This window comes from Bombina bombina, chromosome 6 (assembly GCF_027579735.1).
Source record: "Bombina bombina isolate aBomBom1 chromosome 6, aBomBom1.pri, whole genome shotgun sequence".
Taxonomy (NCBI): Eukaryota; Metazoa; Chordata; class Amphibia; order Anura; family Bombinatoridae; genus Bombina; species Bombina bombina.
In genome coordinates, this window is record NC_069504.1 from 923,153,758 (window position 1) to 923,297,936 (window position 144,179).

The window sequence follows — 144,179 nt, forward strand, 5'->3', positions numbered from 1 at the left end:
TATGTGAATAGCTCAATTATCATATCTTCTATGATTTTTAAATTATGAATTTAATTGTGCACTTATGTGATGTATGCATTTGCTTCCCGTACGAAAATGCAATGTATGCCCCTTAGCGAGACTCCCTGTTTTTAGGGTAAAAAGTGGCTTTATAGATTTCCACCAGCCCAGAAGTCTGTAGAGAATCTGTTCCTAAGGGGTCGATTTATCAAAGGCTTCACAAACCTTTTGACCCCATACGACTGCAGATTCTCACAAGAGAACCTGCACACCATATTTATCAAGCAGTGGTCATCAGACTGCTGCTTTCCTAACATTTCACCACCTCTAAAGTGACGAATTTCAATCTCTCCGTTATAGTCCGACCGGGGAGATTGACAGCTCTTGACCGTGCGTGACGCACTTGTGTGTAATGCTGAATTCCTTAAGGGGAATTCAGCCCGCCAGAGGCGAGCTGCGGTGGACAGGGGCGTTTATGTGCGCCCCTGTCCGCCTCAGCTTGATAAATCGCCCCCCTAAGTGTTTTTGCATTGTCTTTTTTATTATGCATGTATTGATTATGCTATTCTACTTGTCTATTTGCCCCCTGCTCTAAAGGTACAGCAAACACCTTATAATACAAAACATTTCTATTGTGTTGATATAGAATAATTTCAGGAAAATCTAAAACTTTGTTTTAAAAGAAATTAACATCATATTTGATGCAATTATTTTTCAATAGCCTAACTCCACCCAGCACTTAGTCTGTAGACAACAAGCCTAGCCATGGTCATTATGCTAATGTAATGCCATTGTAGTTGTTATCTGTTAAAACCAATTAGGGACAGCTATATTAGTTTTGCAGTGTGCATTTCAATTTGTAATAGTTAGAACAGCCACACTTTTGAGAGCTAAATTACATGAAAAGGAGGCAAAATTAAGTAAAACAAGTTTATTCCAAAATTGTTCTACTTATAGACAACTAAACATTTTATATAAAAATCTAAAGATGATACTGTCCCTTTAGAAAACGTTATTTTTCTACCACCCCCTTCTGTGAAATAAGTGCTTTTGTAGATTGCATTTTAAATTTGAATACTATATCCCAAAATTAAATCTGTCTCCTTTGCTCTGTTATTCTTTTTCATCTGAAAAAGGTTCTTCTACCAAAATGTATTAAAGGGACGCTCAAGTCAAAATAAACTTTTATGTTTCAGAAAGATTATGCAGTTTTAAGACACTTTCCAATTGGCTGCCATTATCACATTTTGCACAGTCTTTTTATATGCACACTTTCTGGGGAATAAGATCCTACTGAGCATGTGCACAAGATCACAGGGTATACGTATAATAGTCTGTGATTGGCTAATGTCTGTTACATGACACAGGGGGCCGGACGATGGGAGAAAAAATACATTTTGTCAGAAAATAAAAATCTACTGCTTATTTGAAATTTAGAGTAGGTGCTAAATTATTGTCTTTTTATGATGCATGTGTTAATTCTGCAATCCTACTGCATTGAGTGGTCCTTTAAATCTTTTAAAGGGAAAGTATACTATAAAAAATGTTTTTTATTAATGTATTTTCAATTACTTCTATGCCAGCTGCAGAGTATAGAATGTATGAGAAATAGGATTTTCAGGTTTATTTGTGTATATGAAATTGCTGGTTTTGTGCTTTTGAAATGGGTTGAGCTTGCTCGTTATGTTATCACTTTGTGTACACACATTTTTCTCTAAACCAAAGATTAATACTTAGAGAGAACAATGGAACATTATAATTGAATTAGTTATCTCTTTGACACCCCACCAGGAGTATAGTTTCTTCTGCTAGCTGTGTTTGAATTTCAAAAGAGCAGTAGATTATTTTTTTTTTTCTGACAAAAGCCAAAGTTAGTTACATTTCCCAATGTATCATCAGCCAATCACAAAATGCATATACGTACATCCTGTGAATCTTGCACATGCTCAGTAGGAGCTGGTTCCTCGGAAAGTGTGCAGATGAAAAAAATATCGTTGATAGTTTTGTTTAATGTATGTATACTATTTTTAAATGATCTTTTATTAAATTCTAAAAAAAATTGTGCTAATCTACAAAATGAATTTTTTTCACCAGGCAAGTTGATATATATTTCCTCTAAAAATCCTAAAGTCTTAAAAAAAAATGTTTATCTTTTGCATGTTTATTTAAATATGGTTTACATTAAATATGCATCCAAAAAAAGAGCAAAGTGTTTCTAATGAGAAGAAACATCACCAATTATAGTATTAATACTAAGAAACTAGATCCAAAAAACTGAACATGGGACATAATGATATAGAAACAATGATACATACAGTATATATAAACACCCATTTTAAAATATGTGTATTTGATCCTGATACGTTAACACAGTTTCATGGGATTTCATGGGATAATCATACTTATTGGAGGTGAAGGTCTATTGCCTACAGGGCCACCACTAGAAACGTTGGGGCCCTTACTAAACCGGTGGTCGGGCCCCTTTCCCCAACCTGGGTGGCATTATGAAGTAGCTGGGTTGGGGCATGTCATGTACAACATTTATACAACATAGACACATTTATATATATATATATATATATATATATATATATATATATATATATATATATATATATACACAGTATATATATATATATATAGTTACCATTTTTGATTGCCACACACAACACAACATGCCAGACACACACACCATGACACACACACTCAACAACACACACACACTCCATGACACACACACATCACGACACACACTAAACGATACACACACACACAAATGCTTGCTACTTTAAACTGAAGGTACTCCTACTCATTCTTTATTAGGAATTTATCAAGTCAATTGTGAATCATAGTGTAGGTTAAAGGGAAAGGAATGTCAAAATTAAACTTGCATGATTCAGATAGAGCATGCAATTGTAAGACATTTTTAAATTCACTTCTATTGGCAAATGTGCTTTGTTCTCTTGGTACCCCTTGCTGAAAAAGAATACACACATATCCCACACTAGTGGGAGCTAGCTGCTGATTGATCCCCGTGCACATTTGTCTCTTGTTATTGGTTAACTAGAAGTGTTCAGCTAACTGCCAGTAGTGCAATTCTAATAGCTGCGCAAGAATCAAGCTGTGCACAGTAAAAATCAAACTGTGTGCACCTAGCAGCAGGGCTACTCACTCTGTGTTTGGGGCCCATATGACCTGATGTAAATGATACGTCAACTTCCCTGCTCCACGCAATCTCCAATACCATGTTGTGTCTTACTCTGATATGGCCGTCACTTCTGTAATACTCCCAGAACCTACAATACTCTCTCTAACAGGCAGCGCTGTTACTTTGGCATCTGGGGCCGAGACAGACAGGGCCCCGGGACCCTGACAGCAATTACTTTTTTCATCCCTGATGGTGCCCCTGATTGCCTATATAAACAAACATGAAAACCACAATCAAAACACTACCTTTAAGGAGCATGTCTAATTTAGAGTATACAATGCAACTACTAAAACAGTGGTGCATCATCTTCTTTATATGAAGGGGTGTCTTCTAATCATGGTTGTATATGGAGGCCAATCACTTATGGTCAGATTTACTGTGGAGCCCACCTTAGATCATGACCTCTACCAATAAAATTATGTTATAATTGCATTTGTAATTAAAATTACTTTGGAAATTATTTTTTTATTAATCAATTTATTTTGACTATATATGCTTATCAAATTTAAAACATTTGGTACTGATATACATGCATAACTATCTAATGAGAAGTGTGGAACTGCTTTTTCAGTACAAAAATACAAACATATGTTTTCTTCTCAGTGTTGGCTGGCTGGGCTGTACCCTTGGCCATAGATTGAAAGTTCTTCTCTAAAATACATTTTTTTTTTTTTTTTTAAATATACTTTTTTTTTTTTATTATAAGCATAAATTATTACAACTATTTCAAACATTACAAGTATTGGGTAAACAAAATAATTACACACCGCATTAGGAAAGAGAAACAGTAAGATTGCATAACAGAGTACATTTTTCCCTCTATTCTGTACAATTCTGTGGCGTCAACCTGTTCTTAGGTGGGAAGTGAGGTGCGGAGTGTGCAGATGCGTTCACAGATAGGGGAAGTCGTAATCTGCAGGTAGGTTAGGATTGTGGCGATTTCCTCCTCTTTTGGAGTGTAGTTACGCTAGTAGACTAGTTATGGTGAATGTACTGTGTGCAAAAGTAGCTGAGTAGTAACGCGGAGGCCGACGAGGGCCACCACCCACAGGCAGTCGGGCCTATGTCTCATTTAGATTATCTCTGCACTGTCGTGGACTAAAGCACTTCCACTGGGGGAAGGGGGTAAGCATTCGAAGGACGGTAATATGGACTAGGTAAGGAAGGGGGAGGGAAGGGGCACATTAAGTGGTGAGGAGGGGGGGGTGAAGGAGAACGCAGAATCAATCTAGATTCCGTTTCAGGCATTTAGGTACTCTGCTACACTTTGCCATTTCGGAGGGTGCACTTTTTTCTAGTTCCTATCAATTGTCATTTTAACTGAGGTGAGTATGTATATGAGAAGAGTTCTCTTGTGCGGGGATACTTTCTCCAATCCTAAATGTAGGAGGGCCATTCTGGGATCAGCAATCTCTGGGAGACCCATCGAGCTACAGACTGCGCTGGTTTTACTCCAGAGCGACTTAAGGCTGGGACAAGACCACCATGTGTGCAGTGGGGTGCCAATGCCGCCACAGTTCCTCCAACAAGAGGGGGAGTGGCTAGGATAGAGGGTCTGAAGTCTGGTCGGGACCAGGTGCCACCTGGTGAGCATTTTAAAGTAAAGCTCATACATTGTGGTGCAGTGCAGGGTAGTCTTGGTCTTGGTGATGGCCAATGTCCATTTCTTAGTGGTGTCATTTTTAGATCCGCCTCCCAGGAGAGAATGTGTCTCGTCTTTGACGTTGTAGGAGAAACCAGCAGGCATCTATAGTGTGCTGTGAGAGGTTTATAGGTCTGGAGGCCCGTTTCCCATCTAGATTCCCAAGCCGTAGGGGCTAGCGAGGTATCTCCCAGGAACCTCCACGCCTTCAGCAGAGACCGTAATCTTAGGAGTTCGAACTCCAAATGTCATGGGACCTCAAAGTGAGCCACCATTTTGCCTTGCGTAAGGAGACAGTCCCCTGCAAAGAAGTCTCCACTTGTCGCCACCAGTTCAGTCTCACATTAGGGAGGGTCTGAAGTATGGGGAGTATGGGCTGAATAGGAGAAGGATGGGGGGCAATCTGGGCATGATGTCGTAATTTATACCAAAGTAATTGACATCCTCTCACTATTGGGTTAGAGATAACATATGTAGAGGTAAGATGTGGGGGGAACCATAACAAGTCAGACAGGTCTATATACGCCGGCAGTGAGGCCTGCTCCAGTTCCCTCCATCTCGTGGGGGGGAGATCTCGCCCACACGCTGAGACGTGGGAAATCATTGCCGCCTTATAGTAGAGACTCACACTTGGGAAGCCTAGCCCCCCTGATCTAGGTCGACTGCAAGATTGTAGCCGCAACTCTAGGTCTCTTGTTGTTCCAGACATACCTATTAAAGATGGTCTGGAAGCTTTTTAGTAGCTTTTCTGGAACTAGGAGGGGAATACATCGCATGATATATGTTAACTTAGGCAACAACATCATCTTCAGGGCCGCGATTCTACCCATCCAGGAAAGTTCATCGTACTTTTTGGCTTTCAAGTGTTTGTCAACTTCTTTCAGCAGGGCTTGATAGTTCTCTTGGAGGACTATCTCCCTGTCGTGAGACAGTAAGACCCCAAGGTGTCGAATACCTCTGGTAGACCATTTAAAAGAGTATTGCTTCCGTAAAGCTCTCTGCTCTGAATGATCAAGGTGGATCATGTACGCCTCCGTCTTGGTGACATTTATTTTGTAGTTAGAAAGTTTACCAAATCTATCAATTAGAGCCATCAATGGCAGAAGCAAAAGAGTCGGTTCCACAATAAAGAGTGTAAGGTCGTCAGCGAATAGTGCCACCTTCTGGACTGAATCATGCAACAATAGGCCTTGAATCTGGGCATCTTGCCTAATGGCTTCTGCTAGTGGTTCCATTACCATCGCAAAAAGGAGCGGAGACAGGGGACACCCCTGTCTCGCTCCATTCCGTATGTTTATCCTAGGGGAGCAAAAACCCAGTCCCTTGACAACTGCTGTGGGGAGGGTATATAGGGCCTCCACTGCCTTACAGAATGAGTGCGGGATCCTGAATATCCTCAAAGTTTCAAACATGTACTCCCATCTCACCCTGTCAAACGCCTTTTCAGCATCTAATGACAGGGTAAGAAGGGTCAGGCCCATATCATGTGTTTCTGCGAAGATATTTAGCAGCCTACGGGTATTGTCGGTACCCTGTCTGCCTTGGACAATCCCGACTTGGTTCAGATGGATTATAGAGGGAAGGTGTTTCCCCAGTCTGGTTGCAAGAACCTTGGAATATATCTTGATGTCAACATTGATAAGGGAGATAGGTCTATAGCTCCCACATTCCTTAGGGTCCTTCCCTTCTTAAGGAATGGTCAAAATGTTGGCCTCCAAGAATTCCTTTAACATCCTACCCTCCCTGGCCACTCTGTTAAACAGTCGGAGTAGAAGAGGAGAAAGTAGAGAGGCAAAAGTCCTGTAGAATAGAGATGAAAAGCCATCAGGGGCAGGGGCCTTATGAGGCGTAAGGGACAAAATGGCCACTTTTACTTCTTCCAAGGAGAATGGTTTATCCAGATCTTCCACAGACTCCTCACTCAGCTTTGGCAAGTGCAGCTTTGTTAAGAACTGCCCCAACTCCTCACTACCCGACGGTGGGTCACTAGACCTGTGGTTTAGGTCATAGATGGTAGCATAGTAGTCCGAGAAAGCTTTACCAATCTCCTTGGGAGAACGGACTATGCCACAGGCCGATTTAATGGCCGAAATCATACTGGTGACCGCCCGGTTTCGAAGTTTGCGGGCCAAGAGCCTGTCCACTTTGTTTCCTTTACTATAATATATCTGATTCAGCTTAAACAAGTTAGCCTGTGCTTTTAGCAGTTCTTGTTTGTTGATTTTGGATCTTATGATACCCACCTGGGTGGCAAGAGCAGGGTTTGGAGATTTTTTGTTAGCCATTTCAAGGGGTCTCAGTTCTGCGTACAGTTTCGCTAGGGGGATCTTATGTGCCGCTTTCCATTGGGCCCTTTTTTTTTTTTTAAATGGCCTCTTAAGTACGCTTTGAGAGCGGCTCACACCATTTCGAGGTTCGTGTCCCCAGTGTCGTTAAATGTCAAGAAATCTAGGATTATTTCGTTTAAATGCGGAATTTCTATTTCCGCGAGACACTGATTTGGAAGTTTCCACAATGGCTTACAGTTTGGGGGTTGCAGGATGGAGAGTCGGGCACTAACCATATCATGGTCTGACCACGAACAGGGCTTAATCTTTGAGGTAGCAAATTTGTCTAGTATCCATGAATCGCATAGCAAGTAATCTAACCGCGAGTAGGAATTGTGAGGTATCGAATTATGCGTGTAGTCTAGTTCAGTCGGGGCTAAGCACCTCCAAATGTCAAACAGTCCAAATTGATACATGAGCCTACGGAAAGCCAGTGATAGTGAAGTTAGATTGCTGTCAATTGGGTGATTTATGTTCTTCTTCTCATCTAACACTGGGTCCCAAACCAAATTCAGATCCCCCCCCCCCAACAAGACATGTCCTCTTTTGATGAGATCTAGTTTGTTTCAAATTTTTCGGAGAAAGGGGATCTGTCCCTTATTTGGGGCATAAATGGAAGCCAACGTACAGAGGGTCCCATTTAAAGTACAAATTAGGATGAGGAATCTACCTTCAGGGTCCCGCTCATTATGGTCTATCTTACAACAGATATCTCGGTGGATCACTATGGCTACCCCTCTCTTATTTTTTCTAAAAGAGGCAGTTTCACATATCGGGTACAGGGGGGAACTCCTGGGCAATTTAGAGCCCTTTTCCCAATGGGTCTCCTGCAAAAACATTAAATGTATTTTATGCGTAAGTAGGTAGTTATACAAGAGACTCCTTTTAGTAGGGGAGTTAAGCCCCTGAACATTCAAGGTAGCTGCCGAAATGGGGGCCATGGTGTGGGCAGATTTCTCCTGTCTCACGGGTCAGGATCTCAATTATGGGTCAGGGCATAAAAATTGGGGAGAGTGGTGAAGGTAGGCGTGGGTGAGGGAATGTGGGAGGGGGAAGGGGAGGGCGGATGCTAGGAGCACTTCAGTCCATGAATAGAATGTCTTGTCTATTAGTCTTTACCAGCATATGTTGATGTGTACATAAACACTATCACAATGAGTGATCTAACAACTATCAGAAGGAGAGCACAACTATATAAGTGTGTGTGTGGGGGGGGGGGAGAGGCCAGAATGAATAGCATAGCCCCAGTCAGCTAACTTAAAACATGCCAAATTTTCTCTATATGAAGGTCTTATACTATTTTGCTGTAATGCGGCCACACTGTTATCTCTGACTGAAGATTAAGAAAGAGAGGTGCAAGGAAATTCTACTTTCAAATCCCTAGTGTTGAAGTCAAGGGAAAAGATTTGTGCGCTATCCTGTGTCTAAATTTCACTGTCTATGTTGTCTGGGGAACCCCTTGGGGTACCTGTGTATCCGTACTGTACTCTAGCAGGGCAGTGTGTCCCATATCCTATACATCAAAAGTTATGAACATATACATTAGAATGAACAGCAAGAACATAAACAGTAACAACATCAGTAAAAATAACAATATACAATGATGACCATCATCTCGGAAGGACAAATCTGGGAAGTTATGTCGTTCCTGAACCTAAGGGCTGCTTTCTCATGAGAGTCTGGTGACTGCCCGATTTACAAGTAATCTAACTCCTGACTGTCCTAGTATGAATAGGGGTGGCTGTTGCAATAAGTGAATAAGTGGGAGGTAGAGGGATAAGGGTTTTCAATCATTCGTAATACTTTCTTAATCAAAGGGGCATGTAACCTAAAGCGAAAGTGTAAAACTATTAGTGGTGTACATTACCTTCTGATTATTTCTCTTAAGTGCAAACTAGGGCATGTGCAGCTCTGGGTAATGATCATCTAAGTACTGTGTAAAAACAAGGTAGATCACAAACTATAACATCTCTTATCTATTATTGATGAACTTGATGTATACAGTAACAGGAACCCATAAGCACAAAGAGATAGAGCGGAAAAAGAAGAGAGAGAAGAGATGTAGTGTAGAGATGAGCGAAAAACAGGAAGAGAAAAGAGGGGAGACAAAGAGGAGAGACAGCTAAAAACATTCATGTGGAATACATCTATTATATTGCGGCAGTCTCACCAATCTTCGTGTACCCTTGATACACATGAGTCAGTCTCTGTATTTTCAAAAAGTCTCTCAATCAGAAGTCCAAAGTATGGAGAGATAACAATCTGCAAATCAAAGTAATGACCAGAAATAAGTGTCTCATGTGGGAGCTTCTCTAATCCTGGGTATTGAGGTGTTCCTCTGGCCACTGCTAGATCTCTGCGGGAGGGAACCCCACTCGGGGACTGATGCTCTCAAGCCTCTTCCTGGTACAGTTGCTTGGACAGGCGCGGGTGGGTCCTGTGATAGTAGACCCCATCTTTGAAGTAACTCTCTTGCCTGCTGTGGTGAGGAGGCCGCATATTGCTGTCCATCTTTATTGATGTAGAGCTTAACAGGGAAGCCCCACCTGTATTTGATGGCTTTGTCCCTCAAGATTTTAGTGTAAGGTTGGTAGTGTCTTCTTATTTGGAGGGTGTGGAGAGAGAGATCCTGATATACCTGGATATCAGCATATTGCTCCGGGAGTGGCTTGTCACTTGCTAAGGCTCTCAGCAGTTTTTCCCGGAAGGTATAGTTATGAAGCCGGGCAACAACATCCCTTGGTTTATCGCCTTCAGCCGTCCGCGGCCTCGGGGCTCTATGGGCTCTGTCGATCAGCATCTCTTTCTCGATCCCAGTGCCAAGGACAGCAACAAAGAGATCTTGCAGGAATTTTTCCAGATCTTGTGGGGGCACAGACTCAGGGATACCCTTCACCCTAATATTATTACAGCGAGTCCCGTCTTCAAGGTCTGCGAGTTTGAGTTCCAGATCCGTGATCTGTTCTGCAAGTCCCTGCGAGTAATCTAAGAGGTTGACATGATCCAGCCTCAGATCCTCCTGCTTGCGCTCTAATGCATCTGTTCTTTCTCCTATAAAGGCTATGTCTCTCTTCAGATCAGCATGGCCCTTATCAAACTTCTTAGACAGGGAGTCATGGTGCGAGGCCAGGAGCGACCTGATAGAGTCTATAATATTATTATCAGCATTTGCGTCTTGATGTTGGAGATGGCCTGTGGCTTGAGTTAAAGTTGTTCTGATGTGAGCATCATTGAGGCTGCTTGTGTCTGAGGCTTCATCTTCTGAGCCAGATTGTTGTCTAGAAGCATGTTGACCAAAGTGATCAGCAACTGTTCTTTTAGGAGTGTTGTGGGACTTTTGCTTTATCTTGAAAGTTTGCGGCATCTTCGGTTTCTGCAGTTGTAGTGGCATGAGGTATATCAAACAGATAATGAGAAGAAAAAAATAGTACTATGGAGATATCTGCTATAGAGCTGACTGGGGCTATGGCATCAGTGCATATAGTTATTACATTGTCGTCTCAATTTGGGGCATCTATCAGTAGATGGAGCTGAGCTTATTAGGAATCTGTGTCTTTAAGGCTGGAGGCCAATAGGGTTTTCACTGAAACGTATAGTCTCTCCTCTGGCGGGGTTGTCCCCTTAGGACGATATGGGGTCAGGTATGGGGGGCAATAAGGGCTGGCGCGAAAGGGAGAGGAGAGACCGGTGAGACAGCAGCAAATACAAGGCAGAGTCTGGATCCTAGCCTGCTTCCTGGGCAAACAGTAAAACTATTTTAGTGGGGTATCTTCTTAGTGTAAAGAGGCAGCAGGGTGGGTTACCACAGTTGTATTTCTCAGGATAGCAATATCACTCTAGCGCTTTTTGTATTTTTTGTTTTATTTTTTATTTTTCCCCCCTATTCCTTCTTTGTCCCTATCTTGGCTTCCTTTTCCCTTTATAAGATCTTCTTTTATGTGCTTAGTAGTTAATTTGGGATGATTGGGGGAATAATAAGCCCCTAAAGTGAGCTGTGTGGGGGATAAAAGTAATGGAGGCCTGACAGACTTATATGGAGACCTGCAAGGGACACAATAATTTAACCTTTAAAGTATCTCAAGGGCCGTTTCTCTGCATTATTTATTTGATCTGTCCTCTGTCAAGAAGGCCCCCAGGGGAGGTGAGAGGGAATCTGGTGATGAGTAAGGTTAATTTTAGGCCGTGTAGACCTTGTTTATAGCCCCCTTACTATGTCGGTCTTACCTCACCTCTGTCATAAAGTAAAGTAACGGCCTCTGTGTAACCCTTCTTTATGAGTTGCCAGTCTCTGTAGCCTCAGCCGATTCTCTACTGAGGCTTGTGAACAGACAGCCTGCTCCTAACGAGTGGATCTGACCACCAGTGGGCTGTAGAAAGCAGGTGAGACTCAAATAGGCCTCCAAGCTTCTTCAGATCTCTTCCGTGTCACTCCGGGCTAGGAAAGGACCCGGTAAAATGACGGGTCTTCGCGACAAAAGTTTTGAATGTATGGTGTACAGTGATGTGCAGGGCTGACTTGCTGGTGAATACCGGCAGTGGATAATTGTGACACCAGTGATTCTCTAGAAAAGCTGTCAGCACCATCCCACAACACTTCTCCCGGTAGGACGTCTCCTCGATAATACAGGGCAGAGTTCAGCTGCCAAGACCTCCGCAACAACAGTAGGAGGTAAAACAGTCCCTTCAGTTATGAGGCAGTCCAAGATCACAGCTCCGGAGTGGATCCCCGACCCTCCGGAGCTAGTACAGAGTACCTCGAAGTTGAAAGGGAATATTCCGATCTTGCTTAAGCCTGGAGATTAAGGTATACCAAAAAAAAGGAACAGGTGGCTACAAAACTCCCTTTTCTTTGCTCAGCTATGTCAGATCACATAATCTATATAAAACCAAGTGTGTTGGTATTTCTGTGTAAGGGTCTATATATCTAAAATAGTACTTTTGATTCCCTATATGCCAAGAGCTCTGCCACTGCACGTCCACTCCTGTTGATGGCTAGCTCCGCCCCTCTAAAATACATTTTTTATTTATATATTTTGTGGGATCAAAGGGCTATTTAATAGGATCATGCAGTAACTCAAACTTCCAGGGTCCCATTCACTGGAAGTTAGTGGATTTACGTTTCTACAGTTTATTTACATTATATAAAGCATAATAGAGATGTCCTCAAAATACAACTTCAATTTTTTTTCTGTTTCCATAGATTAAAGGGACAGTCTACCATAGAATTGTTATTATTTTAAAAGATAGATAATCCCTTTTTTACCAATTTTTCATAACCAACACTGTTATATTAATACACTTTTTACCTTTGTGATTACCTTGTGTTGGGCTAAATCTTAAATAACTCCCTGTGCCTGTACACAGTGTTATCTATATGGCCCACGTGTACTTTATGTTGAAAAAGAGTTTAAAAAGCATGTGATAAGAGGCAGCCATCAAGGGTTTAGAAATTAGCATATGAGTCTGCCTAGGTTTAGTTTAAACTAAGAATACTAAGAGAAAAAAGCAAATTTGATGATAAAAGTAAATTTGAAAGTTGATTAAAATTACATGTCCTATCTGAATAATGAAAGTTTAATTTTGACTAGACTGTCCCTTTAAAATAAAAAAAAAAGTATTTAAATGGACTCTCAGGTCAAAATTAAACTTTCATGATTCAGGAAGAACACACAATTTTAAACAACTTTCCAATTTACTTCCATTAACAAAGTCTTTTTATATTTACACTTTTTGAGTCACCAGCTCCTACAAACATTTGCAAGAATTCACAGAATATATGTATACTAGTCCTAAAGCCCGTGTACATGCGCCATTATTTGTAGTACAGCGGTCCCACCCCTTGCTCTCTCTCTCCCCCTCTCTTTTGCTCTCTCTCTCCCCCTCTCTTTTGCTCTCTCTCCCCCTCTCTTTTGCTCTCTCTCCCCCTCTCTTTTGCTCTCTCTCCCCTTCTCTTTCTCTCTCTCTTTCCCATTCGCTTGCTCTCTCTCCCCCCTCTCTCCCCCCTCTCTTTTGCTCTCTCTCTCCCTCCCCATCTCTTGCTCTCTCTCTTCCCCCTTTCTTTTAAGCTCTCTCTCCCCCTTCTCTTTTGCTCTCTCTATTTCCCCCCTCTCTTTCATGCTCTCTCTCCCCCCTCTCTTTTGCTCTCTCCCCCCTCTCTTTTGCTCTCTCTCCCCTCTCTTTTGTTCTCTCTCTCCCCCTCTTGTTTGCTCTCTCTCTAACCCTCTCTTTTTCTCTCTCTCTCCCCCTCTCTTTTGCTCTCACTCTCTCCCCCCTCTCATTTGCTCTCTCCCCCCCATTTCTTTTGCTCTCTCTCTCTCCCCCCTCTCTTTTGCTCTATATCTCCCCCCTCTCTTTTGCTCTCTTCCCCCTCTCTTTTGCTCTATCCCCCTCTCTTTTGCTCTCTTTCTTTCCCCCCTCATTCTCCCTTCCTCCCTCCCTCTCTTTTGCTCTCTCTCCCCCTCTCTTTTGCTCTCTCTCCCCCCTCTCTTTTGCTCTCTCTCTCCCTATCTCTTTTGCTCTTTCCCCCCTCTTTTGCTCTCTCTCTCTCCCTCTATTTTGCTCTCTCTTCCCTCTCTTTTGTTCTCTCTCTCCCCCCTCTTTTGCTCTCTCCCCTCTTTTGCTCCTCTCCCCTCTTTTGCACTCTCTCCCCCCTTTTGCACTCTCTCCTCCTTCTCTTTTGTTCTCTCTCTTGCCCCTCTTTTGCACTCTCCCCCCTCTCTTTTGCTCTCTCTCCCATCTCTTTTGATCTCTCTCCCATCTATTTTGCTTTCTCTCTCCCCCCTCTTTTGCTCTTTCTCTCCCCCCTATTTTGCTCTATAGCCCCTTCTTTTGCACTCTCTCCCCCTCTTTTGTGCTCTCTCAGGCCTTGCCCACTCCCGCCGACCAAGCCCACCCTATACGTTCCCATCACAGCACTCCCGTCCGCCATGCCTCCTTGTCACGGCCATTCTGCCCGACCATGCCCTGGCCACACCCACCCGACCCATTCCCACCGACCACACACCATCACGGCACTCCCGCTGACCATGCCCCCTTATCATAGCCGCTCCACCGACCACACCCCCGCCATGCCCCCCACAACGGCTGCTTCTGCACTCCCTCTCTGCTCTGCTGTCAGATCATAAAGGCCAGGTATGTTTGTCCTCGTGCAGCCTCTACTGCGCATGACTGCATTGGACAAACATACTTCGCCTTTTATTATATAGGATGTATTTGTAATTGACTGATGACTGTCACCTGATACAGGGGGAGTGGAAATAGACATAACTTTGAAATTTGTTAGAGTAAAACCTACTACTCATTTGAAGTTTAGACTAAGTGCTATTGCATTGTCTTTTTATAATGCATTTGTTGATTATGTATATCCACTGTTTGTACTAGTCCTTTAAAAATGTTTGTACCAGATCACTATGTCAATGGCTTACTGTTTTCTCCATTTATAAACCAGTGACCAAAAACTTTGATACTCAGTACATATATATGCATTCAGTGCAAGAAAATGTTTGTGATATGTATAAATAGTGAATAAAAATCTGTAGTTGAAATAAAAAAGAGATCTTAATTAGCCTGGCACTTGATCATAGAACTGATAAGTACATGTACATTTCAGGTCATATGTCTTATGGAGACTGTAAAAATGATTTAATTGCAAATGTTTGCCAAAGGTAAAAGGGAAACATACATTTTTATTGTGCGCAACACATTTAAAAAATCTGAAATACTCATTAAAGTAATGGTAACCTTTCCCCTTTGTATAAACAGTTCTGGAATGTTAGCAATATTTTAGATGGACTTTAATTCATCAGTTGTAAAAAAGATGTGCAATAACGTACTTTTTAATGTAGTGCTGAAATTCAAACACCCTTCTCTCTGGCCACCCACTTCAAAACTTATTTTGTTGTGAGCCAACAGTTTGAACTATTCTCAAATCAGCATTCTAGTCATATGGCACTTTTTTGTAGCTAGAACACCGATTGGACAACAGTTCAACAAAATTACTTTTGAAGTGGGCGGCCCGAGCGTGGGGTATTTGAATTACTTTAAAAATTAAGTTATAAAGCATCTTCATTACAACTAACATTCCAGATCTGTTTATACAAAGGGGAACTTTACAACTTTAACTAGATTAAAGAAAAGGTGAGACCATTGGTTCTCAATCCCTTATTTTTTTGTGAAAGGACAATTTTAAGATTTGGAAAAAAATTATGAAAATAACATCAACATGGTCTAGTTAAAGGGACACTGAACCCAAATTTTTTCTTTCGTGATTCAAATAGAGCCTGAAATTTTGAGCAACTTTCTAATTTACTCCTTTTATCAAATTTTCTTCATTCTCTTGGTATCTTTATTTGAAATGCAAGAATGTAAGTTTAAATGCCGTCCCATTTTTGGTGAACAACCTGGGTTGTTTTTACTGATTGGTGGATAAATTCATCCACCAATAAAAAAGTGCTATCCAGAAGGCTGAACCAAAAAAAAACCATCAAATAAAGATAGCAAGAGAACGAAGAAAAAATGTTAATAGGAGTAAATTAGAAAGTTTCTTAAAATTGCATTCTCTATCTGAACCACAAAAGACAAAAATTGTGTTCAGTGTCCCTTTAAATTCACATTGTTGCAATATTAACTTTACCTTGGCAACAGTTTTTAACTGGTATTGTTCTTTGGTCCTTGACTGTTGCTACCTTTAAATGAACCCATTGTATAGCTTTAAGCTACTTGATGTTATTAAGTGAAGTTGAATCAAATAAAATGTTTTTCCATCAGACTGTTAACTAAAGCACAAGAACAGAAAATTTCTTTCAATTTCCATTTATGATGCTATTCAGTCATCAAGACACTTGTACACATTTCCTCGCATGATATTCTTTTTTTTATATTGTTTATTTGAATAAGGTGACATGCAAATCTGTATTTCATTCATCCCTTGGTTTTTCAAACTTTGTCAAGAAGATTTATTTCCTAATCTTAATTCCTGCTTTGTCTATTAGTGTTGAAATAAAGATGTACAGGATTTATAAACCTTGGAGCCTACCCAAGCATCTGCTTATGGGCAATGAACTGTATAGTTAATCATCATTCTTCTTTATGTAGAATATTAGTCCTATTAACAAATGTAATGGAGATATAAAATAGATACATATAAGCCATGGAGTTGTATTAGGCACAACATGACAAATAAAGACACATTTTGCCTTACATTTATACATGTAAATGTGTGCAGGATTCATAATTGTAAACCATGGTTTATAATCAATTCAAGGTAAACCTTTATTACAGAGGCTATGCTATAAAGATATAGGTCTCAATTTTTTAAACTTTGCATGCATCTTTGGACCCAATACTCTGCAGGTTCATTCATGTGGGCCTGCAACTAAGAGTTAAGAAGCACTAGTCTTATAATTACTGCTTCTTAACCTGTCTGCAACCCTGCAAGTTTATGTGTTTAAACCCCGCAAAGGAGTTAAACACATATTTAGAACTGCTCAGGTGCTGCATAGAACTGCTGGTCCCAAGCAGAAACTGCCACTTACACAATTAGCAGCAGCAGTCACATGCCTCATATGCTCAACTGTCGCTGCTGATTGGGTCAGCATCAGTTTCTGCTCAGGACGAGCAGTTCTCTGTGAATTCCAATAATTACTTTAACTATGTATTTAATCCCATATTTTTTTTGGTGAATCTCATACAGAATGCAATTTTAGCAATTTTTCAATTTACTCCTGTTAACTAATTTGCTTAATTTTCTTTGTATCCTTTGTTGAAAAGCATATACAGGTAGGCTGGGAGCAGCAATTCACTACTAAAGCTAGCTGCTGATTGGTGGCTGCACATATATGCCTCTTGTCATTGGTTCACCCAATGTATTCAGTTTGTTCCCAGTAGTGTATTGTTACTCTTTCAACAAAGGATTCAAAGATAATTAAGCAAATTAGATAATATAAGAAATAAAACTTGTTTAAAATTGTATGCCCTATATGAATCATGAAATATTTTGTATTTATTTTTTGTCCCTTTAAGTATCATGTATATTTTATTTACAAAGTGCATTCAACAGATTCACTAGTGCTGTTCTCCAGGGGTCAGTTATTGGGTCTGTTTTATCTAATATATTTATCTGTGATAGTAGTGAGATTTAAGGAAAGCAGATTTTTCTTTTCTTTTTACAGATACTAAGTGGAATTGAGTTGACAGAAAGGGTAGATTAAATGAATAGTGATATTAAAACTAGATGATTAACATCACATAGTATAAACTGTATGAATTTTATAATACAAAGGAGTCGATTTATTAAGCAGCAAATGCTGCATCAACCCCCTTTCGTTTCTGGTCCGCCAGAAACAGAAGTTAAGAAACAGAAGTCGTAAGACCGCTGCTCCTAAACTTCTCTGTCACCTTTTAGGAGGCGGACTGAAATCATCCTGATCCAATACAATTAGGATGATTGACGGCCCCTGCTAGAGGCCGATAGGCCGTGAGTGAACAGGGGACGGCATTGCACAAGCATTTCACCAAAAATGCTTGTGCAATGTTAAATGCCGACAGCGTATGCTGTCGGCATTTAGCGAGGTTGAGCGGACATGATTCGCTTTACAAAATCTACCCCTAAAACTCAAAGATTAATCATAGATTCATTGTTACTTTTTTCATGATAACAGAAGAGGAACATGGGAATTATTTATTCAGATGACTTTAAGGGACACTCAAGTCAAAATTAAAATTTCCTGATTCATATAGAGCAGGACATTTTAAACATCTTTCCAATTTACTTCCATTAACAAAATGTGCACAGTCTTTTTATATTTACACTGTTTGAGTCACAAGCTCCTACTGATCATGTGCAATAATTCACATAATATAGGTATATGCATTTGTGATTGGCTGATGGCTGTCACATGATGCAGTGGGAGTGAAAATAAACATTACTGAAATTTGTCAGAAAAAGAATCTACTACTCATTTGAATTTCAGACTATGGGGCCAAATGATCAAGCTCTGAATGAAGCTTGGTGCCCCTGTTTCCGCGTGAGCCTTCAGGCTCGCCAGAAACAGCAGTTATGAAACAGGGATCTAAAGACCACTGCTTCATAACTGGTCCGTTGCCTCTGAGGCTGCGTTCTGCAATCCGCCCATTCCTATAAGATCGGGCTGATTGACACCCCCTGCAAGCAGCCAAATGTTAATCTGCAGGGGGTGGCATTGCACAAGCAGTTCTGGTGAACTGCTTGTGCAATGTTAAATGCCGACTGAGTATGCTGTCTGCATTCAGCGATGTCTGTCGCACATGATACGCTACAGCATATCATGTCAGACAGACATTGATTAATCTGCCCCTAAGTGCTATTGTTTTATCTTGTTATGATGCATTTGTTAGTTATGCAGATATAATGTATTTACAGGTCCTTTAAGTTTAGTAAACAATACAGAAGCGCAGCAGGTAAGGCCAGTGAATAACATTTGAATGCATAGGAATATCTTAAGAAAAAATGAGCTTCTTTCTGAATCTCTACAGGGAGTGCAGAATTATTAGGCAAGTTGTATTTTTGAGGATTAATTTTATTATTGAACAACAACCATGTTCTCAATGAACCCAAAAAACTCATTAATATCAAACCTGAATAGTTTTGGAAGTAGTTTTTAGTTTGTTTTTAGTTATAGCTATTTTAGGGGGATATCTGTGTGTGCAGGTGACTATTACTGTGCATAATTATTAGGCAACTTAACAAAAAACAAATATATACCCGGGGGCGTGTCCGAACTGCGACTACACACAGTCGCACTTTCCCTGAGCTCTCACGGAAAATTTGATACCCGCCGGTAGAAAAGACTTTTTTTGCGGCAAGATTACAACCATACAAGTATTTGATCAAATCTGCATGCCAGCAATCGAATTTTGGTGGAATTTGTGCAGCAACTTATGAAGTTTGAGCCCGGTATCGGACGTAAGAGGCCTAGAGCGGCGGGTCATATATAGGTAATGCCACCCCCCTCGAAGTACTGAGGGTTTCCACCTGGATTGGGACTCCATAAATCTAGTTTGCCTTACACAACCTTCTGAAGTGCTATACCAGCAAAAGAGCGCTGGCCGAAAAATAACTTTGCTTCTCTAAAATCCTTACAGGGTAAAATGGCCGCCATCCATGAAACCGACCTGCAAACACGCTTTGACCAGAGAATGGAGAGATTGGAACGCTGCTTCCAGACCTTGCTTACTGGGGCCCCTTGGGACTTTTTAATGCAGGCTTTCCATACGCAGCACCAGCTAAACCAACTCACTACCTCCACCAATTTAAATCCTACCCAGGAGGTATATAATTCTGACGGGCCTTTACCTCCACCTATACGCACACAGCAGCCTACGCTCATCTCATCACAATCGACATGCTGCAAGTCGGGAGTCTATCAGGAGGATAGCTCGGGGTGTGTCGGAGATGCTGAAAACTCATCTAAAAAGTTAACTGCAAATGCACTAATTAACAGCGTACCTGCAGTAGATCAAAGAGCAGGCGCTCTAGCCCTAAAACATCTGGCGATGAAGGGGATCCCGACAAAGGCTGCGCTGTTGCAAGGGCCCGGGGCAAACTCCCGGGTAGCTGCATATTACAAGAAGATCTCTACTCCGGTGTACCCCTTTAGATTTAAGACTTCAGGGCTCCAGTCTAATCAGAGGGGCGCCGCTGAAATGCACCAACTCGGCAAATCGAAAGCAGGCGTTAACCCTAAAATACCCTACTTTGACAGCCACTATGTTTATGGCTTGGGCACTCAAGATTGGGAGGATGAGATGACCTTTTCTCCTGGGAACTGTGTAATGGAACTTAGATCTGGTACTTAATCTTCCATAAGGCGCTCACAGTACATTGTGAGCTGTGAGAGAGATACAATTGTTCCTGATTTGATCAAATGTTATGTTTTTGGTTATAAGTTTTATTCTGTATCGGCATGGTTCTGAGATTGGAACGTCATACAACTTAATTACATGTACTGTTAAGCTAGAGTGACACAGCTGCGGCATGGTCTCATTGCCTGCCTGACCTGCTCCCTGCAGCTTACGGCCGGAGCCGGGGGAGGGGTTTAGAGCAGACCACAAAAGATTATGTCTAAGAAAGTTCTGATCTCGATGTTTTGCCTAATAGGTGTGTTTAGAGCTGAGTTAAGAGCTTTATGATCACTATGTTTATAATGGGAACAGTGGGCTGTGTATATGTGTGTTTCCAATATCGCTGTTTCTATAATGTTTTTAACCATCATTGTATGTTTTCTGGGGGTTGGGGGGGGCCTCCGGGGAGACATCCTACTATACATGGTGACAGGGTTGTTTGGATTTAGCATGTCGCACTGACCACACATAATATTTAATCTTCACTTTACCTCATATAATTTAGAAAATCTACTGAAACATAATATATAGAGAATGCCATCTAACACACAGTCCTAGGGAGCACTTAGATAGTGATGCATTGCAATGTAAAGAGCTGCTTTAGAATTATGCTGATACAAACTACCATTACAGAGATAACTGAGTTCCCAACTTAGGGTTATACAACTTTCGTTGAGCTCTGTGTCTTGTACTCACTACGCTTATAAGGGGAATTGTGTACAGTGCATATGTTCGCTTCCAATATTGCTGTTTTTGTAATGTCCTTAATCACATTTGAATGTTTTCTGGGGGTTTAGGGGGGGCCCCGGGGAGACATCCTACTATATATATTTTATGCAGGGGCGCTTGGGTTTGGCATGTAGTGCTGTACACAGGTAATATAATATTTTCCTACCTCTCTACCCCATATACCTAATAAAATCTACTGTTATATAGCATATAGAGACTATCACCTAACACACAGTCCTATGGAGTACTTGGGCAGAGGAGTTATGCAATGTAATGTAATGCCTTAGAGTTCCACTGATATAAATTACTATTATAAAGACAACAGAGGTATATATGGCTATTTCCTTCTCTTGATATCTAATACTCAGATCATGATCTTAATATCAGTTGTGTTTATGTTTTCTGTTCCTCAGGAGTTCCCAATTTAGGGTCAATGCATCTTTCATTTTATTAATTAGAGACAAGAATGTCTTTATAGCAGTATACTCTTAGCGATGCATTTTCTTTTATTGTTTTGTTTTTTTATTTTTAAACCCCCTACAAAGCAATGCTGACACACCCAAGATCCAAGAGTGATCTAATAAGTTAAGATAAGGGGAGAAAATGAGGAGAAAAGTTGATCTAACGCAGGTGCATCTTATTTTCTTAAAATGCAATGTATGTATACTTTGTTGACTGTAATGTGCAACCTATGATTGTCAAATATTTATTACTTATCCTCAATAAAAATATTTAAAATTAAAACAAATATATACCCATTTCAATTATTTATTTTTACCAGTGAAACCAATATAACATCTCAATATTCACAAATATACATTTCTGACATTCAAAAACAAAACAAAAACAAATCAGTGACCAATATAGCCACCTTTCTTTGCAAGGACACTCAAAAGCCTGCCATCCATGGATTCTGTCAGTGTTTTGATCTGTTCACCATCAACATTGCGTGCAGCAGCAACCACAGCCTCCCAGACACTGTTCAGAGAGGTGTACTGTTTTCCCTCCTTGTAAATCTCACATTTGATGATGGACCACAGGTTCTCAATAGGGTTCAGATCAGGTGAACAAGGAGGCCATGTCATTAGATTTTCTTCTTTTATACCCTTTCTTGCCAGCCACGCTGTGGAGTACTTGGACGCATGTGATGGAGCATTGTCCTGCATGAAAATCATGTTTTTCTTGAAGGATGCAGACTTCTTCCTGTACCACTGCTTGAAGAAGGTGTCTTCCAGAAACTGTCAGTAGGACTGGGAGTTGAGCTTGACTCCATCCTCAACCCGAAAAGGCCCCACAAGCTCATCTTTGATGATACCAGCCCAAACCAGTACTCCACCTCCAACTTGCTGGTGTCTGAGTCGGACTGGAGCTCTCTGCCCTTTACCAATCCAGCCACGGGCCCATCCATCTGGCCCATCAAGACTCACTCTCATTTCATCAGTCCATAAAACCTTAGAAAAATCAGTCTTGAGATATTTCTTGGCCCAGTCTTGACGTTTCAGCTTGTGTGTCTTGTTCAGTGGTGGTCGTCTTTCAGCCTTTTTTACCTTGGCCATGTCTCTGAGTATTGCACACCTTGTGCTTTTGGGCACTCCAGTGATGTTGCAGCTCTGAAATATGGCCAAACTGGTGGCAAGTGGCATCTTGGCAGCTGTACGCTTGACTTTTCTCAGTTCATGGGCAGTTATTTTGCGCCTTGGTTTTTCCACACGCTTCTTTCGACCCTGTTGACTATTTTGAATGAAACGCTTGATTGTTCGATGATCACGCTTCAGAAGCTTTGCAATTTTAAGAGTGCTGCATCCCTCTGCAAGATATCTCACTATTTTTGACTTTTCTGAGCCTGTCAAGTCCTTCTTTTGACCCATTTTGCCAAAGGAAAGGAAGTTGCCTAATAATTATGCACACCTGATATAGGGTGTTGATGTCATTAGACCACACCCCTTCTCATTACAGAGATGCACATCACCTAATATGCTTAATTGGTAGTAGGCTTTTGAGCCTATACAGCTTGGAGTAAGACAACATGCATAAAGAGGATGATGTGGTCAAAATACTAATTTGCCTAATAATTCTGCACTCCCTGTAATTATGCACACCTGTTATAGGGTGTTGATTTCATTAGACCACACCCCTTCTCATTACAGAGATGCACATCACCTAATATGCTTAATTGGTAGTAGGCTTTCGAGCCTATACAGCTTGGAGTAAGACAACATGCATTAAGAGGATGATGTGGTCAAAATACTCATTTGCCTAATAATTCTGCACTCCCTGTAATATTGTGAATAGTTCTGGAGGCCATGAGCTCCAAGAAACTGCAGAAGAAGCTATGGACCATACAGTATGAAGGTAAGGCTTGTTCATTCAAGCCTGCATCCACAAATTAAGAAGCAACAGTTGTAAGATCGATGCTTCCTAACTTTACTTTACTTCACTTCCTGTGAGCTCAAATAGACAGATTTTCTGCCGATGGACTTTGTCTGCCCACATATTAATAAATGGGGGTCAATATCTCCAGAATTAAATAAATGAACCACAAACTGTTCAAAGAAGAGATACTAGATCTATGTGGTCAAAAAAAAATTTTTTACAAGGAAAGATGATACAAACTCAATATGTATTTGTCGGAAAAGAGAGGTCATAGAAACGTTTACCTTAGCACTTCATTAAAAATAGGAAGTTGTTGATTCAAGGAATAAACATCTTATAGAGGTAGTGTCATGACCCAGCCTGGAATTGAACCTGGGACCTGTTTCTATTTCTGCTGCTGTTCTTTCCTAGCCTGTTGTATTGCCTCTCTGCCACCAGATGGCTTGATCACAGGCTAAGAATATTAGGTTTTTCTGTTTGCTGCAACTTTGGCTCTCTGGTTCCACCTGCTTACCAACTGAAACAAATCATTTAATCAGCAGCCTGCTATATCTGGGAGATTTGCTGGCAGTTCTGGGCCTTGACATTGAGTGTTATACTCTGAAAGACCCTCTGGTCCTGATTCCTGAGTGAAATACAGATTTGTTGGATTTCCTGGTTCCTGATTTCTGCTTCATTTCCTGACTACTCTTATGGATATTCCCTTGGCACTGTGTTTCGTTTTTGGACTGATTTCCTGGCAACTGATCTTGCCTAATTCTCTATTTCCTAAAGACTGACTCAGGTATTTTTGCTTGCTTGTTACCTGATACTATAGAGTTCCAGTTTGCAGTCTATGCAAGTTTCCTGTTTGTTACTACAGTGTTCCAGTCTACAGCATATGCAAGTATCCTGTATGTTATTACAAAGCTCTGCATTCCTCCCTGTTATTACACAGTTCCAGTCTACAGCATATGCAAGTATCCTGCCTGTTATTACACAGTTCCAGTCTACAGCATATGCAAGTATCCTGCCTGTTATACAAAGCTCAACATTCCTGCCTGTTATTATACAGTTCCAGTCTACAGCATATGCAAGTATCCTGCCTGTTATACAAAGCCCTGCATTCCTGCCTGTTATTATACAGTTCCAGTCTACAGCATATGCAAGCACCCTGCCTGTTATACAAAGCACTGCATTCCTGCCAGTTATTACACAGTTCCAGTCTACAGTATATGCAAGTATCCTGCCTGTTATACAAAGCACTGCATTCCTTCCAGTTATTACACAGTTCCAGTCTACAGCATATGCAAGCATCCTGCCTGTTATACAAAGCACTGCATTCCTGCCAGTTATTACACAGTTCCAGTCTACAGCATATGCAAGTATCCTGCCTGTTATTACAAAGCCCTGCATTCCAGCCTGTTATTACACAGTTCCAATCTACAGCATATGCAAGTATCCTGAATGTTATTACAAAGATCTGTATTCCTGCCTAATACTACAGCCTATAGACATTGCCTTATCTAATTGCATATCTCTGCATTGCTAATTATCCTATAAATAAAACCATCACCTTTATTTCCTAAAACCTTGTACCTGTTTAATTATGCCAAAAAGGAAAGACACACGCAGACAAAACACAACTTTAACCCCAGAACCTGACATCTCTGCACAACAGCTCCCACCTCCTGAACCTGCTCCCTTGCAGAGTATGACAGAATGTCAAGGCCTTACATCAGAGCTTGCAGAGGTGATTAATTCTTTGACTGAAGTGTCAGAGAGAATTTTGTCTGTGGACTCTCATCTTCTACAACTTAACCAAATTCTAAAATCCCTTCCGGATGCATTGAAGTCACTTATCCAAGATTTCACTGCAGGATTCAAGACATTACAGGATAGCCTGAAAGACTTTATCAATAAAAAAATGTCTGGGTTTGGCACTCCTACTCCTGTGTCCACTACCCCAAAGGCTGTATCCTTATCAATCCAAAGGAGGATATCAACCCCTCTTACCACTGATGAAATTGAATGGCCAGAAGGAGAACTAATGGCTTATGTTTCTATTGTGGAGCTACTGGGCATGTAATATCTTTTTGTCCAGTGAGACCCCCTAAGAAGTCTTTTCCGGGGTCTCCACCTCTAAATCCTGAGTCATCAAGTGGACAGGCTACAGAGAGGATGTCAAACTTTAATCCCACTTCGGATTCCTCTGGCGATGAGCTCTGCATAGGTTCTATTTTACATCCCCACTTTGATCAGCCTAGGACTACACCTTCCAAAGACTCTGATTCCTGTGAAGTGCTAACATGTCATCCACAGAATCCTAGTACTACGATTCCAGAGATTTGCCTACCGAATGCAGCCACATTCTCATCTTTGTGCATTTCAGAAGAAATATCTAACTATTCAACCATTGAAGATGATACTGATTCTGACACTGAAGGGACAGTGCTTCAAACTGCTGTTCGGTCAAAAGGTCCTTTACCTCCTCTTCCTCAGACCCACCTCTTCAGAACCTACAAGCCTAGAACTGCACAGAAATCAAAGATCAGTCCTGTTGGGTCCCTCTATATTAATTCCAGTCCGCAGAAACCTCTTCTGGAGAGCCCTTCAAAAAACATAATACCCCCTGATTGTACTTATGCCTCTGATGGCACGCTAGTATGCATTAAACATCTGGAGCTATACGAGAATGCTAAGTCCGCCCAGAGGTCGTCCTTGAGGAGGGGGTACTGTCATGACCCAGCTTGGAATTGAACCTGGGACCTGTTTCTATTTCTCCTGCTGTTCTTACCCAGCCTGTTGTCTTGCCTCTCTGCCACCAGATGGCTTGATCACAGGCTAAGAATATTGTGTTTTTCTGTTTGCTGCAACTTTGGCTCTCTGGCTCCACCTGCTTACCAGCTGAAACAAATAATTTAATCAGCAGCCTGCTATATCTGGGAGATTTGCTGGCAGTTCTGGGCCTTGACATTGAGTGTTATACTCTGAAAGACCCTCTGGTCCTGTTTCCTGAGTGAAATACAGATTTGTTGGATTTCCTGGTTCCTGATTTCTGCTTCATTTCCTGACTACTCTTCTGGATATTCCCTTGGCACTGTGTTTCATTCTTGGACTGATTTCCTGGCAATTGATCTTGCCTAATTCTTTATTTCCTAAAGACTGACTCAGGTACTTTTGCTTGCTTGTTACCTGATACTATAGAGTTCCAGTTTGCAGTCTATGCATGTTTCCTGTTTGTTACTACAGTATTTCAGTCTACAGCATATGCAAGTATCCTGTATGTTATTACAAAACTCTGCATTCCTGCCTGTTATTACACAGTTCCAGTCTACAGCATATGCAAGTATCCTGCCTGTTATTACACAGTTCCAGTCTACAGCATATGCAAGTATCCTGCCTGTTATTACACAGTTCCAGTCTACAGCATATGCAAGTATCCTGCCTGTTATACAAAGCCCTGCATTCCTGCCTGTTATTACACTGTTCCAGTCTACAGCATATGCAAGTATCCTGCCTGTTATACAAAGCTCTGCATTCCTTCCTGCATGTTATTACACAGTTCCAGTCTACAGCATATGCAAGTATCCTGCCTGTTATTACACAGTTCCAGTCTACAGCTTATGCAAGTATCCTGCCTGTTATACAAAGCGCTGCATTCCTGCCTGTTATTACACAGTTCCAGTCTACAGCATATGCAAGTATCCTGCCTGTTGTACAAAGCTCTGCATTTCTGCCTGTTATTAGACAGTTCCAGTCTACAGCATATGCAAGTATCCTGCCTGTTATTACACAGTTCCAGTCTACTGCATATGCAAGTATCCTGCCTGTTATACAAAGCGCTGCATTCCTTCCTGTTATTACACAGTTCCAGTCTACAGCATATGCAAGTATCCTGCCTGTTATTACAAAGCACTGCATTCCAGCCTGTTATTACACAGTTCCAATCTATAGTATATGCAAGTATCCTGCCTGTTATTACAAAGATCTGTATTCCTGCCTAATACTAAAGCCTATAGACATTGCCTTATCTAATTGCATATCTCTGCATTGCTAATTATCCTATAAATAAAACCATCACCTTTATTTCCTAAAACCTTGTACCTGTTTAATTATGTCAAAAAGGAAAGATACACGCAGACAAAACACAACTTTAACCCCAGAATCTCACACCTCTGCACAACAGCTCCCACCTCCTGAACCTGCTTCCTTGCAGAGTATGACAGGTAGTAACAATAAATGTTGTAACAGAAGAAGAAAAGTCTATGCATAAGGTAATCTTAAGACTTAATAAAACATAAAATTTAGAACGAAGCATGGGCAGAACTGATAGTCATTCTGGCTGTTATCTTTTTAAAAAATCTAATTCAAAAGAGGCTGTCATGGAATTGCAAATGTGAAACAAAATATGTTAATACATATTTGTAACACGTTTGACTAGACAGTCATCTTTTTAAGAAAAGAGAAATGTAAATAATTATAATGCTGTTAGTAAAGTCTGTAATACTTTAAATATGTATAGGTACCTATGCAAAAGCTTTATATAGTTCTTTAAGTGCATTATATTGGTATTTATTGAAGGTTAATAGATTCAGCCTATGCTTAGGGGTAAATGTAAGACAGAAACATTGGTTGTGCTTGAGACCTACTGTATTAAAAGCACTTTGAATAAACACTGTAAACAAGCTGAACTGAATAGACACTTATATATATATATATATATATATATATATATATATACCAGCAATTAATCACAGAATCCCCCACATCTACCAAGCAGTTGGAAACTAATGGAGCTATTACACTAGTGGTGAAGGGCATAGTAATGATTATTAGTGATCTAGTTACTGAACAGGGATAAGCACGGACCAAGGCTGTGGCGGACATTTTCCAAAGTACAGACGTTAGTGAAGGATACTAAGGTACATTTCAAATTAAAAACATCAAAAAAACTCTCTAATGCCTAAATTATCTCTGATCAAGAAAAACATTCCTTTTTTTGACAGATGGTTTGAGTACCTTCAACTTTCACACTTTTTGACACAAAACAAAGACAAACATAAGTTACTTAGGAAACTAACACCCTTCGAGACCCTGTGCTGGACACAAACTCCTATGAGAGGAACCCTTTCCCTAACTTATAAAAACGTACTTGAAATACACTCTACTAACCCTCCGGCTTATGTTAAATCACGGGAGAGGGAATTAGACAGGTTAATATCCCCAAAGGAATGGAACATCATATTTAAACAAATGGGTAAATTCCCCTCTTCCATGTCCATAACTGAGACGAACATGAAAATTCTGTGCCGCTGGTACTTGTATCCGAGCAGATTAGCTAAAATATATAGTCAGGTAGACACCAATTGCTGGAGGGGTTGTGGGCAGGTCGGAACACTAGCTCATATTTGGTGGGAATGCCCAATCTTGAAACCTTTCTGGAATGAAGTGCACAAAGAAATAGGGAAAACTTTAACAATAGAGATCCAATTCGACTCCTTAATCCTGTTGTTTAATAAACCCCCCAAACTCAAGTTCAAATATGATGCTATTATACATAATGCTAAGCGGGGCTAAACAATTGATACCCCGCCTTTGGAAACAAACCCAGATTCCCACAATCCAAAGCTGGAAACAGAATGTATCACGACTCCTAGTGTTAGAGAAATACCACTACCAGAAGTCTAGTCGGCTTGACTTTTACCACGCTCTGCTTTTATTTTGGGAAGAATACATACACTCACATTAGTTTCCTTGGCCACTTGTTGATCTATTAGTTAAGTTTATAGACCCTAGATATTTACCCTCTGACCACGTGACCTGTTTTGAACATATGATAATCCTGAGATATATATAATGTCAATGTACGTTTAAGTATTATGATTTTTTCTGTCTAATCTCTACTGGTTGTAGCCATGACTTTAATTTTTCTATATATACGCATTGCTCAATACAAAGGAAAGGAGACAAAGATAAAAACAATAAGAACAAAGAGAGAGAACCTTCTTTTGTAAAACGGAAACAACGAGACTTAGAAGTAAACATTGTTACGTATGATAAATACTATCCAGATCGTGAATACAAATTACTTAAAATATAACAATACCAATTTCTCTCATTGTTTAAAACTGCAATTGTATGACACATATTGTACTATAAAGTCCTTCTTCTGATTTTTATTACTTTTTCCTTTTGTCTTTGTATCCCTTTTTTTTATATAATCATTAATAAAGCTCTTTTGAAAAATAAAAAAAATAAAAAACATCAAAAAAACTCTCTTTACAGAGAGGGTAGTGGATACATGGTGGAATAGCCATCCAACAGAAGTGGTAGAGACAGTGATGTAGTTTAAACATGCATTGGATAGGCATAAAGTTATGCTAGATATAAGATAAGGCCAGGAACTAATGAAAGTATTCAGAAAATTGGGCAGACTAGATAGGCTGAATGTTTCCTATCTGTCGACATATTCTATGTTTCTATAAGTCAGGAGAGCGACACTTTGCTGTCAAATGGGCTCTGCACGTTGGACGCCCCTGGTCTAGCTCCACAAGTACAAATTAGTCATCTAATCAAACAAGTTTAAAATAACATTTATATGGTATTACCTTTTATTTATTTTTTGTTATATTGAGAGTCTGCAACTCCTGACCAAACCCACCCGCCTTGATGTTAATTGCATAATCATCATCGTTGGTTACTTAAAGGGACACTCAATCAAAATTAAACTTTCATTATTCAGATAGAGCATGCCATTTTAAACAACTTTCCAATTTACTTCCATTAACAAAATGTGCAAATTCTTTTTATATTTAAACTTTTTGAGTCACCAGCTCCTACTGAGCATGTGCAAGAATAAGTGTGTATGCATTTGTGAATGGCTGATGGCTGTCACATCACATGGTACGTGTATGCATTTGTGAAAGGCTACTGACTGTCACATGGTACAAGGGGAGTGGAAAAAGACATAACTTTTAAAATTGTCAGAAAAAAAATCTTCTCATTTGAAGTTCAGACTAAGTACTATTGCATTGTCTTGTTATCTTGCATTTGTTGATTATGCAAATCTACTGTGTTGACTGGTCCTTTAATTGGTTACGTAAGGTTTGTCAGAGTAGGCAGTGGTCTTCTACACACAGACACCAGCATCATGCTGATTCACAGATCAAGGAATTTGGATGGGTCACGACTCACGGTTAGTTGACTGCAGGCAGCTTGCTTCTTCCCTCACTTTCCCGCTACTAAGCGTGGCACGGCTTGGGTCAAGGAGGAGTGAGGACCAGCATTCATCTGTCCTACTCCACCCTCCCCTACGCAAAAAAGGGTGGCGGACACTGCAAGGGCCAGTCACGGACACCAGTGTCCGTGTACGGACACCTTGCCTATCCCTGTTACTAAATAATGCTTGAATGATGTAAAAAGAGTTTGTTTAACTGAAAACACAGTGTTATCTATATGTGTACTTTCATTTTTTTTGTGTTGAAAAGGAATTTAAAAAGCATGTGATAAGAGGCAGCCCTCAAGGGCTTTAAAAATTAGCATATGAGCCTGCCTAGGTTTAGTTTCTACTAAGAATACCAAGAGAAAAAAGCAAATTTGATGATAAAAATAAATTGGAAAGTTGATTAAAATTACAAGTCCAATCTGAATAATAAAAGTTTAATTTTGACTAGACTGTCCCTTTAATGTTAAAGTAAAAATTCTAAGTTGTCTGCTGCAATTTATATATATATATCATACTGCCTACATTTTTTGACTATATATATTATTTAAATTTCCAAATGTGGTACCATTACACATGCATAAATATCTAATGAGAAGTGTGGAACTGTTTTTTTCAGTACACAATTTGAGACACCTGTTTTATTCTCAGTGTTGGCGGGCTGGGCTGTATGAATTTTTTTTTTATTAATTAGAGAAAGTATTTAAGAACATAATTCAGATGTAAAATACAATCTGAATACTCTTTTCATGTCTATATAGAAGATCACAAATCTTTAAAACAATGTTTATCCCAATGACGTTATAAATCATGCTATAAAAACTTGTATGTATAAGTGCATTAAACTTGCATGTATACGTGATCTACTTTTTAAAACTCCATATTGTTCTATATTTTGCACATATTTGTATAATTATCACATATCTTTTTTAAGCCACTACTTTTAATCAAGATTTACAGCTTTATTATTATTTTTAGGTTCCTAAAATCATCTACCTTTGTATCCCAATGTATCTTTAAAGCTGATATAAGGTAGTTATAAATCATTACCACAATGTATTATTATTATTATTAGCTGTAATATTAGCATTTCACTGTTCAGAGATCCCACATTATGATCTGTGTTTTATGTTCTCTTACAGGTTAGAAACTTAATTCAGTGTTTTCATAAACTTTGCTTAGGGCATGTGCATTATCTGAATTATCATTTTAATAATGATAGATATTGCAGAAGAGGAATTAAGGTTTTATGGGACACGCACGCATGCAGTAGTAGTACCCTAATGTAGAGTTTAGGTGAGGTGGATGAGGGTCAGGGGATAAGAGAGTTATTTGTAAATTAATTGTTTCAGAGCTACATTTTGATTAAAAGTGGTTTGGGGTTTTAGTAGGTTTATGATGCTGAAATCAAGACATTTGCTTATACAAACTTTGAGGGAAATTAATTTAGAGGTGCATACTTTGTCAGTCATTAAATTTGATTCATTATTATTTTATTATATTCACCCAAAATTATTCTCTCTTCTAGTATTTCCCATTGGGAATTGCCTTGGAAAGCAAATACGGAATGCTATACAATTGGTCTTAACTCTGGCAGTTTAATGTCTTTTATCCTCATCCTCCATATTAATCAAGTTTGTAAAATTATTATCCATAATAATTCTCTTATTAAGATCTACTTCTAAACTTAAAGTGGGTGTGTCCTTTGTCTTTCTAAATTGAGGGGAGGAGTTAGGACATTTAAAAAAATAACACCTATGAAGTAAGTGCCAAAAAAAAGAAAATGACTGCAGGTAAGTTCTCTTCATTGTATTACTTTAACTTCTTTAAGAATATATTTCACAACATGTTTTTCTTTAAAAATGATTTAGCATTGGGTTTTAAAAAGAATTGCTGGTGTATCAACAGCAAATTAATACATAGTATTGATAGCATTTGATGAAAACAAACTGTTTTTACATTTTAACCAAATTATTATTATTTTTCTTAAATCATTAGTGCTTTCAGCTTTTTACCAGATTTTCCTTAAACTTCTCTGAGTTTTTGAAATTGGAATTAAAGAATCAAACTTGTCTCAACCTAGCAAGGAATGCAATTAATATTATTCCATACAGAGCCAATGCGTAATAGGCTTAATACACTTTCAGTATGTTATGGAACCTATTTTCTATTGTCTGCATGATTTATTATTATTTCTATTAAGACAAAACAGATACTTTTTTTGAAAACACCAAGTGATCTCACATTGTCTGTTACCATTTAATAAAATAAGTTAGAAAACAATGGTATTTTTTTACAGTGATTAAATGATTTATTGTTTCACATTTTGTAGACATTACAGTAACATTTTCATGTCTTACAACATTTCAAATATTTTAATGCCAACTGGGACCATCATCTCAGTATTCTGTTCTATACTATTTATAGACAGCAAGAATACTTTGATGCATTTCATTAACAAATCGATGCACAATCTATCTTGAATTAAGAACAAATATAATAAACTATTTTTTTTTAACTGATTAGCCTTTCCAAGGACAAGATAACTTTTTAAACAGCAATACAATATAATAATAATACTCCCCATCAAAGTTAAATTATTTCCCTTCTTCATTTCCTTTCTGTATATTTTATCTTACATCAAGGTATAATCCTCCCTGGTAGAGATGCTTATGTCTAAGGCTGGTTCCTATAGATACTGTAGATATTGCAAAACTAGTAGAGAGATGAGTCATTATAATGGAGTTTCAGTAAGGTAGTAGTTCTGGATCTTACTCTAGTACCAGCAGAATTTTTGAGAAGAGCCACAACGGTTTTCTTTAGTTGGTCCAAAATTATTTATCCAGTTTGATAAAAATGTTGCTTTAGGGACTTCACATTGGATGCTACTCTTGTGAAGGATGAAGAATAATGACCCTTGGTTCATGTTTGCTGGTAATGATGTAGGAATCAGGTGGAAAACATTTTGATCACTTTTATATTCTCTAGGTGAATATGGCTTTTAGAGGCCATATTTTAGAAATCCCTAGTTGCCATTCTCACTGTGATGCATAGAAAAAAAAGCCACATTGTCTGTGGATCATATTTTTTTTTTTTTTTCCAATATATCTTTTTATTGTTTATATTTGGATTCCTCTATTTATTGTTGATTATTCAGAACAGGCTCGGTTTAAATAAATGCATTTTACCTGTTTTAAAGGGATATCTTTCAGGATTCAGATAGAGCATGCAATTTTCAACAGCTTTCTAATTTACTTCTATTATCATTTTTTTTATTCTTGTGGTACCTTTTGTTAAAAAGCAGGGACATGTCTGGAGCACTAAATGTTAGTAGTTTCCTTGAATGTTATCCATATTCAAGAGCAATAGGTGGCAGCACTATTTCCTGCAATGTAGTGCTCCAGCCACCTACCCAGGTATCTCTTCAACAAAGAATACTGTAGGAACAGAGCTAAAATTTTTAATAGAAGTAACTTGAAAACTTTTTTTTTCTTTTTCCTAAATTGCATGTTCTGTCTGAATCACAAATGTATATTTTTGGGTTTCATATTTCTTTTACTTATTTACGTGTTATACATAGGTCCCATACATACAAATCTAGGAGACATTTATTGATGGAGAAAGGAAATGCACTTAATTGGTGTGAATAGGGCACCTGAATTCTGTGCTAGTCTATAAGGTGGATGAGTCTCAGGGGTCGATTTATGAAGCAGCGGAAGCTGGTTCTGACCCACTCCGCTTCAGTTCCGACCTGAAGCAGAAGTTAAAAACTTGCAGTCCTAAGACCGCTGCTCCTTAACTCGTCCGCCACCTCTGAGGTTGCGGACAGCAATCAGCCCGATCGAATACGATCGGGTTGATTGAAACCCCCTGCTAGCGTCCGATTGGCCGTGAATCTGCAGGGGGCGATATTGCACCAGCAGTTCACAAGAACTGCTGGTGCAATGATCGCTGTCGGCATTTATCAATGTGCGGCGGACATGATTCTCTATAGTAGATCATGTCTGTCCGCACCATGATAAATTTACCCCTCAAAGTAAAGTCTTTCGATTATAGCATGCTATTGTAAATATATTCAAGAACATATTGTTCTGAAACTTCAGCTACAACGTTGTTTTGCCTGAGTAAATGTGCTTTTATAGAATATTAACTTTAAAAAATGAAAGAGTTAGATAACCTATATATATCATGAACATCTGATAGCTTAATAAAGAAATGTCATTATAAATGCTTCCATGCACACACCCTGGCAATGTATATCTCTATCTAGATAAAAATGCAGATTCTGTATTTTACAATTTAAAAAAAAAAAATGGTTTAATGATTTATATGTTCAATGTTGCATGAAAATTCCTGGAATAGTAAAATAAGAGTTAAATAAAAATATAAATTGTTTTTCACTTGTTGATGTTTCGCTTCATAACACATTATGAAACTTTTAGGCCTAAAGTCCCTAAATAATGTGAATATAAACACGGTAGTATTATTAGTATGACTATTTTTTTTTTTTTTTTTAACATTAAAGGGATACTGACAAAAGAACAAATACAGTCGCTTGTAATTTGGGAACTTACAAAATATACAATTTTAAAAAAATGAATGTAACATAATGATGTTGTTGAAGCTTCTTACTGGAACTGCCTGTTAATTAAGTTTACTGATAATGACACCTATTGTATAAACAATACAGAAATACACAGCAACAAGAACAGGTGGACTAGATTTGTTGCCAACAATGACATATTAACTAATGGCTGAGAGTCCTTATCCTTTTTCAAAACAGTGCTGATTGGTTGATATTTTCTCTGAAATAGTACACTAATTTTCTTGCCATTCGTTTTAGGTTAGTCAGTGATGTCACTGGCTGAGATCAAATTTTAACCAGTAAAAATCTATTAATTAATATTCTATTAATCAATGTAAGAGGCATTATGCATAACAATTGAAAGCATCAAGAGGATATCTACTCTTTAGGGTTGCCAATTTTTTTTTTACAATAAGGGAGACTAAGGAGTCAACAAATTTAATATAGGAAATTAACAAATTATACAGTAGTTACTGGGGGGAGGGGGGGTTACAATTACAAATTGATACAGTCTGGTACAACAAAATCACCTTTACTCACAAACAACTTTCTGCAAATTCATGATTTCTATTTCTCATTTAAAGGGACAGTCTACTGGAAAATATTTATTTATTAAAAAGATAGATAATCCCTTTTTTTACCCATTCCCCAGTTTTGCATAACCTACATGTTATATTAATATACTTTTTACCTCTGTGATTACCTTGAACCTAAGTATCTGCAGACTGCTCCTGCATAACTCCACAGGAGTGAGCTCAATGTTAAAGGGACACTGAACCCAAATTCTTTTCTTTCATGATTCAGATAGAGCATGCAATTTTAAGCAACTTTCTAATTTACTCCTATTATCATTTTTTCTTTGTTCTCTTGCTATCGTTAGTTTAAAAGCAGGAATATAAATCTTAGCAGCCAGCCCATTTTAGGTTCAGCACCATAGAGAGCACTTGCTTATTGGAGGCTTACATTTACCCACCAATAAGCAAGCATAACACAGGTTCTCAACCAAAGATGGGTCGGCTCCTATGCATCACATTCCTGCTTTTAAAATAAAGATAGCAAGAGAACAAAGAAGAAAAATTGATAATATGAGTAAATTAGAAAGTTGCTTAAAATTGCATGCTCTACCTGAATCATGAAATAAAAAAAAAATAGGTTTAGTGTCCCTTTAATTGTATGGCCCACATGAACTAGCACTGTTTAATTGTGAAAAACTGTCAAAATGCACTAAAATAAGTGGCAGCCTTAAAGGGCTTAGAAATCAGCCTAAGAGCCTACCTAGGTTTAGCTTTCAACAAAGAATACCAAGAGAAACAAAGCAGTTTTGATGATAAAAATAAATTAGTAAGTTGTTTAACATTGAATTCCCTATCTGATTTATGAAAATTTTATTTTTACTTTACTGTCCCTTTAAGGCACAATCACTTAGATTACGAGTTGTGCGTTATGAGTCAAATAGCAGCTTTGTGGCCCATTTTCCCTAACGCAGCCATTACAAGTTTTGTCGAAATAGGTGTACCACAAGCCTTTTAGCCTGTAACGCAACGTCAGTACCGCATTCATAAAAATTATGTTTTTTCATGGGATTCCCATAGCGCCGGTATTACGAGTTTTGCAGTGAGGCTAAAAAGCGAGCGTTACAGCCTAAATCCACAAGATCCGTAACCCCATCTAAAGTCAGTAGTTATGAGTTTTACGCTACAAAGCTTTAGCATAAATCTTATAACTAAAGTGTTAAAAAGTATACTAACACCCATAAACTACCCATTAACAACTAAACCAAGGCCCTCCCGCATCGCAAACACTATAATAAATTTATTAACCCCTAATCTGCGGCTCCCGATATCGCTGCCACTTTAAAAAATATTAACCCCTATTCCGCCACTCCCTGACATCCTCACCACTATACTAAAGTTATTAACCCCTAAACAGCCGCCCTCCCGCATCGCAAACACTATTTAAATGTTATTAACCCCTAATCTGCCGTCTGCCCACATCGCCCCCACTGTACTAAAGTTATTAAGCCCTACACTGCCGCCACTATAATAAACCCATTAACCCCTAAACCGCAAGCCCCCTACAACAAAATATACTAAACAAACTATTAACCCCTAAACCAAAAGCCCCCCACATCAAAATAAACTAAGTTAAACTATTCACCCCTAAATCTAATGCCTGCCTAACTTTAGATTAAATTTACAATTTCCCTAGCTTACTAAAACTTACCTGTCAAATTAAAAAAACTAAGTTTAAACTAACAATTAAACTGATATAATTATTAAACTAAAACTAAACTAACTACCAATTAAATAAAACTACACATTAAATACAAAAACAAAAAAATACTAAATTACAAAAAATAACAAACACTAAATTACGGAAAATAACAAAGGAAATTATCCAAAATAAAAAAGAATTACACCTAATCTAATAGCCCTATCAAAATAAAAAGCCCACCCAATATAAAAAAAACCTCTAGCCTACAATAAACTACCAATGGCCCTTAAAAGGGCCTTTTGTAGGGCATTGCCCCAAAGATATCAGCTCTTTTATCTGTAAAAAAAAAACACAAAGACCCCCCAACAGTAAAACCCACCACCCAACAAACCTCCCAAAATTAAAAACCTAATTCTAAAAAAACCTAAGCTACCCATTGCCCTGAAAATGGCATTTGTATGGGCATTGCCCTTGAAAGGGCATTTAGCTTTTTTACTGCCCAGACCCTAAACTAAAAAGAAACCCCACCCAATAAACCCTTAAAAAAGCCTAACACTAAACCCCTGACAATCCACTTACAGTTTTTGAAGTCCCGCTTGAACGATCTTCATCCCGGAGTTAAAGTCCTGATCCAGGCGGCGAGAAGTCTTCATCCAGACGGCCTCTTCAATCTTCATCCAGGCGGCATCTTCTATCTTGATACTGGAGTCACGGAGCGGGTCCATCCTGAAGACATCCGGCACGGAGCATCCTCTTCATACGGTCGCTGCCGTACACTGAATCTTCAATGCAAGGGACGCAATTTAAGATGGCATCCCTTGCATTCCTATTGGCTGAAAAATTTGAATCAACCAATAGGAATTAGGGCTGATAAAATCCTATTGGCTGTTCAAATCAGCCAATAGGATTTAAGCAGCTCTCATTCTATTGGCTAATTAGAATTGGCCAATAGAATGAGAGCTGCTTAAATCCTATTGGCTGATTTGAACAGCCAATAGGATTTTAGCAGGTTGTATAGTGAGTTTTGTTTATTTTTTGTAATGGTAAGTTTTTTTTATTTTTTGTAATGTTAGGTTTTAGTGTAAGGCAGGTTAGGTTTTATTTCACACGTAAGTTTGTATTTATTTTAGCTAGGTAGTTAGTAAATAGTTAATAACTATTTACTAGCTTGTCTACCTAAAATTAATACAAACTTACCTGTGAAATAAAAATAAAACCTAAGCTAGCTACAATGTAACTATTAGTTATATTGTAGCTACCTTAGGTTTTATTTCACAGGTATGTATTTAGTTTTAAATAGGAATTATTTAGTTTATAATTGTAAATTTAATATAGATCTAATTTCATTATGTTAAAGTTAGGGGTTGTTAGGGTTAGAGTTAGGTTTAGGGTTAGGATTAGGGTTAGGGTTACGTTAGGGTTAGATTTAGGGGTTACTATAGTTTAATTTAGGTTGTTGTGATGTGGGGGGCTGCAAGTTTAGGGGTTAATAGGTTTATTTAGTGGTAGTGATGTGGGAGGCCAGAGGTTTAGCGGTTAATAACTTTATTTAGTTGCAGCGATGTTCGGGAGTAGTGGAATAGGGGTTAATAACTGTAGTATAGTGGCGGCGATATCAGGAGTGGCAGCTTAGGGGATAATAATTTTATTTTGGTGGCGGCGATATTCAGAGTGGCAGATTAGGGGTTAATAATTTTATTTAGGTGGCGGCGATATCGGGAGCGGCAGATTATGGGGTTGATGTTAGGGTGTTAGGTTTAAACTTTATTTTCTTTTTTCCCCATAGATATCAATGGGTCTGCGTTACGGAGCTTTTGTTTCCATGATCGCAGGTGTTAGACTTTTTTTTATGACCCGCTCTCCCCATTGATGTCTATGGGGAAAGCATGCACGAGCACGTCAAAACACTGCTTGTTTTTGGTGCGGTATGGAGCTCAAAATCTCCTTATCGCCCGGGCAAGCCGGGTTTTTTAAACTTGTAATGGCAGCACTATAGGGGGTTAAATAACGCAACTTTTGTTGCGTTCTTTACTTTCCCTATAGCGCTCATAACTCGTAATCTAGGTGAATGTAAGTAAAGATATTAAACTGCCAGGTATATCAACATTATTAACTAAATAAGAGTACAAGAGTACAATGTTAATATCAAGGGGTAGATTTATTAAAGTCTACACCTTAGTCATCCTAAAGTCTCACCTCAGATTAAGCTGCAAATAGCCTCCTGCACCCCTTTCTATATCATGCAGCAGGAATGGTAAAACAGTTATTTTGAAATGAATATTGTTCTGGCCAGTTTGAAATGGCTGCCAAGCTCCACCCACTGATGACATCATGATATGGGCTGCACATTGCTTCCAATCACAAAAGGCTCACTAGTTGGATTCAACAGACTGTCAATGCTATTCAGCATAGTGCAAAGATGCATCCCAGATCGTGATGTCATCAGTGGGTGTAGCTTGGCAGCCATTTCAAACTGGCCAGAAACAAAAGTTATTTCAAATAACTGTTTTACTGTTTCTGTTGCTTGATATAGAAGGGGTGCAGGAGGTTTTTTTGCAGCTTAATCTAAGCTAAGACTTTAAGATAACTACGATGTAGACTGTCCCTTTAAGCAGCGTGTGCTGCATTCTACGCCCATCGTTTTAGGCTCGTAAGACCGCTGCTCCTTTAATTCTCTGCCACCTTTTAGGTGGTGGAATGAAATCATCCCAATCCGATATAGATTTTTACCTCAAACACTTGGGGGTAGATTTATTAATGGTTGAGTGGACATGATTCGCTGTAGCAAATCATGTCTGCTCGACCTTGCTAAATGCCGACACCATACGCTGTCAGCATTTTTCATTACACAAGCATTTCTAGTGAAATACTTGTGGAATGCCACCCCCTGCTCACTCGCGTCCAATTGGCCGCTAGCAGGGGGTGGCATTCCACAAGCATTTCACTAGAAATGCTTGTGTAATGATAAATGCTGACAGCGTATGCTGTCGGCATTTAGCAAGGTCGAGCGGACATGATTCGCTACAGCGAATCATGTCCACTCAACCATTAATAAATCTACCCCCAAGTGTTTGAGGTAAAAATCTACATGCTGTAATAAAAAAAAAGAAGAATCATTTTCTAAGAGCAGATAAAAAAGAAGCCTGTGAGACTACATTTTTGGGGGGTAAATAAGAGAGATCCCTGGAAATAAGGAAGGGTTGTCAACACTACTGCTCTTTCAAAAATCTGTATACGCCAGCCTGGAGATTTTCACTAGTGCACTAGTAAGAAATTAAAGTGAAGGAAGTATCAAAATTGAGTGGACAAGTATTTTTCCCTATGCCCCCCAGTGATATTTTTTCACTTTGAGTATAAGGGCCTTAAAGTTGGTTTAGTTGGCCTAATCCATTTAAAGGGACATAAGACCCAAAAATGTTCAACTTTCCAATTTACTTCTATCATCTAATTTGCTTCATTCTCTTGTTTCCATTATTGAAGAAGCTGCCATGAACTACTGGTAAATAGCTGAACACACTGGGTGAGCCAATAACGGTCCAGATTACGTATATACAAATATATATACATACATATATATTTTAAATTTGCTGCGCTACTTACCACCTTTGCTGTGCTAGGTACTCTGCCGTGTCTCACGGCATGAGAACGAGGCTCCCATTGAAAACGAGGTCATGTTTGCATTGCCCTGAACCTGTAGTACAGGTATTACCGAGTGGAGAGCAAATATTGTGCAATTTTGCACTCCAGTAATATCTGTATTACAGGTTCAGCGCAATGCAAACATGACCTTGCATTCAATGGGAGCCTCGTTCTCATGCCGTGAGACACGGCAGAGTACCTAGCGCAACAAAGGGGGTAAGTAGTGGAACAAAACAGTCCCGATAGACCGCAATATAAAGGCAATTGTCAGTGCCTTTTTTTCTAACAACCCACATCTACTCACTTTAACACCTAATTTGCCGTTTATGGCCACACAATAAATTAGCGCTACACTTGTATTCTAGCCAAACATGAGACATATATGTGCTGCAACCAATCAGCAGCTCGCGAGCCTATCTAGGTATCCTTTTCAATGAAGGATACCATGAAAACAAATTAGATAATAGAAATAAATTGTAAAGTTTTCTAACATTATATGATCTATCTGAATCATGAAAGAATACTTTTGGGTTTTATGGTCCTTTAACTTAATTTATAAAAAGTAATGTAAGATTTGCATTTTACATTAATAAATGTTACACTTTCAGTATTATACATAGTCCTGACACTTCTCTATTACACATAGTTATTGTCATACATCCAAAACTTAACATCCTTGAATTAATTGCTATACAAATCAGACAAATTAGAAATTTAAAGTCAAAAGAATATTTGCAGATATATTAAAAAAAGTACAACAAGGAAGGTCAAAAAGATAATAAAACAGACTATGAGTGGAGTGCTATAGTTTGCGCGCCAGCGATATTAGGTATACTATATTCATATTTTTATGTCGGGTTAGAGCATTTGAGAATATGCGTTCGGGTTAGTGTGCACGTTTTTTTCCACTTTTTCTTGCTCCATTGACTTTAAAGGGGGGAATAGGTTATCACGCACAATATTCTATGGGAGAAATAGGTTATCACACACAATATTCTTTTATCTGCTTTTTTCGTGCATTGGGTTAGCGCGTGAGTGATTCATTTTTACTTTTAACTTGTAATACGAGTGCAACCCAACGCGCACAAAAAAAAGTTTGCTTCTAGTGTAGTTAGTGCGAGAGCAAAAGCGCTAAATCTCATATTCTGGCACATTTTTTTTTCTTTTCATTTAAAGGATAATTAAATGTAGTGCCATGGCACAAAATTTGGTCTTAAAGGGATGGTATGTCATTAAACTTTTATGGTCTCAGTTTATTAGCAAAGTTTGCATTGTTCTCTGTGTATCCTATTTTTAAAAGTAAACCTAGGTAGGCTAATAGGAGCTTTGCTACAAATATTTTTGCAAACACTTCTTGTATTCAATGCTAAAGGAACGTGCATGGTTTAAAGCTCCTATAAACTAACTTAGGTTTACACTTCAACATAAGACGCAAATAGAATGAAGCAAATAAAAGTAAATTGGAAAGTTGTTTTTTTTTTGCATGTACTATCTAAACCCATAAAAGTTTACTGCCCCTTTAAATGAGCTGAAATACCAGATTATAAAGTATGCTACTTAATACGATCTGATAACCTCCCTGTTTACAATTATTGTAGAATCAAGATAAAGTACCTGTGCATATTTAATACACAGTAGTAATACTTGGATCTTGGACAAAACACATGGGTTATACAAGGTAAAGTTAAAAAACAGAAAAGAAAAACATATTGTCAACACAAAAATGTTATTTTTTTAAAGCACTTCAGCATCAAATATAGAGATCACTATATTCAATGAAATATCATTCACTTTCTGTTTTGCATAAACTTGTCCTTTATTCATTCAAATCCAATGCAAATATCCTCATGAAGTTATGAGAAGTTGTGCAACTTAATCACCTAATCACATCCATCCAGGTTTAAATTTGCATCAGATAATAAGTGAGAATCTCTAGTAGGTCTGAAATTTCATATAGTTCTTTGTTTCTTCAAGTGCAAAAGAACAGCTGTAGCTTCTATCCCTAATAAAATATGCATGTAAATATTTATATGGAAGCCATAGTGTTGAAAGTTTCAGATCTCCTTAATCAAAGGATGACAGGGCAATATAACACATATTTTATATAGTTGGCTAGATTTCCTAAAGGAGTAGGTTTTCACTTTAAGGTGGAAACATCTGTAATTTTTATGTTGCTCTATAGTGGGGCTTCCAACATTTTATCTTTGATCTTCATATGATTTTAATTTGACACAAGCTGAATACCATACATGATGCTTATAGGTATCAGAAATGTAAAAGAAAAATAGATATGACTTTTAAAATCTATTAGTGGGCCAGCTCTTCAGAAGATCCTTGTACAAAATTTGCTCGGTTTAATATTCCAATCCATTTGCAGAGCCACCATTTAAAGGGACACTGAACCCAATTTTTTTCTTTTGTGATTCAGATAAAGCATGCAATTTTAAGCAACTTTCTAATTGACTCCTATTATCAAATTGCCTTCATTCTCTTGGTATCTTTATTTGAAATGCAAGAATGTAAGTTTAGATTCCGGCCCATTTTTGGTGAACAAACTGGGTTGTTCTTGCTGATTCGTGGATAAATTCACCCACCAATAAACAAGTGCTTTCCATGGTACTGAACCACTGAAACAAAAAAATAGCTTAGATGCCTTCTTTTTCAAATAAAGAAAGCAAGAGAATAAAGAAAAATTGATAATAGGTGTAAATTAGAAAGTTGCTTAAAATTGCATGTTCTATCTGAATCACGAAAGAAAAAATTTGGGTTTAGTGTTCCTTAGTTAGTAAATTCACTTGAGTTTTGTATACAATCTAACAGGAAAGTAATGTTAAATGTGCATAAAAAACTACTAGAAAATTGGTTATTTCATGGTTTTCAAGAGAGCTTTTGTATGAAGCTCCAGTGTTGCCAATTTTTTTTCAACAAATTGTGCAGCCAATTTATAAAAAATGTGCTTATGATTTACTTTATTGTAACGTCAACGTCAATCCCGCACGCAAAAAAATGACATTTTTGTGTGGTATTTCCATAGCGCCGGTATTACAGGTTGTGCAGTGAGGCTAAAATGCTTGCGTTACAGCCTATACCGATACGATCCATACCACCATCTGAGAGCAGTAGTTATGGAATTTGTGTAACAAAAATGTTTCACAAAACTCATAACTAAAGAATTACAAAAGTACACTAACACCCATAAACTACCTATTAACCCCTAAACCAAGGCCCTCCCGCATTGCAAACACTATTTAAAACTTATTAACCCCTAATCTGCCGCCCACCAACATCCCTGCCACTATAATAAAGTTATTAAGCCCTATTCCGCCACTCCCTGACACCGCCACCACTAACTAAACCTATTAACCCCTAAACCGCCAGCCCCCCACATTGCCACTACTAAATAAACTTGTTAACCCTTAAACCACCAGCCCCCCACATTGCCACTACTAAATAAACTTGTTAACCCTTAAACCACCAGCCCCCCACATCGCCACTAATAAATTAAACTAGTAACCCCTAAACCTATCACCCCCTAACTTTAAATTAAAATTAGAATATCTCTATCTTAAAATAAAATAAAAACTTACCTGTGAAATTAAAAAACCTTAAGTTTAAACTAACAATTACCTAACATAACTATTATACTAAAATTAAAATAACTACCAATTAAAAAAATACACATTAAAAAACCTAACACTACTAAAAAAAATTAAGTCTAAAATTGCAAAAAATAAAAAATACGAAATTACGAAAAATAACAAACACTAAATTACGAAAAATAACAAACGAAATTATCAAAAATAAAAACAATTACTTCTAATCTAATAGCCCCCCCCCCAAAAAAAAATCCCCCCAAAATAAAAAAACCCTAGCCTACAATAAACTACCAAAAGCCATTAAAAGGGCCTTTTGTATGGCATTGCCCTAAATAAATCAGCTCTTTTACCTGTAAAAAAAAATACAAAGACCCCCCAACAGTAAAACCCATCACCCAACCAACCCCCCCAAAATAAAAAACCTAACTCTAACAAAAACCTAAGCTACCCATTGCCCTGAAGAGGGCATTTGTATGGGCATTGCCCTTAAAAGGGCATTCAGCTCTTTTACATTGCCCTGAAAATGTAATTCAGCTCTTTTACCTAAAGCCCAAAACTCTAATCTAAAAAATAAACCCACACAAAAAAATAAAAAAAAAATCTAACACTAATCCCGAAGATCAACTCACAGTTTCTGAAGTCCGGACATCCATCCTCATCCAGGCGGCGAGAAGTCTTTATCCTGGCGGCGAGAAGTCTTTATCCAGGTGGCGCCTTCTATCTTCATCCCGGCAGCACGGAGCGGATCCATCCTTGAAGACATCCAGCGCAGAGCATCCTCTTCATATGGTCACCGCTGTACGCTGGATCTTCAATGCAAGGGAGCCTTTTCAAAATGGCGTCCCTTGCATTCCTATTGGCTGATTTCATTCTTTTAATTCAAATCAGCCAGTAGGATGAGAGCTACTGAAATCATATTGACTGTTCAAAACAGCCAATAGGATGAGAGCTAATAAAATTCTATTGGCTATTAAAATTAGCCAGTAGAATTAGGTGTAATTGTTTTTATTTTTAATAATTTTGTTTGTAATTTAGTGTTAGTTAATTTTCATAATTTAGTATTTTTAATTTTTTTGCAATTTTAGATTTACACTTTTTTTAGTAGTGTTAGTTTTTTTAATGTTTTTTTTTTTTAAATTTATTTTATTTTTATTTATAACCAATAAAGGGTACAACAAAGCAAGTTATAACATCAGCCCACCTCACAGGGTGAGTAGAAGGATAGAGACGACAATGCATTGAATCAAGATATCCTACGTTGGCATATTTGTAAAAGTGTAGAACACAGTTAAAATTGGGAAATTTTCAATGGGTTCAAGAGTGTTCTGAGAAATACATGTTTGCACCACAATATTGGGGTTTTTATATAAACTTTACCTAAAATACAAACACAAAAAACAAAAACAAACAAACATATAGTAATCGATCCTATCCATAAACTAGATATGTAGAGCTGCAAGCTGTAGGGTGTATATTGTACTGCTATACATTGGTGTATGAGCACTTATGCTAAGCTAGTAAGAATCAGAATGGCACTTAATAGGGATGTACCCCGTTCAGTTGTTTAGCGTTCCATACAGACCACCGCAATGTCAGTGTAATAGCAATAGCAAGCAGCGTGTTTCTAATCATGACAAACACCATTGCTGTATCAGTAAACCCTGTCTAAAAATTGATCTTATCAGTTCAGGTCCTTGGACATCCTAAAGTAAGTGTACGGTATCTATTCCCGGGTGGGGAAAGGTCTATGTATAATTTATGGTTATCCTTCTAATAGTTGTGACCCTGGGAATGTACAAGTAGGTTATTCTAGCGACCATGCGTTAGTTTATTAAGAATTGGATTTTATGGAGGGAGTTTGGGGGTTCACGTATGGAGTAGACCAAGTACTGAGAATTAGTGGGGTTAAGGTGTAATATAAAATTTGCTGTCATTTTAGAGATGCTATGAGAAGATAAAAACAAAGTAAAACAACAGAAGAGGCCAATGGGGCCAAAACAGAAACAGACAAAAAAAAAAAAAAACTAACCAAAACAAAACATAAAACAAACAAACAAATCCCCTCTGATTGGAATAGTAATTTTACATAGAAGTAGAAACGAGATACCTTGAGTTTAAGAAGTTGCTATATACACATTGATAGGCTGGTCTGGTAACAACTCCTGGATGCTATCGGCATGGTTAGCAAGGTATAGTAGGATATATAAGTAGATGGTCAGGCATTTCCAATTTATTGCTTAAGTCAGTGTATTCTCTGCTGGGTTTTGTAAGTTAGGTTTTGATGTAAAAACCAGTAGTTATGTCAGTAGTAAAATAAAGGTTAAGCTTGATGCATGTATCTCAGACATTCATGAGCTGCATATATAAGTGATGTAAGCCTGTTATCGTGTGGCTATAGCAAGTGTTTAACACATGAGGGAAGTTAGAGAATGTGGGCATCAAGTATAGTGTGTTGGTATGTTATGCCTTATAACGAGCAAAGATTCTTTTAGTATTTTGTTTTGAGTAGCTATGATTTAAGTAAGATAATACCCAAGCCATGGGCCAGTGGATTACAGCAGAAAAGATGTATGGATTATCTAACGTTGTAAAATAACCTCAAACCCAGATAGGAAAAAAAAAATTCTTAGTTGATTGTAAAATCCACCACAACCCTATGTCTAACTAGATGTTTCAAAGGGGACACTTGGCTACACATTAGCATATTGTAGGCTTATGTAGGGAGGACTGCATGTAACTTGTTATACTGCACCAACACTATATACAATGATCATTAGTGACCTGCAGACAGAGATAACTCTAAGGTGCCGTTTCAGAGGGGTAGTTCGAATATAAAGGTACATAGTAAAGACTATTATAACATATAATTAAACCACAATATTCCCCTCACAACAATATGGGAAGGTGAACAAAATACTGAACTGTATCTTTAACACAATCCAAAGTCCCATAAGTAACGTTTTCAAGATAGAGTTTTCCCTAACATGGGACCCAATGTTTGCAGAGTTTAGAGTCTACCTATGCAGTATAGGCAGTCTTGCGGGGTCCACAAGCCATACTTCAACCGACACCATTTTTTGGAAGACTGAGCCAAGAGCCAAACATGCCAACTGCGTACCAGTCATGTCGATCCCCATACTTAATGTTGAGCTGGTATTGCGAGTCGAGGAGTTCCCTTGTCATCACTGTTGAGTTAGAGGTATTGTAGGCTGGATTATCCTGAGTGCTTGTTCCGTAATCTGAGCCCGGACCTATGGTAGACGTTGGAGACGATCCTAAGGGCAGCAGTAGGTCTTTCTTTAGATCCATAAATAAACCTATGTTAGGAGCTGGCAGGTGCGGGCAGAGGGGGGGGTCGCTTCAACCACTGATATCACTGCAGCATCTCTCATCTGTGGAGGATGTTCAGGATCTTCAAAGTTGCTATTGGTCTTCCGCAAGTTGTGTGTGGTATTATTTATTGTATATTGTAGGTTAGAGCCATGTTGACTAATGGTGGATTTCTGTAGTTGGAGAGGTTGTTCCTTTAATTGTATCATTGCGCATAGATCCGCACAGGAAGTAAGAAGTCGATCTAGTCTAGGCAAGAATATGGTTATATAGGTATAAGGAGAGAGTTAACAATGTAATGTCAATTAAATCCCCAATTAAATTTGTACCATATCTTGCAGGGAAGAAGAGTGTATCAACCCTGTGTAGAGAGAATCAATCTCTTATATATTATAAAGGCAGGGGGGTGCTCAATATCCTGATATAAATGTAGGAAAAATGGAGAGAAAAATGGATATATCAGAGCACACAATGTAGCCACAAATTAAAGTACTGTGTAGTGTATAAGTGAGCTGGCTGGGAGCGAGCCAGGTATAATAAAATATAACTTTTAATAATATATGTTAAAATAACGATGGTGGAAAGTTCCACATATAAAGTGCAGGGTTAAAAACAATTAAAATGAAGGTTGAATGCTGAATTGCCCAGGTAACCACCTATAATGTGAGTTAAATGATAGAGTCTGGCAAGGAGGCACTACAATATGCTCGCGGATTGCACAAAAGCTAAGCTATAAAGAGGATTGACCTCACACAACAATATATATCTGTCTAGTGCAATACTGGAGCAGTGTCTAAGCTTGCCAGAGTCCCAATCTATAGTATGTCAAGTAGTATGGAGATTAGAAAAACTATCAGTGTTACGATACTGAACTAATAGTGGATGTAGCCCATATCACATACCGGACACGTATAAACCAAATAAATGGTAACTATGTATAAAACTCCTATTAGATACTGATACACTAATTAACCCACAAAGGCAAATAGTTAAGCATTCATAGAGAGCGCCTGATGCGCATTTCGCCACGCTAGTGGCTTTATCAAAGGCTAACCAGACTCGCGCCGAACTCACTGTTAAAATAGTGCCGTTAGCCAATCAGGAGTGAGTAATCGTACACACCCCTGTAGTGATAGCCAATCGTTTATGACACATTTGATTCGGTAGTCATTTGTCACATGACTTCTTAGATAGTGACGTATATTTGAAGGCGTGTATTGTTAACGCCTATGTAAACATTTGTTTCTTAGATAAGACTTATACATAAGTAAGTTGCTCGCATTTGTTTCTGGTTGAATATGTCAGTTTGCAGTTCAGCTGCTAAACACTGTGCAAAACCTGATCAAATATACACATTATCCAAGTCTGTTATGTTGCGTACGGCACTATGTTAAAATAGCTGACATATAAGGCAATCCAGAAATTTGGCGAGTCACTTTTGAGACTAATAATTTGGTACAGTTTATCACAATGATTCGTTGTAGTTGTGTATCAATTGTAGTGAAAGATATTAGTATCACATACGGGGAAGAAAAAGAAGAAGGAGTACAGGGTTGTCAATTGACCCATATGCTCCATATTAGGTGTATGTGTTGATACAATATCGGATCAATATCATGCAAGAGTTAGCATGTTATATAGGTAGTCTTAGTCTTAAAAGACACATTGGTATGTCGATGATCTCTATCAAATTCTCATAGACCATTGCACTAATATTAGCACCCATTAATTCAATATATTATTACACTCAATAATAAAGATGCATATTCAAATTCAATTATATATATTTCCACCCGGGATTCATAAAGTGGCTATAAATAATTTGTTATTCTCATAACGGATGAGTGGTCTTACTGGTATTAAGTATTGGGTCCACAACAAATGAGTCCCATACGTTTAGGTCAGAGAGATATTGAAATATGCTTTATTATTTGCCTTCTATGGTGGATGTTATATACATATATTATATATTATTATGTATCCATTTCATGTCTATACAGCTGTGATGCCATGTCTGCTTATTACAAGTTAGACATATATCAGAAAATTTCTATGTGTAAGATATTCATTCAATTAATACTCGGACAAAAAATATAATGTACACTTAAGAAGAAGGTTTGTGTGTATTACGATGATAACTCTAATATCAGAATTTTCAATTAGATGTTATGAAAGGGCATTGATATATGCATTTATTATGTATCGGTCTACTGATTGGATATTGGTTTGCTTATAGGAAATACCAGTTCTAAAATACTACCGGCTATCTATAATAATTGCTCATCGATATGTTGGTCTTATAAAAACGAATTATAGCCATCCTGTTCGTTTAGGCCTACTGGTGCTAGCGTGTTCAACCAAAAGATCCAACGGCATTCTGCCTGGAGGAGCATGCTTTCAACATTCCCTGCTCTAATTCCAGGTTTGATTACCTGAAGTACAGACACTTTTAAATCTGGTTTTGTACCGTGATTCTTAGCATAATGTTTAGCTACTGGGGTGAGAATTTTTCCTTTCTCTTGATCTTTAATGCAGTTCTTAATGCTATTCACATGTTCCCCTAGTCGCGTGCGTAGTTCTCGAGTCGTTATACCAATATACCTCTTTCCACACTTACACAGTAAGCAGTAAACCACATTTTTAGTTTTACAGTTAGCAAATCCAAGCATCTGCTTTGTACCTCCAGTGCGAGTAGTAAACTCTCTCTCATTGGATATGAATTTACAGAAGCTACAAGTGCCACACGTATATGTTCCACATACATATTTGCTGCATTTTCTCTTGGTAAAATGACTTTTGACCAACATATTACCAATGGTTGGTGCTCTCCTCCAGCTGGTTTTTATTTTGTCTCCTATGAAGGTTGACAAGTCTGTGTCAGATTTTAGAATACCACTGTGTTTATTTAGGATATCAGTAATTCTATTATGATTATTATTGTAAGTGGTTACAAATCTGACTTGGCTGTCCACAGTTTTGTTTTTCTTTTTTGGAATTAACAAAGATTCCCTTGGTGTTCTTTTGGCTCTTTGGTACGCTTTCCGGATTATTTTACGGGTGTAGCCTCTATTTTTTAGTCTTATTTTCAGTTCTTTTGCTCGTTTATTAAAGACTTGAAAATCGCTACAATTTCTTCTTATTCTTAAGAATTCCCCTGTGGGGATTGCATTCTTAGTGCCCCTAGTGTGACAGCTATCATATTGTAGAATTGAATTAGTAGCCGTTTTCTTTCTGAAGAGGTCGGTTTTGAGACAATTGTTCTTATCTTTGTAAATATGGAGGTCCAGAAATTCCACTGTACTCTCACTTATACAGTAAGTCAATTTTAGATTCATATCATTTTGATTCAGAATAGATATGAATTCTTTAAATGTTTCTGCATTACCAGTCCATATTATGAAGAGATCGTCTATGTACCGACACCACAAATTTATACAGTCAGTGTATTTGGACATGTTTTCATTGAACACAAATTCTCGTTCCCACCACCCTAAGTAAATATTCGCATATGTAGGTGCGCAAGATGACCCCATGGCGGTGCCCTGTATTTGCAAATAGAAGTTATCATTGAAAACAAAATAATTGTGTGTCAATACAAACTGTAGTAGGTTGATTATAAATTTGTTTCTTTCAAATTTATCATTAGATTGCATACTCAAGAAAAATTCTACAGCTTTTAGTCCAAATTCATGTTTGATGGAGGTATATAATGATTCAACATCACAAGTAATTAAGAGGGAGTCTTTATCTATTGTTAGATCGTTTATTTTACTTAAAATATCCATAGTATCACGTGTATAGGATGGCAATGCCCATACCATCTCTCTTAAGTATAGATCTAAGAATTTACTCCCCTGTTCACATAGGCTGTTTATGCTAGACACTATTGGTCTGCCCGGTGGTTTCTCTTTGTTTTTGTGAATTTTCGGTAGAAAGTATATGGTCGCTATTCTTGGGTTCTTAACCTGTAAGAAAGACCATTCTTTTTGACTAATTAAGTTGTCTCGTTTAGCACTATTGATCAAGTCAGAGTAGTTAGTTAAGAACTGCGAAGTGGGGTTGGAAAACAGGTGTTTGTAACATTTGCGATCGTTCAATTGTTTGTTGGCTTCATGGACATATTCCTCTTTTCCCCAAATGACTATATTGCCCCCTTTGTCTGAGGGTTTAATGATTACATCATCCCAAGAGTTGATTATTTTGATAGCTTCTTCTTCTTTTTTACTGATGTTTCTGATTATAGTATCAGGTAGTTCAAGGAAATCATGTATGACCATTTTTATGAAGACCTCAATTTGGGGTACTTTTGATGTAGGTGGCATGTATTTAGATTTTAATTTAATCTGTTTGTCTAGAAATTGTTCCACTTCTGCTCCCACATTTTCTTCATTTTCAGTCAATAAGTCAATAAGTGTGTCTAGTGTTTGTAGATCACTGGTAACAGTATCATCATTAGTGCTGTATATTTTCTTTAATAAAAGTTTTCTACAGTAAAGATGTAAGTCTTTTATTAGTTCAAATTTATTAAGGCGGGGGGAGGGGGAAAATGACAGACCTCTAGATAAGACTTGTTGTTGAGTCTCAGTAATACTTCTATTGGTTAGATTAATCACTTGTAGTTTGTCATTATCATTGTCATTGTTCACCATCTTGGTCGTTTCCCCCAGTCCCCCCTCCTCCTGTACCCATTGTCTGTCCTGTAACCCCACCTCGTTCGATCTCGCAAAGTTCTGTTTTCCTTTCCCCCTTCTTGTGGGTCTCGCGTTTCTTTGTCAAGTTGTGTTGTGTCTCTCCCTAAAAAACTGCTAGTACTGGGTCTGTTAGTATTACTTTCTGAGTCACTGTCTTCTATTGCCGAAGACTCACAGTCTGATTGATGTGTGTCTTTGGGTGGTGGTAAGCTATTAGGTGGCCTTCGTCTGGACTGTTTATCGTCCCACGTAAATATTTTACCTTTTTCGAAGTCTTTAATATCTCTTTTCAATTTAGAACATTTAGTCTGTATGATGTCTTTTTCTTTCTTGTCTAATTCTTCTCTCATCTCTTTATAGGATTGTTTACATTTCTCAAGCGACTCAAATTTTTGTAGTTTTACATTGTAATCGTTAATTTTTTTATCTAGCTCCGACATGACCTCTGTCTCATAGTCTGATAAGATCGCTACCAAAATTTCAGAGCAGTTTATCAATGCTTGTTCCCACCTATCTTTATAAGTATCGATATGAAAAGAAAAAGTGGGAAACAAGCGTACTCTCAGTCCTCTAGGGATAATGTGTTTTGCTAGATATTTATCATACGTGCTCTTATTCCAAAAAGAGCGGGTATGTTTCCTGATTAGATAGTTTAGGGATTTCAGACCATCTTCCCAATTATCTATTTCAGTGTCTAGGGAATTTTCAGTATCGCATGCTAGTGCGAATGTCTTATCTATATCCCTTAGTCTCTGATCCTGTCTGTTTTTAAAGTCTTGTGACAGGTTATGTGTCATTTTTGGATTTCTATATTTGTATCTTGTTATTGGCTATACTTAGGATTCTGTATATAGACAGAAAAGAAGGTAGTTTATCTCCGATTGCTGTCCTAAACAGCTGATAGACGTTAAATGGCGCTCTCTATGAATGCTTAACTATTTGCCTTTGTGGGTTAATTAGTGTATCAGTATCTAATAGGAGTTTTATACATAGTTACCATTTATTTGGTTTATACGTGTCCGGTATGTGATATGGGCTACATCCACTATTAGTTCAGTATCGTAACACTGATAGTTTTTCTAATCTCCATACTACTTGACATACTATAGATTGGGACTCTGGCAAGCTTAGACACTGCTCCAGTATTGCACTAGACAGATATATATTGTTGTGTGAGGTCAATCCTCTTTATAGCTTAGCTTTTGTGCAATCCGCGATCATTTTGTAGTGCCTCCTTGCCAGACTCTATCATTTAACTCACATTATAGGTGGTTACCTGGGCAATTCAGCATTCAACCTTCATTTTAATTGTTTTTAACCCTGCACTTTATATGTGGAACTTTCCACCATCGTTATTTTAACATATATTATTAAAAGTTATATTTTATTATACCTGGCTCGCTCCCAGCCAGCTCACTTATACACTACACAGTACTTTAATTTGTGGCTACATTGTGTGCTCTGATATATCCATTTTTCTCTCCATTTTTCCTACATTTATATCAGGATATTGAGCACCCCCCTGCCTTTATAATATATAAGAGATTGATTCTCTCTACACAGGGTTGATACACTCTTCTTCCCTGCAAGATATGGTACAAATTTAATTGGGGATTTAATTGACATTACATTGTTAACTCTCTCCTTATACCTATATAACCATTTAACGGCTATCAGCTGTTTAGGACAGCAATCGGAGATAAACTACCTTCTTTTCTGTCTAATAGCTTACCACCACCCAAAGACACACATCAATCAGACTGTGAGTCTTCGGCAATAGAAGACAGTGACTCAGAAAGTAATACTAACAGACCCAGTACTAGCAGTTTTTTAGGGAGAGACACAACACAACTCGACAAAGAAACGCGAGACCCACAAGAAGGGGGAAAGGAAAACAGAACTTTGCGAGATCGAACGAGGTGGGGTTACAGGACAGACAATGGGTACAGGAGGAGGGGGGACTGGGGGAAACGACCAAGATGGTGAACAATGACAATGATAATGACAAACTACAAGTGATTAATCTAACCAATAGAAGTATTACTGAGACTCAACAACAAGTCTTATCTAGAGGTCTGTCATTTTCCCCCTCCCCCCGCCTTAATAAATTTGAACTAATAAAAGACTTACATCTTTAATGTAGAAAACTTTTATTAAAGAAAATATACAGCACTAATAATGATACTGTTACTAGAGATCTACAAACACTAGACACACTAATTGACTTATTGACTAAAAATGAAGAAAATGTGGGAGCAGAAGTGGAACAATTTCTAGACAAACAGATTAAATTAAAATCTAAATACATGCCACCTACATCAAAAGTACCCCAAATTGAGGTCTTCATAAAAATGGTCATACATGATTTCCTTGAACTACCTGATACTATAATCAGAAACATCAGTTAAAAAGAAGAAGAAGCTCTCAAAATAATCAACTCTTGGGATGATGTAATCATTAAACCCTCAGACAAAGGGGGCAATATAGTCATTTGGGGAAAAGAGGAATATGTCCATGAAGCCAACAAACAATTGAACGATCGCAAATGTTACAAACACCTGTTTTCCAACCCCACTTCGCAGTTCTTAACTAACTACTCTGACTTGATCAATAGTGCTAAACGAGACAACTTAATTAGTCAAAAAGAATGGTCTTTCTTACAGGTTAAGAACCCAAGAATAGCGACCATATACTTTCTACCGAAAATTCACAAAAACAAAGAGAAACCACCGGGCAGACCAATAGTGTCTAGCATAAACAGCCTATGTGAACAGGGGAGTAAATTCTTAGATCTATACTTAAGAGAGATAGTATGGGCATTGCCATCCTATACACGTGATACTATGGATATTTTAAGTAAAATAAACGATCTAACAATAGATAAAGACTCCCTCTTAATTACTTGTGATGTTGAATCATTATATACCTCCATCAAACATGAATTTGGACTAAAAGCTGTAGAATTTTTCTTGAGTATGCAATCTAATGATAAATTTGAAAGAAACAAATTTATAATCAACCTACTACAGTTTGTATTGATACACAATTATTTTGTTTTCAATGATAACTTCTATTTGCAAATACAGGGCACCGCCATGGGGTCATCTTGCGCACCTACATATGCGAATATTTACTTAGGGTGGTGGGAACGAGAATTTGTGTTCAATGAAAACATGTCCAAATACACTGACTGTATAAATTTGTGGTGTCGGTACATAGACGATCTCTTCATAATATGGACTGGTAATGCAGAAACATTTAAAGAATTCATATCTATTCTGAATCAAAATGATATGAATCTAAAATTGACTTACTGTATAAGTGAGAGTACAGTGGAATTTCTGGACCTCCATATTTACAAAGATAAGAACAATTTTCTCAAAACCGACCTCTTCAGAAAGAAAACGGCTACTAATTCAATTCTACAATATGATAGCTGTCACACTAGGGGCACTAAGAATGCAATCCCCACAGGGGAATTCTTAAGAATAAGAAGAAATTGTAGCGATTTTCAAGTCTTTAATAAACGAGCAAAAGAACTGAAAATAAGACTAAAAAATAGAGGCTACACCCGTAAAATAATCCGGAAAGCGTACCAAAGAGCCAAAAGAACACCAAGGGAATCTTTGTTAATTCCAAAAAAGAAAAACAAAACTGTGGACAGCCAAGTCAGATTTGTAACCACTTACAATAATAATCATAATAGAATTACTGATATCCTAAATAAACACAGTGGTATTCTAAAATCTGACACAGACTTGTCAACCTTTATAGGAGACAAAGTAAAAACCAGCTGGAGGAGAGCACCAACCATTGGTAATATGTTGGTCAAAAGTCATTTTACCAAGAGAAAATGCAGCAAATATGTATGTGGAACATATACGTGTGGCACTTGTAGCTTCTGTAAATTCATATCCAATGAGAGAGAGTTTACTACTCGCACTGGAGGTACAAAGCAGATGCTTGGATTTGCTAACTGTAAAACTAAAAATGTGGTTTACTGCTTACTGTGTAAGTGTGGAAAGAGGTATATTGGTATAACGACTCGAGAACTACGCACGCGACTAGGGGAACATGTGAATAGCATTAAGAACTGCATTAAAGATCAAGAGAAAGAAAAATTCTCACCCCAGTAGCTAAACATTATGCTAAGAATCACGGTACAAAACCAGATTTAAAAGTGTCTGTACTTCAGGTAATCAAACCTGGAATTAGAGCAGGGAATGTTGAAAGCATGCTCCTCCAGGCAGAATGCCGTTGGATCTTTTGGTTGAACATGCTAGCACCAGTAGGCCTAAACGAACAGGATGGCTATAATTCGTTTTTATAAGACCAACATATCAATGAGCAATTATTATAGATAGCCGGTAGTATTTTAGAACTGGTATTTCCTATAAGCAAACCAATATCCAATCAGTAGACCGATACATAATAAATGCATATATCAATGCCCTTTCATAACATCTAATTGAAAATTCTGATATTAGAGTTATCATCGTAATACACACAAACCTTCTTCTTAAGTGTACGTTATATTTTTTGTCCGAGTATTAATTGAATGAATATCTTACACATAGAAATTTTCTGATATATGTCTAACTTGTAATAAGCAGACATGGCATCACAGCTGTATAGACATGAAATGGATACATAATAATATATAATATATGTATATAACATCCACCATAGAAGGCAAATAATAAAGCATATTTCAATATCTCTCTGACCTAAACGTATGGGACTCATTTGTTGTGGACCCAATACTTAATACCAGTAAGACCACTCATCCGTTATGAGAATAACAAATTATTTATAGCCACTTTATGAATCCCGGGTGGAAATATATATAATTGAATTTGAATATGCATCTTTATTATTGAGTGTAATAATATATTGAATTAATGGGTGCTAATATTAGTGCAATGGTCTATGAGAATTTGATAGAGATCATCGACATACCAATGTGTCTTTTAAGACTAAGACTACCTATATAACATGCTAACTCTTGCATGATATTGATCCGATATTGTATCAACACATACACCTAATATGGAGCATATGGGTCAATTGACAACCCTGTACTCCTTCTTCTTTTTCTTCCCCGTATGTGATACTAATATCTTTCACTACAATTGATACACAACTACAACGAATCATTGTGATAAACTGTACCAAATTATTAGTCTCAAAAGTGACTCGCCAAATTTCTGGATTGCCTTATATGTCAGCTATTTTAACATAGTGCCGTACGCAACATAACAGACTTGGATAATGTGTATATTTGATCAGGTTTTGCACAGTGTTTAGCAGCTGAACTGCAAACTGACATATTCAACCAGAAACAAATGCGAGCAACTTACTTATGTATAAGTCTTATCTAAGAAACAAATATTTACATAGGCGTTAACAATACACGCCTTCAAATATACGTCACTATCTAAGAAGTCATGTGACAAATGACTACCGAATCAAATGTGTCATAAACGATTGGCTATCACTACAGGGGTGTGTACGATTACTCACTCCTGATTGGCTAACGGCACTATTTTAACAGTGAGTTCGGCGAGAGTCTGGTTAGCCTTTGATAAAGCCACTAGCGTGGCGAAATGCGCATCAGGCGCTCTCTATGAATGCTTAACTATTTGCCTTTGTGGGTTAATTAGTGTATCAGTATCTAATAGGAGTTTTATACATAGTTACCATTTATTTGGTTTATACGTGTCCGGTATGTGATATGGGCTACATCCACTATTAGTTCAGTATCGTAACACTGATAGTTTTTCTAATCTCCATACTACTTGACATACTATAGATTGGGACTCTGGCAAGCTTAGACACTGCTCCAGTATTGCACTAGACAGATATATATTGTTGTGTGAGGTCAATCCTCTTTATAGCTTAGCTTTTGTGCAATCCGCAAGCATTTTGTAGTGCCTCCTTGCCAGACTCTATCATTTAACTCACATTATAGGTGGTTACCTGGGCAATTCAGCATTCAACCTTCATTTTAATTGTTTTTAACCCTGCACTTTATATGTGGAACTTTCCACCATCGTTATTTTAACATATATTATTAAAAGTTATATTTTATTATACCTGGCTCGCTCCCAGCCAGCTCACTTATACACTACACAGTACTTTAATTTGTGGCTACATTGTGTGCTCTGATATATCCATTTTTCTCTCCATTTTTCCTAGGCAAGAATATGGCCCGTAGTTCAGTTAGAATGTAGGTGTCGGCACTCGGTCCATTAGTGCTGGATATAGAACAGGATTCTTTGGTCTTGAATAGTTCCATTACTGAGTGACCAGGAATAGGAAAAAATGGAGCTATATACAATGTGGCGGCAGAAATTGCCCCAGGACGCCAAACGGCCTTTTCTACAGTCACTTCTCAGGGGCAAGGGTGCGATGTAGGGCCCTTCATGCAGCGAGTTTCAGCTGCAACAAGTACCCGCTTATGTTAGGGTGCCTACTCAGCAATAAAAATAGTGTGGGTTAGCAGATGGCAGCTAATAATTGCTTAGTTTCCAGAGTTGTTATGCAGAGCTCCTTCTCCTTGCTGCCATTCAGTTGCTCCTCCCGCCTGAAGTCCATGTTAGGTTTTTTTTAATGTGTAATTTAGTTTTTTTAATTGGTAGTTATTTAAATTTTAGTAAAATAGTTAAGTATAATAGTTATGCTAGGTTCATTTATAGTTTAAATTTTTTATTTTTTTATTTCACTGGTAAGTTTTTATTTATTTTAAGATAGGGATATTGTAATTTTAATATAAAGTTAGGGGGTTGCTAGGTTTAGGGGTTAATAGTTTAATTACAAAACACATACTATCCGAAGCAACATCCCAACACCAACCTGCAATACTCCAACAACAGGCCCAATTACTCCCTCTGCCACCCTCTGTAACTTTCATCCAACCACTGAGAATGAAGTTTCTTCCTTACTATCTTCCTCACGCCTCACTACCTGCCCACTCAACCCTATCCCTTCCCATCTAATTCCCTCCCTATCTTCCACCCTCACTCCTGCTCTTACCCACATCTTCAAACTATCTCTCTCTATCGGCTCATTCCCATCTTCTTTCAAACACGCAAAAGTCACTCCCATACTCAAAAAACCCTCCCTCGACCCTAATTCTCCTGAAAGCTACCGCCCCATATCACTGCTTCCACTAACATCAAAACTCCTTGAAAAACTAGTTTACAATCGCCTATCCCACTTCCTGTCTGCCAACTCTTTGCTTGATCCACTGCAATCCGGATTCCGCCCAAAACACTCAACTGAGACTGCCCTTTCCAAGGTCACAAACGATCTCTCTGCTAAAAATATTGGCCACTACTCTATACTCATCTTACTTGACCTCTCAGCTGCCTTCGACACAGTTGACCACCCCCTCCTCCTACAGACCCTTAGCTCTTTTGGCCTCTGTGACACTGCTCTTTCCTGGATTCACTCCTATCTTTCTCACAGGTCTTTTTCTGTGTCATTTGCCGGCGACTCCTCCTCTCATATGCCTCTGTCTGTTGGAGTACCTCAAGGATCTGTTCTGGGTCCTCTACTCTTCTCCATCTATACTTCTTCGCTGGGTAAACTTATCAACAGTTATGGTTTCAAATATCACCTCTATGCTGATGACACCCAGATCTACCTCTCCACCCCTGCTGTCTCTCTCCCTCTGTCCTCTCTCATGTCAGCAACTGCTTATCTGGTATTTCTTCCTGGATGGCCTCTCACCACCTAAAGATTAAGATGTCCATGACTGAGCTCCTTCTTATCCCCCCCTCAAGCTCTATGCTGACTTCTGACTTCTCTATCCCTGTTGACGGCATCACCATTTCCCCATTGCCCCAAGTCCGCTGCCTCGGAGTCACACTTGAATCAAACCTATCCTTCATCCCCCATATCCAATTGCTTTCTACATCCTGCCAAATTCATCTATGCAATATTTCCAAAATTCGCCCTTTTATGAGCACTGACACCACAAAGCAAATAATCCACTCCCTTGTTATCTCCCGACTTGACTACTGCAATAACCTACTCGCCGGCCTTCCTCTTTCCCGCCTCTCCCCCCTTCAATCCATCCTAAATGCCTCTGCCAGGCTGATCCACCTTTCCCGTCGATCTGTATCTGCTGCACCTCTCTGTGAGTCCCTTCATTGGCTCCCCATTCACAGCAGAATTAAGTTCGAAATTCACACAAGTATACTCCAGCCCATCCACTAAGATCCAACAATGACTTGCTCCTTGCATCCGCAACTATCACCTCCTCTCATGCTAGACTGCAGGACTTCTGTCGTGCAGCACCTACCCTCTGGAACACTCTCCCTCGTGCTGTCAGGCTTTGCCCTAATCTTTCTTCCTTTAAATGCTCCCTGAAGACTTTTCTGTTCAGGGCAGCCTACCACCCAACTCAATAATAAATTAATTTCACTTACCTAACATTTCCCTCATCTAACTCTGTATTAACATCCTTCTCAATCTTGCAGTCCTCACCTCCTGTTTCTCAGCCTCCTACCCTTCTAGATTGTTCCCACAGGAATAGGGCCCTCAATCCCTGCTGTATGTGTTTGTAAATTTTGTCCTGTATCTTACAAGTCTTGTATTGTTTTATGTAAATTAATTGTATCCATGGACAGCGCTGCGGAATATGTTGGCGCTTAATAAATAAAGTATAATAATAATAATAAAATAATTATGTTTTTTGCGATGTGGGGGGCTGGTGGTTTAGGGGTTAATAGGTTTATTTATTGGCGGTAATGTGGGAGGCCAGAGGTTTAGGGGTTAATACATTTATTATAGTGGCAGCGTTGTCGGGTAGCGGCGGAATAGGGGTTAATAACTTTTATTAGTGGCGGCAATGTGGGGGAGTGGCAGATTAGGGGTGTTTAGACTAGGGGTTTATGTTAGGGTGTTCGGTTTAAATTTAATTTTTTTTCCCCTATAGACATGGGGTTGTGTTACGGAGATTGCCATAACGCACTTCAAGTGTTTTTTTCTAACATGCTCTCCCCATTGATCTCTATGAAGGGAAAGCGCGCACGAGCCCATCAAAGCAGCCCTTCACTTTTGTGCGTTATGGAGTTTAACGCCACCATATCGCACGCACAAGGAGGCTTTTCAGAAACTTGTAATGGCAGCACTATGAAGGGTGAAATAACACAACTTTTGTTGCGTTCCTTTTGCACCCTCTATAGCGCAAAACTCGTAATCTAGGTGTTTATTTTTAATGGAACAGAAGTTTGAAGCCATTTTGATTTAATAAAAAATTAAAGATTTTTTTACAGCTTTGTCTGCAAGTAGCAAGGTGAATACTTGGGAGGCTACACATCTTACCCTGGAAGTTGCCGGCGCCACTGTTTTTATAGAACATGTTTATATACTGCTAAAAGGAGAAGCTGAGGTTGGCTGCGACTACTATCCTAAGGGAAGCTACTTATATATAAAGAAATATGCATTTAAAAATAAATAGAACAAATTCCTCTTTGTTAAGAACATTAAAATGTAAAATATTAATATTTCATGTTTGGTTAGTGCACTTGAGAAAATGTGATCGGGTTTGCTCGAGTCGTTGGGTGTTTGTTTTTTTTTCCACTTTTCACGATCCATTGAAGTCTATAGGGGAGTTCGGCTTTATACGCGCATAGGGTTAGTGCGCATGCAAACCCTTTTTACTTTCAAGTGTAATAAGAGCACTAACGACGCACACAAAAAGCTTACTTCTACTGATGTTAATTAACATCAGTAATCAATTAATTAGTCTATCTTTGTATTATTTTATTATTATCATTATTATCGGTTATTTGTAGAGCGCCAACAGATTCCGCAGCGCTGAAATATTTGGGCTATATTTGATATAAATTACTCGGAAACAGACATATGGGACATTTTTAAAATAGGCACAGAATAATAAATCTATTAGGCAATATTTTTCTTTAGTTAAGCTAGTTATGTAGAAATGGTTGTAAAGAAAACTGCAAAGCATACCCTTATCCCCATTTTTCCAGATTTTTTATCATTAGGTTACTATTTATTTTTATTTTATATACCCATATAGGTAACGCTAGAAATGTCTGTTTGTCTGTTAAAAAACAGTGTATATATGTATGGGTGCACTTAATTAGAGAGTAGTCAATTAAGGGGAAACCAATAGTGAACAAAATTTTTAAAATTACAGTCCAAGCATAGCAAATTTTAGCTTTGTAGTATTTGGCCTATAATTGCTATAAATTACTTGGAAACAGACATACGGGGTATTCTTAAAATCGACACAACATAAAAAATCTATTTGGCATACACAAACTCTCTCTCTCACAGCCATTGAGGCCTATTTATCAAAGGTCTGGCGAACCTGATCTGACAGTACGGATCAGGTCCGACAGACCTTGCTGAATGCGGAGAGCAATAGGCTCTCCGTATTCAGCATTACACCAGCAGCTCTTGTGAGCTGTTGGTGCAACGCCGCTCCCTGCAGATTTGCGGCCAATCGGCCGCCAGCAGGGGAGTGTCAATCAACCCGATCGTACTCGATCGGGTTGAATTGTGGCGATCTCTGTCCGCCTCCTCAGAGCAGGCAGACAGGTTATGGAGCAGCAGTCTTTAGACCACTGCCCCATAACTTGCGTTTCTGGCGAGTCTGAAGACTCGCCAGAAACACGGGCCCTCAAGCTCTGTTCGGAGCTTGATAAATGGGCCTCATACTCTCTTTCTCACATACACACACACTTTCTCTCTTTCTCACATACAACACTTTCTCTCGCATACCATACACAGACACTTTCTCTATTTCACACATACACACACTCTCTCTTTTTTTGCATACACAAAAACTTTCTCTCTCTTTTGCATACACACTCTCGCTTTGTCTCATACACCCACACTCACTCTCTTACATACACCCACACTCTCTCTCTTTCTCGCATCCACACTCTCTCTCGCATACACACACTCTCTTCTTTTCCTCACATATACACACTCTCTCTTTCTCACATACACACATACACTTTCTTGCATACACACACACACTTTCTCTTTCTCGCATATACACACTCTCTTTCTTGCATACACACACTCTCTCTTTTTGCATACACAAATACTCTCTCTTTCTCGCATACACACACACTCTCTCTTTCTCACATACACCCACACACTCTTTTTCTCGCATACACACAATCTCTCGCATACACACTCTCTCTCACATACATCCAGACTCTCTCTCTTTCTCACAGGCAAACACAATGTTTCTCTTTCTCGTGTACACACAGAGGGGGATATTTATCAAAGCCTCAACTATGCTACATTTGCCGGCACCAATACGCTCACCTAACATCGCGGCTGCGGACCTGAATACGATCTCCATATTTATAAAAAAGCCGGCAAAAAGCAGCGCACCAAGTACGGGGCGATGAACATCGGACTGTTATTAACTAGCAGTCATTGACCTCGCTGCTATTCGGCTTTTTCCCAACTTTATTTATACCCTGTCACTAAACACCGCCACTATACTGAAATGTTTAACCCCTATCCTGCCACTCCCGGACCCCGCCGCTACATAAATAAATGTATTAACCCCTATTCCGCTGCTTTCAGACCCCGCCGCCACCTAAATAAACGTATTAACCCCTATCCCACCGCTCTCGGACCCTGCCACCACCTAAATAAACATATTAACCCCTAAACCTCTGGCCTCCCACATCACTACCATTAACTAAACCTATTAACCCCTAAACCGCCAGCGCCCACATCGCCATAAACTAAATTAAGCTATTATCCCCTAAACCTAACAACCCGCTAACTTTACATTAAGATTACAACATTCCTATCTTAAAATAAATTAAAACTTACCTTTAGAATTAAAATAAACTATATTAAACTATTAATTAACCTACCCTAACTATTATACTATAATTACATTAAACTAGCAATTAAATTAACTATATTACATAACAAACCCTACTCAAATTATTTAAATCTACTATTAAAAATTACTAAATTACAAAAAAAAACACTAAGTTACAAAAACAAACAAACCACAGTATAAAAAATAAAAACAAATTACACCTAATCTAATAGCCCTATCAAAATAAAAAAGCCCCCCCAAATTAGAGCTGCTAAAATCCTATTGGCTGTTCCAATCAGCCAAGAGGATTTGAGCAGCTCTCATCCTATTGGCTGTTCCAATCAGCCAATAGGTTGAGAGGTCAATCCTATTGGTTGATTGGAACAGCCAATAGGATGAGAGATGCTCAAATCCTATTGGCTGATTGGATCAACCAATAGGATTTTAGCAGCTCTAATCCTATTGGCTGATTGGAACCTTTCAGCCCATAGGAATGCAAGGGACGCCATCTTAGATGACGTCACTTGCATTCAAGTTCAAGTTTACGGCGGTGACCGTATTGAAGAGGAGCCCGGTGCCGGATGTCTTCAGGGTGGACCCGCTCCGCATGGATGAAGATAGAAGAGGCCGCATGGATGAAGACTTCGCCAGATGGATGAAGATAGAAGGGGCCGCCTGGATGAAGACTTCTTGATGGCTGAATGGATCCCTATTTAAGGGTTTTTTGGGTAGGTTTTATTTTTAGAAAAGAGAGAACAAATCCTACTCATAAAAGCAGTCTGTTATTAGAGATGATTAGGCTCACGGATCCCTTTTTCCAATGAATATGACTTGAGGCAACAACCACTTATCCCATAGAGATGCAGGTATAAGAACAACAACAAATGACTGAATACTGCTAAGTAGCTTCCACTCAGCGGAAGGGCATATAGACTCACCCGTCAGCTACTGCACTATCTCCACTATCACTGGATGCAAGGGAGGCAAACTTCAGCTCAGGAGACTTGTACATAGTGAAATCCATGACTCCAGCATGGACTATGATTCACCGTCCTCTCTGGCTGTGTGTGAACCCACCTCCGGCTGTGACGTCATCGATGACAACAGTACCATGCAGAGTGGGAGGGTTGCTCCAAACAACATAGTGTCAATATCAGGAAGGATACCGTAGCTAGGGGAATCCCATGTCAAGGCAAGGGAAGGACTCCTTGTAGTCTAGTAGACAAAATTGAAGAAAAGAGTAGACTTGACATCAAAGGGATGATAAAACAATCTTGTAGCTTTATTAGAAACATGTGTTAAAACTCGTCAGTCCTGTGTACAGAGTAAATCACAGGAACATCAGATCCTACGCGTTTCGGTAGGTGCCATAATCATAGATCTGATTTGTGCATAATACATTGCTAGTTTAAATAATCAAACATTCACAGCTATTGGCGGAAAGTGCTGAGTAAAAACACTCAGATTTAACCCTGTTATGTATGTTATACAGAGACATAATAATGTTATGATATAGAGAAGCCTAAAAAGAATGTACAAAGATATAATAAAGTGAATCTAAAGCACCAAATAGTGTATAAAAAACATGTTACTTCATGAGTATAATACAGATGTAGATACATTTACTAACTTGCTGGTGTTAAGCTAAATTAAGCTAAACAATTTAGATTGCTCAGGTACAAAAAGATTTAGTGCAGCAAAAAACATTAATATTGTTTTAATTGCTAATCTGAGGGAAAGGGATTACAAATAAGGAAGGGATAAAAAAGATATAAAGATGTATAAATCAGTTTAGAAATATAGAAGGATAATCTATTGAAATTAGAGGGAAGTCAGCAAGTAGCATATATTGAGAGCCTACATTTGGCTCTAAAACCTGCAAAAGGATGATCCCATAAATTGCCCTCTACATATATGAGAACATTAATTAATTAGTGGAGAGCCATAGCAAGAAGAATTATGAATGATAACAGGTGGTATTAAGGTGTTGAAATTTAAGGCTAAGACAATAAGGACAAATAAAATAAGTTAGATGTAATTCAAAGAAGGATACAAGCGTATGATCAGGCAGGACAGTCCAGGATCAACAATTAGTTCCAGTGGTTAATGAGGTCGTACTCTGAATTGTATCCATTAGGAATCTGGGTCTGAAGCTTGTGGATCCAATAGACTTCCTATCTGGCCAGACGTCCCTCCTTGTCACCACCCCTAGGTGGTTGTCTAATAATTTATATGGCTCTCTACTTGAAAGTGGTAACATCTTTTTTATGGACTTCCAAAAAGTGACGTGAGAGCGCAGAACATGGTTTGTCATTTTTGTCGAAACGTGTATGCTTTTATTTTTAGATTAGGGTCTGGGCAGGTAAAAGAGCTAAATGCCCATACAAATGCCCTTTCCAGGGAAATGGGGAGCTTAGGTTTTTTTTACATAGGCTTTTATTTGGGTGGGTTTTACTGTTGGGGGTATTTGTATTTTTTTTTTACAGGTAAATAAGCTGATTTCTTTGGGGCAATGCCCCACAAAAGGCCCTTTTAAGGGCCATTGGTAGTTTATCATAGGCTAGGGTTTATTTTTATTTTGGGAGGCTTTTTTATTTTGATAGGGCTATTAGATTAGGTGTAATTTGTTTTTATTTTAGTGTTAGTGTTTGTTTGTTTTTGTAACAGTGTTTTTTTTTTCTGTAATTTAGTAATTTTTAATAGTAGATTTAAATAATTTGAGTAGGGTTAGTGTTTTTTTAACATGTAATATAGTTAATTTAATTTCTACGTTTATTTAGGTAGCGGCAGGGTCCCGGAGCGGCTGAATAGGGGTTAATACATTTATTTAGGTGGCGGCGGGGGCTGGGAGCCCCGGAATAGGGGTTGATATATTATATTCAGGTTGCAGCGATGTCGGGGGCGGCAGATTAGGGGTGTTTAGACTCGGGGTTTATGTTAGGGTGTTAGGTGTAAACGTAACTGGGATATCTGGCAGCATCGAACATAAGCTTTTGCTGCTTTCAGACTCCCATTGATTCCTATGGCATCCGCGGCCTCCAGGGTGGCGGATTGAAAACCAGGTACACTGGGCCGGAATAGCCGCAAACGTACCTGTTAACTATTTGATAACTTTGAAAAAGTGTCAAATAGTGCCGAATGTGTATTCGGAACATCTGTAATGACGTAAGTATCGATCTGTGTCGGATTGAGATCGGCGGATCGTATGCTATGTCACAGATTTCAAATTTTGGCGGTCTGTAGGCTTTGATAACTATATTTCAAAGTATTGTGTTGACTAATACAGTGTAATAGTAATATCCATATAACTCTTGTGAACAACCCCTCATTAGAGGCCCCAACAAATGCGGAAATCACAGAGTTTACAGGTAAAAGAACCGTTCCTATAATATACACTTCAGACTTTTGTAATGTATAAACAGCGTGCTTACCACTCCGGTGTCAATCGATGGCTGTGTGTATCAGACAGTTTCAGCTTAGTGGCGGATACAAGTAACTCAGGTGTGCTTGTTAGTAAACCGTCTGCCCTCTGGCATGAACGCTGTGTATACTTCACTGTTATTTCGACAGGTAAGTGCCTGTGACGTATGCTGTCCTATGCTGTAACTGTTAGAGCTCTCCTGAACTCTTATTCAACATCAACAAATATGCAACAGGGTTTCACAGTTCAGTCAATAGGATTTTAAAGAGAGAGAGATGATTGTATAAATTAAAATTTCATTTTATTGAGTTCATTAAAACAGACCTGGCACAGCACATAGAAATCCCCACTGCTGACGCGTTTCCTGCCTCACAGGCAGTTCATCAGAGCATACAGAGATCACCTGAAGCTGCTGTTTAAACACACAGGTACACCAAAGTAGTCCAATCACATAGAAGCTAGGTGTGTGCAAAAAACACCCACACTTTAACTCATTCAATACCATTAACATATTATACATTGTTTAAATGTGACTGAACCAATTGGGTTCCTAAGAGGTAACAGCACAAAAATAAAAATACAAAATAAAGAACAAAATGTGATTCAAAATATAAAATTTGAATGTTTGGAATAAACTCTTATTTGGGAACATTTTAAATTGTAACAATTTACCCAAAAAAGTTACGCCTATAATCTGATGTTACTTTAAAAATTGCTAAAGTTTAATAATAATAGTAGAATAGAGGTGAGTTAACCCATAGCCGTTAGGATATATAAGATAAATGCAAAATGTAATCTAAGGGTCATCACCAAGACTGTATCAGTCAAATGAAAAAAAGAAAAGAAATAAATAAATAACTTTAAGCAATTAAGTAAGCCAACAATTCAATCTTTGGTTACATTTTCCTGAAAAGGCACATAGGAAAGATACATTAATTCTGAATTGGAGAGACACTAAATCTGAAATTGCATAAATTACGAAATGTTTACAAAAGGTCAGACTGGCCAAAATAACACCTATCTTTCTGAAGTATGTAATTATTGGATACAAAGATTTATATATATAAATCAGCTCCTATCTATGAAAAGTTTGACATCGCTAATTTTATTGATTCCTAGTGGATGACCCGTTTTTAAAGTATGAATCCAAAAAATTTCTCTTTTTGATAAGGCCTGATATCTATCTCCTCCTCTGGCTCCCAATGTGACTTGCTCAATCCCTTGAAAAAGAAAGTGAGCAAGTCTATTGGTATGTTCAAAAAAATGTTTTGCAACTGGAGTCTTTGGAACCTCTGCTTCCAATGACAACAGATGCTCTCTTATTCGATCTTTGAGATTCCTTGAAGTGAGGCCAATATATTGAAAATTGCAGAATGAGTAAGTTATAAGATAAATTACATAAACAGAATTACAGTTAATGGATTCTCTTATTTTATAGGAAATCCCAGTCTGCATAGATTTAAAGCTATTGCCTACAAGTGCATAGTCACAGCATTTACAAGGTTTAGTACCACATTTATGAAAGCCAATATTAGTGGGGAGCCAGTTATTTATTGTATTCTCCCTGGTTTTGATTTTGGAAGAGAAATTCTTTCTTATTTTGTCACCTATAGTATCAGATCTGCTTGCAACAAAATTACAATTACCAGAGATCAACCTAAGATCAGCATCTCTCTCCAGCAATGGCAATCTCGTTTTGATTATATTGCAGATATCTCCAAACTGTCTACTGAATTTGGTGACAGAATTAATACCTTTTTTTTGTTTCAATCCCTGGTCAGAATTTGAAATAATGCAATCTTTTAGTAAATTATTTCTATCAAAACTTGACACTAAGCTAGACTGTTTTTTTTAAATCCTCTAAATCGTAACCTCTAGCTACCAAGCGCTCTGTCAAATCATTGGCATGTATACAATCATCTCTCTCTCTCTCTTTAAAATCCTATTGACTGAACTGTGAAACCCCGTTGCGGCTTTGATAACTAGGTCGAATCAAGCTCGCCACAATTACACTGTGGAATTCCAGCGTATTTGCGGTTGACAGCTTGATAAATATCCCCCAGAGTCTGTCTTATTCTCTCTTACTCCAACACTCTTTCTCTTTCTCACATTCTTCAACACTCTCTCTCTTTCTCACATACACACCCACACACACTCTTTCTTTCTCGCAGACACACACTCTCTTTCTCCCATACACACACACACACTTTCTCTCTTTATCGCAGACGCATACACAAACTCTTTCTTTCTTGCATACACACACTCTCTCTTTCTCGCATACACACACTCTCTTTCTTGCATATACACACTCTGGGGCATATTTATCAAGCTCTGAATGGAGCTTGATGCCCCGTGTCATACACACACACTTTTCTCTTTCTCATGTACACACAGAGTCTGTCTTATTCTCTCTTACTCCAACACTCACTCTCTCACATTCTTCAACATTCTCTCTCTTTCTCACATACACACCCACACACTTTCCCGCATACACACACTTTCTCTCTTTCTCGCATACACACACTCTTTCTCGCATACACACAATCTCTCTCTCTTTCTCGCATACACACAGACTCTCTCTTTCTCGTATACACGCACACTCTCTCTCTTTCTCGCATACTCACACACTCTCACTCTTTCTCCCATACACACACTTTCTCGCATACACACACTTTCTCTCTTTATCGCATATACACACTCTTTCTTTCTTGCATACACACACACACTCTTTCTTGCATGCACACACTCTCTTTCTTGCATACACACACTCTCTCTTTTTGCATACACACACACTCTCTCTCGCATACACACACACTCTCTCTTTCTCACATACACCAACACACTCTCTCTTTCACGCATACACACACACTTTCTTTCTCATATACACACAATCTCTCTCTCGCATACATACTCTCTCTCACATACATCCAGACTCTCTTTCTCACATACACACTTTTTCTCTCTTACTCCCACACCCTCTCTCTTTCTCGCATACTCACACACTCTCACTCTTTCTCCCATACACACACTTTCTCGCATACACACACTTTCTCTCTTTATCGCATATACACACTCTTTCTTTCTTGCATACACACACACACTCTTTCTTGCATGCACACACTCTCTTTCTTGCATACACACACTCTCTCTTTTTGCATACACACACACTCTCTCTCCCATATACACACACTCTCTCTTTCTCACATACACCAACACACTCTCTCTTTCTCGCATACACACACACTTTTCTCTTTCTCATATACACACAATCTCTCTTGCATACACACTCTCTCTCACATACATCCAGACTCTCTCTTTTTCTCACATACAGACACACACCTTTTCTCTCTTACTCCCACACTCTCTCTCTTTCTCACATTCTTCAATATTCTCTCTTTCTTGCACACACTTTTTTACTCATACACACAAGCACTTTCTCTGTTTCTCATACACACACACACACACACACTCTCTCTCTCTCTTTATTGCATACATACCACTCTTTCTCACATACACACACACACTTTCTCTGTAGTGTTGTGCTTACTTCCTGGTTTGGTTAGATACAAAGATGATGTCATCAAGTGGGCTGTGCTTAGAATCAGAACAGTTCAGAGAAGCCATCTTGTGACAGTTTGTGATGCAGTTATAAAGTACAAGGACTGAACCTCAGGATCAAACAAGTGCTAATAATAATAATAATAAGTGTAATGTCATCTACAGATCACTGCAGAGGATACAGCATCAGCCAGTCAGGAAGAGTAAGAACTGTCAGTTACACATTATAAGTTATATTACAGTTATACAGTTATCAGTAACCCTGGATTACTATAGTGCTACATACACAGTGTACAGGACTGCTAATATAAGGAGTGCATATTGCTCGCCGTATTCAGCAAGGTCTGTCAGACCTGATCCGCACTGTCGGATCAGGTCCGACCGACCTTGATAAATAGAGGCCATACTCTCTCTCTTTCACGCATACATACATACTCTCTCTCTTAATTGCATACACACACTCTCTTTCTCACATACACACATAATCTCTTTCTCACATACACACACACACTCCAGACTCTCTCTCTCACATACACACACTTTCTCGCATACAAATGCACGCTCTCTCTCACATACTCCCACACTCTTACTTTTCCTCACATACTCCAACTCTCTCTTTCTCGCATACACACACACTCTCTCTCTTTTTTGGAAACACCTGCCCTCTTGCTCGCATATATAAACATATACTCTCTCTCTTTCTCACTTACACACACACATTCCATCACATACATATACAAGCTCTTACTCCCTTTCTTAAATATACACATACAGACAAATAAGAAAGTTGAAATAAAAAACCTGAAATAAAAAAATTTAAAAAAATACTTTGTTAGAGTCCCCAATTTTATGATCTAGAATCACTCTTGGATAGACATTGCAGGGTTATCTAAGTTTGTATTAAATCAGACCATTCAGTTCTTATCCTTATTATCTTTTTTATCTCTGTATTATTTTACTTTCCACTAGCTTTTAAAGTCTCATTTCATCATTTTCATTCTTTCTCCTAAAAGTTTATTGGTAGACTTAGATTATTTGTTCCTGAGCAATTAGACTAAAAGTGTAACATAATTATCATGAATGCTTAAAATAATTGGAGAAAATCTAATGGCAGATTTCTCACTATAGATACCAATATGTAATACAATATTTTAAAACTATGCATACTCCAAGCAGCTCCTCATAAAAAGCACCAGCTAGTTGAAAAAAAAAAAGCCAATTGCTACTGCTTACTGGCACTGTGCAAGAGGTAGGAACTTTTAAACTCTCCTGAACCCACAGGAAATACAAACATCCTTGTGCGACATTGTGCACTTCCTTCCTTGGTTGAGCCCTGTGAAATATATGGATCAGAATCCCATCATTCTCTGTAGATTTCTGGTCCACATTTAAAGAAAAAAGTATGTCTGTATTTTTGCATGTTTTTTGGGGGGTTATGCTGTAACAACAGCAGCGGGTTTGATCACAGAGTGGTTAGCTGTTCCCTTTACCTACAAAGGTACACATACATAGTGACTGGCAAAGCAACCAAGTGGAAGCAGCTCTATAGACCAGATAAAAGTGGCTCAGGGTCAAGTTTCATAGGTTAAAAGTGTAATATATTATAATTAGAAAAAAGATTTAATCTAATTGGCTGCCAGTAGCACAGTAGTGATTTTTATTTCTCCTCTTGGATGCTACCAACACACAAAAAAACAATGCTTTAATCTATATTTCAAGCCAGTAACACACATACACCAGTGATTTTACCATTTTAACCAATTGAATTTTAGAAACATATTAGACTTCCAGTAAGATAATAATGTGTACACATAATGAAAAGTATTGAGTCATTATCAGCCTACAAATATGTAACTAATATTCAAGGAGGGGTAAAGTCCTACAAAAAAAGTGTGGGAACTCACTAAAACTTCCACCCCCCTCACAATTAACATTATTTTATACATACATGCATACATACACAAACACACATACACACACACTGTATTTATATGTATATAATCTATACACTTTGGGTAATGAAAGCAAATTAAAATCAATGAAGGGTTGAATGGTTGCCTTTGGGCCTGAGACTCCTCCTCTGTCACAGAGTATCACCCACTTAAGGTGCAACAGTCCTATTTCTGCTGAGGGGAGCTAAATAACCCCAGAGCAAGCCACACAGAAATGTAAGCACCATGTGTTCCACATCGTACAGGGTGATCACACAGCAGGACTGCTGACAGGCTTACATTTAGTGTATTGTAGGAAGTGTTACTGCCCATTACTAGAGGATCTCACTATCCCTCTAACCAGACTGTGTTCCAGCTCCTCCCACCAGCAGCAGCAATGTTTACTGAAGTGTTCCTGTTTTCAGCCCAGGGAAAACTTAGTTTCCCCTGCAAAAATAGTGCAGGAACTCTGTTCCCATGCGTTCCCGTCCAACTTGACTCCTGTATTCAAGGCACTTAAAAAAACTTGACTTTTAAGTCTACAATATTTATATATACATTTTCTAGCAAATCAATTAAAGTGCAGAACTGTCTTGTTTAATACTGGACATCTGACAATCCTGTATGTATTTTTTCACTTATCTTTTGCAGATATCATGTATGTCCAATTAACCATTTTCTATAGTTTTGTGTCAAATATAATTATATTTGCATATTATCTAAGCAGTGCAATCGTAAATTAAACATCTATTGATCATGTTTATTTTGCAAGCATATTTTAAAAGATTGATTTGTTCACTAATTATCAGTTTACCATATGTGAACTAAGTATGCGTGAAATAGACAACCAAAAACAAGTGTAAATAGTTATGTGCAGAAATTGCCAAAACTGATTTTCAAAAGATAAAGGGTCTTAAAAGAATACATGAAAAAAATGGTTTCTATTCAACTGAAAAAAACTGTTCATGGGGGTTTCAATGCAAAGTATCTGGAATGTTTAAGCAGAGCAAACTCATTTGAAAACAATTACAAAATCTGTTTTAAAATTGCTTTGAAAAACTATCCTCTTTGTATAGTGACAATTACCATAATGCTTTTAAACTTCTTATGGGTAATAAATCATATCAAACATGCAGAGCAAATACTTTTGATTAATTTCTACCCTGGGTCAGTTTTATTGACCAATTGTGTATTGTGAAAATCAGCACAAAGAGACCTGGGAGATGAAACAGTCCTAAATTGTTTCAATGTATTGCCAGTAAATCATAACAAACATTATTCGATAATGTGGCACAAGTAGTTCCCATTTTCTAGGCCACAAGCTAATATTTTTCAGTTTTGAAAACCATGAATTGAATGTCATATTGTTACACCTGAAAAAGAACAAACAGGGATATTTTCCAATGTAATAGTGTTTACAAAAAGCAAATCTCTAAAATCACAAACTTACATTGTATTAATTATTTCAGGGTTTTTTTCATTAGAAGTCTAGCTGTACCTTCTATATTCAGATTGGACCCATATAGCTTTTTTCTTTGTTAAGAAATGTTTCCACCTATTTCACAGTTGGCAATAAAGGCAAATGTTTGCCAAAAGCATATAGCGAACACCACTACAATATCAAAGCAGCACAATATGTCTTTCATTCCCAATTACATGGATATAAACTTACATTCTTATGCTGCCATATAAGTTAATAGTTCTGTTGCACATTTTGTGGCATTTATGCATGTCATTACATCTTTTCTCTTACTCAGGCACTAAATTAATCATTTTAGTCTCTCCTTTAAAGGGCATTTAATTAATCATTTACAAATTATAATACCTACTACACCTAGAAAATATTGTTTCACATCAAAAGCACTTATTTTAGCATGCAGGCTAAACCATCTGCCAGTGGCATTAGTAGATGGGCTACTGAAGCAATAGTTTTACACCTGGGGCAGTTAAAAGAACAGTGTAAAATGTCCTCCTCTTTAATGTGTTCCCAATTTTCCTTTTTTATGCTGGAATGTATTAATCTTTTTATAAATAGCTCATTTACCTTTACTTTGTCAATGGAAAAAGCTGTTTTTCCTGTTTAATTTAAAATTATTTTTATTAAAGTTTTTTTTTTTTTTTTTAATTAATACAGATCAAACAGTATGTCATATTTGCATATACAGGATGTTCTATAAGTTAGGACATTTGTTACCAATTGTCTTCCAATTTATATAGACAAACAGTCTATAACAATCTGGATTTTACAAGCTCTTCACCAATTACGTTTACTAAATAAGTACCTAGTCCTCAGAACTTTAATAATTACATATTATTGTTAATTTACTTACAAAACACCACACGTCGTAATCATTGCAGCCTGTTTATCACAGGTTGATACAATTTGAAAAGTAAAACAACCTTTTAAAAAATAAAAATATTGGGGGGATATCTATCTAGCCATCAACTTTGTTGCATTCGACGGCACCAATACGCTCACCTAACATCGCCTAACATTGCGGCCGCGGACCTGAATACGATCTCCATATTTATACAAAAAGCCGGCAAAAAGACACGCACAAAGTACAGGGCGATGAGCATCGGACTGTTGTTAACTAACAGTCATCGATCTCGCAACTATTCGGCTTTTTACCAACTTTATTTATACCCTGTCACTAAACGCCGACACTATACTAAAATGTTTAACCCCTATCCCACCACTCCCCGACCCTGCTGCCACTAAATAAAGTTATTAACCCCTATCCCGCCGCTCCAGGACCCTGCCCCAATAAATAAACTTATTAACCCCTAAACCTCTGGCACCAACATCAATACCAGCAACTAAACCTATTAACCCCTAAACCGCCAGCCCCCCACATTGCCATAAACTAAATTAAGCTATTAACCCCTAAACCTAACAAGCCACTAACTTTAAATTAAAATTACAACATCCCTATCTTAAAATAAATGTAAACTTACCTGTAGAATTAAAATAAACTAATAAACTATTTAAACTATTAATTAACCTACCCTATTATACTACAATTACATTAAACTACCAATTAAATTAACTAAATTACATATTAAAAACCCCTAACCCTACTCAAATTATTTAAATCTACTAGTAAACATTATTAAAAATGACTAAATTACCAAAAAAAAACAAACGCTAAGTTACAAAAAATAAAAAACACAAAATTACGAGAGAAAAAAACCACATTATCAAGAATAAGAATTACACCTAATCTAATAGCCCTATCAAAATAAAAAAGTCCCCTCAAAATAAAATAAAACCCAGCCTACAATAAACTACCAATGGCCCTTAAAAGGGCCTTTTGTGGGGCATTGCCCCAAATAAATCAGCTCTTTTACCTGTAAAAAAAAATACAAACACCCCCAACAGTAAAACCCACCACCCAACCAATCATCCCCCCAAATAAAAAAATCTATCTAAAATAAACTAAGCTCCCCATTGCCCTGAAAAGGGCATTTGTATGGGCATTGCCCTTAAAAGGGCATTTAGCTCTTTTACTGCCCAGACCCTAATCTAAAAATAAAACCCACCCAAAAACCCTTAAATAGACCTAACACTAACCCCCGACGATCCACTTACATTTATTGAAGTCCCGCTTGAAGGATCCATCCAGCCGTCAAGAAGTCTTCATCTGAGTGGCAAGAAGTCTTCATCCCGGCGGCCTCTTCCATCTTCATCCTGCTGGTGAAGTCTTCATCCAGACGGCATCTTCTATATTCATCCATCCGGCATGGAGCGGGTCCATCCTGAAGACATTCAGCATGGAGCTCCTCTTCAATACGGTCACCACCATAAACTGGAACTTCAATGCCAATAGGATTGAGCTCTCATTATATTGGCTGATTAGAACAGCTAAAAGGATGAGAGCTGCTCAAATCCTGTTGGCTGATTGGAACAGCCAATAGGATTTTAGCAGCTCTAATCATATTGGCTGATTGGAACCTTTCAGCCAATAGGAATGCAAGGGACGCCATCTTGGATGACGTCACTTGCATTGAAGTTCCAGTTTACGGTGGCGACCGTATGAAGAGGAGCTCCGCGCTGGATGTCTTCAGAATGGACCCGCTCCGTGCCGGATGGATGAAGATAGAAGATGCCGTCTGGATGAAGACTTCGCCGGCTGGATGAAGATGGAAGAGGCCGCCCGGCTGAAGACTTCTTGTCGGCTGGATGGATACTTCAAGTGGGACTTCAATAACTGCAATTGAATCGTCGGGGGTTAGTGTTAGGTTTATTTAAGGGTTTTGTGGGTGGGTTTTATTTTTAGATTAGGGTCTGGGCAGGCAAAAGAGCTAAATGCCCTTTTAAGGGCAATGCCCATACAAATGCCCTTTTTCAGGGCAATGGGGAGCTTAGGTTATTTTAGATAGGTTTTTTTATTTGGGGGGGTTGGTTGGTTGGGTGGTGGGTTTTACTGTTGGGGGGTGTTTGTATTTTTTTTTTACAGGTAAAAGAGCTGATTTTTTTGGGGCAATGCCCCACAAAAGGCCATTTTAAGGGCCATTGGTAGTTTAGGCTAGGGTTTTTTTTATTTTGGGGGGCCTTTTTTATTTTGATAGGGCTATTAGATTAGGTGTATTTTTGATAATGTGTTTTTCCCCCCGTAATTTATTGTTTTTTATTTTTTGTAACTTAGCGCTTTTTTGGGTAATTTAGTAATTTCTAATAATATTTAATAGTAGATTTAAATAATTTGAGTAGGGTTATGGTTTTTCAATATGTAATTTAGTTAATTTTAATTGGTAGTTTAATTTAATTGTAGTATAATAGTTAGGGTAGGTTAATTAATAATAATAATAAAATTAGTTTCTTTTAATTCTACAGGTAAGTTTAAATTTATATTAAGATAGGGATGTTGTAATTTTAATTTAGGGGTTAATACGTTTTTTTTAGTGGCGGGGGGTCCGGGATCGGCAGGATAGGGGTTAATAACTTTATTTAGGTTGCGGTGGGGTCCAGGAGTGGCGGAATAGGGGTTAATAACATTATGTAGGCGGCGGCGATGTTGGGGTTGGCAGATTAGGGGTGTTTAGACTCTGGCCTTATGTTAGGGTGTTAGGTGTAAACGTTACTTGTTTTCAACCATAGAAATCAATTGGATTTCTGGCAGCATTGAACATAAGCTTTTGGTGCTTTCAGACTCCCATTGATTCCTATGGCATCCGCGGCCTCCAGGGTGGGCGGATTGAAAACCAGGTACGCTGGGCGGAAATAGCCGCTAGCTTGCCTGTTAGAAATTTGATAAATGGGAAAAGGGGTCAAATAGAGCCGAATGTGTATTCAGAACATCTGTAATGACAAAAGCATTCTCTCCAAGTTGTTGGCACCAAACTTTGTAGGGTTAATTTAAAGCTATCCGTGATAGTCTGTTCATTTATATCTGGAAATCTGGTGGACCATTTTGCTACCATATCGCTCACTTGCAGGCAGGATGCCTTTTGCATTAAGAGTAGATATAGAGGCGAGATTGCATACAGACCTGATGAGTAAATAGAAATAATACTCTGTAATTCTCCTAACGACCAGTTTGCCCCATATTTATTAAGTAACTCTTGAAGGAAATGCCTGACCTGAAGGTATGCATAAAATTCGCGTGAACTTAGGTCAAATTTATTTGCTATTTCTGCAAAAGTTATGGGATGGCCCTCTGTGCCCAAAATTTGGCTCATAACTTTTAGGCCTTTTAACGCCCAGTCCTGAAAAATCCGATTTGACATTCCAGGACTAAAGCTAAGGTTACCACAGATAGGTAAATACTGGGAGACATATGGAGAACAGTCCAATTCAGCACACAATCTCTGCCAAGACACTATAACATTCTTAAACATAGATAAGTAGAATATATTCGAGGGGAGTGAAGTCAAAGGGCAGTGAAGTAAAGCCTTCAATTGAAAAGGAGACACTAATCTGGATTCCCATTTAAAGGAAGAAATTTGATTTTTTTTCGGTTATCCAATCCAATGCGAATCTAGCAGAAATAGCTAAATTATAAGCTTGAATATTGGGTAGTGCTAAACCGGCTGACAATTTGGAATTCATAAGTCGATAACAAGCAATCCGCGGTTTCGCACCTTTCCAAAGGAATTTAGAACAAAATTTGTTATATATAGCAATATCTTTCTTATGTAGAAACAATGGAATATTTTGAAAAATATATAATAATTTGGGAAAGATAATTGTTTTGATCAATACTACACGGGCTGATAGAGATATGGGAAGCGAGGACCAATCCTCTAACTTCTTTTTACAATGTTCTAGGCAGGATACATAATTTAATTTATACCATTCCTCTGGATTATTGGATAGCCGAAGGCCAAAATATGTAATTTGGGACACCTCAGAAAAAGGATGGTTACTTCTAAATGCAGGATGTTTATGCAGCCATAATAATTCAGATTTCAATGTGTTTACTTTATATCCAGAGAGTTGACCAAACTTTTGGATAATACCCTGCAGGATTGGCAATGTAATCTTAAAATTGGATAGGAATAAGAGCAAGTCGTCAGCATATAGAAGCAAAACCAATTTCTCACCAGCCAGTGAAATGCCGTCCACCTCCTGGCGCAATAGTATAGCCAAAGGTTCCAGACAGATATTGAATAGCAGGGGAGAGAGTGGACACCTTGTCTAGTTCCTCTATGCAAAGTAAACCGTTGTGAGGTCATGTTATTGACAATGACTGCCGATGTGGGGGCATTGTATATTAATCGAATATAGTTATTAAAATAACCTGAAAGCCCGAATTGGTCTAAGGAGAAGAACAAATGGTCCCAGCTAATTCGGTCAAATGCCTTCTCCGCATCGACCGTGAGGATGGCCCTATCCGTGGTATCGTATGAGGTGGGTGACCTGTATTTATTCCAAAGAGATTCTATGAGAATTAAAAGTTTCCTTGTGTTCCTTACCGGATTCCGACCTGGCATAAACACTGATTGATTCCCATGGATTAAATCTCCGATATGTGGTTTTAATCGATTAGCTATAATAGCTGCGAGCAGCTTATAATCGGCGTTAAGAACTGAGATGGGTCTATATGAGCTCGGTAACTCTGGATCTTTACCCTTTTTTTAAGATTAACGAAATATTCGCTGCCGTGAAATATGGGGAGCATCTAGTGTTTTCCGAAAAGCAAAAATGAAACAACTTATTCAAGACCGGTACAATCTGACTGTAAGATTCTATAGTATTCAATAGGCAAAGCATCTGGCCCAGCAGCTTTGTTTAACTAAGCCTTCTTGATTGCTATAAGAATCTCTTCTTCTGTAATGGAAGTATTGATGGATTCCCTAGCTTCCAAGGATAATTTCGGTACGTTAATCCTTTCCCAGAATTCTCTTTTTTCTAATATGTTATGAGGTTCTGCTCTATATAGATCTTGAAGAAATTCGAAAAACACTTTTTCAATATCTGAGTAACTAGTGTACCTATTTGAGCCTTGCTTAATGGCAGAAATTGTGTGCCTTGGACTGGCTTTAGCAATTCTGGCTAAGAACTTAGCAGATCTACCTGTGTATCCACCATATAAGGCTTTCAACCTAAGCTCTTCTTGGGCACTATTCTGCTTAATATGTATATCTCGAAGTGCCTTCGCTCTCACATATGTATCCCAAGAGCTTTTTATGGGATTATTTATATATGCACTATATGCGTTTTTTACTTGATTGTCCAGCTGCCTACCAACATGACTGCTTTTCCTCTTCCAATGTGACATATAGGATTTAATCTCCCCGCGTATAACAGCTTTGGAAGCCTCCCAAAATACTTCAATTTTCCCTAAATAGTTTATATTATCTTTGTGAAAATCTGCCCACCTATGCCGTAGCCAATTCTGAAAGCTAATATTATTACTTAAAAATCTAGGAAAATAGATATAATTGTTGCCTGAATTTTTTATATCAGATTTACAAGTTAGCGATATGGCAGCATGATCCGAGATTACAATCTCCTCGATATTAGCGACCCAGTTCCATTTAAGCAAAGAGTCTGAAATAAGAAAATAGTCGATCCTTGACAATGCTTGCTGGGCATGCGACATACATGTATAACCTCGTACGTCCGGATTCTGAATTCGCCATATATCCGCAAGACCTAAATGTGAACAAAATTTTTGAAGAATCCTAGTCTTCCTGCTCCTAGCATTTAAAGATTTTTTCTTAACACTATCCAAAATGGGGTCTGCTACCAAATTCAAATCTCCAGCAATAATTAAATTTTGCCCTATATACCTATGTAACTTCACTGTTAGGGCGCACCAAAAGTCATGATCGACTAGATTGGGCCCATAAATATTGCATACTATATATTTGACCTCATTAACCTTAATTTCCAGGATTAGAAATCGACCATCAGGATCAGCTTCCATGTTTACTATATGGTAATCCAAGCTTTTATTCAATAGAATAGCTACACCCCTTTTTCTGGAAGTGTACGGGGCAGCAATGACCTCCCCAACCCACTTAGTTTTAAGTTTAAGAATTTCTGGGGGTTTGAGGTGTAATTCCTGAAGCAAAACCAAATCAGGGTTAAATTTCCCCAGATATTTTATTATAGATTTTCTTTTAATTGGGGATGTTATCCCGCCCACATTCCAAGAAATTTAATTAAACTTGGGTTCCATTAAACCCTGTGGGTTTCAGTATGTGGGGGAGGGGGAGGGAGCAGGGGTCCCGACCGGAGGGGGAGAGAGAGAGAAAAAAAAAAAAAAAAGGGAAAATAACCGACAACACAAATTTTTGCGGGTCTGTAGGCTTTGATAACTAGGTGGGATCAAGCTCGCAACAATTACGCTGCAGAATTCCTGCGTATTTGTGGTTGACGGCTTGATGGCTATCCCCAATAAACTTAAACAGTGTTAAACCTAACTTAAAACATTGCTATACATTCTGGAGAATAGAGGTCTCAAGTTGCATCAAATATATGTATTTTTTTGACAGAGCTAGACCATTCAGCGCATCAGTGTCACTCTTTTAAATTATAAATTAGTGAGTGTCAAACCTAATCTGTGTTAAAAAATTCAATTGAGAATCCAGTAATACCAAATTTTGTGGAAAGAGTTGGTCATGCCCATTGACCAAGCTGCTTGTTCTGACATTGAAAAGATTTGTTTGATCTTAGATAAAACTTAAAGGGACAGTATACTGTAAAATAGTTTTTCCCTTAATGTGTTTACAATTGCTTTTTTTACCAACTGCAGAGTATAAAATGTATGAAAATTAGCCTTTTAAGGTTTATTTCTGTATATTAAAGCTCTGATTTTGTGTTTTGAAGCCACAGCCTAATAAAATAGGTTGAGCTTGTAGGTATAATCAGATCTCATTACTGTATCACATTGTGTACATATACCTGCTTCTTTATCTTATATCTGTCCATAAAACAATCACCAATACTTTGAGAGAACAATGGAAAATCAACATTTTATTACCTTATCTCTGCTTTGTCACACTGGGAGTGTAATTTCTTCTGCTGGCTGTGTTTACAAAGCTTATCTATAGCTGGTACGCGCGGCCACAAACTTTCAGAATAGGTGGGGATAGCACATGCTAAATTAACAATTTCAAATGCCAATATAAGGGTAAAGGAGCTACTTGTAAACAATTTAATACACTGCAGCAGGTAAAGTGGATCATTGGGAACAAATTAAAGGGGAGAACATTTTTGAGTAAACTGTCCCTTTAATTCCATCTAGGAACTCCCTGTTTTTCCTGTATAAACCACCTATAATAAACATTTTGATACTCCAGTATTGGCTATAGAAAAGCTATGTAAACAACAGTCATTAGAAGAAATCAGTCTTCCAGTGAAGTGGAAGAGAGCTAAGCCCTTTTAAAGGATTTCTAGAGGGGTTTTTTTTTAGTTTTTTTTTTGCTTTTTTGAGTACACTGTGTTTTAAAGACACAAATGTAAGCTTAGGCATTTTCTCTTCATATCCCCAAGTGACAGAGGGGAAAAAACTAGCTTCAAAATCATAGTGGTAGCCTTTCCAACATAAGTTCCATTTGAGTAGAAGTGAGACTGTGCATGTGAGTATTACCAGAAAAATGCACCGACACTTCTTCCCAATGGTAGCCATCTTGGAAAGAGCATTTATTTACAAATGTGGGTTTAGTGACCATTTTGTTGAAGAATACATTTTCTTACAGAAAACACACTGCTATTTCTACTGGCATAAAGGTGTTAAATTATTTCTCTAAGTGTGCTACTTACAGATACGAGTTTAAAATAACTGAACTGTGTGTGAATGACACATATGGTGAACCATAGTCATTGCAGTGTTCAGATAATGCTGCTAACTGAGGTATATGTTACATATACAAATAGGTTAAATCAATATCCCCCTTGTTCCAGTGTTTTCACATTTGAAGCCTTTTAACCCATTTGAAAATATTGTTTTAAGTTATGATGGAGATAAAAGTATGAGATAAAAGGGATATGACACCACAAAAAATATTTTGTGATTCAGTGATTTACTTCTATTATCAAATTTCCTTTGTTCCCATAATATTCTGTGTTGAAGCAATACCTAGCTCGGCATCTGGATCATTACATGGCAGGAAATAGTGCTGCCATCTAGTGTTCTTGCAAATGGATGGTTTTCTTACAAAACTGCTGCCATATAGTGCTCCAGAAATGGACTAGCTCCTTAAGCATATGTCACTGCTTTTCAACAAAAGGTACCAAGAGAGCAAAGAAAAATGATAACAGAAGTAAATTAGCAAGTTGTTTAAAATTGCTTGCTCTATCTGAATCATGAAAATAATATTTTGGGCTTAATATCCCTTTAAAATCTTCCATTTCATAAAAGTAAGAGCAATAAAATGATTGCACAGGCAATTAGCACATCTAGGCAAGTATCCCCGCTTGCTTTACCCCAGAATTACCTTGTATACATTGTTACCAATGCAACAGAGGATTTTGGGTAATATATGCAAATTAGATGTGCAATATTTCAGTCCATTTGCTTCTGATACCGTGTAAAAACACAGCAATCTCCTATTGAGGTAAATGCAGCAGAAACATAACCATTTATCACAAGATTTTGAAATGAGTTAATGAAGCTTGGCTATACATTGTATATAGGCAATTTAACACTCAGAAAACACTTTTTCAATTGGCCATAGAATGAATAAATCTTTTTACTATATGTTGCTTGCACAAAAAAAGTCAATGAATTGCTCTGCTACTGGCCGCTAATTTGTTAACATCATTGATTGACATGTGTGCATTAATGACACAAAAAGGTTAAATTATTGACTTATGTGTTTTATTACCATATTGATGGGGGATGTAAGTTAATAGCAACTAAAGGAGAGAAAGAGGTTACTGATGTGTGTTACTGGCTGCCAGAGTGGGGTTTATATCACTGTTCAGTGTGTGTGACTGGCAGAGTAGTTTATTTATTCATCTGTGTCTGTTACTATTATGGTTTCATTTATGAAGCTGTGGTTGAAGCTTTGGAGCCCTTGCAGTGCAGGCTTGTTCATGCTTCAGAGGTGACTTAAAGGGACGTGAAACTCAAACATTTTCTTTCATGATTTAGGTAGAACAAACTATCTTCAACAACTTTCCAGTTTACTTCTATTATCAACTTTGCTTCATTCTCTTGGTATCAGCAGCGATGCACTACTAGTTTCTAACTGAACACATGGGTGTGCCAATGACAATCGGTATATATAGGCATCCACCAATCAGCAGCTAGAAACTAGGTTCTTTGCTGCTCCTGAGCTTACCTAGCTAAACCTTTCAGCAATAGATAGCAAGAGAAGGAAACAAATTAAATAATTGAAGTAAAAAAAGTAAAGTAAAGTTGTTTAAAATTGTATGCTTTGTCTGAATCGTGAATGTCTAACTTTGAGTTTACTGTCCCTTTAAAACTTCCCAGACTGATTTGTTAATGCTTGACAAGCCCCATTGTTGCACAATTGCATGATAGCCGGGAGAGAGGGTGCAAAAAAAAACACTTGTGCAATGATAAATGCAGCGCCAGATGCGGACGGACATGTTCACTGAATAAATGGGGCCTACTGTAGATCTACAGAGTACCCAATAGGAAAGTAAATCATCAGTCAGTTGCTCCCATTTTAACCCATCAGAAGTGCTATGAAAAATAATTGGATGCTGGCTTGGGTGATGGTTTTTTGTTTATTTTTCAAAGCCATTTCTAGTCATTCTATTTGAAAAGCTGCCATTCGACCTAAAAATATTATTCAAATTAGAAATACAATATTGCGAGAGAAACTGGTTAAACATGCAAAACATTATATGAAACATTGCACAGGCATTCAAGTTTTTTTTTTATATATATAGTTGTTTTTTATTGGGTTTTCAACAGCATAAGAGAAAAAAAACATACAATAGCATTAAACCAACAGTGAGCATGACGGGAATCATATACAATTACAAACAGATCTGGTGGATACATTAAACTTCTCGAGTCCAGTAGTCGAGTATGCAGTCCATGTGAGATTTAGTCCCTTTATCTGTGCATAAAGGTAGGTGCTACAAGACAATATAGTTTCAGGAATATTACTCATTTCTATAAGTGGACTGTCATTTGTAAATAATAGTGAAGACCGTATGGCTGACCAAGCCTCTGCTTAGCAACCTTGTCTGGCGTGGACAAAGAATTACATTGAAAAACCACCAAAGATTAAAATACTTGAGTCCCAATAAATCAACTAAGGAAAAAGAAGAAAAAATAATAACAACAACAGAATGAATGACAATATTGATAAATAGACCTTGTGCACTCGGGTGAGGAGATGGGCATCACAATGGCTCTGAATAAGCTTGAACGAGAGATTAATGGGGAGGTATTTATATGGTTAACCTACCATGGGCTCAACTGGGTGTTGATCAGATGGGCTAACTAAGGTTTATATCTATCTAGCTCCCAGAGGAGTAACATGTTCTCATAGAAATCTAATTTGCCGATTTGAAGGTAATGGAATCTTTCTAATATCAAGTCAGAGTTGACCAGTTTCTTCCATTCGCTAATAGTGGGGATTTTAGTGGATTTCCAACATCTGGGAATCATTTGTTTCGCAGTGTTTACCATAATGTAGAATAGTTGTCTACGGATTTTACATGGTATTTGGGGGGAGTCATGTAAAAGGGCCGTTTCTATGCTTGGGAGGAGTTGTGTGGCAAGAACAGCGTTAATTTCTCGGAAAACTGCTGTCCAGAAGTTTCTTATGGGCACACAGTCCCACCATATATGAGTCGTACTTCCAGGTTGACTACAGCCTCTCCAGCATGCATCTGAGCTGCTTCTAAAGATACGCTTAATTTTGGTTGGGGTGAGATACCAGCGGGTGAAAATTTTTATGTTTGTTTCCTTTGCTCTTGAGGAATGTGCGGAGTGTGATAGATTTTCAAATCTATTATGCCAGTCTGCTTTACTTGTGGTTGTGTCTAGCTCCCTGTCCCATCCTGCGGTGTATAAGGGTAAGCTTGGGAACCTATTTTCCAACACTAGTTTATATAGAGTGGAAACAGATCTAAGAGCCTTTAGGTCACTCAAGCAATATTGCTCGAATTTTGTTAAGGGTCGCAAGAAGTCAGCTTTTTGTTTGTGTGTGAGTATGAAATGTCTCGCTTGGTGATAGTTGAACCAAGAGGTAAAGAAGGGGAGAGAAAGGGAATCGACTTGTTGTTTTGACATTAGCTTATTATTATCTAGCAAGGTGTGAATCCGTATTAAAGGGTCTTGGGGTGTGTATAAACCCCTTTCCTGTATGAGTCCTGGTGGGAATTCCGGGTTAGACAACAGGCTTGTGAGTGGAGAGTATTTTGAGGAAATTTTTGGGAGCGCCTTGAGAATAAATCGCCAGTCCCTCCACGTCTCGTTAGAGATGGAGGACGTTGATATTTTATGGTTCCCCAATGCTTGAGAGTTCCAGCATTTGCTACCTAGGTGTTTTGTGTCTGCCATGTAAGTTTCTATCTGCACCCAACCCTTAGGATGGGTCCCATTAGAGCTACACCATTCCAACACCCATTGGAGAGATATTGCTAATTTATATGAGTGGAGATGAGGTACCCCCAGTCCACCTAAGTCTGGGGCTTTATAAATCGTGCTTTTATTAATGCGTGGTGGCCTGCGCCTCCATATGTAGTCATTCAGTATTTTTTGCAAGATGTCAATTTCTCTAGAGATGTGTTGGGTTGGTACTGTCTGAAGTATGTACAGAGCTTTGGGTAGTAGGACCATTTTTGCTGCTTGGATTCTCCCTAACCACGAAATATTCTTTAAAAGCCAAGAGGAAGTCAGGGATTGGAACTCATTGATGAGTTCATCATAGTTAAATTTACGCGTTAGTTGGCTGTCAGGCGTCAGGTAAATTCCCAGGTATTTAAGGCGACTGGTTTGTACCTTCAGGGGGCAAAGGGCTCTAATGTCCTCTAGCATCCGTTGGGGGATCAGAACCGGTAAGAATTCTGATTTTGTCATGTTAATGGAAAAGTTGGAAACCTCACCAAAAGAGGAAAGTTCCGACATCACATGTGTGGTAGAGTTGAGAGGGTCCGTCAGTGTCAGTAAAAGGTCATCTGCATAAATGGTAGTTTTGTGTTGTTTAGATCCTACTGTTATTCCTTTAATAAGTAAGTTCTCCCTAATTCTAATTGCAAGGGGCTCAAGGGATATTATGAAAAGCAGTGGGGAAAGGGGGCAGCCTTGCCTTGACCCGTTCCTTATTTCAAAGGCTTCAGAGAAAGTCCCATTTACCCTGACCTGCGCTGTGGGATTAGTGTAGAGGGCCATAATTTTTTGAATGAATCGATTTGGGAAATTAAAACGTCCTAAGGTCGTCTGTAAGTAAGTCCAGTCAAGTCTGTCAAAAGGCATTCAAGTTTTTTTTACATAAACATTATTAATATTATTATTATTATTATCATCAGGTATTTGTAGAGGGCCAACAGGTTCCGCAGCGCTATGAACATGGGTGGTATATAAAAAACGATTACAGGGATCAAATGGGGAGAGAGGGTCCTGCCAAGATTTGCACTGTTGTAGTCGGCTCTTATGAAGGTGAACTACAAACAGCTGGGCTCATAGGCTTACATGCTATGGGGTTTTAGGGGATAGCAGTGGAGATAGGAAGATTAGTGTAGGTTGTAAGCTTCCCTGAATAGTAGAGTCTTCTTCAGGGAGCACTTGGAGCTTTCAAAACTAGGGGAGATTCTTGTGGAGCGAGGCAGAGAGTTCCATAAGATGGGAGCCAGTCTTGAGAAATCTTGTAGACGGTAATATGAGGAGGTAACAAGAGAGGAGGAGAGAAGGAGATCAGGAGCAGAGCGAAGGGGACGGGAGGGAGAGTATCTGTAGACAAGGTCTGAGATGTAGGGGTGAGCAATGCAATTGAGGGCTTTGTGTGTCAGAGTGAGAATTTTGTGTTTAATCCTGGAAGCAAGAGGAAGCCAGTGAAGGGATTGGCAGAGAGGTGCGGCAGATGAAGAGTGACGTGCAAGGAAGATGAGCTTGGCAAGGCATTCATTATGGATTGTAAAGGAGCTAGGCGGCAGCTAGGGAGACCAGAGAGGATAGAGTTGCAGTAGTCAAGGCAGGAAAGGATGAGAGAGTGGATTAAACTCTTTGTTGTATCTTTTGTAAGGAAATGTCTAATTTTAGCAATGTTTTTAAGGTGGAAGCGGCAGGCTTTAGCCAAGGACTGAATGTGAGGAGTGAAAGAAAGATCTGAGTCAAGTGTGACCCCAAGACATTGGACATGTTAGGTTAAGGGAATGATGGAGTAGTCAACAGTTATAGAGACATGGGGGGTGGAGATTTTAGAAGAAGGATTGGATGGTATGGAGCAAAAGAGGGTGGTCGAAAGTATCAAAGGATGCAAACAGATCAAGGAGGTTGAGTAGAGAGAAGTGGCCTTTTGATTTTGCTGTAAGTAGATCGTTGGTAACCTTAATTGCTGTCTCTGTTGAGTGAAGGGGCAAAATCCAGAGTGCAATGGGTCAAGGAGGGAGTTTAATGTAAGGAAATGGGATAGACATGCATATATTAGCTTTTCAAGAAACTTTGAGGCAAGAGGTGGTAGGGAAATAGGGCAGTAGTTGGATGGGGAGGTTGGATTGAGAGAAGGTTTTTTGAGGATAAGTGTGACTAAAGCATGTTTAAGAGATGTGGGAACTATACCAGTGCTGTGGGAGAGGTTGAAGATGTGTGTGAGTAGAGGGGTAAGGGTAGAAGAGAGGGAGGGGAGTAGTTGTGAGTGGATGGGGTCGAGGGGACAGGTAGTGAGGTCAAACGATAGTATAAGGGCAGAAACTTCATCCTCTGTAACAGGGGCAAAAGAGCTAAATTTATGGCTATGTGGGTTTTGGATGATTGTGAGCTTTTGAGGGGGTGGGAGACCGGTAGTAAATTGAGAGCTGATTTCAGTTCTGATGGAGTAGATTTTGTTGTTGAAGTAGCTACCAAAATCTTGGGCTGAGAGAAAAAATGTGGTGGGAGGTGGGGGTGGGCAGAGAAGAGTATTGAATGTGGAGAACAGACGTTTTGGGTTTTAAGAAAGAGTAGAGATAAGAGTAGAGAAGTAATGATGCTTATATAGATTAAGGGCCGAATAGTAAGAGTTGAAGTTGAATTTATAGTGAAGAAAGTCAGCAGAACTCTGAGATTTCCTCCAGTGTTGCTCAGTAGTACGGGAACATCTGCGTAGGTACCGTGTCAGAGGAGTATGCCAGGGCTGAGGATAGTGTATGTTTTCTGAGCTATGGTAGGTGGGGCCAGATTATCAAGGACCGATGTAAGGGTGAAGTTATAGTGGCAGATGGATTCTTCAGGGCATGAAAAGGAGGGGATGGAAGAGAGAAGAGGTTCTAGGGAGCTTAGCAAGCTGTTGCTGATCTAATGACTTTATTCTTCTGTGACGTTTAGTGAGAGGGGTAGAAGGAGGGAGAGTTGTAGGGAGGGAGGTGATCGTACAAATGAGGAGGTGGTGGTCAGAAAGATGAAAAGGTGAGTTTTAGAAGTTTGAGATAGTGCATCGATAACTGAAAATCAGATCAAGGGAGTGACCATCTTTGTGAGTGGGAGAGTCAGTCCACTGTGACAGGCCGAAAGAGGAAGTGAGTTGCAGAAGTTGTTTTGCAGAGGAGGCAGTGGGATTATTATTATTTAAAAGGTGGCAAAAATGGATATTAAGATATTGTGCATTTTTTACAAAATTGTCAGACAGTGTATAAAACTCAGTATAAACCTTCTTAGATGCATAAATTATGCAGTAAAACAATGTCTGCTAATTGATTCATTATTGATATAAACTAATGTGTTTGAATGAAGTACATTTTACTTAAAAGGATGTGAAAACAAAATTGTATTTTCTTTTATTATTATTTGAATAGAGCATGTCATTTTAGAAATGTTTCCAATTTATTTGATTATCAAATTTGCTTTGTATGTTTTGTTGAAGGACCAGCATTTATTGTTGACTGCTCTTGATGAAAAAAATGGAAACTCATTTTCTTAACATATAGTACATTTAAAAAAAACAACAACTAATAAATAGAAAAAAAAACATGACAGAAATATGTTTAATGTTAAGGTTTTTCTGCTTTACTAGCACATATATTGTTAAAGGTAACTGATCTCTGTTTCTTCTTACCCCCTCTCTCCACCCCCCTCCTAGATTCTTTACCATATTCAGGGCTGTACTTGGGAAAAAAAGCAACCCTGGAAAATGTGGACACCAGCCCTATTTTACGTTGAATCAGTAGAATGCATGGACCCCATTTTTCTCAAAGGGGATTACTGGGATACTCCTTTTCCCAATATTTTTTTCAGAATTATATTACACTGTCTGAACAAATGTGCAGAAATTGTACCTTTAGGGGTACAACAGCTTGTCAATGGGGCAGTATCTTCAAAGGTACACCCGCTGTACCCTATAACATGCAGTTTGTACCTTTCAAAGGCAAATATGTACCTTTCATGACTAGATTGGATCATTGGACCTCAATGCTATAGTACCATAATATACCCTTAAAAATTGTGCATATTTGGCCTTTAAAGGGTACTGCCCCAGTGACAATCCCTTTGTACCTAATTATGGCAAATGTGTACTCAACAAAGCATATTAGAAATGCTAGTCCATCAAAATTATTATATAACATTCAATTATGCACTTACCTAATGTGTACTTGATCAAACAGTATAACATTAGACACCCTGACATTTGATAAATGTAATCAAATAGCAGGTCCTAAGGCTGCTACCGGAATTCCTGAATGAACTAGGTAAAACAAACAGTTCCAATAGAAGCTACTAAAAAATGCTTCATTTAACTCTGTACTAGACTCTAACAACACATTATTTAACGTAGAGTGAAACATAAATGTATAGAAAACATATAGAAAACAACATAATAATAAAATATAACTTTTACAAAAGTAAGGGGGATTCAGGGGAGGGACAAATGATAAAACTCACAACTATACATTGAATTGTCACTCGATACAAAATATATGCAAATTAGTCTATTTCCGCAGTACACCTGAACCTTCTACCAATAGATGGAGCTGCGTTACACATGTCAAGGAACTTTCAACCAATAGATGGCGCTACACGGTGTCCATGTATGTGACTATGAAGCGGTTACAATTTTATTTTATTTTTTAAAAAACAGGTTCTCAAACAGCTCGTTTATTTTATAGAATATAACATGATTTTTTTTTCTTTGTAATTTAAGTTAATATATTTGCTTTATGTGTAAGATTTATCATCTTGATACTCTATATATAAACATTAAAATGTTATGTGCTTGTGTGCTAGTTAGAACTAGCAACACAGTGTCATTGACGATATGGGTTGTATTTTTTGTTGTCTTGCATATTACCAGCAACCATTAAACATTAATTATTTTGCTGTACAACATGTATGTTGAATTCATTTTTGGTGACTGACAGTTATGTGTTCATGAAATAATTGAGATGTACAAATTATATGGACTTGCAGGGTTTGGCAGCCTTGAACCACTCATTCCCCTCAACCTTTTAGTCATACAAGTGATTGTACCTTTTTTTTGGGGGGGGGTTAAATTGTACAGATATGGACCCTTTGACAGGAAACATATTTGTACCTTATTTACCCCTAAATGATAGATATTCTTTTCTTAAGCCGTAATTATGATCCATTGAGGGTACAACCACAGCAGTTGTACCCTAAGTGTTTACAAACAAACCCCAACTGTACCCTTTTTTCTGACAGTATATATTAGTTTGTGTTAAAAAAGTGCCAAATTGTTGTTATATAGGCACCCTACAATTAAATTGCATCCATTAATCACCCCACTAAATTGTAGTTTTCCAGCCCTAACTGCTGTGGCCCACTTTAGTAATCTCCTGGTATCCTGGTAGGCCAATCCGACCATATTGTTTCTTTGACAGAGTGGATAGTAAAGCAAATTAGAAGCCATACCCCTGCTGTAATGTGGATTAGAATATTATGCTCACATGTCTCTTCTAAGGCTGTGGGCAACCTAGAATATGTACAACTGCTTCAAGGAATAAACACGGAAAACCTAAATTTACATATTGTAGGCTGCCATGCAACATCAGCATGGGTCAAAAAAGGATTAAAAGAAAGAGAATTGATGTCCCTGACTGGGACAGGTGTTGCCCTTTAACAATGTATGTAATATATAAAGCAGAAAAAGTGGGAGTTTCATGCCTTTTAATTTTAAACTTCAAGGATTGTTTTAACAGATCATATAATATATAATGTTGATCTAATTTCTACCAACATCAGCAGCTTTCTGTTATGTTAGTGTAAGGACATGAACTGTTGTAATTCACCTGATTAAAGGGACACTAAAGTCCAAATTAATCTTTCATTAATCATGATGGAGATAGAGCATGCTGTTTTTCTAGATTTTCTAACGGCTAGATTTGAGTTCTGCGGCCAAAGGGGTGCGTTAGCTACGCATGTTTTTTTCCCTGCACCTTTTAAATACCGCTGGTATTTAGAGTTCACAGAAGGGCTGTGTTATGCTCCAAAAAGGGAGCGTATAGCATAATTTACTGCCACTGCAACTCTCAATACCAGCGGTGCTTACGGATGCGGCCAGCTTAAAAAATGTGCTCGTGCACGATTCCCCCATAGGAAATAATGGGGCCGTTTGAGCTTAAAAAAAACCTAACACCTGCAAAAAAGCAGCGTTCAGCTCCTAACGCAGCCCCATTGTTTCCTATGGGGAAACACTTCCTAAGTCTGCACCTAACACCCTAACATGTACCCCGAGTCTAAACACCCCTAACCTTACACTTATTAAACCCTAATCTGCCGACCCCGCTATCGCTGACCCCTGCATATTATTTTTAACCCCTAATCTGCTGCTCCGTACACCGCCGCAACCTACGTTATCCCTATGAACCCCTAATCTGCTGCCCCTAACACCGCCGACCCCTATATTATATTTAATACCCGCTAATCTGCCCCCCCAATTTCGCCGCCACCTACCTACAATTATTAACTCCTAATCTGCCGACCAGACCTCACCGCTACTATAATAAAGTTATTAACCCCTAATCCACCTAACTCCCGCCTCTAAAACCCTATAATAAATAGTATTAACCCCTAATCTGCCCTCCCTATCATCGCCGACACCTAACTTCAAGTATTAACCCCTAATCTGCCGACCGGACCTCGCCGCTACTCTAATAAATGTATTAACCCCTAAAGCTAAGTCTAACCCTAACACCCCCCTAAGTTAAATATAATTTTTTTCTAACAAAATAAAATAAATCTTATTAAATAAATTAATCCTATTTAAAGCTAAATACTTACCTGTAAAATAAACCCTAATATAGCCTCAATATAAATAATAATTATATTGTAGCTATTTTAGGATTAATATTTATTTTACAGGCAACTTTGTATTTAAGAACTATTTAATAGCTACCTAGTTAAAATAATTACAAAATTACCTGTAAAATAAATCCTAACCTAAGTTACAATTAAACCTAACACTACACTATCAATAAATTAATTACATACAAATACCTACAAATAAATACAATTAAATAAACTAGCTAAAGTACAAAAAATAAAAAAAGAACTAAGTTACAAAAAATAAAAAAATAATTTACAAACATTATAAAAATATTACAACAATTTTAAGCTAATTACACCTACTCTAAGCCCCCTAATAAAATAACAAAGCCCCCCAAAATAAAAAAATGCCCTACCCTATTCTAAAATAAAAATTGAAGAGCTCTTTTACCTTACCAGCCCTTAAAAGGGCTTTTTGCGGGGCATGCCCCAAAGAATTCTGCTCTTTTGCCTGTAAAAAAAAACATACAATCCCCCCACAACTTTACAACCCACCACCCACATACCCTAATCTAACCCAAACCCCCCTTAAATAAACCTAACACTAAGCCCCTGAAGATCTTCCTACCTTATCTTCACCACGCCGGGTATCACCGATCCGTCCAGAAGAGGCTCCGAAGTCTTCCTCCTATCCGGGCGATGTCTTCATCCAAGCGGGGGCTGAAGAGGTCCATCATCGGGCTGAAGTCTTCATCCAAGCAGGGGCTGAAGAGGTCCATCATCCGGCTGAAGTCTTCATCCAAGCGGGGGCTGAAGAGGTCCATCATCCGGCTGAAGTCTTTTATCAAGCGGAATCTTCAATCTTCTTTCTTCCGGCTCCATCTTCATCCCGCCAACGCGGAACATCCATCCTGGTCGACGACTTCCCGACGAATGACGGTTCCTTTAAGGGACGTCATCCAAGATGGCGTCCCTCGAATTCCGATTGGCTGATCAGATTCAAGTTCAATCCGATTGGCTGATCCAATCAGCCAATCAGATTGAGCTTGCATTCTATTGGCTGTTCCGATTAGCCAATAGAATGCGAGCTCAATCTGATTGGCTGATTAGATCAGCCAATCGGATTGAACTTGAATCTGATTGGCTGATTCCATCAGCCAATCAGAATTTTCCTACCTTAATTCCGATTCCTATCAGCCAATCGGAATTCGAGGGACGCCATCTTGGATGAAGTCCCTTAAAGGATGGATGTTCCGCGTCAGGGGGATGAAGATGGAGTCGGAAGAAAGAAGATTGAAGATGCCGCTTGATAGAAGACTTCAGCCGGATGATGGACCTCTTCAGCCCCCGCTTGGATGAAGACTTCAGCCGGATGATGGACCTCTTCAGCCCCCCGCTTGGATGAAGACTTCAGCCCGATGATGGACCTCTTCAGCCCCCGCTTGGATGAAGACATCGCCCGGATAGGAGGAAGACCCTCTTCTGGACGGATCGGTGATACCCGACGTGGTGAAGATAAGGTAGGAAGATCTTAAGGGGCTTAGTGTTAGGTTTATTTAAGGGGGGTTTGGGTTAGATTAGGGGTATGTGGGTGGTGGGTTGTAATGTTTGGGGGGTATTGTATGTTTTTTTTTTACAGGCAAAAGAGCAGAATTCTTTGGGGCATGCCCCGCAAAAAGCCCTTTTAAGGGCTGGTAAGGAAAAAGAGCTCTTCAATTTTTATTTTAGAATAGGGTAGGGCATTTTTTTATTTTGGGGGGCTTTGTTATTTTATTAGGGGGCTTAGAGTAGGTGTAATTAGCTTAAAATTGTTGTAATATTTTTATAATGTTTGTAAATTATTTTTTTATTTTTTGTAACTTAGTTCTTTTTTTATTTTTTGTACTTTAGTTAGTTTATTTAATTGTATTTATTTGTAGGTATTTGTATGTAATTTATTTATTGATGGTGTAGTGTTAGGTTTAATTGTAACTTAGGTTAGGATTTATTTTACATGTAATTTTGTATTTATATTAACTAGGTAGCTATTAAATAGTTCTTAACTATTTAATAGCTATTGTACCTGGTTAAAATAAATATAAAGTTGCCTGTAAAATAAATATTAATCCTAAAATAGCTACAATATAATTATTATTTATATTGTAGCTATATTAGGGTTTATTTTACAGTTAAGTATTTAGCTTTAAATAGGAATAATTTATTTAATAAGATTTTATTTTATTTAGTTAGATTAAAATTATATTTAACTTAGGGGGGTGTTAGGGTTAGACTTAGCTTTAGGGGTTAATACATTTATTAGAGTAGTGGTGAGGTCAGGTCGGCAGATTAGGGGTTAATAATTGTAGGTAAGGTAGCGGCAATGTTGGGGGGGCAGATTAGGGGTTAATAAATATTATGTAGGGGTCGGCGGTGTTAGGGGCAGCAGATTAGGGGTACATAGGGATAATGTAGGTGGCGGCGGTGTCCGGTCGGCAGATTAGGGGTTAAAACAATTATTAGAGTGGCAGCGATGTGAGGGGGCCTCGGTTTAGGGGTACATAGGTAGTTTATGGGTGTTAGTGTACTTTAGAGCACAGTAGTTAAGAGCTTTATGAACCGGTGTTAGCCCAGAAAGCTCTTAACTCCTGGCTTTTCTCTGCGGCTGGAGTTTTGTCGTTAGATTTCTAACGCTCACTTCAGCCAAGACTCTAAATACCGGCGTTAGAAAGATCCCATTGAAATGATAGGCTACGTAATTGGCGTAGGGGGATCTGCGGTATGGAAAAGTCGCGGCTGGAAAGTGAGCGTTAGACCCTTTCCTGACTGACTCTAAATACCAGTGGACGGCCAAAACCAGCGTTAGGACCCCCTAACGCTGGTTTTGACGGCTAACGCAGAACTCTAAATCTAGGCGTAAATTAGTTCCATTATCAAACTGTGCAAAATCTTTTTATGTGCACACTTTCTGAGGCACCGGCTACTACTGTACATGTGCAAGAGTTTACAGTGTACACTATATGAGTCTGTAATTGTCTGATAGCTGTCACATGATACAGGAAGTCGGCAAGTTAAAGTTAATTTTAACATTTGTCATAAATAAAATGTGATGTTGAAATAAAATATATTGCTTTGTCTTTTTATTCTACTGTATATAATTGTTCTTTAATCTTCCATATTGACCAGCGTATCTGCAGCTCTATTACTGGCAGTGGTGTAAATAAGTATGCAACATTAGGGCATGTTGTAACAAATTAATATAAGAACGATAAATAAATAAATAACATTTCTTAGAGAAATAAACAATCACATATTTTTTTGTTTTTCATCTATAAAAATGTCTGTAGTACAATAAAATATTATACACTTGTTAACATGTTTAAAGGGATAGTAAACCCATTTTTTTTTTCTTTCATAATTCAGATAGAGCATGCAATTTTAAGCAACTTTCTAATTTACTTTTATTATCAAATTTTCTTTGTGCTATCTTTATTTGAAAAAGCAGGAATCTAAGCTAAGGAGCCAGCCCATTTTTGATTCAGCACCTGGATAGCGTTTGCTGTTTTGTGGCTACATTTAGCCACCAATCAACAAGCACAACCCAGGTTCTGAACCAAAAATGGGCCGGCTTCTAAGCTTACGCTCTTGCTTTTCAAATAATGATAGCAAGAGAAGAAATAAAAATGTATTAAAGGAGTAAATTATAAAGTTGTTGCTCTATCTGAATCATGGAAGTTTAATTTTAACTAGACTATCCCTTTAATGCAATATATTGTCTTGCCTGAGAAACCATGACCCAATCTCTAACAATTAAACTGAAATTGACTCCATAGATATTGATAACAAAAAAACATTTGTTATGCACCAAACAATGCAAGTCTCTTAAATGAGTAAATTACCTAAAACCGATTATTCTAATTTTGCAGCCTAAATAAACATATATTGTCTTTGCATTGAAGTGCAGGTGATGGTAAGATGTCAATATTCATTTTGTACTAAAATTACAGAGGTTTATTCTTCAACCATGATATTAATAATGGGCCGGAAGAAAAGTTAACAACTTCCTTGAGTTATACTTATAACAAGTTTGATGGGGGATCGTTGGCAACATTAATGTTATTTCATCACAAAATGAATGAGAAACACTCCTGAACAATGAATCTATATGGATCACTGGAGCCATGACATATCCATAGTTACTGCCAAGGCCCACATGCTGTAAATGAATAGATTGTTTATAGTGCCATACTAATACAGCATTGTAATTGATCACAGTTCAAAATGAGTTACAGAAGAAACTGACAAAATAAGTACACAATGGGATTCCAAAACTGAGCTCACTTAGATACTTTTGAAGGTATGAGATTTTCATTTTGTCACCTGCTCTAGATATAGTGGATAGAATAAGATTAAAAAGGTACTAAACTCATTTTTTTCTTTAATGATTCAGATAGAGCATGCAATTTTAAGCAACTTTCTAATTTACTCCTATTAACTATGGCCTAGATTTGGAGTTTGGCGGTAGCCGTGAAAACCAGCGTTAGAGGCTCCTAGTATATTCATATGAAAATATGAATATTTTATATTCCAATGTTCTATTTATTCATAATTAAATATTTCTACATATATCTGATGTTTTTTAAACAAATATATAGTTATACCTATATATAGATGATTATATATAGGTATAGATATATACATATGTATATATTTATATACATACACATATATATATATATATATATATATATATATATATATATATATATATATATATATATGAATATCTATTTTAAAATACAAAGAACATATTCCGCTATGTATAGAACATTGGAATCTGACATATTTACAGTAAATACATAGTAAAATCTTTATTTAATATGAATATTGCATAAATGTTTTTACATGTTTTCATCTACTTTACGGCAAAAGGCTCTAATGCACTTATATATATGTATATATGTGTGTTCATATATATTTATGTATTTATATGTTTATTTATGTCTGTAAATACATATATACACATATAAATACATAAATACATATGTATGTATATATACTGTATATATATATATATATATATATATATATATATATATATATATACACAGTATATACATATATATATATATTTAGACATGTATATATATGTATCACAATGTTAAAGCCCAAGATTTCATATCTTTAAACCCTTATATCTTTTCTGTGCAATGGTTTTATTTAAAGGGACATAATACTCATATGCTAAATCACTTGAAACTGATGCAGTATAACTGTAAAAAGCTGACAGGAAAATATCACCTGAGCATCTCTATGTAAAAAAGGGAGATATTTTACCTCACAATCTCCTCAGCTCAGCAGAGTAAGTTTTGTGTAAAAAGTTATACTCAGTTACTGCCCAGCTGCAGGTAAAAATAAAAAAAAAAATGAAGAAATGAACAGCAGCCAATCAGCATCAGCATTGCTGAGGTCATGAACTCTTACTGTGATCTCATGAGATTTGACATAACTCTCATGAGATTTCATAGTAAGCTTCCTTTACCGGATTGGTGAAATAATATGAGAGTGCACGATGCTAGTCCCTTCAGATGTCCCAGGACAGACACACTAAAATGCTGCTTAGAAATCCTTTACAATGGGAGGTGGCTACTGAGGAACTTTTGAGGTAAAATATCTTTCTTTTTTACATAGAGATGTTCAGGTGATATTTTCTAATCAGCTTTTTACAGCTATGCTGCATCACTTTCAAGTGTTTAAACATTTGGGTATTATGGCCCTTTAAATATTTTTTATTAGACAGTGTTATTATAAGTGTAATTGTACTCTGTAATGTATTTTTTTAAATGTTTTGTGCAACTTTTTATTCTCGGCAAACAGTTAAGCACAGTTCTGAAATCACTGTATTGATTGGTGCTCTGACAAAATGCAGAAGGACATTTGGCAGAAGGACATTTGGCAGACGGACATTTGGCTGACAGACAGAAAGCTAAAGAATGTTCCGATTTCGGCCGAGGGCAGATACGTTTCAGAGTGCTCTGTTCTAATCAGAGCCTCGGGCGCCGCAACTGCCTCTGGGAACCTTACCATGGGTCCCAGGCCGCACCTCTTGTAATTCTCTGTCTGGGAAATTATCTATCTATCAAATGTATCTATTTATCTATCAAATGTATCTATCGTATCTATCAAATGTATCTATTGCATCTATTGATCTATCTATCTAATCTATGTATCTATCTATCAAATCTATCTATGTTGTGGCCGGACTGTTATCTGACAGCCACTTGTGTTTCGGCCAAATGTACGTCGGCCAAATGTCCGTCGGCCAAATGTCCGTCTGCCAAATGTCCGTCGGCTAAAAGTCCAGCCACGTATTGATTCAAGGGTAAATCAGAGCTGTGGTTAAATTTCGCTAAACTTTTAATATGAGTGCAATTTAAACGGCACGCAAAAGATCGCAAAAACCCTCAGACAATCTAGCCCTTAGACTTTTGCCCTTTGAGCAGATAACATTACAGTCTCTTTGTAGCTAAATATCTATGTAGTTACTGAAGTACAACTAGTTTGTTTTAAAGCATAGGTGTCCAACTACAATTCTCAATGACCACGACTGACCTGGGTTTAGAAAACCTTAGTGTATTAGAAATTATTTAATTGACTAGACATGATTAACTCATTAGTGCCCTTACATTGTTTACTTCTTCTTCTTTGTTTTTGGCCATTCTCCTGATCTTTGTTCAGGATCATCTTAGACTAAAAACTGTACCATATAAAAATGTATATAGGGGTGCCCTTGATATAAAAATGTACTATATAACTATGGAGTAATAATTCAAGTGGACAGATAATTGGTGTACTTTAACTAAGCTCTAGAACAAATATATGTATTTTACAGACTATATCATGTAGTTGTAATATCACTTTAAATGCAAGTAAAGTGCAAGTGATGTCTGTATATCATATAGTAGTAATAACACTTTAAATACAAACAAAATCTACTACACAGTTAACACAGGTGAAATTAAGTAATTCAAACAATTATAACTATGAACAAAAAATGGCAATAATGATATTTGTGTCCCATATGTAATGTGATAAATTATCACCAAATGATGATTATTTTGGGTGAAGGCAGCTGTCTGTATGAGGATCAAGGCCACGATCTAGGATCATTGATATGTAGAAAGCAAAAACGGACAGAAGCGCCACATGGCCCAATATTGTTTGAAACAATGATACATTTTTTGGTGTGTGATAGATACACTCTATTGCACTATGGGAGGTGCATCACTAAATATAACTGAATATTTACTGGAAGTCAGTCTGCTGGGTGACTGAATACATCCCAGCTTGCCCCATTTTGCACCAACTGGGTGCATTACCAAATGTGAGTGTATCTATCACACACCAAAAAATGTATAATTTTTTCAAACAATATTGGGCCATGTGGCGCTTCTATCCCTTTTTGCTTTAAAAACTGTACCATGTCTATCCCAATGGTTAATCCCTTTAGCATAGTTATTGCCAATTCTTCTGGAACACTGTCATTTATATTCACATTTCATTAGATAAAGTAGTACTTCATAGCATTACCTATAATTGTATTACTCTATAATTTGCAAGGACTAGCTCTTGTTGAAGAATTACAATTTATTTTGTGTGTGCGTTCAACCTGTAGTCTAATAAAATAGGTTATTTAATTAATATATTTGAAAAAAAAAAATTGTATCTTCACTCTTTCATTTAATTCTAAACCTTTCTATTTTCTAAAATGATCTCCTTTTCCAAAGCACATTAAGATGTTCTTCCAGTAATTGAAGTGATCATGGTTAGCAAAGTGTCCTTTAAATTTATCAAGAATTTCAGCTATGCAAACACAAAGTAAAGAGTTGGTTACTTTTCTTTTTAAGTAATGATTACTGTATTACTGTGCTCTCTGTTTTAATATCGTTGAATTCCAATAATGATGGTTACTAATTATTATGTTTAGTAACATAAATACTGGCACAACTGTAGTTCAGTCTACCAGTGTTGCAATGACTCAATATTTTGATATATTAAAAAGCATTTAGTTTATTTCTATAATACTAAATAATTTCATTTTAAAGAGAGAAATGAAAACTAAAATTCAATTTGCAGTAATAATGCCAAGCACTGCAGATATAATGTTGTTTGATTTTCATTGGCATATTAATTCCTATAATCTTAATTAAATAAAGTACTATAGATAAAAAAATATTCACTGTAGGTTAATGTTTACTATTACTCTGTAATCATAGACAATTTAATCAACTGAATGTTCTTATTTCCAGGAGAAAGAGAAAAATAACAACTACAATTTAATTTCTCTCTCTCTCTCTGTCTCTGTCTCTGTCTCTCTCTCTCTCTCTGTCTCTCTCTTTCTCTCTCTCTCTCTCTCTCTCTCTCTCTCTATATATATATATATATATATATATATATAGATATGTTTAAGAATTAATAGAACATAGTCTTCTATTTGAAGAACATTGGAATTTGAAATATTCATAATTCATGTTGGATTTAGCACACTTGAATAAATACAAATGGGCTAGCACGTGAGTGTGTTATTTTTTTTGTTGTTTCAGTTTTTGCGCTCCATTTAAGACTATGGGAGAATACCTTTACAAGGTTGTGATATTCGAAGTTCAACTCCTTGCACGCGTCAGGTTTTGGCACGCACGCATACATTTTATTTTCAACTTGTAGTACAAGCTCAACCCAACATGCAGAAAAAACCTCTGTCTAGCGATTTTAAAGTGCGAGCGGGAGAGCAAAATAGTATTCCACATGTAATCTAGCAGTTTGTATTAAAACATTGCTTTTAGAAATAATATTGCAGGCTAGCTAAGGCCTTGAATACTTGGCCAACAATGTGCAATGCAACATAACAATATAGTCTCATAATATTGTATAGCACTAACTTGTATTAGGACTAATTAAGATATTTTTTCCCAAAACACCATGCAGGGAAAATGGTTATGCACTGCTTGTTTAATATACTGTTCACTGTCTGAAATTTGATGGTTCTGTCATGTGAAGTGGGTTTTATTGCTGCAGGCAGCAGCTGTGAACTTTCCAATAGAACTAAAGCAAGCAAGAGACAAGTGAGAAGCAGTTGATTAGTTCAGAACTGAGAGCAGATTGAAAACTAGATTTACGTAGTCTAGATGCTGATGGGTTGTGTGCAACACTTTGACAACACAGATTGACTAAACCCGTATGCAAATTAAACTTGAAAAGGGACTTTAACTGAACACAAAGCCAGCCAGAGTTCTTAGCAGAGATGCCTGCAAGCAGAAGAAAGAGCTGAACAAACAGCTTTGAGAGGAAACTTTGCTGAAATATCTTCTACAAAGTGGTTTGTCACCTGATGAGATAAAGTTCCTCCTTTCTGTAATTACAGTGATCTGTCTATCTACCAGTGTATGTAATATTTAGCAACTAACAAGCCATTAACAATTGATGTTAAAGGGCAAGTCAATATTATTACTTATTTTGATTTTGTAATACAGTTAACTGAGAACTGTGCAATGCTAATTGTTTCAAAATAAGTTCCTGTTTAAAAGATAACTGGCCACATCAGAATCATCTCTGGGGATCCCCAGCCTAAATGGACTTTATTATTTTGGATTAATATTGAATTATATTGTGATAAGATTTGGAATGTGCTCAAATAGGATAGCCTAAATGCTGTCTAAGTAATGGCAAATAAATTAGTATATATTAGTATATAGCAAGTTTTGTGTTTAAATTGGTTTTTAAATTGTACCGCTATTTACCCTTGGTTAACCCCCTGTCCTAAGGTAATGCAATAGTTAACTAAACAGGATAGTCAATCAGATTGAGCTTGCATTCTATTGGCTGATCGGAACAGCCAATAGAATGAGAGCTTAATCTGATTGGCTGATTGGATCAGCCAATCGGATTTAACTTCAATCTGATTGGCTGATTCAATCAGCCAATCAGATTTTTCCTACCTTAATTCCGATTGGCTAATAGAATCCTATCAGCCAATCGGAATTGAAGGGACGCCATCTTTGATGACTTCCTTTAAAGGAATATCCATTCGTAGGTAGTCGTCGGGAAGAAGAGAATGGCTCCGCGTCGGCTCGTCTGAAGATGGCTCCGCTCCGCTCCGGATGGATGAAGATTGAAGACGCCGCTTGGAAGATGACATCGCCCGGATGGAAGAATTCTTCAGCGCCGCCTGGATGATGACTTCATCGGATGGAAGATTTCTTCAGCGCCCCTTGGATGATGACTTCTGCCGCTCCGGATCTCCTCTTCGGTTCCATCGATGGTCGGCTGGCTGAAGACGACTCAAGGTAGGATGATCTTCAAGGGGGTAGTGTTAGGTTTTTTTTAAGGGGGGTTTGGGTTAGATTAAGGGTATGTGGGTGGTGGGTTTTAATGTTGGGGGGGTTGTATTTTTCTTTTACAGGCAAAAGAGCTGAATTCTTTCCCGCAAAAGGCCCTTTTAAGGGCTGGTAAGGTAAAAGAGCTTTGAACTTTTTAATTTAGAATAGGGTAGGGACTTTTTTTATTTTGGGGGGCTTTGTTATTTTATTAGGGGGCTTAGATTAGGTGTAATTAGCTTAAAATTGTTGTAAGTTTTTAAAAATGTTTGTAACTTATTTTTTTATTTTTTGTAACTTAGAATTTTTATTTTTTGTACTTTAGTTAGTTTATTTAATTGTATTTAATTGTAGTTATTTGTAGGTAATTTATTTAATTAATTTAATGATAGTGTAGTGTTAGGTTTAATTGTAACTTAGGTTAGGATTTATTTTACAGGTAATTTTGTATTTCTTTTAGCTAGGCAGTTATTAAATAGTTAATAACTATTTAATAACTATTCTAACTAGCTAAAATAAATACAAAGTTACCTGTAAAATAAATATAAATCCTAAAATAGCTACAATGTAATTATTAATTATATTGTAGCTTTCTTAGGGTTTATTTTACAGGTAAGTATTTAGTTTTAAATAGGATTCATTTATTAAAGTATAGTGTAGTGTTAGGTGTAATTGTAACTTAGGTTAGTTTTTATTTTACAGGTAAATTTCTCTTTATTTTAGCTAGGTAGCTATTAAATAGTTAAGTTATAAAGTTAATAGTTATTGTACCTAGTTAAAATAAATTGAAAGTTACCTGTATAATAAATATAAATCCTAAAATAGCTACAATATAATTATTATTTATATTGTAGCTATATTAGGGTTTATTTTAAAGGTAAGTATTTAGTTTTAAATAGGATTCATTTATTTAATAAGAGAAATATTATTTAGATTTATTTAATTAATTAATATTTAAGTTAGGGAGGTATTAGGGTTAGACTTAGGTTTAGGGGTTAATAATTTTATTACAGTGGCGGCGGTGTAGTGGGAGGCAGGATAGGGGTTAATAAATTTATTATAGGTGGCGACAGTATAGGGGGGGCAGGATAGGGGTTAATAGGTATCATGTAGGTGGCGGCGGCGTCTGGGAGCGGCGGTTTAGGGGTTAATCAGTTTATTATAGTGGCAGTGGGCTCCGGGAGTGGCGGTTTAGGGGGTAATACATTTATTTAGTTGTGGCGGTGTAGGGGGGGGACAGATTAGGGGTGTTTAGACTTGGGGTACATGTTAGGGTGTTAGGTGTAGACAGCTCCCATAGAAATCAATGGGATGTCTGGCAGCAGCAAACATGAACTTTCGCTATGGTCAGACTCCCATTGATTCCTATGGGATCCGCCACCTCCAGGGCGGCGGTTTGAAAACCAGGTACGCTGGGCCGGAAAAGTGCCGAGCGTACCTGCTAGTTTTTTGATAACTAGCAAAAGTAGTCAGATTGTGCCGCACTTGTGTGCGGAACATCTGGAGTGACGTAAGAATCGATCTGTGTCGGACTGAGTCCGGTGGATCGAAGCTTACGTCACAAAATTCTACTTTTGCCGGTATCTAGGGCTTGATAACTAAGGCGAATCAGCCTCGCCACAAATACGCTGCGGAATTCCAGCATATTTGAGTTTGACGGCTTGATAACTACCCCCCAATGTATTTAAAATTTTCATATTTCAATTTTCTTCCTGTTCCAATTTAATTCTGCTCTCATCATCATCATTTTTTTTTTTTGCCTCACATTTTTTGTACCCATTACGGAAAATGCAAATATAAAAACAATATTTTTCTGAAAATAAATAAGTAAATAGGAATTTACAATACAAGCAAATATAGCAGTAATCTCATGTTTATAGAAATTTCAAATTGCATCTAATTTAACCAGTATATTTATTGAGAGCTGTGTATACAATTCTTGTCTCTAAAATAGAATTAGAACATTATATACATGATGTACACGAATAATAGATGTGTTAATTGCACTGTTAATATTTCTTTTCATTGCCTTACCAGTCAAAAACTGAACAATGTAATGTGCAATTACTCTGTTTGCTTCTAATATGAATGGTCATGACTACTGGAAAATAATGATAGCTCAATGGCAGCAATAGAAACAAAACTAGTGCCAACTTCCTCCAGGTGATAAATGATTATTAACATAGTCCTTGTAAAAAAAAGCTGATACATACAGTACAGTGCAGCTATTCTTTAGTAAACATAATTTCTATGTCTTAGTGAAGCAGGTGTCCTTCACAAAAGAATTTTCAACACTAGTGTTATGCTAGTTTGATGCCAAAAGAGGCAATATATTTAAAATCCATGGTAATATGAGGTTACAAAAATGTCAGTTTTTTAACTCCTTCAGTGCATGATCTTTTTTTGGCTTGTTATTTGACAGTAAGCTTAAATGGACAGTACACTGTAAAATAGTTTTTCCATTAATGTATTTTAAATGACTTGTTATACCAACTGCAGAGTATAAAATATTTGAGAAATTCAATTTTCATGCTTATTTGTACATAAAAAGTAGCTGATTTTGTGCTTTGAAAAACACGCCTATTACAATGGGTTGAACTTAAAGATCAGATCTCATTATGTTCTAAGTTTGTGTACACATTCTTGCTTCCTTATCTTTTATTTGGCTGGAACACCAAAGCTCAATACATAGAGAGAACAATGGAAAATGATCATTTTATTACTTAACTATCCTGCATCCCACTGAGAGAGTAATATATTCTGCTGGCTGTGTATACTTAGGCTATTCAATAGCCTATACTCCAGTATTAATTTGTTCAGTATAGGTGGCGATACCACAGGCTAAATCAGCTATTTCAAATGCTGAAATAGGAATAAAGGAGCTACTTGTAACCAATTTAATACACTCTAGCAGGTTAAAAGGATCATTGGGAATAATTTAAAGGGGAGAACATTTTTGGGTTAACTGTCCCTTTAAATATATTTGTTTTTTCTGTCTTTTGTTCTTACGCAAGCATTAAGTTGTTCCTACATGAACATTATGGCCTAGATTACAAGTAGAGCGCTATTGATAGCACAGAGTATTTTCAGATACCATCATGAAAGTAATGGGTACACAAGCAGCATTAATACTAGACACTCTCGGCTAAATTACGAGTTCGGCGATAGCCTTAAAAAGCAGCGTTAAGGGGTCCTAACGCTGCTTTTTAACACCCGCTGATATTACAAGTTTGGCAGGTACAGGTCACTTTTCTTCCGCAACTTCCGAGGATTTGGCTAATGCTGGTATTACAAGTCTTGGAAGAAGTGAGCGGTACAGCCTCTACCTCCAAGACTCCTACCGCATATAAAAGTCAGTAGTTAAGAGTTTTATGGGCTAACGCCGGAACATAAAGCTCTTAACTAAAGTGCTAAAAAATACACTAACACTCATAAACTACCTATAAACCCCTAAACCAAGGCCCCCCCACATCACAAACACTAAAATAATTTGTTTTAACCCCTAATCTGCCGAGAGGACATCGCCGCCACCTACATTATACATATGAACCCCTAATCTGCTGCCCCTAACATCGCCGACACCTACATTATATTTATTAACCCCTAATCTGCCGCCCCCAACGTCTCCGCCACCTAACTACAATTATTAACCCCTAATCTGCCGACCAGATATCGCTGCCACTATAATAAATGTATTAACCCCTAAACCGCCGCACTCCCGCCTCGCAAACACTAGTTAAATTTTATTAACCCCTAATCTGATCCCCCCAACGTCACCGACACCTAGCTACAATTATTAACCCCTAATCTGCGACCCCAACGTCGCTACGATAATATATTTATTAACCCCTAAACCTAAGTCTAACCCTAACACCCTCCTAACTTAAATCTATTTTTAATAAATCTAAATAAAATTACTATAATTAAATAAATTATTCCTATTTAAAACTAAATACTTACCTGTAAAATAAACCCTAATATAGCTACAATATAAATAATAGTTACATTGTAGCTATTTTAGGATTTATTTTTATTTTACAGGCAACTTTGTATTTATTTTAACTAGGTACAATAGTTATTTAATAGTTATTAACTATTTAATAAATACCTAGATAAAATAAATACAACTATACCTGTAAAATAAACCCTAACCTAAGTTACAATTACACCTAACACTACTCTATAATTAAATTAATTACCTAAACTACCTACAATTAAATACATTTGCGGGGCATTGCCCCAAAGTAATCAGCTCTTTTACCTGTAAAAAAAAAAAATACAATACCCCCCAACATTAAAACCCACCACCCACATACCCCTACTCTAAAACCCACCCAATCCCCTCTTAAAAAAACCTAACACTAACCCCCTGAAGATCACCCTATCTTGAGCCGTCTTCACCCAGCCGGGCCGAACTCTTCATCCGATCAGGCAAGAAGAGGTCCTCCGGAGGGTCCGAAGTCTTCAACCTATCCGGGCAGAAGAGGACACCCAGACCGGAAGAAATCTTCATCCAAGCGGCAACTTCTTTCTTCATACTTCCGGAGCGGAGCGGCACCATCTTGAAGACCTCCGACGCAGAACATCCTCCTTGCCCGACGACCAGACGACGAATGACGGTTCCTTTAAATGACGTAATCCAAGATGGCGTCCCTCGAATTCCGATTGGGTGATAGGATTCTATCAGCCAATCGGATTTAAGGTAGGAAAAATCCAATTGGCTGATAGCCAATCGGATTGACCTCGCATTCAATTGGCTGTTCCTGTCAGCCAATAGAATGCAAGGTTAATACGATTGGCTGTTTTTTTTAAGGGGGGATTGGGTGGGTTTTACAGTAGGGGTATGTGGGTGGTGGGTTTTAATGTTGGGGGGTATTGTATTTTTTTTTACAGGTAAAAGAGCTGATTACTTTGGGCCAATGCCCCGCAAAAGGCCCTTTTAAGGGCTATTTGTAATTTAGTGTAGGGTAGGGAATTTTATTATTTTGGGGGGCTTTTTTATTTTATTAGGGGGATTAGAGTAGGTGTAATTAGTTTAAAATATTGTAATTTCTTTTTTATTTTCTGTAATTTAGTGTTTGTTTGTTTGTTTTTCATAATTTAGTTTATTTAATTTAATTGTATTTAATTTTAGGTAGTTTAGGTAATTAATTTAATTATAGAGTAGTGTTAGGTGTAATTGTAACTTAGGTTAGGGTTTATTTTACAGGTGTATTTGTATTAATTTTATCTAAGTATTTTTTAAATAGTTTAATAACTATTGTGCCTAGTTAAAATAAATACAAAGTTGCCTGTAAAATATAAATAAATCCTAAAATAGCTACAATGTAACTATTAATTATATTGTAGCTATATAAGGGTTTATTTTACAGGTAAGTATTTAGTTTTAAATAGGAATAATTTATTTAATTATAGTAATTTTATTTAGATTTATTAAAAATAGATTTAAGTTAGGGGGGTGTTAGGGTTAGACTTAGGTTTAGGGGTTAATAACTTTATTATAGTAGCAGCGATGTTGGGGTCAGAAGATTAGGGGTTAATAATTGTAGGTAAGTGTTGGCGACGTTGGGGTTTGGCAGATTAGGGGTTAATAAAATGTAACTAGTGTTTGCAAGGCAGGAGTGCGGCGGTTTAGGGGTTAATACATTTATTATAGTGGCTGTGATGTCCTGTCGGCAGATTAGGGGTTAATAATTGTAGGTAGGTGGCGGCGACGTTGGGGGCGGCAGATTAGGTGTTAATACATATAATGTAGGTGTCGGAGATGTTGGGGGCAGCAGATTAGGGGTTCATAGGTATAATGTAGGTGGCGGCGGTGTCCAGAGCGGCAGATTAGGGGTTAATAATATAATGCAGGTGGCAAGGATGTCAGGGGCGGCAGATTAGGGGCTAATAAGTGTAAGATTAGGGGTGTTTAGACTCGGGTTCATGTTAGGGTGTTAGGTGTAGACTTAGAAAGTATTTTCCCAAAGGAAACAATGGGGCTGCATTAGGAGCTGAACGCTGCTTTTTTGCAGGGTTTTTTTCAGCCAGCTCAGCCCCATTGTTTCCTATGGGGAGATCGTGCAGGAGCACATTTTGTCAGCTTACTGCTACCGTAAGCAAAGCTGGTATTACAGGGAGAAGTGGCGCTGAATTTGCTCAACGCTCACTTTTCTGAGGCTAACGCAGCCATTCAGACAACTCATAATACCAGCGTTGTTTAAAGTGAACGCTGGGAAAAAAAGGCTCGTTAGCAACGCAAGTCTTTCCATTCCTATCTTCTTTATGTCCCTCTCATGCCTCCAAGACATCTCATGTGCTGCTCCTGTCCTTTGGAACTCTCTACTCAGCTCTATGAGACTGTCTCTAACCTTGTATAGCTTCAGACACTCTTTGAAAACCCACCTATTCTGAGAGGCTCATAATCTCTCCTCTGCTTTTCATCCTACCAAAAAACAAATCTTAAACTGCCTTGACTTGCTGCTGCCACTTCAATCAATGTGACAAGCTACTTCAAACCTTTTGTCTTTAGACCCTCAATCTGTAGATTGTAAGCTCTTCAGAAACAGGGAGCTCCTCCTCATGTACTAGTTTTGTTTAGTTTGTTATGTATTTGTACAAAATCTTTGTCATTGTATACACTCATCTCTGTACCCAGTGCTATGGAAGTAGGCAGTGCAATACGAACAAATTATAAGAATTATAATAGTAGATCATAATGTTTGATAGGAGTTTGTTTGAGTTTCATTTCACTTTCAGGATATGTGCAACTAATAATTGTGTATCATCCTGATTAAATGTAAAATTATTACATTTAAACCTTTAATTACTTAATTGCATTCATAACTCTACATTTAAATTATTGTATTTAATTTATGTTTATGTTTTAATATTTTTTAAACTATATTTTTAAATGTTATTAAGTAAACAAAAATATACACCTAGATTACGAGTTTTGCGTTAGCAGGGGTGCAGTGGTAAAGAGCAGTTTATGCTCACCGCTCACTTACAGACAGCGCTGGTATTACGGATTTTTACAAACCCGGCGTTAACCGCAAAAAAGTGAGCAAAGAGCAAAATTTAGCTCCACATCTCACCTCGATACCAGCGCTGCTTACGGTAGCGGTGAGCAGGTAAAACGTGCTCACTTCTGCCCGTCTGGAGGACCACTTCTGCCGGCTTCTTGGAGGACTTTGGCCCGGTAGGGTGAAGACTTCACAAGGTAGAGTGATCTTCAAGGGGTTAGTGTTAGGTTTTTTTTAAGGGGGGATTGGTTGGGTTTTAGAGTAGGGTTGGTTGTGTGGGTGGTGGGTTTTAATGTTGGGGGGTATTTATACTTTTTTTTTACAGGTAAAAGAGCTGATTACGGGGGGCGGAGCTTGGCCATGCAGGCGGATGGCTGGGTTTTAAGTGTGCTCCTTGAATCCCTGGAAAGTATGCATACTAAAATCGGCATATATCCCTCCTAATTCCTCCAACCTTTAGGGGAGCATCGCGCTAACACATAAACCTACAAACTGACCTGCGGAGAGACCTTGCCGAGCCGTTATGGGCTCTTTATGAGACAAGGAAGTGCGCGACCGCCATTCTGCCTGAGGCCTGGCCCTGTCGATGCGCGGTAAATATATCTGCAGGCTAATTGCAACTGCCTCGTTGATGCTACTGGTGTACTTCAGACCGCACACATATGTACCGGACTCTGATCATTTGATGCGGCAACTGCCGGATGATTACAAGCCTGCTGTCGGTTTGGGTGAGTGAAGCCACTACTTTTATACCCCCTTTAAACACACAGCCCAACTGAAACGGAACACCTATACCGCTGCTTAAACTAAGGGTCTATTGGTTATATAACAAATCTTACCTGAATCGCTTATACCCTTATCTGTTATACCGATACCCTCAACATTACCACTCCGCCAGGCCCCCTCTGGACTACACACTAACTGACACTGTACCTAGGCAGAATACCATCAGGCCTTCCGCGCCCAGTGCGCCTTAAGTGTCAACAGGGCCCGTGTGATAGTTACTTTTGTCGCATTTAAAGAGCACAACACCTTTGCACATAAAAACGTACTGTGGGTTTTCACGGACTTTTGTATGCTAGCCCCACTGGAATTTACTGATCTACCCCAATACCCTTACGTTACCTCAGAGGTATAATCAGCCACGTGGAGTCTTCAACAACAATACAGGGCCTTTACATGACTCAACTTTTTAGCACCCTCTTGCTGGCTGGATAGTTATGCCGTGCAAACGACAACCCAAGCCAGATAAAGCTACTCCAGTACGTACTCTCACTGGTTATCTAAAGCAGGTGGAACTGCATAGTTCTGATTTGCCCGATAGCATGGAAACTAACAGGGACACTCCATCTCCTATCATGCAGATACCTGATCCCTTAGCCTTACAACCTGTGACTAAAGAGGACCTGCAGCACCTCTCATCGAAAGAGGATATTAGAAATGCTGTTAAAGAGATGAGAAGCCTTTTCAATGAGCTGAAGAGAGATATTAATTCCCTGGACACCAGAGTGTCGCACTCAGAGGCAAAACATATACAGACATCCATTACAATTCAGCAATTGCAGTCTGACCTACAACAACAGTCTGAAACCATCCAAAATATGTCCGATAAGATTGAGGACCTTGATAATAGGGGCCGCCGCAATAATTTGAGAATCCGGGGGGTCTCAGAAACTGTCCACCCCCCAGCGATTGAAGGCTACCTACAGAGTTTATTCCGCACTCTCAAAGATACCCCCTCATCTAGCGATATCCCTCTGGAGAGGGCACATAGGGCTCTCCGAGCCAAACCACCTCCTAAATCACCTCCCAGAGACATCATTGTCCGATTCTTAAATTTTAAGGATAAAGAAGACATCCTGAAGCATGCAAGACTCAAGCAACCCATACAACATGCTGGTGAGACTCTGCAGATCTTCTCAGATTTGTCTCCAGTTACTCTGCAAAAGAGGAGAGATCTATCACACATTACAGAAAAGCTCCGGGCACACAAGATTCCATACAGATGGGGCTTTCCGGTGTCTCTGACAGCCACTTGGCACAACAAAACAGCATTTTTTCACCCAGGAACGGACCCCCAGGCTTTCTTTGCAGGCCTGGAGATTGAAGAGTCTACATCACAGCGACCCTCTACCAACAATGTTCCTCGCTCTCCTACCTGAAGGGACATTAGTTCTCTTTACACCTGCTTTTAATCAACAACGAGCGGGCCTTGCTCCTGATACTGCTGCATTCTGTATCCTTGGGAACAAGCTAAGTACTTAGATATGTTAAGTTGACCATCCTTTTGTCCGCAGACCTGAACATTCAAAGAAACTGCCCTTTTCAATATGCCAGTTTTGACTTTGAATCTATGTAAGGTCCAAATTCTGGACTTCTTAGTATAACAAGTCTACTTGTTACATGATCTAAGTTATAACAAATGTCTGCCTTATTATACTGAATCTTGCCTTTTCATATATGTTATCAAGTGTTTACTAAGTTTATACAACGTTCTTTAATATATTACTCTTGTAAAAGTTACTATATATCCCAGATAATGTGAGTTCCCTTTACTTCTTATGCTCCCCTTTCCTTCCCTTTTTTCCCCTCCCTCTCTTTTCCTTCCCCTTCCCCTCCTTTTCTGCTCCTTCCCTCTTCCCCCTCCCCCTTCTCTCCTCCCCCCTCCCCTCCCCCCCTCCTCCCTTTCCCCCTTCCTCCCTCCCTTCCTCCCCTCCCTTCCCCCCCCCCATCCCCTCCCTTCCCCTCCTTCCCCCTCCATCCATTTCCTCTTCCCCATAACTCTGATAGCCATTTTTTTTTTATCCAGCTGGTAGATCATAGACTGATTTCCTTTTTGGGCCAAATTTTGGTTCCTTGATTTACGCGACAACTGATTTATATGACAACTGATGATACTGTTTACGCCCTATAGCACCCCCCCTCCTCATCTGCCTTTCACCTCCCCCCCTCCACCTCCCCTTCCCCCTTCCTTCTCCCCCCTCCCCTTCCCCCCCCTACCCTGGTGTCTTTGATGTTACCTATATTTAATTGCTGGACCATCACTAGTCTATCTAGAGAGTTACTTTTGTGTTGAGGATCTCTTAGTATATTTGATGTATTATTCTACACTCCCATATAATATGGTGACCTGCACCCCTCTAAAATATGTTACAAATTTGTTGGTTTATTGTTGAGCTTTTATATGTGCAATTATCAATGTTGCTATTACATGTCTTAGAAAATGTGAATGTCTTTTTTCTTTAATGCTCTCCCTCCTCTCCATTTCCCTCCTTCCTCTTTTCCTCCTCTCCCCCTCCCCCTCCTCACCCTTACCATTTAACCTAAATTACCAGGCTTACTCAGCCGTCATATCTCTAACTGAAATCCAACATCGATCACATTTTGGCCCCATTGTACTTATGACCTTCCTGGATAGGTGGTTGACACCACCATAAATATTCCCCCTACATTATTACCATTGGCACCTTCTAATATCGTTCTACCCTAATATTTTTCCCTCCTTCCCATTCCCTTTCCTCTCCCTTCTCCCTTCCTTCCCCCCCCCCTCCTTTCCCTCTACGATATACTAACAGCCTATGACCAATACTATGTCCCTTGTAGTGCTTCCTTTATTTATACTTAAGCGCCTCCCATAGAGAGTGTCTATCCCCTCCCCTGATCTTCCTTCTTCCCTCCCTCCTTCTCCTTCATTTCCCCCCCCTCCCTCCTTCCCCCTTTCTCAATCATTACCTCATTTCCCCTCTCCCCTCTTGTCTCCTTCTCTCCCCTTCCCCCTTCCCTTCCCCTACCCCATTGCCGTAAGGTTATGCTAACCATGGGCTGGTAAGCCTATTGGTTAATTTATTTTACATGTTTTAATGCGTACTATTTCAGGGATAATTTCCCCTATCTTCTTTCTTCTTATTTTCTATTTAGCACCTCACTCCCTTGTTGACGTGCACGTGTTTCTCTTTTCTAAACTTACCTCCCTTGCTTAGGGACATGCCTAACCCACTTTTTCATTCTCTTATTCTTCTTTCCTTCCTTAGTGATTCTTTAGCTCCCTTCCTCCCTATATTCCTCACCCACTAACTTCCCCCCCTCTCTGCGCCTCTCTCTCTTCCCCCCCCCCTTTTTTTTTTTTCTTTTCTCCTCCCCCTCCCCGCAGGATGGCCCACAGGGCGAGCAAATTTGGTACTCATGGCCTAACGTTCACAACTATAAATGCCAAGGGCCTAAATGACCCGAGCAAGAGGTCCATTGCATTTCGAGAGCTTGATAAGCTCCATAGTCATATCCTTTTTATTCAGGAGACTCATTTTCGCAAAGGATATGAGCCTCAATGGTACAACAAACAGTTCCCGACAGCACTGTTTGCTTCGGGAAAGTCCAAAAAGTGTGGTGTTGGTATCCTTATTCACCACACTGTCCCATTGAAAATCACTCACACATTCAAAGACCCAGAGGGCAGGTTTCTATTAGTAACTGGCTTACTTTATGAACACCCAATCACATTGATCACAATCTATTGCCCGAATGCTGACCAGCATCGCTTCATGTCCAGAGTTTCGAAGCTGATCTTAGACCATGCGAAAGGACCCGTCTTTCTATCCGGGGACCTTAATATACCTTTGGATGTCCATATGGATACATCTAATGGATCAACTAGCGTCCCTAATAAAGTAACTAAATCTGTTAAAACTCACCATCCCTGTGACAAGGATTACACATACTTCTCTCCCCCCCACAATAAATACTCCCGAATAGATTACTTTTTCTTTGACTCTATGGGACTAGACATGGTTAGCTCTAGCAAGATTGGCAACATTACCTGGTCCGACCACGCCCCCTTATCTTGCAACATCCTATGGCCCGACTTGCCTCCCTCGATTTATATATGGAGACTGGACGACCATTTACTGGACAGACAAGACATCAAAGACGACATTCAGAAATCATTGACCGATTACTTAACGCACAATACACCATCACATACCTCTCCCTCCTGTTTCTGGGAAGCCCATAAATGTGTTATACGGGGGGAATTTCTTAAACACAAAGCCCGCATAATTAAGCAACATAGATTTAAAATGACCCAACTTTTGGACAGAGTGACTGAATTGGAGACTGTACATAAAAAGAATCCCCTGGATGAGACTACGGGCGCTTTATTGAAAAGCGCCAGGTTGGCCCTTAAACAACATCAACAAGAGGCCCTGCAGCGTAAAACCCTCTCCATAAAACAACATTATTATGAGGGAGGAAACAAGCCCGGTAAACTTTTGGCTAGAAGTATTCGTAGACAGCAGCTTAAGTCCCACATACACTCTTTACAAGGGGTGGGTGGTACTTCTCTACGTGGCTCCAGACAGATTGCTGCCTCCTGCCATTCTTACTATTCAAAACTTTATAACATTTCACAAACAGACACTGAAACCCCCCGAGAATCCCCAGACCTGGACAGACTTACCGCAATTGACAACTTCTTGTCTTCTATAAACCTCCCTCAACTTGACTCTGATGGAAGGGAATTCCTTGACTCACCTATTACCTTAGAAGAGTTAACTCAGGCCCTTAGGGACCTCCCAAATGGTAAATGCCCAGGACCAGATGGACTTACGCCAAAATACTACAGAGTTTTTCTTAAAACACTGGGCCCTCACATGCTACAACTATTTAATAATTTAATTACGACCCCCCACCTGTCTGGTCCATCCCTGGAAGCGTACATTACTGTTATACCTAAACAAGGTAAGCCCCCTACCTCCCCACCAACTTTCGACCAATTTCCTTACTAAATTCAGATGTTAAGGTTTTTGCCAAAGTTCTGGCTAAAAGACTCAATAAATACCTCCCCTCCCTAATCTCTTCTGACCAGGTGGGCTTAGTCCCTGGTAGAGAGGCACGCGACAACACCAGTAAGGTGATCCAGTTGGTGTCACACGCTCAGGTGATGGGAGAGAAGATGGTGCTTCTTTCGACCGACGCAGAGAAGGCCTTCGACCGCGTCGATTGGCTTTTTCTGCGTCGAGTCTTAAGGACCATGAACTTCGGAGCTCCTTTTATAAATATGGAATTTGCGCTGTATTCAACGCCGAATGCCAGGGTCCGCGTCAACAACACTTTGTCAGATACCTTCTCTATATCGAACGGCACCAGGCAAGGTTGCCCCCTCTCGCCCCTTCTTTTCGCCCTATCTATTGAGGCACTGGCCCAAAAAATTCGAGAAAACCCACAAATAAGGGGACTGCGACTGGGTGACGTGGACTACAAACAGGCTCTTTATGCCGACGATATCCTTTACACATTAACTGACATAGAAACCTCACTCCCAGTACTATTAGATGAATTATCACAATATGGGGAACTTTCTAACTTCCACCTAAATTTAACCAAATCTTAAACATTAATGCCCCTCCGACACAGGTTGAGAGACTTGCTCAAAAGTACCAAATACCCGTTGCCTCTTCCAAATTGAAATACCTGGGTATCTATCTGTCAGCTCGACAAACGGACCTTTTTAAAAATAACTTTTTAACCCTACGTAGGGAAATCATGAATGACTTGTCCTCATGGTCAAACAGAATGCTATCCTGGCTTGGTAAAATCAGCCTAATTAAAATGAATATTCTCCCCCGTATCCTGTATTTGTTGCAGACTGTCCCGGTGGCCTTGCCTAGGGATTTTCTTCCCCAACTTCAGTGTTCATTAGAGCAGTTTGTTTGGTCAGGGGTTAAACCTAGGGTACCTAGAAAGACATTATATCTACCACGTGAAAAAGGAGGCCTGGGGTTTCCAGACCTGGCATTGTATCGGAGAGCAATCTTCCTTCAGAGGTTAGTGGAGCTGTCTCATAACTCAACTCAGAAGCAATGGGTCAGATTAGAGGGACAAATCTTTAACATGCATAACGTTGGCATACTAGCTTGGATTCCCCCACTTAGCCGCCCTGTTCTAATACAGAAATACCACCTTACACTGGCTACCCTACAAGAATGGGATAGACTGTTGGCTACCTCTACACATATCTCTTCGATACATTCTCCCCTGCTTACGATCATCGAAAATCCTGAAATCCCATACCATGCCCTCGGAACCCGTATGAGTATGTATTATCCCCTCCGAGAGGGCACTCTTCATTTTGCTATACACGAGGGCAAACTTCGCTCCCAGCTCGATATGACTACACAGTTTGGTGATCTCTTCTCCTCTTGGCTCCGATACCATCAGCTTTCGCACTATCTCGTCCATCATAGACATAGGGATAGGCTTATGAGGGCGCTCACACCCTTTGAGACTCTCTGCTCTGGTACACTCTGCCCTAGACGCCTAATCTCAAAAATATACAGGCTTCTTCTTCTGCCACCTGACACTCGACTCCCCTCTTTCACTTTGGCCTGGGACAAGGACCTTAGTAATACTATTGAAGAAGGGGACTGGATACGTTCCTTTACTTTAACTAAACGTTCCTCGGTCTCGGTAACTGTCCAGGAGATACACCTAAAGCTACTAACCAGATGGTATCATACACCAATGAGACTACACAAATACTTCCCCTTGACCAGCCCTCTATGTTGGAGAGGATGCGGCGAGCATGGCTCCCTGATCCACATCTGGTGGTCGTGCCCTAGATTGGGAGACTTCTGGAAGACTGTGACAGGGATTATGTCCCGTAAGGTACAGGCCCTTGTCCCTAATACCCCTGAGATCATGTTATTCTTGCTGCTCCCCAAGACTAAAGATGAATTCACTAGAACCCTCCTTCTACTCATGATTACGGGAGCCAAGAGATTGATCCATAAAAAATGGAAATCCACTCAGGCTCCCTCCACTGATGAATGGTTTGCCTCAGTAGATGACTTATTACAATTGGAGAGGCTACATTACTTTAAGATTGGCCAATTAGATTTCCATGAGACGATGCTAGCGGTATGGAGAGGCACTCCTTTGTAGGACCTTGTTGGGTTATGCCTTCCCCCCTCCTCCCCCCTTTTTTTTTTTTTTTTTTTTCCTCTCCCCTTCCTTTTCTCTTCCTCTCCCCTTCCTCTCCCATTTATGATGCCCCCCTCCTCTCCTCCCCCCCTTTCTCTCTCTTTTCCCTCCAGCACTGATATGCCCTCCCCCTTATCCTTTTCTCTTTTTCTCTTCTCTTTCATCTCTCTTCTTTAACTTTCTCTCTATCTTCATGCTTGTACTCTATGTGTTCTTTCTTCTGGAATCTTATGTTAATAGTATAAGTTTGAACTGTTCTTTTTTTGACATGTTTGTCTGATACAACAAAAACAAAAATTTCTACCAAGCTTTGTATCCTTAGAGGAACCCGGATTTCTCCCCCTTCCCTGGGGGGACTCCTGTTTCTTTAAAAGCGCAATTATCATGGACTTTAGTCACATTGAACTGCTTTAGCTGAACTTTGTCTAGACCGCTTGTAAACGGCATACGGAGATGTATAATGTGACCTCATTGTATACTTTTGAATCTTCTTTAATAAAGCTTGTTTAAAAAAAATAAAAAAAAAATAAAAAAAAGAGCTGATTACTTTGGGGCAATGCCCTGCAAAAGGCCATTTTAAGGGCTATTTGTAATTTAGTGTAGGGTAGGGCTATTTTTTTTGGGGGGGGGGCTTTTCTATTTTGTTAGGGGGATTAGAGTAGGTGTAATTAGTTTAAAATTCTTGTAATTATTTTATTATTTTCTGTAATTTAGTGGGTTTATTTTTTGTACTTTAGATAATTTATTTAAATTGTAATTAATTGTATTTAGTTTAGGTAATTATTTTAATTATAGTGTAGTGTTAGGTGCAATTGTAACATAGGTTAGGTTTTATTTTACAGGTAAATTTGTCTTTATTTTAACTAGGTAGTTACTAAATAGTTAATAACTATTTAATAACTATTGTTCCTAGTTAAAATAAATACAAACTTGCCTGTAAAATAAAAATAAACCCTATGATAGATACACTATAACTATTAATTATATTGTAGCTATCTTAGGGTTTATTTTACAAGTAAGTATTTAGTTTTAAATAGGAATAATTTAGTAAATGATAGTAATTTTATTTAGATTTATTAAAATTATATTTAAGTTAGGGGGTGTTAGGTTTAGGGTTAGACTTAGGTTTAGGGGTTAATACATTTAATATAGTGGCAGCGACGTTGGGGGCGGCAGATTAGGGGTTAATAAATGTAGGTAGGTGTCGGCGATGTTAGGGCAGGCAGATTATGGGTTAACAATATTTCACTAGTGTTTGCGAAGCCGAAGTGCGGTGGTTTAGGGGTTAATATGTTTATTATAGCAGAGGCGATGTCCGGTTCGGCAGATCAGGGGTTAAAATATTAATTTTAGTGTTTGCAATGTGGGGGGCCTCGGTTTAGGGGTTAATACATAGTTTATGGGTGTAAGTGTACTTTTTAGCACTTTAGGTACAAGTTTTATGCTACGGCGTTGTAGTGTAAAACTCTTAACTACTGACTTTTAAATGCGGTATCAGTCTTGACAGGAGAGGGTGTACCGCTCACTTTTTGAAAGACTTGTAATACCGGCCCTATGCAAGTCCCATTGAAAATATAGGATACGCAATTTGAGTAAGTGAATTTGCGGTATTTCCGAGTCTGGCCAAAAAGTGAACGGTGAGCCTGTCATTTCAAGACTCGGAATACCAGTGGGTGTTAAAAAGCAGCTTTGGGACCTCTCAATGCTGCTTTTTAACTCTAACACAAGACTCATAATCTAGCCGATAGTTTTTAATATGTGAAATATGCATCCACAAGATTTTTTTTTTTTTTTAAAACAATTTTTTATTAAGACATTTCAAATATAACAACATTAGGTACAAATGAAATCTGCAAATTTTAGTATTTGATATGAGTGCAAACAAATCCATGCAACATAGCTTGAACAGTGAATCAATAGCGCACACTAGATATAGTTATATCTAAATATCATCTGTAGATCTACTCTCAGTTATACATGAGTGAGAATGTTCTGGGTTGAGAAGGATGTCTTATTTTTCTGTAGTGGAGATAGATAGGAGATGTTTGGATGATAGTCACAACTTCTATAGGAGGGAATCTGAAGTGGTTAATCTACAAATAATTATCTGGAATAATTAGGTGGAGGGGGTGGGTAGTGTCCCAAAGGTGAGATATATAGGGAAGGGGGGGGGGTTTGACAAGAGGGGGAGGCATTGAGATGGTGTGGTCTCCGGAGGGGGGTCTAGTCTGGGTAAATTGTAAGCCAGGGAGACCAGACCTCAAAGTAAAAATCCAACTTATCTAACACCCAATGGAAATATTGTTCCATTAGCCTGATATGTCTGATAATATTCAGTACCTGTGGTAGAGATGGTGGTTTCTTTTTTTCCCACTCTCTGGCTATGGCGAACTTCGTTGCCATAAAGATATATATTGTCAGTGCTTCTGTGGCGTTATCTAAGTTGGGGATCTGCATATGGAGGAGGGCTACCTCTGGGAGGAAGGGGGATTTTAAATTGAGGGTGCTTAGAGAGTGAAAGAGTGCTCTTCAAAGCGGTTGTATTTTAGGACAAGACCACCAGATATGTAGGTGCGTGCCTGTGTGTCCACAGAGTCTCCAGCACATGGGTGAGTGTGAGCCGTAGATGTTATGTAGTGTGATCAGGACAAGGTGCCATCTTACAATAAGTTTATAGAACGATTCCTACAGGGTGACAAAGTGTAGAAGTTTTTTTTTTTGGTTATCAAGATTCTTTTGTGCCAGGTAGTGGTGTTTACTACAAAACCTTCTCCCAGGCAGAGAGCTGGGGATTTTTTTGTTGTATATGCAAATTAGAGAGTAGATTATAGTGAAGAGATAAGGGGTGTTTAAGAGATGAGCTTTAGTCCATGTTTGTTCCCATATGGTTGGAGGTCTGAGATTCTGCTTAGGGTAGCCCCAGGAGTGTAGCCAAGAGCTTAGTCAGAAGGCTTCAAACTGAAGTCTCGAAGGTATCAGGAATTTAATGCATAATTGAGGATGTGGTGTCCATACGTTAGAGTCATAGAAATCGGTTACTACTGTAATTTGAAGTTTCTGTCAGAGGTCTGGGAGGGAAAATAGGGCTGCGTGTAAAGTAAGGATAGGGGTAGGATGGGGTGCGACCGAGGGAGTGTACCTGATTTGATCCCAGAATTGAAAGGTGTCTCGGATAACAGGATGTAAATCCCCCAAACCCTGTCTGTGGTCAGAGGGAATCCAAAGCAGGTCTGAAAGTTTTAAGCAAGGGGGTAGTAAGGAAGCTTCTATATTATACCAGCCTGGTATGTGGGCTTCGTTATTCCATGAGAGTAAGTGTGTGAGTCTTGCTGCATTATAATATGTGATGAGGTTGGGAAGTGCTAGTCATCCTTGGTCAGTTGGTCTCTCAAGGGTGTGTCTAGCAGTCCTAGGTCTTCTGTCTTTCCAGGTGTAGGTTGTAATTAGGCTCTGCAGCTTGTTCAAGACAGGTCTGGGGATATTATACGGGATACATCTAAACAAGTAGGTGATTTTGGGCAGGAAGGACATCTTGATGGCCGCTATTCTGCCAGTTCAAGATATCTCCCTGAATTCCAAGGAGTTTAGCAGTTTTCGGAGGTCTGGAAGCTTTTCTGTGTAATCTTTGGTAATAGTGGTAACTGTATCTGGGGCTAAGTGAATTCCCAATACTTTTATGGAACTTGTGTTCCATTGGAAGTTATAATTTATCTGTAGGTGTCTGAGGTCTTGCGGGGAGATGTTAATAGGAAGCGCCTCTGTCTTGGATATATTGAGTTTGTAGAAGCTTATTTCGCTAAAGGTCGTAATGATGTTAAAGACTTCCTGAAGGGAACTAATTGGGGAGGTGAGAAAGAGGGTGATGTTATCGGCATACAGTGACATTTTATGGTCAGAGTTGCCTGAATTGATGCCTCTAACTAGGAGGTTGGATCTTATGGCTTGGACAAGAGGCTCAATAGCTAGGGCAAAGAGTAAGGGTGAGAGGGGGCATCCTTGTCGTGTGCTGTTTGTTATGGAGAAGGGTTCTGATTGAAAGCCAAATCCCTTGATTCTAGCTGTAGGTAGGGAATAAAGGGCCTGTATTGCTTTTATAAAGTGAGAAGGGAAGCCAAATTTTCCCATTGTCTCCCAAAGGTTCTCCCATCTAATCCTATCGAAGGCTTTTTCCGTGTCCAGAGAGAGGGCCAGAAAGGGATCTCCTCTCCTGGATGCCAGCATTAGCATGTCTAGTATGCGTCTAGTGGCGTCAGGGCTCTCTCTAAAAGGGATAAAGCCAACCTGGTCAGAATGTATTATTAGTGTAATGACTTTCAAGATTCTGTTGTCTAGTAGCTTAGCGTACAGTTTAGTATCTATGTTAAGAAGGGATATGGGCCTGTTGCTACTACATTGGTCTGGAGTTTTCCACAGCTTTAGTATCGTGACCACGGTAGCTTCCAGGAACTCCAGATTAAAGGTTCCCTCTTGCATCACTTCTTGGAACATTCTGCAGAGAATAGGGGTTAAAATCGTGTGGTAGGTTTTATAGAACCTGGCAGTGTAACCAACTGGGCTTGGGGATTTCCCGAGTCTCAAGGATTTGATAACACTCAGTACTTCTGTAACCATTATTTGTGCTGTTAAGGCCGTTGCAATCTCAGGACTTAGAGTTGGTAGTTGTAGAGAATCTAGATAAGAGGATATCTCTGACGGGGGGGAGTAGTGTCGAGCTCCTTCTCAATGTTGTAAAGTGTACGATAGTAATCTTGGAACGCGTGACCAATCTCTCTGGGGGAGTGGACAGTGTTCCCTCCCTCTTTTCTGATGGAAAGGACCCTAGACTGTGCAGTAAGTTGTCTGAGCTTCTGTGCTAAGAGAGAGGAAGGTTTATTGCCTAAGTGTATGAGGTGCCCACGTAAGAAGGCTTTGAGTGTAGCCCAAAAGTTTTCCGTGGAAGTTAGCTGGTTATCATTAAGGTCTAAGAAGCTAGTTATCGTCTCCTTAGTTGCCATGGTGGGGGTGATTTATATGAGGGAAGCGGGTGAAGCAAAAGTGATAGAGCATCATGATCTGACCAGGATATTGGGATGATTTTAATGTGGGAAATGTTATCTATCTGCTGCCTTTTGAGGATCAGGTTTGAGGAAGTGTGAGAGATATGTCGAGCGAGAGTGGTGTAAATGAGGTATATGGTGTACGGGAAGGTGAGGTGAGAACACCCCTCTAGAGAGTATTGAGAGTCTTATAGAGTAGAGGAGAATAGATAAGATTGATTTCCAAAGGGTAGGGCCTGAGTCTTCTAAGTGTGATTTTGGGATGTGAATCTCTTAATGGGACTGGTACTATAAGTCTTGCGTATAAAGGGGGTGTTGAAACTCGAGTGTCTGACTAGCTATGCTATAGCTATGCTATAGTGATCGAGCCCCGGAGCTAAGGGTGTTGTAGAAATGCAGGGGCAACTCAAAGTACGAGTTCACACGGGTATATGACAATCTTTGTAGTAGTGAAGGTATGTGGAGTCTATTGGAGTGGTGTCTGTGGCTTGTAGAGTAGATATTACAGTGAACTGACTAAAAGGGCACCATATATATGTAGTTCTCTCCGAAGGAGGTGAAGGCTATATTTTAAAGTAGAACATAAACTTAGAACAAGGCAATAACCACTCTAATGCTGAAAACATTGAAACAAATATTTTCTGAATAACCTGGGGAAAAAAAAAAAAAAAAGGACAACAAAGCCTCAGAAATTATCAACCAATTAGTCACCTTTGTGTCACTTGTTAGATGAAGAGTTACATTACCTTCAGAGGTCATTCCAAAAACTGTGAGGCGAAGGTGAAAAGTACATATCCTAGAAGGAAAAGCATGGTTAACTTACATATAAATTAGTCTAACATGAGAGTTCACTAGGTCACAAGTCTGGGTGAGGTAATAAAGGAGAAAAATATATTTATCTCAGGGCAGTTTGAACTAATCTGGTATGGGGGTAAGATATGTACCCGTGTGTAAGCTCAGTAAAAATCTGGGTCTACTTTAACCTCTCAATTAAATAGGGGAGGGTGAACTATGCACATAGGCAAGGGGGGTCTCTAGGAATGACGAAGGGCCCAAATTTTAGGTGTCTGTTCTTTGTATTACCGTATTTCTGCTGGGTGGTAGATGAAAGTTACTTCACAGTATTGGGAAAGTCTTTGCACCCCTGTCTTTCCTTTGGGTGTGTTGTTGTTGATTGGCGTAGGTTCCAGTCAGGTGCTGAGGGGTTCAAGATGTTAGTGGTATCTGCAGTCTTTCGATGTGTATCCTGAGAGGAGGACAGACCTAGAGAGCAAAGTAATTTCATGGCTTGCTCTGGGGATGTGATCACGTATGATTGTTCTTGATGTTGCAAGAATAGTTTCCCTGGGAACCCCCATCTATATTTAACATTGTTGTGTCGAAGTATTTGAGTGAATTGCTGAAAAGTCCTTCTTTTTGCCAGGGTGTGTTGTGAGAGATCAGGAAATATTTGTATGTTTTGGTATGAGTCTCTAAAAGATTTATTGGAGAAGGATGCTCTAAGAATTTTTTCCCTGGTCGAGTAATAGTGAAGTCTTATTATGACATCTCTTGGGGTGTCTGAGTTCGAACTGCGGGGGCGAAGAGCCCTGTGGGCTCTGTCAATTAATAGGTCTTGTGATTGAGATGTATCCAGGAGTTCCCTAAACAGGCCATGTAGAAATTCCGGTAGATTTGCCGTAGTTATGGTCTCTGGTATACCTCTGAGTCTCAAATTATTCTGCCGAGACCTATCTTCTTGATCAGCGAGCTTGCCCTCCAGGTCTGTTCTGCTAGGTTTTGAGCATAGGAGAGAAGATTTGCATGATCTACTGCTAAGTCTGCATGTTTCTACTCTATTGTTCTAGTGCGTTCACATAGCGATGAGACGTCTCGTTTTAATTCACCAACTGATTGCCTGAGCTCCTAGCCTAGGGAGGTATAATGGGTGTCCAGCTTATCCGATAGAGACTTAATCGTGTCAAAGAATGTTGATTGTGACAGCTCTGAATGATCTCTTTGTGAGATATCTGCTTTGGCGCTTCTGCTACTAAGTGTAAAAGAATTCTGGATTCGTCTTCTGAAAGTTCCTAAACTGAGGTGTTTTTACTGTGGAAGTGGTCTGTTAAGGTTATTTTGGGATTTTCTTGACGTTTCTGTTTTTTCCCCATGACGTACGACATACTGGTGGACCTGTCAATCAGTCCTCAGGAATAGTGACCCTCTGTTGAGTAGCTGTAAAAAGGGTCAAGGGAATTTCCTCAGTAGAAGTATGGTCTAGAGGGGGCTCACCTGCACCTCTATCATAATGCCTTTAGCCCTGCATGGTCTTCACTCTGGCCCAAACTGAAATCAGGCTGTGGGGTGTGGAAGTAAAGCGGGTGGGTTCCCCATGCAGCGGTGACTTGGTGAGTGATAGGAGAGTAATATCAGACTTTTCAGGTGAAAAGGGCCTTTGAGGGAGACCCCACTCCTGGGGAGGTGCCCCCTATTTGGCGAAGTGAGTAAAAGGGAAGTGGTTATGACCCACTGCCACCTGTGTCAGCAGGAAAGGGAGGAGGGGGTCTCTATGCCCTGCGGCGGGTCACCAGGATCCTGCGTGAAAAATTGACTCTAATAGCAGGGAAAATAATTGAGTGTTGTCCTGCAATGTGTGAGGGCCTCAATCTTAGTGATCAGTCTGGATGCAGCACCAAATCCAATGTGGGGGGAATAGGCAATTTTTTTTCTTCTTCTTTTTTTCCTTTTTTTTTTCTTTTTTCACAATATAAACTGCTGGGCCTGCTGGGTCCCAAATCCCACTGCAGGCAAGTGTGAATATCTGTGTCACTTGATGTGATGAGAGCAGTATGGGAGTGATGTTAGATTGACTTTATACAGTCCAATATAAGTTGGAGTGATGTTTAAACTCCTGAGTCTCTGCTGAATCCCAGTAGCTCCATCTAACGCTGTATATTATTTTAATAGTTTATGGAGTAAAGGCCCTTAGTTTGGGGTGGGTTGGATGAATGAGTATGTGGCTGTAGTTATAGGTCCCCCTGGAATTGAGTATTTGTGGGTGTTGCGAAAGAGGTATATAGTTGTAAAAAGTTACTCATATTAGTGGCCACTGCCCCCACACTATAAAAGAGAAACTGTACTCACATATAGAGGTTATGACATCCGGATTAAGCTGTAGAGCAAGTGGGTAGAGTCTAGCAACTCCTAGACCTATCTTGTCCTGCTTCTGTATGCTGAGTGACAAATCCCAGCTCTCGAAGTTCCTTTACCCCTTTCTTCTTTTTAATGAGAGATGCCGCTTTTTGGCCTTCAGCAGATTGGAAATCAGCTGTGTGGTGCAGGTTACGTTCCGAAGCGGAGCCCTGACCCTCCGGAACAGATAATGGTGTGGCCTGGGTGTGTGAGTATGACCTGTGGGTTCTTAGCTATAATAATCACGATTGGCAGGCCTGGTGACGCTTGTTAGTATCGGGAGTCCTTCCGCTTTTGGCTTCAGCGCCGGATGCTAGATTGCCCTGTTGCGTCTTGCGTCTCACTCTGGGGAATACAGATACTTCTCCTCCGCTACCTCTTAGTGACGTTACAGGGTAATGGCGCTTTTTGCGCCCTTTCTTCTTCGGGTTGTTAGTGAGAACCCCAGGCTGTGGTGTAATTCTCCCAATGCCGCTCTCCCAACCCGCTCTCTCCGCTGCTCCAGATGAATCCGGCAGGTCTGTGGGTCTCTGCAGTCAGGTCTGTAATTCGGGTAGTTATAGCTTCGGTTTTGGCTCTACCTGCTAGGAGAACAGTATGTAAGTCTCCGGTTTTCTATAGCAGTAAGGAATCAGACATCCATATATATCAAGATGTCCCTACAGTTATATATATAAAAAAATATGGCTTTAAAACTTTAAATATATTAATAACTTGTGGGAGCTCTCCTAATTGACGTCTACTCGTCTCTCAGGCTAGCTCCACCCCTCCCATCAACAAGAAATGTAATATTCACAAATGCTGTGCAAACACCCAAGAATTACCTCTTGAAACAGGCACAAATTAGATGAATTTAAAAAATCCATTAAAATAGACAAAGGGGAGTTTTGTAGCAGATCGGGATACCAATATGGTTTGCCCCAAGCTAAATGTAAGAGGTGTTTACATGCATTTGATAAACCATATACATACATTTATTATTGTGAGGATGGCAAATTAAATTTGGATATTTTTTTAATATAAAAAAACAAAAATTGGGTGGCTTAGAATCTAGGTAAAGTCCCAGAACTTAAAAAATTATCCTTTCTGCAATTACTGTTTGGAGGATTTTAACGTCAAAATGCCACCATGCAAGGTAGCTAAGTTACACATGGGAACTTAAAACACTAACGGCTAGATTTGGAGTTGGGCGGTAGCCGTGAAAACCAGTGTTAGAGGCTCCTAACGCTGGTTTTTACCACCCTCTGGTATTTGGAGTCAGTCAGGAAAGGGTCTAACGCTCACTTTACAGCCGCAACTTTTCCATACCGCAGATCCCCCTACGCCATTTGCGTATCCTATCTTTTCAATGGGATCTTTCTAACGCCGGTATTTAGAGTCATGGCTGAAGTGAGCGTTAGAAATCTAACAACAAAACCCCAGCCGCAGAAAAAAAACAGGAGTTAAGAGCTTTCTGGGCTAACGCCGGTTTATAAAGCTCTTAACTACTGTGCTCTAAAGTACACTAACACCCATAAACTACCTATGTACCCCTAAACCGAGGTCCCCCCACACCGCCGCCACTCTATTAAATTTTTTTAACCCCTAATCTGCCGCTCCGTACACCGCCGCCACCTACATTATTCCTATGTACCCCTAATCTGCTAATCCTAATACCGCCGACACCTACATAATATTTATTAACCCCTAATCTGCCGCCCCCAACATCGCCGCCACCTACCTATACTTATTAACCCCTAATCTGCCGACCGAACAGCACCGCTACTCTAATAAATGTATTAACCCCTAATCCGCCTTACTCCCGCCTCAATAACCCTATAATAAATAGTATTAACCCCTAATCTGCCCTCCCTAACATCGCCGACACCTAACTTCAAACATTAACCCCTAATCTGCCGACCGGAGCTCACCGCTATTCTAATAAATTTTTTAACCCCTAAAGCTAAGTCTAACCCTAACACTAACAACCCCCTAAGTTAAATATAATTTTTATCTAACAAAATAAATTAACTCTTATTATATAAATTAATCCTATTTAAAGCTAAATACTTACTTGTAAAATAAATCCTAATATAGCTACAATATAAATAATAATTATATTGTAGCTATTTTAGGATTTATATTTATTTTACAGGTAACTTTGTAATTATTTTAACCAGGTACAATAGCTAAAATAGTTAAAATAGTTACAAAATTACCTGTAAAATAAATCCTAACCTAAGTTACAATTAAACCTAACACTACACTATCAATAAATTAATTAAATACAATACCTACAAATAACTACAATTAAATGAACTAACTAAAGTACAAAAAATAAAAAAGAACTAAGTTACAAAAAATAAAAAAATATTTACAAACATTCGAAAAATATTACAACAATTTTAAACTAATTACACCTACTCTAAGCCCCCTAATAAAATAACAAAGACCCCCAAAATAAAAAAATGCCCTACCCTATTCTAAATTAAAAAAGTTCAAAGCTCTTTTACCTTACCAGCCCTGAAAAGGGCCATTTGCGGGGGCATGCCCCAAATAATTCAACTCTTTTGCCTGTAAAAAAAAAACATACAATACCCCCCCCCAACATTACAACCCACCACCCACATACCCCTAATCTAACCCAAACCTCCCTTAAATAAACCTAACACTAAGCCCATGAAGATCTTCCTACCTTATCTTCACCATGCCAGGTTCACCGATCGCTCCAGGCTCCGAAATCTTCATCCAAGCCCAAGCGGGGGCTGGCGATCCATAATCCGGCTGAAATCTTCTATCAAGCGGCGGCTGAAGAGGTCCAGAAGAGGCTCCAAAGTCTTCATCCTATCCGGGAAGAAGAGGAGATCCGGACCGGCAACCATCTTGATCCAAGCGGCATCTTCTATCTTCATCCGATGAGGAACGGCTCCATCTTGAAGACCTCCAGCGCGGATCAATCTTCTTCTTCCGACGTCCAACTGAAGAATGAAGGTTCCTTTAAGGGACGTCATCCAAGATGGCGTCCCTCGATCGTCCCTGATCGGAACAGCCAATAGAATGCAAGCTCAATCTCATTGGCTGATTGGATCAGCCAATCGGATTGAACTTGATTCTGATTGGCTGATTCCATCAGCCAATCAGAATTTTCCTACCTTAATTCCGATTGGCTGATAGAATCCTATCAGCCAATCAGAATTCGAGGGACGCCATCTTGGATGACGTTCCTTAAAGGAACCTTCATTCTTCAGTTGGACGTCGGAAGAAGAAGATTGATCCGCGCTGGAGGTCTTCAAGATGGAGCCGTTCCTCATCGGATGAAGATAGAAGATACCGCTTGGATCAAGATGGTTGCCGGTCCGGATCTCCTCTTCATCCCGGATAGGATGAAGACTTTGGAGCCTCTTTTGGACCTCTTCAGCCACCGCTTGATAGAAGATTTCAGCCGGATTATGGATCGCCAGCCCCCGCTTGGGCTTGGATGAAGATTTCGGAGCCTGGAGCGATCGGTGAACCTGGCATGGTGAAGGTAAGGTAGGAAGATCTTCATGGTCTTAGTGTTAGGTTTATTTAAGGGGGGTTTGGGTTAGATTAGGGGTATGTGGGTGGTGGGTTGTAATGTTGGGGGGGTATTGTATGTTTTTTTTTACAGGCAAAAGAGCTGAATTATTTGGGGCATGCCCCGCAAATGGGCCTTTTCAGGGCTGGTAAGGTAAAAGAGCTTTGAACTTTTTTAATTTAGAATAGGGTAGGGCATTTTTTTATTTTGGGGGTCTTTGTTATTTTATTAGGGGGCTTAGAGTAGGTGTAATTAGTTTAAAATTGTTGTAATATTTTTCTAATGTTTGTAAATATTTTTTTATTTTTTGTAACTTAGTTCTTTTTTATTTTTTGTACTTTAGTTAGTTTATTTAATTGTAGTTATTTGTAGGTATTATATTTCATTAATTTATTGATAGTGTAGTGTTAGGTTTAATTGTAGATAATTGTAGGTATTTTATTTAATTAATTTATTGATAGTGTAGTGTTAGGTTTAATTGTAACTTAGGTTAGGATTTATTTTACAGGTAATTTTGTAATTATTTTAACTATTTTAGCTATTGTACCTGGTTAAAATAATTACAAAGTTGCCTGTAAAATAAATATTAATCCTAAAATAGCTACAATATAATTATTATTTATATTGTAGCTATATTAGGATTTATTTTACAGGTAAGTATTTAGCTTTAAATAGGATTAATTTATATAATAAGAGTTAATTTATTTTGTTAGATTTAAATTATATTTAATTTAGGGGGGTGTTAGTGTTAGGGTTAGACTTAGCTTTAGGGGTTAATCCATTTATTAGAGTAGCGGCGAGATCCGGTCAGCAGATTAGGGGTTAATTATTGTAGGTAGGTGGAGGCGACGTTGTGGGGGGCAGATTAGGGGTTAATAAATATAATATAGGGGTCGGCGGTGTTAGGGGCAGCAGATTAGGGGTACATAGGTATAATGTAGGTAGCAGCGGTGTACGGAGCGGCAGATTAGGGGTTAATAATATGCAGGGGTCAGCTATAGCAGGGGTGGCAGATTAGGGGTTAATACATATAATATAGGAGTCGGCGGTGTTAGGGGCAGCAGATTAGGGGTACATAGGTATAATGTAGGTAGCGGCGGTGTACGGAGCGGCAGATTAGGGGTTAATAGTATAATGCAGGTGTCGGCTATAGCGGGGTCGGCAGATTAGGGGTTAATAAGTGTAAGGCTAGGGGTGTTTAGACTCGGGGTACATGTTAGAGTGTTAGGTGCAGACGTAGGAAGTGTTTCCCCATAGAAAACAATGGGGCTGCGTTAGGAGCTGAACGCTGCTTTTTTCCAGGTGTTAGGTTTTTTTTCAGCTCAAATGGCCCCATTGTTTTCTATGGGGGAATCGTGCACAAGCACGTTTTTGAAGCTGGCCGCGTCCGTAAGCAATGCTGGTATTTAGAGTTGCAGTGGCGGTAAATATGCTCTACGCTCCCTTTTTTGGAGCCTAACGCAGCCATTCTGTGAACTCTAAATACCAGCGGTATTTAAAAGGTGCAGGAAAAAAAGCATGCATTGCTAACGCACCCCTTTGGCCGCAGAACTCTAAATCTAGTCGTAATTATCAATGGCTTATTACAGTTTTTATGAATCAGGAACACTTCTATTTTTTTAATTCAAATAAAAAGGAATTCAAGGCACTATGGACAGAAGTTCTTGTGGACTAATATATAGGGGCAAACATTAGTTACTTTTTCTCAAAACACAATTTACTCTAAGGACACAAGCTCCCACTGCCATTATATCAATCCCCACTACAATTATCTCAATCCCCACTACCAATATCACACAATACTATAAACTTGTTTTCCTCCTTGTTTCGGCCAGCAAAGAGTACGCCATGCCATCCTCTTCATCAACATAAGTATGGACTTAAATTCAGCTTCAGAATTAAATCTTGTCTTTTATCATAAAGACATTTTGTTTTATTTTTTAAACAAAGGGTTTACCTTAGGTGGTAGAGGGGGGTGCTGAGGGATGTGGGACATGGTTAATTGTAATGGGACACCAGAAGGGCTAGGAAAAACTATGGGAGATAGGGTTAATCATAATGAGGAAGGTGGGCATAATTCTGTTAGATTGATCAATAGTTAATGCAGTTAGGGAGCTATTGTTATTTTATTAAAGCTTGTTGTGCAAAACATTATTATTAATATTATTCTCTAGTAACTTTGGCCTCCTTTTCTATGCTATTCTGATCAATTAGAAGCTTTGTCCTTTTGAATTTGTTAACCCATCTAAACTCTGCATATGATATAACAGGAAATATGGACTAAGACTAAAGGAAGGAAGATAACTCAGAGGAAGAGGCTGACTGAAGATTCATCTGATTTTGGTTAGAAGGCCACTGGTTTAGGTATATTAGACCTTAAATAGGTATATGTACTGTTTGGGGTCCATGCCAGCTGCAGTTATAATTGTGGTATGTGGCAGAGTTGCACTAAGTGGCACTGAGCTATATATAGTAACTAGGTTCAGCAGCTCTTTACCTGGCTGGTCACAGTGATCAGCCATAGAGAGCCATGTCATTTTGATGACTCTCAAATATCTTGCTGTCATATAAACTGTGATCATTGATTTGATAAAATTAATCATATGTTTGTAGTTAGTACTTAATCACCTGTTATTTTTTTTTCAATTTATCAGGGATATATTATGAATGATAGGTAGACACAAAGAGCAGTGAAGGTCTGGCAAAAGGATGGTAGCTAGGGCAAGACACAGACCATATGTGAAAGCATAAAACAAGGAAAGTTACGGCTAGATTTAGAGTTCTGCGGCCAAAGGGGTGCGTTAGCTACGCATGCTTATTTTTCCCCGCACCTTTTAAATACCGCTGGTATTTAGAGTTCACAGAAGGGCTGCGTTAGGCTCCAAAAAAGGGAGCGTAGAGCATATTTACCGCCACTGCAACTCTCGATACCAGCGGTGCTTATGGACGCGGCCAGCTTCAAAAACGTGCTCGTGCACAATTCCCCCATAGGAAACAATGGGGCTGTTTGAGCTGAAAAAAAAAACCTAACACCTGCAAAAAAGCAGCGTTAAGCTCCTAACGCAGCCCCATTGTTTCCTATGGGGAAACACTTCCTAAGTCTGCACCTAACACCCTAACATGTACCCCGAGTCTAAACACCCCTAGCCTTACACTTATTAACCCCTAATCTGCCAACCCCGCTATCGCTGACCCCTGCATATTATTATTAACCCCTAATCTGCCGCTCCGTACACCGCCGCAACCTACGTTATCCCTATGTACCCCTAATCTGCTGCCCCTAACACCGCCGACCCCTATATTATATTTATTAACCCCTAATCTGCCGCCCCCAACGTGGCCTCCACCTACCTACACTTATTAACCCCTAATCTGCCGACCGGAGCTCGCAGCTACTCTAATAAATGCATTAACCCCTAAAGCTAAGTCTAACCCTAACACTAACACCCCCCTAAGTTAAATATAATTTAAATCTAACGAAATAAATTAACTCTTATTAAATAAATTAATCCTATTTAAAGCTAAATACTTACCTGTAAAATAAACCCTAATATAGCTACAATATAAATTATAATTATATTGTAGCTATTTTAGGATTAATATTTATTTTACAGGCAACTTTGTAATTATTTTAACCAGGTACAATAGCTATTAAATAGTTAATAACTATTTAATAGTTACCTAGTTAAAATAATTACAAAATTACCTGTAAAATAAATCCTAACCTAAGTTACAATTAAACACTACACTATCAATAAATAAATTAAATAAACTACCTACAATTATCTACAGCCAATCAGATTGAGCTCGCATTCTATTGGCTGATCAGAACAGCCAATAGAATGCGAGCTCAATCTGATTGGCTGATTGGATCAGCCAATCGGATTGAACTTGAATCTGATTGGCTGATTCCATCAGAATTTTCCTACCTTAATTCCGATTGGCTGATAGAATCCTATCAGCCAATCGGAATTCGAGGGACGCCATCTTGGATGACGTCATTTAAAGGAACCTTCATTCGGACTTAGGACGTCGCAAGAAGAGGATGGATCCGCGCCGGAGGTCTTCAAGATGGAGCCGGTAGTCATCGGATGGAAAAACATAGAAGATGCCGCCTGGATGAAGATGTTTGCCGGTCCGGATGTTCTCTTCTGCCCGCTTGGATCAAGACTTCAGCCGGAGGATGGATGTTTTCAGCCCCCCGCTTGGGCTTGGATCAAGACATCAGAGCCAGGACGGATCGGTGTGATACCCGGTGTGGTGAAGATAAGGTAGGAAGATCTTCAGGGGCTTAGTGTTAGGTTTATTTAAGGGGGGTTTGGGTTAGATTAGGGGTATGTGGGTGGTGGGTTGTAATGTTGGGGGGGGGGGGGGTATTGTATGTTTTTTTTCTCCAGGCAAAAGAGCTGAATTCTTTGGGGCATGCCCCGCAAATGGCCCTTTTAAGGGCTGGTAAGGTAAAAGAGCTTTTCTATTTTAATTTTAGAATAGGGTAGGGCATTTTTTTATTTTGGGGGGCTTTGTTATTTTATTAGGGGGCTTAGAGTAGGTGTAATTAGTTTAAAATTGTTGTAATATTTTTCTAATGTTTGTAAATATTTTTTTATTTTTTGTAACTTAGTTCTATTTTATTTTTTGTACTTTAGTTAGTTTATTTAATTGTATTTATTTGTAGGTATTGTATTTAATTAATTTATTGATAGTGTAGTGTTAGGTTTAATTGTAGATAATTGTAGGTAGTTTATTTAATTTATTTATTGATAGTGTAGTGTTAGGTTTAATTGTAACTCAGGTTAGGATTTATTTTACAGGTAATTTTGTAATTATTTTAACTAGGTAACTATTAAATAGTTATTAACTATTTAATAGCTATTGTACCTGGTTAAAACAATTACAAAGTTGCCTGTAAAATAAATATTAATCCTAAAATAGCTACAATATAATTATAATTTATATTGTAGCTATATTTGGGTTTATTTTACAGGTAAGTATTTAGCTTTAAATAGGATTAATTTATTTAATAAGAGTTAATTTATTTTGTTAGATTTAAATTATATTTAACTTAGGGGGGTGTTTGGTGTTAGGGTTAGACTTAGCTTTAGGGGTTAATACATTTATTAGAGTAGCGGCGAGCTCCGGTCGGCAGATTAGGGGTTAATAAGTGTAGGTAGGTGTCGGCGACGTTGAGGGGGGGCAGATTAGGGGTTAATAAATATAATATAGGGGTCGGCGGTGTTAGGGGCAGCAGATTAGGGGTACATAAGTATAACGTAGCTGGCGGCGGTGTGCGGTCGGTAGATTAGGGGTTAAAAATTTTTAATCAAGTGGCGGCGATGTGGGGGACCTCGGATTAGGGGTACATAGGTAGTTTATGGGTGTTAGTGTACTTTAGAGCACAGTAGTTAAGAGCTTTATGAACCGGCGTTAGCCCAGAAAGCTGTTAACTGCTGACTTTTTTTCTGCGGCTGGAGTTTTGTCGTTAGATTTCTAACGCTCACTTCAGCCAAGACTCTAAATACCAGCGTTAGAAAGATCCCATTGATAAGATAGGATACGCAAATGGCGTAGGGGGATCTGCGGTATGGAAAAGTCGCTGCTGCAAAGTGAGCGTTAGACCCTTTCCTGACTGACTCTAAATACCAGCAGTAGCCCAAAACCAGCGTTAGGAGCCTCTAACGCTGGTTTTGACGGCTACCGCCAAACTCTAAATCTAGCCGTTAATAAACTAAAAGTGACCTACACGCAGATGGAAGTTATTTCTGTAAAAAAGAACTCATATATAGTAAACCTAAACATTACCAGCAATATCACAGTACAGTACATGGTATTATGGGGATGCCTAATTTTAATCAGTTCTATAATAAATTGCAATTGACTGTATCTATTTACAATTACATACTGATGCAATAGGTTATATAAATAGCCTAAGATAGATTCTTAAAGCAACTACTATGAACTAGATACTGTGTAAATAAACAAAAACATGTTGGATATACAAATATTGTGCAGCAGACGGAAACATAATTATATAATGAGTGACTCTGTGGAATGCAAAACTTTAAGTACATGAAGATATGAAAGATAATAAATTACCAAACTTCTCACAGAATACAAACATTAGACAATTTGATCTAGAGAGGATGCAAACTAAAAATTTAATTATGGCAAAGTTTTTAGTAGATCTGTCCTGACCAACTATTGAACTATAGCAGAATCAGTCGTTAAAGAGAAAGTCGTTTTTACATATGCACATATTATACCAGCAATTAAACTCTGCATTAAAATGTATTTTAAAAGCATTGAAACTTTAATTTTTGGTTTGATTTCCATCTAGTCAATCAAGTTTTTCTCATATTGAAAAAATGTTGGAATAGATATGTGCCCATTTTGTTGTGCATTTTTGGTCAAACACTTGATAAGAACAACCACTGATCAACCAATAACATACCTCTGATAAACGATATTGATACTGTCCACCAACCTGCATATGGGCATGAAAAACAAGATGGTGCTGCCCATACCAACAACAGTGATCACCCATTTTTGATGGCAATCAATTTACTCCAAATAAAAAACAATACTGAATACGTCACTATTAATTAAATGTAAAAATATGAAGAAAACATAGCTACAGAGTTTCGACAGAGAGAGACGAGGGACTGTCAGTAGAGGAATGCTGGGCCAGCAGAATGGAGGCTGAGACAATGGTAAATAGATTGTCAAGGTGCTTATGAATATTTATGAATGGGCTTTTTCTTTCTTGAGGCACTGAAAACAAAGATGTTCCAGATATATTTAATGTTCAAAATATTGCCAGTAGTTTTAAAATATTATGGTTGATTTTATGTTGTACAACACAGTGTTATAATATAGATATCTATTATAAAATATCACATAACCATCTCTATGTAAAAAATCGATCTTCCTTAAAGGGATAGAATGGTCAAAATTAAAATATGCATAAATGCATTTCAATTTGAAATAGAAGCATTTTTGCAATATACTTCTATTAGCAAAAGTGTTTCTAGTAAAGTTTATTACTGTTTTTCTGTGGCATATGCACAAATCGTGTGAGGGCCTGTGCACCAGTATTGAAGCTCAGAGTCCTTAAGATTGTGTGTATTGCTTCTGTGAAGACTCAATTTGTGTCGTACAAGCCCCCACTGCTTTAAATTTTCTCTAATAAGCACATCCTGGCGGGGGAAAGACATGTGTAGTTGACGTCATCACGCAACGCAAGCCGCGTCCCTGGAGAGAGAGTGGAGACGAGTTAGCGGTGAATACGAAGCCGTGTCTACCGCTGTGAACCAGGAGAATAACCACAGCTGAAGGAAAGCCAGCTGGAGTGGCTAAGTCACCAGGTCGCCTCTGCCGGTTCAGCACTAGTGGAATCTGACGCGTTGGAGCAGAACGCCGCAAAGTTGCAGTTACACACACGTGAAGGGTCTAGGGGCTTTTTGGAGTTTAGAGCCTCGACCAAAGAAGCATGTCCCGGGTGGTTGGAGCCTGGAGTTCGGCACTGCCTCACATGAGGAGGTCTTCATCCCTGGAAGCTGAACGCAAGGGACTTGGAGAGAGGTAGGAGTTCATAAATGGCCAGCAGAGTCTTATATATTGCTATAAACAGACATTGATACCCCCAAATCATATAGCAATTATTGTGAATCCTTGTCTTTCTACAAACAGCATGATTTGGCATAGCTGAAAAATTAAAATAAAAAAATATAATAGAAAGGGGAAGGGAAAGAAAAAAAAATATACTTTTCAACATTAACCTGATTCCTCCCTTGAAGTAATAGCCAACAGATCAGCTATTTCCTGTACCCTGCACATTTTACTATATCTATGCCCTGATGATAGGGTATTGAGACAACATATAAAAATCTAAGTGGGATACACTCTAAGCGTTGGACATCTTTGGATATAGCTGGGTTTATAAAACCTTTTCATTCCACTGCAGTATAATTCCACCGAACCCCCATATTTCTCTGCACTGGGGCGTTTAAAGGTACTACCATTAAAGGAAAGTCAGGAGTTAGAGTCTGGGAAAGGTACTCTCCCTTTATCTGAATATAAAGTTGGACACACAGGAGTACTATTGTTGTATCCCTCTGTGCTCACCTTAAACAGACACGGAAGAAATTGGGGACACTATATGATTAAATATCAACTTTAAACCTCACAATTCCCCAAATCTAAATGTATATGACATCAAAAGAAGGATATTTCCTTGTTTGAGAATGGATGGTCCCATTTATATCTTGCGGTGTTGCTAAATTAAGATTATACAAGAAATAGAGCAAAATATTGGACCCTACCTGTGACTTTCTGATTAATTTCCCACAAGTCGGTAAGAGAAGGGGGAAGAAGAAAGGAAGAAAAGGAAAAAAAGGGGAAAAGAAAGGAGGAAAAAAAGGAGGTGTTCCAATGCACTTTTTAAAGTGAGTAACATTCTGATTCTATAGTGGACAACTGGGGAGGAGGGGTTGGAAAAGAAGGAGCTCTCCTTGTTCTCCCAGATGGTTGGACTTAAAGATAGCAACAGAGCTCCCTGTGATTACTGGTGCATCATATTGATTGAAATCTACACTTTACAACTTGATGGATAAATATCTTTCCCAACCAAAAATGTCTCCAAAGTTAAAAGCTATGGACAATAAAACCAATAAACCCACAGTTTCTTCCAATAAATCATCTATAGAAGAAAAAACACCTGAATCTTCAGATGCCACGGCAATTGCCACTCAGGTTTCAGCACTAATTATACCGAAAATAGAGGAAATACATACACGTTTGGATATAATTATGGGAGAAATTAGAGCTCAAAAGGATAGAATATACCACTTTGTACAAAGGCTCTCGGATAGTGAATTCAATACTTGAATCTGTATTGAATCAAAATAAAATACTCACAAATAAAATAGAAGATATTGAGAACAGGGCAAGACGCAACAATCTACGAATAATTGGTCTCCCCGAATCATTAAAATCCCAAGACCTAAGGAAATTTGTGGAAGAAACGCTTCCACACCTTTTGGGTATTCATCAAGAGCAATCTCTTTTTATAGTGGAAAGAATACACAGATTGGGAAGAGAGCAGGATGTGATGCTACAGGGTCCAAAAAAACCTCGCCCAGTAATTGCTAAATTTTTAAACTTCCAGGGAAAGACTGAAATCATGCAAGCTTTTAGGAAGCAACAAAATCTTCAATTTAATGGTGCAAGGATTCTGATCTTCCAAGACTTCTCAGTAGAGACTTCCTCCAAAAGGAGTCTATTTTCTCCCATTTGCTCACGATTAGTGTTGGAGAAGAGATCTTTTTCTTTACTCTATCCAGCAAAGCTTAGAAATAAATCTGGCCCTAATTTTTTTTGTTTTTGAATCCCCAGAAGCAGCACAATCTTTTTTAGATAATGAATCAAAATAATATTTTTTACTTAATGAGAGATTTTCACCTGCTGGCCACTATGTTTGTTTTTCTATTTGTACTATCTTTTGGTTTTGTAAACATACATGGGCCTAGATTTAGAGTTTGGCGTTAGCCGTGAAAACCAGCGTTAGAGGCTCCTAACGCTGGTTTTAGGCTACCTCCGGTATTTGGAGTCACTCAAAAAAGGTCTAACGCTCACTTTTCAGCCGCGACTTTTCCATACCGCAGATCCCCTTACGTAAATTGCGTATCCTATCTTTTCAATGGGATTTTTCTAACTCCGGTATTTAGAGTCGTGTCTGAAGTGAGCGTTAGAAATCTAACGACAAAACTCCAGCCGCAGGAAAAAAGTCAGTAGTTAAGGGCTTTCTGGGCTAACGCCGGTTTATAAAGCTCTTAACTACTGTGCTATAAAGTACACTAACACCCATAAAATACCTATGTACCCCTAAAATGAGGTCCCCCCACATTGCCGCAACTCGATTAATTTTGTTTAACCCCTAATCTGCCAACCGCCAACTACGTTATCCTTATGTACCCATAATCTGCTGCCCCTAACACCGCCGACCCCTATATTATATTTATTAACCCCTAATCTGCCCCCCACAACGTCGCCGCCAGCTACCTACAATAATTAACCCCTAATCTGCCGACCGCAAAGAGCCGCCAGCTACATTATAGCTATGTACCCCTAATCTGCTGCCCCTAACACCGCCGACCCCTATATTATATTTATTAGCCCCTAATCTGCCCCCCTCAACGTCGCCTCCACCTGCCTACACTTATTAACCCCTAATCTGCCGACTGGAGCTCACCGCTATTCTACGTCTGCACCTAACACCCTAACATGCCTAAACAATGGGGCTGCGTTAGGAGCTGAACGCGGCTTTTTTGCAGGTGTTAGTTTTTTTTTCAGCTTAAACAGCCCCATTGTTTTCTATGGGGGAATCGTGCACGAGCCGCGTCCGTAAGCAACTCTGGTTTCGAGAGTTGAAGCTGCGTTAAATATGCTCTACGCTCCTTTTTTGGAGCCTAACGCAGCCTTTATATGGACTCTCAATACCAGAGTTATTTTTATGGTGTGGCCAGAAAAAAGCCGGTGTTAGCTTTTCGGGTCGTTACCGACAAAACTCTAAATCTAGCCGTTAATTTGGAGGAAATTATTTTTTTTTTTTCCTGCATGGTCTTTTTTTTGTACCGAGCAGAATTTGTTGAAAAGAACTACACTACTATAGATGACTTTTTTTTTTTTTTGCACGATTTTGTGCACCATATAAAATCCATTGGAGGATTTACAATATCACAGACGAGTTTTGATACTATTAGGAATATATTGTTTATTAGACACTAACATTCATTTTATACGCTATTTTTTTTTTATAAAAAAGGAAAGATATTAATATTTATTTATTTTTTCCTAAGAAGGGTTTATTCAAATATGTATTTTTTATTATGAATATTACATTAGGTATTTTACCAAATGGCCTCAAAATTTATTTAGGTCAAATATGTACACAATGAGCCACACTGTTTATGCTATTAACTATGATCACTACTCTAGATGTTTTTTATCACAGGTATACTTTCTTAGGGAAAATCACATTTATATTTACTATTTTGGCACGAAAAGAAAAAGAAGATAATTTTTTTTTATTATCTCTTTTTCTGTGTGAAGAAGTGTCTGTTAAATATGTACTTTTTGCTTTTAATATTATTTTATGTACCTTATCACATTGCCTCAAATTCAATGAGGTTAAATATTTATATGAAGTCGCACACTGTCACAAGAATTTGTTTAATATTTTTTTTTTAAGTATTATTGTTATTTTAGATATATTTTATTACATCTATATTAATCTTTTGGAAAAATTAAGATGTCTATTTCAAAATTTAGTGTGGTTAGAGTATGACTTTATATTTTGTTATCAATTTTTTTTCTCTCCCTCTCTTACCCCCCCCCCCCTTCTACCCTCTTTATCATGCTATTTATCCTTGAATAGAAGAGTTAGATAATAAGGGTACTTTCGTGGAATGTGGGAGGAATCCACTCCCCAATTAAAAAGAAGGCGGTGGTGAACTTTCTAAGTAAAAGGCTTTGGACATAATATGTCTTCAAGAGACGCATCTTTCAGATGCTGAGCATATTAAATTTAAAGTCCGTGGTTTTGCACATTCCTTTTTTTCTTCATACAGGAAAGCGGCAAGACGAGTAATGATTTTAATTAATAAAAACCTTGAACATGAAATTGTTAAGGTAATAAAGGATAGAGAGGCCAGATACCTACTGGTCAGAATTAGGATTCAAAAAAAGAATTATTTAATAGTGAACCTTTATGGTACCAATACCCCGGTCGAGTCATTTTGGAATCAATTGCTTAAGAATACTCTTAAATTCTCAAAAGACAGGATAATATTAACAGGTGATTTTAATATCACTCCAAATTCATATCTTGATAGATGTAGATTGGGAGAACAGAAAACAAAAACTAACTATACCAAATACCAGCTTAATTATGAAAAGAAAATATTTAATTTATTTTCCCAGGGAGTAAGTGTGATAGATATTTGGAGAAGGTTAAACCCCAATTCCTGAGAATATACATGCCACTCAAAATCTCATAAGACTCTTTCTAGACTGGATATATTTTTGATATCAGAAACCCTAGCATCTAAAGTCTCTAAATGTGGTATTGAATCATGCTCCAGTAATATTAACAATCCAAATTAAGAAACAATATACATTTAACTCATTTTTCTTTCCCACATATTTATTGAATTCAGTTAAATTCAAGCTTTTCTTGGTAAAGGCATGGGAAGACTTCTGCTCTTTTAACAGCCATTGTAGAGACAATGTTCCCATCTTTTGGGAAACAGCCAAATTGTACTTAAAAGCAGAGTTTATCTCTTATATGGCTAGGTTAAATAAAGAACGAACATCTAGATTTTAGGAGCTATCAAACAAATTAAAAGATTCTTACGCTCTTTATATAAGTAATCCCACTAGAATAAATAGAGATAACTACTTTTTAAGTAAAAAGGAAAGGGATTATTTTCTCCTGAAAGAAGCTCAAGATTCAATTCATAAAAGAGCAGCAAAATTTGCAAGGCATGGAAACAAAACCGGATAACAATGTTATTTCAGACCAAGATCAGATAGCTCTCCTATTTCAAAACTATTATACCAAACTTTATTCCTCTCAGAGTCCTCTTTCGGAGGATATTGATACTTTCCTAGCATCTATCGATCTACCTTCTGTCCCAGATCTAGACCTGGAGTCCTTGAACAAACCTATCCTTGAACAGGAAATATATAAGGTTATTAAATCTCTGCCCAAAGGTAAAATGCCAGGTCCAGACAACTTGCCCTTGGAGTTTTATTTGATACTAATGGAAAAGATTATTCCAGTCTTAAGGGATTTGTACAAAGGTTATTTTGAGGATAATGTTAAAGTTTCTGAGGATTTTAAAAGGGCCAATATTGTTTTGATCCCTAAACCTAATAAAGACCTTTTAGAATTAACAGCTTATAGGCCGATTTCCATGGTTAATCTTGATTACAAGATTATGATGAAGATCATGGTAGAGAGAATGAAGCCGATCTTACCTAAAATTGTACATGCCGACCAAGTAGGCTTTGTGAGTGGAAGGACCACTGAAAAAAATATAAGGAAAATTCTCCATGCAATTTGCCTATATAGTGGAGGCGGCTCCGCTCTGC